The following is a 139,005-nucleotide window of genomic DNA, read 5'->3' as shown; positions in this document are numbered from 1 at the left end:
GTATGTTTAAATTTCATGAATTGAAACAATTAGTGAATTAGGGTTATTGATCAATGGGAAATTTGGGGAAATTGGTGAATGGATGCCAATTGACCTAATTGAGGCTTAAATTGGTCATCTAATCTGGATAGCATGAATATGATCAACTTAAATGGCCATAACTGAAATTCCATTGCTCCAATTGGTGTGAGGCTAATTGGAGATGAAAATTAAGACCCAAAGCTATAATTTTCATGTAGAAACCCAACCCTAAAACTGACCATAAGTTAGTGAAAAGTTAGGTTGAATCTAGATTATGCACACTGCCACTGTACAAAATTGACCATATAAACAGTATTTGTTCAAATGGTCATAACTTGGTTTAGAAATGTCCAAATTATCTGATTTTTATACCAATGGAAAGCTTAGACATAGTAGAACAATTTTCATGAAGAACACAAACCCAAATTCTGACCATAAACTAGTCAAATTGCTAACCAAAGTTGATCTCTCAAATCTGCCAGAACCAGAATTGTGCCCAGAATTTTGAATTTTATCAATCTGGCCAGCCACATTAAAAATAGAATAACTTAAGCTACAAAACTCCAAATGGAGTGATGCAAAAAGAGAATTAAAGCTAAGACATTAAGGAACGACTTTGATGAAGGAAAGTTGGTCAAATTTTCACTGTAGAAAGTCCAATGGAATAGTAAAATCAAGTGACTCAAAACTGAAAATTTGTAATTCCTCCTAGGAAACTTTGAATTTAATTTGGCAACAAAAATGTGTCCTAAAATGTGGTATATGGGGATGATTAGAATTAGCATACCTATTTAGTATGAGGAAGTTAACATTTTGACTAATTGGTCAAATGAATAGTAACCATAAACTTACCACATACAAAGAATTCAACCCTTAGAGGGAACTTATAAGGAAAATTTAGTATGCATAAATTTAATTGTTGACTCAATTATGGAAAATGAGTTGAATGAATATTAAAATTCTTTAAATTGTGTATTTCAGTAGAAAAAGATACTGAAAATGATAGGGAACGAGTGAGTCAAGGCAGAGAGGTGACTCATTAGAGGTTTGTGTATAATAATTTTTCACTTTTGGTTTACTATTAGAAAATTATTTGAACACATTTTGGAACAATTTATGCTAAATAATGCCTTGAGAAATGTTATGTTACCTACTTTATAAATGTAAATTTGAAATGAAAATTAATTAGTATTTTGCATGAAATATTTAAATAATATGATTTTGAATTTGGTTTTGGATTCACACTTAGCATGACAGTATCGTTGTCTTCCTCCTCCATTTATAGGATTGAGATTGGTTATGTTCCTCGCTCTCTGGCTTCTTAGTTTGAGGTTGAGATTGGATGAGTACTCATATAGCTAGTTAGCCTCCTCCCTCATTGATTTTGATTAGTGGGGTTAAGATTGCCTTGTCGTGGTGTACAACACGGCATCGATTGGAAATTTTGTGTCATAACCTAAGTTGTGTATTGATTGACAATACTGTAATTTATAAATTATTTTGATAAAATGGTATTATAAAAGTTGACACCAATTCCATGAAATGTGATTGTGAAAGGATTTAAATATGTGTTATCAATGTATGCTTTTATTTTCAACAACTTTAAATTTTTATTGTGCACTACTGAGTAAAAGTTACTCAGCGATAGCTTTTATTTGTTGTCGCAGATAAGGGAAAGGACAAAGTAGCAGAATGAGCTACTACAGTGGCACGATCACAGTTTGAGGATTTTTGTACGGGTATATTAATTATACCCCTTATCATTTAGTTTGATATAAATATTTTTGTTCATATGTATTCTTTTGTATTAGTTAAGCAGTTGTACAGTAAAATTTGTAATGATATTATTTTTGTTCTCTTTTTTGAAAAATTAAGACTTTTGTGTTTATATTGAATAGGTTAAATAAAATTGATGTTTATATTAAATTGTGTTGAATTGAGAATTAATGGACATTGAAATTACTTTGAGTTTGTGTTGAATTGAGGATTTTTGGAGTTGGGATTGGGAAAAATACATTGGAAGTACTTTCTTTTCATGTTTTAAAGAACTATTTTCTCAAATTAAAGTCGGCACTTTGCCGAAATTTTTATAAAATTTGCAGAAAGTTGGATTAACTAAAAAGTTGACTTATGATATAAATTGAATTTAAAGGCTTTTTAGTAATGATTTAACATCACTTTTCACTTTAAAATGAGTTGAATTCAGTTTAAAATCCCTTGTAGTATATCTAATAAGTTATTGGTAGGTGAAGTGAGGTAATTCATTAGGTATACTACGGGATCATATTATGCCTTGCGGAGGGGTAAGGTATGACATTTTATAACTGGCTAGGTAGTTTTGCTTTGTAGCTATTCTTGTTGAAAATTTGAACAACTTATCATAAGATGAGTGATTTAATTGAATAGCTAACAACCTTGTTAATCTGCTAAATTCATATACATGTGTACAGGTTATTTCCATCTGAGATATGCACGTGGAAAATCACAAGCATATTCAAGGAAAGGATGGATGAAGAGAGTTACTGTTGGAAGACTGTCTCACAGGAGAGAAAGACCTTTACTAGGAAGAATTTAAAGTAAGTTGAGAATAAATATTACTTAAGTTGTCAAAATTAGAAAAATTAAAATTAAATAAGACAATTGATGTTCATATGTTGCTTATATGAAAACCTTATTGAATATGTTGAACAAAGTTGTGCTGAGCATGAGATTGTAGTTGGGGTGAATTTGTTTGACACTGAGAAAATATTAAAGTGTTTTTAACAAGTGTTTTTCTTGCCTTATATATAGGTTGGTATGTCAATAATTAAGGAGAAATGCTATAAAAAATTTTATAGATATGTTTATATACTAATAAATTGTCTTATTTTTCTTTGTTTGACTACATAAATACTTTATGTGAGATGAGGCAATAACATTCCTTATAAAGGAGGCTTGGAAGTGCAAAGCTGCAGAGCATTATAGGGCACTCATGAGTACTGTGAGGAAAGGAAAAGAAAAGGCTGTGCATTTGCTTGATAGGACAATGCACAAATGGAAAGAGGCATGGAGTAGGCCAGATTTCAAAGCTATGAGTGAATAGTTCACTGCTAACCACCACAATGAGACAAGAGGAGTAGGAGTAGGCATTTCTCGCCATATAGGGAGCTCGCTATCACACGTTTCGCATGCAGAAAGATTGGTAATAATTTAATATTTATTGATTCTTTTAGTGCCTAACTATAGATTAATAGGGAATATTTCAACATAATTATTAACTAAAATCATTGTAACTTTTTTAAGAATCTCAACTTGGCCGAGCACCTCTCTTTTATGAGCTTTTTGAGGTGACCCATACTAGGAAGGGTACCTCTAATCTAGTTGATACAAGAGCACAGTTAATTGAGGTAATTTAAATATTTTAATTGTGTTTAAATTATAGTTCATATGTAAATAAAGGAATATATTCAATTGCTTAGAAGGAAAAATGGTACTTTAACTTTTTTTTTTAATTATTATTTAGGATATATTTCTGGCCCTTAAGGATTAGTCCTCGTCTCATTAACAAGAGCAAAGCATTGACCCTCCTACAGTGGATAAAGCTGCACTATTGTATCAAGCCATAGGTGGTGAGAAGAAGCATCGGATATATGGAGTTGGATCCCAGGCTTCTGCTTTCTACTCTTAATCATCTCATGCATCATATTCCGCTACTTCATAGAACGTGCAGTCCGATACACTAGAGATTGAGCTTTGCCAGCTTAGCCAAACCATTGAGACACTCCAACAAGGAAATCAACATTTGAGGGACAGTTTGGCTGCTATGGAGCAAAGAGACCATATGTGTGAGCAACAAATGCAACAGATGCAAGATATGGTGATGCAGGTGCTACAAGGGACACATTCTTCTTCTCGAGCTTCAGATCCTCTGACTACTAATGATGCTAGTGATCATACAGATGGTGATGGTGATCATGCAGTTGGTGATGACTTGTAGATTTCCTTTTTTATTGTTGTGTATGTTGAGACATTAAGATTTAAACTTTGATTGTTTATTATGGATTTATTATATTTTTTTTTTTAATTTTTTACATTTTCATTCATATAATTTGAATTGGTGGATCGATTATATATATAAATAAATATTTTTTTATTTTTTTTTTTTTTGTTTTCTTTTTGTTAATGTAACTATATACATACAATAAAAATTTTTTTTATTTAAAAAAATTTTTTTTTTTTTTAAAAAAAAAAAAACAAGTAAGGTAAAAAAATTTCAATTTTTCTTCATTAAAAAAAAATTAAAAAATTAAAAAAAAAAAAAAACTTTAAAACTTAAAAAATTTTTTTTTTTTTTTTTTTTTTTTTATTTTTTTTTTTTTTTTTTTTTTTTTTTTTTGAAAATAAAAAATTTTTCAAATGTAAGATTTAATTGATTTTTTTTTTATTGTGTTTTTGTATTTGATTTTGGATTGAAATTTATTTTTTTTTTTTTTTTATATTTTTTTTATATTTTTAGAAATTTTATTATGTTGTTATTTATTTGTTTTTTTATTTTTTTTTTAATTTCTAATTTTCTCTTTTATTTTTTTTTATTTTTAAAATTAAAATTTCAAAATGGAAATAAAATTTAGAATCTGAATTTTCTTATAATTTTTTTTCTTTTTTTTTTAAAATTTTTTTTTTTCAATAAATTTTTTTTTTTAATTAAAAAATTAAATAAAATAAATATAATATTATAAATTTAAAATTTTAATAAAAAAATAATATAATAATTATATATAATAATATATAATAAATATTAATTGATTAATTATTTTGACAATGATTAATTGAATATTATTGATATTTGAAAGATTTTTTTGACTATATGTTTTTTAATTTTATTTTTTATTTATTATTCTTTTATATTATAAATTTAGATTTATTTATTTTTTTATCTTAATTTATTTAGATCTATTATTTCATCTTTAATTAATAATAAAAAATAAAAAAAAATATAAAAATATAAATAAAAATAAATAAATAAAAAAAAAAAAAAAAAATAAAAAATATAATATAAAATAAATAATAAATAATCATAAATACTAGAGAATACATAATCAGAAGAGACAAAAAATCAGAATAAAGACAAATTAATAATAGATAAATAATAATAGATATATAGATAAAAAAGAGAAAAAGGAGAGAAAAAAAAAAAGGATAAAATTAAAGAATTTTAAAAGCTATAAATTTTAAATTTTAAATTTAAAAATTTTTAAAAATTAATATTTTTAAATAATTAAAATAATTTTTAATATTTTAATTTAATATTTTTTTTTATATTTTTTATTTAAATTTAATATTAATATTATTTTAAATTATTAAATTATAAAATTTATTTAAATTAAAAATAATAATAATAAAAATTAAAATTAATAAAAATAAAAAATATTATAATTATATATATAATAATTTATATTATATTATTTATATTTTAATAATAATAATTTATAAAATATAATAAAATTTAAAATAATATTATAATTATTAAATTTTTATTATTTAAAAATATTAATTACAATTAAAATTTAAAAAAATGAAAATAAATTTTTGATTTAATAATAAATAAAATATAATAATTATAATATATTTTAATTTTTTAATAATAAATAATTTTAATAAAAAAATAAAAAAAAATTTTAATTTTAAAATGAAATTATTTTTTTAAATAAAATTAATAATTTATAATTCTAAATATTATAAAAAATAAAAAAAATATGGAAAAATATAAATTGATATAAATAAATAATTTTTTTTTAAACAAAAAAAAAAATTAAAAAAAAAAATTGACAAATAAACAAAAAAAAAAACAAAAAAACATACAATTTCATAGCTCATCTTTCTTTTCAATTTTTCCATAGTATTTCTTTCTAAATCATTCTTCTTCTTCTAAAATTTATTCTATTCTTTTCTTTTTTATTTTTTATATTTTTCTTTTCAGCTAATGGATATAATTGCAGACAAAAGCCACGATCGTCTCATTCCGTGTAATTTGCCTGAGTTTTGGATTGCTCTATCGTCCTTGAGCTGCAGATTTTGAGGCTGCTGTGGCCGATTGTATTTCTTGGTTTTTTCTTGTTTTGTAGTAAAGAGAAGAAGAAGAGAAGTATCGAAATGGGCCGGTTTTTACGTGGTGGAATGAGGAGATTGAGGCGGTGTGGCGATGTTGATCGGGATCTGTGTATTCCTGAAGCAGTGGGTCGACCAGGTCTCTCTGGTGGTAGTGAGAACAAATAGTCACCCTAGATTGATGACCTGCTCTGATACCATGTAGAAAGAGATGATTCTTATTGATTTCAATTAATCTGTACATGGGTATATATATACAATTGATTCCTATAATTGTGTTCTACTAATTAGGAAGAAATCCTAAATAAGAAATCCTAAATAGGAATACAGAATACAGAATATACAGAGAAATAATATAGTGATTGACTTTCCATAACAATAAGTAGTAAAAAGGTTGTTACTTTGAATTATTAATATTGTTTTTTTTATTATGTTATTGCCAATGGTGGAAAATTTTATCAAATATAATTAGTTGATAAACATAATATACTTAAATTTAAAGTAAACTGTTTAGTTCATTTTTCTTTTAAGCTTTAAGGGTCTTGTTTCTTTAGAAAGCTCTGGTGAAGTTTCAAACTTGAACAAACATTTCGAGCTTAGCCTTATCTTATGCAGAAGGTAATATGAGTATTCTTAAAAGCTAAGTTATGCCCATTTTATCTAATTTAATATATAAAATTTTGATAATGAACATATGTCTATAAATTTCCTTTTTATAGTGAAACTTATTTATGTTTTAGGAAATCTTTTAATGTATGAAAACCATAAAAGAACATTATAACTAATAGATTTTGTTCTCAAAGAATTTATGTGGAATTGATAATATTAAATATTCAAAAGTTAGAAAGTTGCTCCAAGACAACCATAATATTAGTTAGGCTCCTCAATTTCTTATGTCTTTGTTTTGCAGGATGGCACCTGAGGTCATGGAGCAGTTGCATGGATATGACTTCAAGTTAGTTTATCATTTTCTGTCAAGAGTTTTCATAATCTTATGCTGATTGATGACATGACATTGATGCTTTGTCTGGAAAATTTTCTTGAAGGGCCGATATTTGGTCATTTGGAATAACTGCTTTAGAGCTTGCTCATGGGCATGCTCCATTCTCAAAATATCCCCCAATGAAGGTGCATATATATAAATATGGTATGCACATTATAGTAGCATCATTTGTAAAGCACTGGTAGTTCTATTGCAATCTGAAGTAAATTTTCTCTTGAAAGGTATTGCTTATGACTTTGCAAAATGCACCACCTGGCCTAGATTACGAAAGAGACAAGAAATTCTCTAAGGTATGCTTTGAGCAAGGCAAGCTAGTAAAGTTAGTACTCTTATAGTGTAATTATGTTGGATGATGTACAGCTTTTCTTTTCTTCTCCAGTCTTTTAAGGAGATGATAGCTAGTTGCTTGGTAAAAGATCCTTCAAAAAGGCCATCTGCAAAGAAGTTGTTAAAGCATTCCTTTTTTAAGCAAGCAAGGTCAAATGACTACATATCAAGGAGACTTTTGGAGGGATTGCCTGCTCTTGGTGATCGTATTGAGGCATTGAAGGTTAGTGAGCTAATTTTGGGGATATGATTACGAATAATTGTGATTAGTATCATATATCTAAAAATGTGTCATTTAAAATATAGAGAAAAGAAGAGGATATGCTTGCACAAAAGAAGATGCCTGATGGACAAAAGGAGGAAATATCGCAGGTAAGAAGTTTTCGTTTCATTCTTTAACATCAAGTGGAGAAAAATGAATGGCTTCATTTTATTTCTTTTCCTCTAAGTTTGTTGTCCCAATTTGGCTGTGTGCTTATGCTAACAAGATTGTTTTGGTTTTTCCTCATGGTTAGCCTAATTTACTTGCAAGTGGGATTTCTCTCGGTTCTTTTGTTTGTTCTTTTGTATCTTATTATATCTAGTTTTTATTGTTAAGTTTTTTCTTTGTATCTTATTGTACCTAGCTTTTAATATTTCCTTATGAATATATGTAGAATGAATATAAACGAGGAATTAGTGGTTGGAACTTCAATCTTGATGATATGAAGGCTCAAGCTTCCCTGGTATGGCAATAGTCTATGTTGTTTTCTATTATAAGCTGGAACAACAGGTGGCATTCCTGGATCATCCTATATTTGTCCTATCAGATACAAGATGTTGAGGACCCTACAGCTGATAATAATATGAGAGGAAGTTCAAGTTCATTGGCTACACTCGATGCATTTGAAAAGCAATTACAGTTTCAGCACTCCTTGGAACAAATTCCAGAAATGGTATTTGAATGTTTTGGTTTTGGAAGCTTGCAAGTTTTTTGAATTTTAATCTCTATTTTTCATTTACGGGTTTCTTTGGTTCCTTCTGATTTTCCCAGGATGATAATGATCTGATACAAAATCAACCCACTTCTGTTCCATTATTCAACTCATCTGTAAATATTTCAAAGTATGTTCCAAACCATTCTTTTATTTTTAGTTATCTTTAATTAATTGTTAATGGGAAGTACTTCTGACTATATTGACTGAAATCTAATAAAAATGATGGATTTGCTTTCCAGAGTTAGAAGTGAAAAATCTGATGATGACTTCAGTATTGCAAGTCCACGCTATGAACAACTTGTTTCACATATTCCTTCACCACCTGATGATAGTGTGGAAGACAACATGTCTGAAAAATCTGTTTTTGAGATCAGTGGAAAATCAATGGAGGGCATAGCTTCTCAACAGAAAACAGGAGGTTTATCAGGTGGCTCTAATTCACCAGAAAACGTAGTTCCTCCTAATAAAGGAGAAAGGTTTGACACTAAATCTTACAGAATAATTTGCATGAATGAAATGGTTTGCTTGAAGTGCCTGTAGTTTACAACCTTGTACATATAATTAGTTGAAATCAGCAAGAATGACAATTATGTCTCGTGTTTCTTTTAATTATTGAGCATCGGTGGTTCCCATATGTTTTATGGTGACTGCAATTTTGGATCTTCTGCAAGTTACTTAGTACATTGAAGGGTGGCATGATTGAGTTTTGGTTGATAGAGAAAATCAATTGAAGTTGGGTACAAATGTGAAATTGACATGGAAAAGTTGTAGCCATGAATAAATTGATAAATTTATTTCATAGAAGTTGTTAATTCTGGTGAACATGGTCCCTGCCTCCCATGAAATATAGATGAAAGGGAGCTTGATTTTAGGGGATCACATTTCTTCAAAGAAAAAAAGCAAGTTTGAACTCATCTCCAAGGAGTTTAATTGTTTATCATAACATTGTTGGTGATAAAAAAATATTTAAGATCCAGGAAAAAGAATTCACGGAGATGGTGATTAACAAAAGATTAACATAATATTTTTCATATAGCTGATCGTAAGTAAATGATTTTTTCATGTTGATTGTGCTTTGTTTGTAAATATCAGTTGGGAACTTGATTGATATCCCACATAGGATTGATAGCCATCATGCCAATTTGCATACAAATGTGATGAATTGATTTAAAATATAAGCTAGACCTTTGAGTTATACAAATATAAATCCTGGTCTTGGAAGCAGTAATAAACTAGAAAATTTGCAAATGAACCATATAATTTTTTGGAATTCCATTTTTATGCGCAAATCCTATACTAAAATTTGTCTATAATTAGCAAACTTGTCACTTAGAAGTATACAGCTTTTGCCAAACCTTTGATGTGCGGCCTGAAGGAACTAGCTTGCTTAAAACCAAAAAAAGTGAGTGGAAAAAGGGGAAGACAGTATAAGGGGAAGATAATGGAGAAGATTAATCCTAATCAAGGATGAAACTTGGGGGTGGGGAGGGAGGGAGAAAGCATCAAACTTCCTATTGTCTTGCCGAATCTTCTTATTATCATATTGCATAATTAAATGCTTTTCACATGTATTCACCAAGCTTTCTGAAAAAAACAGTGATGAGTTGCAAAATCAACCACAAAATAATCCAAGTCCAGAAGGTGAGGATGTACTTTCCGAAATTCCTCCTAAAGCATCTAAATTATCAGGCAAGTGCTTAAGCTCTCTTCATTCTTTTTTTCCCCCTTTTCCTGTGCAAAGAATTCTTAGTTTTTCCATTGACAAAATAGCTTTACTTTCTAATCAAAGTATTCTTGCAGCAGCACCTAACAGTGATGAACTTGATGAGAAAGCAAAACCACCAGTTGTTCAGCAAAGGGGACGTTTCAAGGTGACTTCAGAGAACGTTGGTATAGAAAAGGTAACTTGGAGGATCTGGTCTTTATTTCCATTCGTTTATCTGGACAGGATATAACTTGTTTTTACTTTTCAGGTGGTTCCACTTCCTATATTGCACAAGAGTCATAGTATGCAGGTTGGTAGTTTTGAGGACAGCACATTTGTGCAAAGTTGCTTGCCTATCGGATTGCTTCTTTTGTAAATTAAAATTTTTGGTTTTCTAAGAGCTTGCAGTATGATTAAGCCTGTTAAATGAATAAGCTACTTTTGAGAATATCTTATAAGAGCTTTCTAGTTCTCAAAACCCTAGAACAACTGATTACTCATTTCTACTCTTTCTTTATTCCATAGTAAAATAATTATAGATTCTTGGGGTACCGCCACTTAAACAATTGAAACATATAGCAGTTTCTTGGAACCAAATGGCCCATAGCCCGGTATTTTGACCCTACTTATACCTTCTCTTCTTCCTTTGATGCACTTTGACTGAAAGGCACTCATCAACCATGTTGGAATATCACTTGTGGGAACGAGTCCCACATTGGTAGTGTGCAAGAAAATTAAAGGGCATATAAGTATTGATAAACTAAAATAAAATGGGTCATTTTGGTGATAGGGAGCCCAGTTTAGCATGTACCCTGCCAATTTGATATTCACACTCTTGGGTCCATAATTCTCAACATAGTATTAGAGAAGGTCAGGGTCCGGTTTTAGTTCTAGTTCAATTTCCCAGTGTTGCCACTGCATTTCAGTTTTAGGTTTCAATTGTCAATAGGATGTTCCGGTTGCCACTTGAGGGGGAGTGTTGAAATATCACTTATGGGAACAAGTCTTACAATGGTAGTGTACAAGAAAATTTAACGGCATATAAGTACTAGCAAACCAAACCAAAATAGCTTAGGCCATTTTAGTGATGGTGAGCCAGTTTAGCATGTAGCCTGCCAGTTTGATAATCACACTCTTGGGTTCATAATTTTCAACAACAACCCACTTTGGTAAGTGTCCGGTAGACCTGGCTGGCAGTGAAGTCCGGGCCAGTTCCGGTTCAAGGTTAGGGCAAACTGGACCGAAGGTTCCATCCCAATTTCAGTTTGGTCCAGTTTTAATCAAATTCAATAGTTGAATATTTTTTAAATGAAAAAACCAATTTGGCCCGAATCGGACCAACTGGTTCCGATCTCGTTCAAGGCCAGTTTTTGTCATTCTGGGTTTGACCAATTGAACAGTCCAGTTCCAGTTTTGGACCAGACTGTGGCTGGTTCTAGTGTCTGGTAGGTCATTAATTTCTTTTTGACTTGCAACATAAAATTTACCTCCACCACATCTTTATCTCAAGATAAGAATTGAAAATTGGTATCCAGTTTATGAAAATATTTCTTGTGAGTTGCTTCTTTTCTATACTTACATAACAAGGATAAATAACAAAGTATACTGCATTAGATTCATTACTTCCAATTGTACACCAAATTCTCCTATACTATGGGTGATGGTGACAGTTATTTGGCACAAAACCATCGCCAATTACCACCCTATCCCTCTATCTTACTTTTTTTTTTCTTCATTTCAGTGCATCCGTGCTTATGCTTGCTATCTTGACAAGAAAATTTCAAAACCCTCAATATCTGCTCAAAATCTATTTGTTGTTCTTCGTCTTTTTTTGCAAGACAATGATGATCATTCAATTCTTTAGCTTTGCATGCATCAACAGGACTTGATAATTTATTCAAATACCAAATATGATGTGACAAAGAGAGAGAGAGAGAAAGAGAGAGAGAAATCAGTGAGGAAAGGATATGAAAGAACTTCTTCTGCCCAGGATTTTTTTATCAAGGGAAGAAAACTAACAAATAGCTATATATAGGCAATAACCCCGATGTAGATCTCAAACCAATTTGTCAAACCTTAGAAAAACTTTTACACACTCATAATTTTGGCCTATCATGTTAAAAGAATTCTGGATTCCATAAACTTCCCTACCAAAAGCAATGAAACTTTTATGTATATCAGTACCCTCTAATCTAATGTTGCTTTAGTATAGTTTTTCAAGTTTTATCAGTTTAAGGTAAAGAGATTTTGTGTCTGTAAAGTACTAAGAACGTCACATATATGAATTTGAGTACGGCCATGGAAAGAAATTCATAATCATGTGTATTGCATAAAAATAAAAGCATAGGGATAAATAGGAAAAAAAATAATAGCATAAGGGTGCAGTAGGTCAAAAGAGGTGGTCATGGTTGTGATAGGTTTTTCTCAATTAGTTCAGTGGCAAGTTTGTGTGTCAGGCCTTTCCATAAATTAGATTATAGCTTTGAAACTAGGGAATAACTGCTCTTTTATAGTGCAGGTACAACTAACATATTAAATTTGAAGAATTCTTGAATCATGTGTTTTAGTGTAAACTGTAATGTACAACACAGCAAGTGTTTGCAACTCAATATTACTCCAAGAGGACCTGTTTGATTACTGTTGTAGGTGCATAAATTCAGAACATTTCCCAGAGTTTCTTCATTTCTTATGTGAGATAATGAATACAGATTATCTAAGATAAGGCCTTATTTCTTATTTTAGAGGACTTTGACTCAACTCAATACTGAATTTTTCTCTAACCAGTAGCACTGAAGAGTTCCAATTTGAATGTGTGATTATCTAACACCTAAGCTTCAGCCACTCGGGAATTTGATGATTGCAGCATTGTGTGGCCCTGCTTTTTTTGAAAAAGGAAAAAACATTGTGACTAGTGTGAATTTGGTGGGAGTAAGGAGTCTTCTAATTCTTGCTTACTTGTAGGTTTTAAATTATTGAGGATCCTTTTTTTTGCAGGGAGGAGGAAGTGGAGGGGTTAAGCTACATTAATAGTTGAGGACTGTAAATTTGAAAGTTGCTTTGTTTAAAAAGGAATGGCTTGTTTAAAATTAAGCAAACTATATTAGATGCTTGTGGAGGAAGAAAATGGCCTATCTGTTAATTATGAGGATGGTTGTTCAAGGTTTCAACCTTAGATATTTATAATTAGATTTTTCCAAAGAACACTGCCTTAATTTGAGGAAATATTAAATTAAGTGAAAATTTCATTTGTCCAATAGACATACTGCACACACAGCTGCTGGAAACAAATTGCATCCAATTCCAAACCCTATGTTCTTCTTGTCTTATGGCAATGCTATGGGTTATGTAGGTGCTTCACCAACATCCTGTAATGTCTATACCGTCACCATCTGATGCCACATCATCAACTCTTTCTGGTCATTCTTTGTTTCCAATGTTGAATTCCGTTTTGCAGACAAACATTCTTCAGAGGGTATGAATCATCCAGTATACTTTAAACTATTGCTTTTCTAAATATCACTATTGATTTTTTCCTCTGCTGCTTCTGCTACTTGGTCTGCTTCCCTCTCAACAGGATACCATTCTCAATCTAATGAAGCAAGTTTGTGACACTTCAGGTGCTAGAAATTGATGCTCTAGCTGTCTTCAACACCCCACTCCTTCCGCCCCCACCCCCGACACCCCCCCCCCCCCCCAACAATTAAGCATAGGTTCTTACCTTGATGTTTTCTGTCTTTGTAGCCAACCGTGCCATTGATGGAGGATCCATGCTGACACAATTAGGTTCCACAGAGAGAGTATTGGTGTGTAAGCTTCGCTTTTTATGTTGTGCTTAAGAAAATTTACAACCAAAAATATCTTGCAATTCCAGAACTTTGCTAAGTGATAAAATTTGCTGCTGTAAAAAAAAGCTATTCTTTCTAAGAATTATGGCATCATCATTATTATTTTTTATTTATAAAATAGCGATTTATTAATAGTAGAAAAAAGAGATCACATGCATTTGTTGTAATCAGCTTTCTTTCGGTAACTAACCTGATCGTATAATTAGTTTCATGATAACTTCGTGGGGTTTTAGAATTAGGTAACAGTTGAACATTGGTAAAAACATTGTAGATATACAAGCATGAACATTTTAGCAGACATGGGGGAAATATTGATGTCTAGCCATTATAGTTCTTTGATTTTTGTGGTAGAACTTCCACTTTTTATTTTATATATTATTTTAACTTTTTTTGAAGTTCCATCAAAAGGTATAGAATCAGCTGAGGCTGGATTAATTAATTAATTTATTTTTTTACTTTTTTGCTGTTGAAGCTAAATGGTTTAGTTACCATAGCTATTGCAATCAATTGGGCTAATTCCCCATAGCCCCCTCCCCTTTCTTTTCTTCTGTCTCCTTCCTTTGTTTTGGGTTAATTTAATCTGGTTGAGTGTGTTATATACCACTTTTCTAAGTCTACAGGTTGGCTTTATGACATGCTGATGCAGTATTGGAATTTGATTTAACTTAGGATACTTAGGAATTATAGTCATTGTAAAATTAGAAAATTTAGAGTTTTATTTTTTAGGAATTCTATTATTATTAGGTTTTTTTTTTTTTCCCAGTTTAAACTTTAAATTTGTTCTAGAATTCTTAATTAGAATTTGATTTGTAATTCCTAATTAGAATTGAATTAGAGTTCATAATTCTAATGTGATTAGGGTTGCACAAATTTTATAAATAGTCCAAAAGAGATTGAATAATATTTTTTGAGAATTTGTTTCTCTTTGTTCTCGAGAATTTGTTTCTCTTGATTACTTTGTTCTCCTGGCTCTACATCACATGCCTCCATTACAAATTTCTTGTTTTCTTGGATCCATAACACTGTTACGGAAGTCATTAGAAAATTCCTACCTTGGTGGTCTCATAATTACTTGCTGGATGCATTTGCCTGGATTTAAGACCTGGATTGTGCCTAATATTTTAAAATATTAATATCCACATAACAGATAACTGGTAAATGGCAGAAGTTTGTAATTTGTCAAAAATTTTAGCTTATCAACTTCAGAGAACTCTTTTTGGAGGGTTATACTTCTTTATTTAATTTCTTTGATGGATTGAACGTGAAATCTTAGGCTTTCGAGCTTATAAACCCTAAATTATGCTTACCCAAAGCATTCTATTTTACACCATTATTTTTCTCTTCAGATGATATGTAAGGGTAGTGGTTTTCTTGAAAGTTTTTTGTACTATATGACATCACTCACTAATGATTTGCAGAAACTGAATTTGCTCTCTTCAGTTACCGAGTTGTGTAATGGAAAATTAAATTTACTTCCACTTTTTTTGTCGTTAAATCCCAACTAGAGCCTGTGACTTCAAGCTTACATGAAAAATCTCAACAAAGTTGCATTTAATTTTGATGCTAAGGATTTTTGTGTGAAATTTGCAGCTAGAAGCAGCACATGACAGGGAGAAAGAGTTGCTTCATGAAATAACCGAGTTGCAGTGGAGGTATTTGTAGTATTTTGCAGATGCGTATTTGCATGTTTGCACTCACACTATTTTATCAAAGCTCTATCAAATCTAATCATGTCTTGCTTTGTAATTATAGGCTTATACGTGTTCAAGACGAACTCCAAAAATATAGAACAGAAAATGCACAGGTTAATTTTCAATAACCTTGACTTACATGCTCATCTATCGATATGATATATTATCTAATACAAAAGTTTCAGATATGATTTCAGTATTGAACTTGCAGCCTGATGAACGTAGAACAAATTTTACACAAATGAAGTTAAAAGAGAGGAAGGAAAGTGCATAATGATCAAGATACAAACACATGATTAAAAATATTGGTAGCTCATGATTATTTGTAGCATAGATTTGTTTTGTTTTGCTTTAGGCAGAAGAAAGAAACAGTTCATAGTTATTACCCAACTTGTGCAGATTCATCAAATTATAAGTTGTAAATTTCTGATATTATCTTTTCCAAGCCAACTTGGTTGTTGTAAATATACCTTGATCTTAATAGTGGTATGCATATTCCATATTGACCTACATGACAGAAAGTGCATTTTTAAATTTTCTTTTATCATCTCGTTTAATCCAATTCTATTCCCCCTTATTTGGAAACTATAGTTTTATAATAATTCAATTCAATTGATTTCTTTTTTTGTCAATTCTGATGTTTGAAATGAAAGAATTCAATTATTTTTAACTTAAAAGAAATCAAGCATGATTGTATGAGAATTAAATTGAATTTTTTTTTATCAAATGATTTATTCCAAAGGAAACCATTGTGTCTGGCATGTATGTGCAGTCGAACACGTCTTTGCATCACAGGAGTGCATATGCTAAATAAGGTCAATTTGATCATTATAATTGTAATTTTTTACTGTTGAATTATCTCCTTTAAGCAAATAAATTGATGTATTTAATGATGGTTTATCATGAAAGTTGCTTAGTGGTTCTCTGAAGCTGGGGTTTGGTGGTTCTCTAGTTTTCATTTTCCATCTTATATATTTGGATTTTTTTCTTAATATTAGTAATTTGTTTAGAAAAAAAAATATAAATTGTATTATTGTTGGTCATTTTGTATAAAATGTTTCCATAATTTGATTAAAAAAATTCCATGCTTGTCTTAGGCAATATCCAAATGATTAATGGTAATTATAACAAAAATATATTTACTTTTAGGCTATTAAAAATATTTTTCCGTAATGAAATAATAAATATTTTCATTACTGAGAGTCTGTTTTTGAAGAGATTACATATTAAAAAGGCATAAGAGGATTTAAATATTTTAATTCTGTTAGTAATTTAAAAACTCAATTTTTTTCATATCTCACAATTTATCAACGGATTAAAATATTAGTTGGTAAATTATTAACAGACTTTATATACATTGGTTATTTAAATATCTAATTTTTTTTTTTATGTTTCATAATTTATTAACACATTAAAATATTCATTAGTAAATTATCAATAAATTTTATAATTTCACATAATTTATTAATAAATATTAAAATTATTAGTAATAAAATTTATATTTTTTAATAAAATTTATTATTATACTAATTACATCATGAAATACCCTAGAGATTTAAGAATATATAATTTAGAAAGGTGATTATTTTAATATTTTTAATATATTTTTAGATTTGTTTTAAAAGTTTTATATTTGAATTTTTACTATTGAATTTAAGTGTATTTAACTATTCACTTGTAATTTGGAGAATAAATTGAAATAATTATATTTCTACATACTACCACAATTATTTTAATTTATTCTTTTAATTCACAAACAAAAATATTAGACTAAATACACTAAATTCAATAGTAAAAATTTAAATTTAAAACTTTCAAAATAAATCTCAAAATGTATAAAAACATTAAAAAAATTAAATTACTAAATTATATATTTTTTAAATTTCTAATATATTACATAATGTCGTTATATATATATATATATATATATATATATATATATATATATATATATATATATTCATGTAAATATTTAAAATTTATTAAATTTTGATTGAAAAATGTGAAATTATGAGAAACGACAGAAGAGAAATAATTTTTTTTTTTGTGATAATTTACAAACCTCCATTGAAGGTAACAGGGAATCTCAAATTGAAATTAAGAGAGTTTTGAATTCTAAGAAAGAGTTTTGAATTCAGTTATATTCAAATTGAAGTTGAACGAGTTTTAAGAAAAAAAATTTAAAGTTTTATAACTTTTATAAAATAGCTCATGAGCACGAAAAATAATTTGTAACACCCTTATTTGCATAGCCTGGTATATTTCACTGTTCCGGTGATCGGCGTCGATCCAGACAATTAAGGGGATTAGAACCACACTTAAGACAGCTAGATAACCTATAAACACAAATAATTAGTAATGTCCAATTAGTTAAATATAAATAAGAAAAACAGAACATAAGAAGTTAAACGAGCCGAGAGTCACAGCGATGGGTGACCTTCTCGGGAACAACTGCGAAGTCCATTTAAACTCAAATTTCTAACCGTAAAATGTGACGCCGCGGTCCTTAGGACTATTAGGAATACAGTGGAAAAGAGAAAATCACAAAAAAGAACTGTTAAGCTAGTCAAATAATTAGGTTAGAGAGCCGGAAGAAATATTGAGTTTTTTGCAAACCGGGTTGAACCGGTGAGGGGCAATTTGGTCAATTGACCCCAAGAGCTGACTCCTGACCCAACTGTCAAATAAAATCGGAGAAAAGAAAATTTCAGAATCGAGAATTAAATTAAAGAACTAATAGAAAAATACATAAAAAAAAAAGAAAAAGAAAAGTTAAAAAGGTAGTGACATCATCATGGTGACATCACCTATGAGGTTATAAATAATTTTTATTTACTTAATAATTTGACTAAGTCAATTTGAGGATAAATACATAAAATAAAGAAAAAAAAATTCATTTTCCTTCATCTTCTTCATTTGGCCGAAACCCACTCTCTCACTTCCCTCTCTCTCTTATTTCATTCTCCACCATTAATAAACCTCCCTAAGCTTTTGAAACCCTAAATTAAATATGATTCCCCTTAAATTCTCCACTTAAACCTCATCTTTGCATCTTGAAGAGTATAGAGGAGCAAGAAAAAGAAAGAAAATTGGAGAAAAGGGGGGTTAGAAGTTGCTATACAAAGGTTAGTGATTTAAGTTGCAAAATGAGTTTATTACTTGTGTTTATAACCTAATTAACTTAAAAATAAACTTAAAATGAAAGAAAAATTTGTTGAGGGACCATGAATGATTTTCGGCCAGCATGTGTATGGGGGTGTTATTGCATGATTTGATTAACTTAGATGGTGATATGAACTTTAAGTAGTTAAATGGTTGTGATTAAAGGCTTGAATTAGCTAAATGTAAGGAAATTGTGAATTAGGGTGTTGGACATTAGGGTTTAGAGAAAAAAATATGAAAAAATTGTAAATGAAGTCTTTGACCTAGTTTAAGGTGAGAAATGGTCAATGGTGACCAAATGAAGTGTGTTGGAATGGTTGGAGTTAAGGTCAAATTCGGATTGAGCAGCATGACCAAGTTACCTTTGAGGGACCAAAAATAAAATTTTACAAGTCCAATTGGTATGAGACCAATTGGGAATGAAAATAGACACTAAATGACACAATTTGCATTTAGAAACCATGCCCAAAAAGTGACCAAAACCTAGTGAACAAATTGACCAAACTTGGAAAATTTTAGTCTGTCTCTGTACAAACTGACTAAATGAATAATATTTATTCATTTGGTCATAACTTGAGCTAGGTAGATCAAAATGACTTGAAATTTTACCAGTAGTTAGATGAGATATAGACGTAAAACTTTCATGAAGAACACAAACTCAAATTATGCCATTAACTAAGTCATTTGGCCCTAAAACTACCAACACCAAAAATTGCCCAGAAAATCTGGGTTGTGTCTAATCCGGCAGCAATAGTTCAAATGGTTATAACTTGACCTACAAAACTCCAATTGGAATGATTCAAAAAGGAGAATAAACTTAAGACAATAGGGAACATTTTTTATGAAGAAAGTTTTGCTAAATTTCAACAGTAAGATAACCAATGGAACAGTACTACCTTAGACTCCAAAACTGAAATTTTATCAAATTTACCTAAAAGACTTAGAATTTGAATAAACAACTAAAACCAACAAATTTAGTGACCAAAATGTGGTATGTGGGTGAAGTTGGAATTCCCATACCTATTAAGCCTTAGAAAGTCAACAATTTGACTTGAATAGTATAGTGAATAGTAACATCAAAATACAAAATTTCAAGAACGTCGAGTTTAGCACGTTAGAGCTAGGTAAAAGTGAAGTTAAATTTATTTTTAGATTTATGCTAAGTTATGGTACTGAAACACTGTAAAATTGTGTGTTTCAGTTAAAAAGAATACCGGAAAAGGAACCGAGGAACCTAGTCAAAGCTAAGAGGCGACTCGCTTGAGGTTTGTGCACAACATCACTATGCTTTAAAATTCATTGATAAAGTGAATGAAATATGTATTTTACTTTTGCTTTGGATTGTTGAAAGTTTATTTGTAACATTATTTATGATGTTTTGATTCAAATTGTGAAACTTATCGTGTATATTTGCAATGGCAATGTTTAGCAAATTATTAAGATAACTTTTGAAATCACAGTGTCATGATCATATATTTGAACACCTCACTAGCATGACTAGTGGGGGTAATTAGTTTCGAATTTTGATTCCTTCTCTGAAGAAGTGTTGAGGTGTGCCAGTAGAAGAGGATGTGAATGGATATCTATATATTTGAGCTAGCTAGCCTTGTGATGTGTTTTCTCTTTAGCCTCTGGCTATTGAGATTCTATTTGTTTCGAATGGTATGATCTAACTGTGGGTTTTATGAAAGGTGATTTGATACTTCAAAATGAAATTATTTGGGATTAAAATCTCATAAATTATGTTTTGTGTTTAACTCGCATGCTCAGTTCAAATTTTGAATAAATGTGATTTTATTTCTGCATAAAGATTATTTTAGTATGTTGTGCACCACTGAGTCCTAGTACTCAGCGATAGCTTTTATTGCTGTCACAGATATAGAGACTAGAGGAGCAGTAGACTGAGCTACTGAGAATTGAGGATCTATCAGCTTGAAGTTATCGGGTATAATTTATACCCTGACTGTGAATATTTCTTTTGATGTATGTATTGCACATAAATGTATTGACATGTAAATTTGGTCTTGAGCAGCTTGTATAAAGCTTGTGTAAAGTTTGTAATAAATTTTAATTGAATTTCTCTTAATGTAAATTTTGTAAGGATGTATATATAAATTGTTTTGTCCTTAATGAATTATGAATGGAACTATTTTATTTAATTTGAATGAACTAGATTGCTGGTATTTTGATGATCATTGGATAGTGGATTTGAAATTTAAAAGTTGATAAATGTATTGAGAAATTGGTTGAGATTGAGTATTGTGGGGAGCGGGGGCGTGAGGCGAAATATCATCCATTAGAATTATATAAAATGCACCAGGTAATGCCCAGGAAAGTTGGTGGAGTCACAATGGTCTCACTTAAGTACCACCTCCTTAGACAACATTTCCTAGACATGCACTTCATACAATCCTAATAGAATCAAACCACTGGTAAGTACCGTCTTCTCATAACACTACCACGGTACTAAGGATTTATGCCACGAAGGTATAGATAGACAGGAGTCGCCACCTGGGTAATAACCGGGACATATTCAGTATTTCTTCCGAGGGTCATGGATGACAACTTACTCCTTGCAGAGTTTCCACAACCGTCATTACCATAGCCCAATGTCTAGGTTCGGGATAGTGGATACGTAAGGGGAAGGTGTTAGGCACCCCTTATGCCTGGTCTAACCTCGTTAATTCGAGTGCCAGTCCTCTACTAATGTATCTAGAAGTCTTGTTTATTATTCATTTATTAAACTTTATCCTAAAAAATGCAATTCTAATCCTACACAGGCAAGTAATTCACAAAAGGATTGTTGTTTACACACAATTTTTATGCACAAGTAATTCCTATCTATGGGGTTGCTAATTATTTAAATGATATTTATCAGATGACTAAAATTAATTTATTATTGAGAATTTAATTTACAAAAAAATTCAATTTCGAATAACCCTATGTTTTTATTTAATCTAATTAATTAATTTTCACCAAGTTACCCTAAGGATAATTGAACTAAGTTAATTATGAACATGTGTAATTTATTCTAATATCACATAAGGCCCAAACAATCACAACCTAATAAAGATTTCTAACATGCAAATTTATTTTACAATTACCAAATATTAAATTAAATTTATTTACATGCTAATGTTAGTTTAATTTACAAACAAGATTAATTTTAATTTACAAAATATTTATTTAAATTAATTACATGCAAAAGTCAGTTAAATTAAAAAACAAGGTTAATTTTAATTTACCAAATAAAAGTTATATTATTACTACAATTTCATGCCAATGGTTATTCGATAAGTTTAGAGTTACTTACCTGTTGGTAAATGCAGTTGCCATTGGGGCAAGCTACCCTTAAAAAAGGGTCTTCTCTTCTAGTATGGCAATGATATCCCTGGCTTACTCCCGTTTAGCTCCATATAAGCTCCGCGCAAATGCCCTCTTTGGTACTTACCTTAGGGCTACTTACCAATTTTGTTTGTAATAAAAAATAAAGAAAATAAAGAAAAATAATAAAAGTACGAGAGACAGAAACTAAACATGTGCAGAGTTGTGTATCCCCTCAAATTAAACATGATTACATGATCTATATGAACATATAAAATAAATTGAAGACAAAGAGCATAGAATTAAAATATTGTGTGGCATAGATCTTGAAAAGAAAACAATAAAAACTAACCTTCCAGAAATCTTGTCTGAAAATCTTCTTGAAGAAAAGAAAAAAATAAGGAAGAACTCAAAAAAGTCTTGAATATCTCTAAATTTCTTATAGCTCTGAATTTTCTCTTCCTCTTTCCTCCCATCATCCTCCCTCTTCCCTTCTCTAGTAGGGTATTTATAGGGTTTTGGGAGAGAGGTGTGATAGGGTTTGGAGTCTTAGGGTGATAAAGTTTAGATGACTTAAACAACTACGATTGCAGAATTCGAATAAGACTAGGATATGAGTGAGGTGTTTCAACCAATAGGAAGACAGGAAAAAATGGAAGGCACCAATAGGGAGTGACGAAGATGTGTGGTAGGGTTTGGAGTCCTAGTGAGATAAAGTTCAGATAACTTAAATGACTAGGATTGATGAATTTAGATGAGACTGGAATATGGGTGAGGTGTTCCAACCAATAGAAAGAGAGGGAAAGATAGTGACACCAATAGGGAGTGAGGAAGAGAGTGGGGCCAAGGAGGAGAGAGATATTTTGTTATTTTAATTTTCAAAAAATAATTAAATGGGTCCCATTTATAATTCCTAGCTAGGCTTTCTTAGGCCCATGGAGCCCAATTAAACTTAGTTAGATTCATTTAAGAACTACCCATATTAAATTTAAACAAAATAAAATTTTATTTAAATTTAATTAAATTAATTTCCCCAAAACTTTATTATTATTTTTATTTTTTCAAAATCACCACTAATTAATAATTCAGCTCCATGTCTCCAATTACATCTTACAGTCATATAATTTTTTATCATCGGGTTTCCCACGACCTCAATGCACATACTCATCACAAAATAAGGGTCTACAGTTTACCCCCCACTTTGGCGAAAGTTGAAATCAATGCGAAAGCATTGCTCAAGTTTCGTCAAAGTGAAACTCAAATTTCTAATAACTATGAAACATTGGCTATGAGGATCAAGTATATCTTGCTCAGTCAATATACTCTATGTTATGAGACTAGCTACGGTCTCATAACAGTAATAACTGTGTCATGTGAAAAATGAGTGTATCTTGCTCTGTTGATACACTCTGTGTCATGAGACTAGCTACAGTCTCATGACAATGGCAACTGTGTGATTTGAAATGTTGTGGATTCGTATTTAGGACCGCAGTCCTAAACTACCTACGTATCCTTCTCATTATCCTGAGGAAGAATCAGACCCACTCGTAATTCGACACTTGAAACTGTGGTGATGCATGTTCTTCTACGCCTTACACAACTATGCTATATGCCCTAAACAACGTCTAAGGACTTACCAAAAAATATCTGTCATGAAATATTGTGGGTTCGTATTTAGGACCGCGGTCTTAAACTACCTACGTATCCCCCTCGCTATCCTGAGGAAGAATCAGACCCCCTCGTAGTTCGACAATTGAAACTATGGTGATGCATGTTATTCTACGCCTTACACACCCACAGGTGACATGTTGATGCATGTTCTTCTATACCTTACACAACTATGTCATGCGCCCTAAACAATGTCTAAGGACTTACCAAAAAATATCTGTCATGAAATGTTGTGGGTTCGCATTTAGGATCGTGGTCCTAAACTACCTATGTATCCCCCTCGCTATCCTGAGGAAGAATCAAACCCTCTCGTAGTTCGACACTTGAAACTGTGGTGATGCATATTATGCTACGCCTTATACACCTACAGGTGACATGTTGATGCATATTCTTCTATGCCTTACACAACTATGTCATGCGCCCTAAACAAAGTCTAAGGACTTACCAAAAAATATCTAATTCATGATTTGAAAAAATTGGGATGACTGGGTCTCAAAATTCTCTCTGATTTTTATGTTTCCTGTATGCTACTTCCTATCATGGGCATGCTGATTTTACTAGAGATTCTAAAAAAAACTTAGTCCTCTAAGGGATCTCTTTTTTGCAAAAACTTTCTTTTAGCCTCAAAATTTTTAAGGAAAATTATTCACCGAAAAGACTTCCTTAAGGTCACAATACAATTGTCCTCTGATTTTTCTTTTTCTTCTCTCCCCCCATGGTTTCTGCCTTGACTCATTTCTCTTCCATGAACTCTATTCTCTGTGCCCTAACTTTTGCCTGAAATGTCCTTTTGGATTTTCATCTCAGCGGGCTTGCTCTAACTTTTGCCTAAGCGGCCCTTTCGGGTTTTCCACCTAGTGAGCTCCTTTTTTTTTTTTTTTTGAAATTAGACAATTACCAGGGCATTCATATCAAGCACCTAACTTGTCATGCTCAGAAGACATAGATTAAATCAAAACAATACAGTTCAATTACTTAATCATTTGATGTATCCCTCAAGACACAAACATTAGCGATCATAATTAAATAAAACCTATTACTGGTTAATGCAATAAAAGCTTCTTTATTTATTCAGGTACACCATTACTCCCTCTTACATTTAGTTTTGCCAAATTTCAAACCTTCCAAAGTTAGAAATAAGCTTTATAACCTGCCGAATGGCCTTTTCAGGTTTTCCATCTAGATCTTCTCTCATCTCTCCTTTTACCTAGATTGCCTTTTGCAGGTTTTCAACCTAGTATTTTTTCTTTTCTTTTCTTTTCTTTTTCTTTTTCTTTTTTTTTTTTCTTTCGTTCTTTTTTCTTTGACCCTTATTTTTGCCTAGACCACCTTGTGCAGGTTTTCAGCCTAGCGGGCTTATCTCACACAAAACCATTTGAGCCTGTCTAAATTGACTGGTTCTTGAAATTCATTCCCATCCAAGTCTAATATTCTTACTGTGGTAAGATCTTGTTGACTATGCATGGACTATCCTAACTTGGGTAAACTTTCCTCTTAAATTAAAAGGGATGGGCCGAGCTTGTTTCAAAACTATGTATCCCTCTTTGATCTTTCTTGGCTTCACCTTCTTATTAAAGGCTCTAACTATCTTCCTCTGAGAAGCCTGCATATGATACAGGGCTCACATTCTCTTTTAATTAAAGCTAGTTCTTCATATCTCTTCTAAGCCCACTCTTTTTATTTTGGATCTTAGCTTCTAGCATCACTCTTAAGGATCTGAGCTCTTGCTTAATGTATAGCATTGCTTTAGTCTCATACACTAAAGAGAATGGGGTTGCCCCCGTTAATGTCCTTGCAGTACTACGATAACCTTAAAGAATATAAGGGAGTTTTTCAGGCCAATCCTTATATGTTTCGAATATTTTTTCCCAACTAGAACATTTCCATTCATATGGGAACTACACATTTCCTGCATGTACTTCCTTTATTATTTGCTCAGCCTATTTTTTTATCACACATAAGAGTTTGTAGAATTGCCCCCCAGCTAAAGTAAATTGAGTGGCTAATCTATGAATTATTGCTCTATCTCTTTTGTAGGCTTATTGTGAGTATTCTCTCACTTCCAGAGACCTCCTTATGTCTTCATATCATTTTCCTTCTCCCTCCAAGTCCACATGTGCTACTATTAATCCTTCATAGCATGAAATTTTACTCCTCATTAGGATAACTAGCTAAGTCAACTTTTGATCACTCTTTTCCTATAGGGACACCAGCATGACTTGGGAATCAACCATCTGATTTTAAGCTCGAGGCATGTGCTTCTTGGTACTTTGTTAATAAGGCTATAAATTTATCTCTTTCTTCTTGGGTTAAATCTTTAGCTAACTTAATGTCTTTAAGATTATTTGGTATACCCAAATTAATAGAGATTGATTTTGATGCATTAATAGAAATAAATTCTAAATGATTATGAATGCCATGCATACGCCTATTAGAATAAACATCAAACAAGTAAGTAAAAGGACTTGTTATATTATTGATCTTTGCCTCAAAATCTTTATCAAGTACATCAGAATTAGAAACATCAGTATCACTACTGTGAGCATTACAAAAGATAGACTCAAACTTAGGGGTGTAGCCTTAGGTGTTTGGCTTTCCATGCAGTCCTTAGATAAATGGTCCTGATTTTCTGCTTTAGCACTCTCACATGTAGTAACCCCTAATCATATGTCCAGGTAATTGCCCCTCTTTTTCAAGAACTTAGGAGGTTTTTGACTCTTTTTCCTCTTTAGTTGGCTCATAGCCCAAACCATACCTTGTGATCTACCCCTTCATTTCAAGAAAAGTCACCAGACCATCTATACTTTCTTCTAGGCCTGTGCTAAGAAAAAACTTCATCCCTTTCTTCATAGTAGCCACCTTTAGATCCATCTAGTTTTTATAGACTTCAATAACTTGAAAATCAAACACTAGTGGAACTGAACCATCTAGTTGTAATGCAACTACCTCCTTATCAAAATTGATCAAAACGTCTAAAGGACCCTCATCATAGCTAGAATTATCACAAATGTCAACAACCATTATAGACTGAGGTTATTGGGCTTTTGGATGGGTTGGATAAAGTCAATAATTCTATTAGGGTTATTTGGGGTGATGGAGATCATGTAGAGATCTGGTGTAAGTAGAAATTTTGGCTAAGCATGGGGCTTTTGGGTTGATATTCTAGGTCAATTATCCTTTTGGCATCAATTAGGTCTTAGATATCATGCTTAAGTTGAAAGCATCAGTCGGTGTAATGACTGTGGGCTTGGTAGAACCGACAACATTGGTTGATATCATAACTAGGTGGGACTGGATTTGGTAGTGGTCTGGGTGCTAAGAGCTACAGGAGGTCTTGCACTTTGAGACGCTCCAAAACTTTAGATAAGGTTTGGCTGAATTGGAAAAAATCTCCTTGGGGTGTGAGACACAATTTGAACCTCAATAACTTTAATGCCACTTAATTGGCCTACCTCGGGGCCTCTTTCTAAAGTTGATCACAATTGTCTCTTCCAGCTCAAACATCTTGGTGTTCAATATTTCATCAAGCACGGCCATAGTTTCTTTCATCTTAAGTAGTGCAGGTGAAATCCTTACTAGTCTCTTTCCTTCCCTAACCCAAGTGACCTGATTGGAAGTCTCTTTGGTGTATTTCGAGGCTATGTTTGCTCAAAAAAAAAAAAGGATTTAAAGGTTAACCTAAGTATGCTATGTACATAAATGCAATGCATGAATAGACCATTTTTTCTTTTTTTTTTTTTTTTTGCCTTTACTTTTACAAAACCAAAACCAAACCATACCAATAGAACAAAAACTAAACCAAAACCAGACCATATAAACTAAACTAAAATCGGACCAAAGACTGAATCAAAACCGAAAAAAAAAAAAAATCTATAGAACTGAATCTTCGCCCCCTTATACCTTCAACTCTCACGTGCAGGGTAAAAAAAAATTCTATCCTAAGCTATGGTACACTGGACACACCAACAGGGGGTGGTCCAGGACGATCTTTCCCTCACAAACAAAGGATTTATATCCTTAAAGTTTAACCATAAGTAAGCATCCTCTTGCTTAACATGGGTTTTGAAATGGACTTGGGCCTATACACACATTGGGTTTATGCATAGGCCTGGGTTCATCTCAACTACCACTAGAACTTATGGTTTAAATAGTAAGGTTATAAATCCAAAGATAACAAAATCTACTGGTACCTAGGGTTGAAATCTATGGCTCATGGGCTTTATTGGATAGGAAAAGGGTCACCCATGCGAGAGCTTGTCCATTAAGCACAACGGCCGGAGCTGTGGCTCTTTTATATACTTGAAGGTACGGCATGGGGTGCTAACATTCACCAATTCGTCATAGCTCGAGTAGAACCATGGTCTCCTTGGCTAGTACTAACGAGGCTAAAAGGGTAAGGGTGATCTGTGTGATAGTGTAGTGCAATGCAAAAAGTTTAATAAAGGAATAATATTAGACTAATAGAAACATATTGGAGTAACTATCCATTTAGTCCCCAGTGGAGTCGCCAAACTGTGGGGAGCAGGGGCGTGAGGCGAAATATCATCCATTAGAATTATATAAAATGCACCAGGTAATGCCCAGGAAAGATGGTGGAGTCACAATGGTCTCACTTAAGTACCACCTCCTTAGACGGCATTTCCTAGACATGCACTTCATACAATCCTAATAGAATCAAACCACTGGTAAGTACCGTCTTCTCATAACACTACCACGGTACTAAGGATTTATGCCACGAAGGCATAGATAGACAAGAGTCGCCACCCGGGTAATAACCGGGACATATTCAGTGTTTCTTCCGAGGGTCATGGATGACAACTTACTCCTTGTAGAGTTTCCACAACCGTCATTACCATAGCCCAATGTCTAGGTTCGGGATAGTGGATACGTAAGGGGAAGGTGTTAGGCACCCCTTACGCCTGGTCTAACCTCGTTAATTCGAGTGCCAGTCCTCTACTAATGTTTCTATAAGTCTTGTTTATTATTCCTTTATTAAACTTTATCCTAAAAAATGCAATTCTAATCCTACACACGCAAGTAATTCACAAAAGGATTGTTGTTTACACACAATTTTCATGCACAAGTAATTCCTATCTATGGGGTTGCTAATTATTTAAATGATATTTACCAGATGACTAAAATTAATTTATTATTGAGAATTTAATTTACAAACAAATTCAATTTCGAATAACCCTATGTTTCTATTTAATCTAATTAATTAATTTTCATCAAGTTACCCTAAGGATAATTGAACTAAGTTAATTATGAACATGTGTAATTTATTCTAATATCACATAAGGCCCAAACAATCACAACCTAATAAAGATTTCTAACATGCAAATTTATTTTACAATTATCAAATATTAAATTAAATTTATTTACATGCCAATGTTAGTTTAATTTACAAACAAGATTAATTTTAATTTACAAAGTATTTATTTAAATTTATTACATGCAAAAGTTAGTTAAATTAAAAAACAAGGTTAATTTTCATTTACCAAATAAAAGTTCTATTATTACTACAATTTATTCTATTATTACTATTATTACTACAAGTTAATTATGAACATGTGTAATTTATTCTAATATCACATAAGGCCCAAACAATCACAACCTAATAAAGATTTCTAACATGCAAATTTATTTTACAATTATCAAATATTAAATTAAATTTATTTACATGCCAATGTTAGTTTAATTTACAAACAAGATTAATTTTAATTTACAAAGTATTTATTTAAATTTATTACATGCAAAAGTTAGTTAAATTAAAAAACAAGGTTAATTTTCATTTACCAAATAAAAGTTCTATTATTACTACAATTTCATGCCAATGGTTATTCGATAAATTTAGAGTTACTTACCTGTTGGTAAATGCAGTTGTCATTGGGGCAAGCTACCCTTAAAAAAGGGTCTTCTCTTCTAGTATGGCAATGATATCCCTGGCTTACTCCCGTTTAGCTCCATATAAGCTCCGCGCAAATGCCCTCTTTGGTACTTACCTTAGGGCTACTTACCAATTTTGTTTGTAATAAAAAATAAAGAAAATAAAGAAAAATAATAAAAGTACGAGAGACAGAAACTAAACATGTGCAGAGTTGTGTATCCCCTCAAATTAAACATGATTACATGATCTATATGAACATATAAAATAAATTGAAGACAAAGAGCATAGAATTAAAATATTGTGTGGCATAGATCTTGAAAAGAAAACAATAAAAACTAACCTTCTAGAAATCTTGTCTGAAAATCTTCTTGAAGAAAATAAAAAAATAAGGAAGAACTCAAAAAAGTCTTGAATATATCTAAATTTCTTATAGCTCTGAATTTTCTCTTCCTCTTTCCTCCCATCATCTTCCCCTCTTCCCTTCTCTAGTAGGGTATTTATAGGGTTTTGGGAGAGAGGTGTGATAGGGTTTGGAGTCTTAGGGTGATAAAGTTTAGATGACTTAAACAACTACGATTGCAGAATTTGAATAAGACTAGGATATGAGTGAGGTGTTTCAACCAATAGGAAGACAGGAAAAAATGGAATGCACCAATAGGGAGTGACGAAGAGGTGTGGTAGGGTTTGGAGTCCTAGTGAGATAAAGTTCAGATAACTTAAATGACTAGAATTGATGAATTTAGATGAGACTGGAATATGGGTGAGGTGTTCCAACCAATAGAAAGAGAGGGAAAGATGGTGACACCAATAGGGAGTGAGGAAGAGAGTGGGGCCAAGGAGGAGAGATATATTTCGTTATTTTAATTTTCAGAAAATAATTAAATAGGTCCCATTTAAAATTCCTAGCTAGGCTTTCTTAGGCCCATGGAGCCCAATTAAACTTAGTTAGATTCATTTAAGAACTACCCATATTAAATTTAAACAAAATAAAATTTTATTTAAATTTAATTAAATTAATTTCCCCAAAACTTTATTATTATTTTTATTTTTTTCAAGATCTTGCCACGGAATTAATAATTCAGCTCCATGCCTCCAATTACATCTTACAGTCATATAATTTTTCATTATCGGGTTTCCTACGACCTCAATGCACATACTCATCACAAAATAAGGGTCTACAGTATGATTTTGAAGTTGTGGTTGAAAAATTATTGGAAGTGCCTTTTTTTCAGGTATTTGAAGAACTATTTTCTCAAAATACAGACGGAACTCTGGCAAAATTTTTATAAAATTTGCGGAAAAATAAAATGGACAAAAAATATTAACTAATTTTAATTTTAATTAAATGTTTTAAACACTTATTAGAAAATGCTCACCATTTATCAAAAATAAGAAAATTGTCTTAAAATCCCTTGTAGGGTACTTAATGAGTTATCGGTAGGTGAAGTTTGGTAGTTCATTAGATATTTTACGGGATCATGTTATGCCTTACAGAGGGGCAAGGTGTGACATAATTACCCTCTATTTGTGTGAAATAGCAAAATATCAAAATATTGTATGTTATCCATTCAAACTAAATACTAATTTTGAATTAAATATTATCTCTTATATGATTAATTGTCCATAAAAAATGTTTTAACAATTTTGTATCTTTTATTCAATAACTATATATAAGTGTATATTATTTTGAAATTAATTACATGCATATTAAATCTATATAATCTTTCTTAAATTTCTTAATCAATCCAAACCTATTTCTTAAAAAAAAAAAAATTGTTACATGGCATATCCTCGTGTAATTTTTATCACTTAGCACATTGGACATTAATACAATTTTTTTGAAAAGAAAATAAAAAAAATAACTAAATTAAAGAAAAGTAAAAATTTAATGATTAAGTTCTCTACTTTAAGTTAGCTAAAAGAGAGAAGATTTACTTAAATATTATATTTAGCTAAAATATTTTATACCAAACCAATATTCTTTACACTTAGGTATTAAATCTCAGCTCTTGATCAATAAGGATTATTTTCTTATTTTGTGTAATATTCATTTCCTTATTTTGTATAATATTTAAGTTGACATTCTGTAACAGCATGATTATATCCTATAATTGTGGGATATCACTCATGCCCTTTTTGTATATATACCGGATGAAGGAATACAAAACACAAGCCATTGTTTTATACATCTTATATGGTATCAGAGCACTTATGAGCTTGGCAGCCTCACGATCCTTCTTCTAATTATGTCTGAAAATACAATCAACTCCTCCCCTCCATCTTCATCCTCCACCACTACTTCTCCACCAGTTGTCATAGCAAGAATTTCTCCTCTCTCTAACTCTATTGTTAGCTTTCACCCCTCATCTCAACTACCCATGAAGCTTACGGGCAGCAGCACCTTTGCCACCATGGACAGCTCAAGTCTCCACCCTTCTTTATGGGTATGATTTAATCTCCTTTGTTGATGGCACCAGTTCTTGTCCCCCCAAAATGACCAAGAGATCATTAATCCGGCTTACAAAATCTGGACCAGATAAGACAATCTAATCTGGAATGCCATTATGGCTTCAGTTGATATCACCATTGCTCCTTCAGTTGCTTCTGCTCTCACTTCTCATCAAGCATGGGAATTTCTTCACATTACCTATGCCAACAAATCTCAACCCCGAATCTATAGTCTCCGAGACATGCTAGCCAAGGTTACTTGTGACACCAAATCTATTGCTGAATATTTATGTGAAATTCGGTCCATTACCGATGAATTAGGCACTGCTGGTTCTCCTATCAGCAATGCTGAATTAGTAGTCAAGATCTTGAGTGGTCTGGGTCCTGAATATAAAGAAATCAGTGCTGCTATTTGGGCTCGGGATTCTCCAATATCTTTTGAAGAATTATTTGACAAACTTTCTGATCATGAGCTATTTCTCAAACATGAAGAACTCAAGAAACCTTTAGCCACCATCACTGCCAATCTGACACAACAAACTCCTCGATCTCAGCCTCCTTCAAATCAGTCCAATAAAAAGAGATGGGGCAATCAACAATCTTCTCATTATGATTCACAAAACTCTTCTCCTCGCCCCTTTAGCTCAACCCAAAATCAATCACATCAAATCCAATCCTTTAACCCTCGACAACCATTTGGTTGGCGCCCTCACTTCCCTCCTCATTCCCATGGTCGTATCCAATGCCAACTTTGTGACAAATTTGGCCATATTGCCAAAACTTGTCGTTCTCGTCCTCCCAAAAATCCTCAAGCTTATTTTGCTGCTAAATTACCCACCTCTTCCTTAACTCCATGGGTTCTCGATACTGGCGCATCTCATCACATTACTACTGATCATCAAAATCTCAATAATCTTTATAAGTATGCTAGCACCGATGAGGTTACTATGGGTGATGGTAATGGTATCCCTATTACTCACATTGGCTCTTCTCTTCTTCCCACTTCTCAAACTTCATTCACTTTAAATAATGTTTTATGTGCACCTGCTATACGAAAGAATCTCATATCTGTTTGAAAATTTTGTGCTCAAAATCAAACCTATATTGAATTTTTTCCATCTTCTTTTATTGTGAAGGATCTGAGCACAGGGGCATCCTTGGTTCGCGGCCAGAATAAGAACAACCTGTATGAGTGGCCATCCTCATCAACTTCCTTCCTGAAATCAGACACACCCACAACTCAATTTGCTGTTGCCTCACCATCTCTAAATCACTGGCATCGTCGACTCGGTCACCCACATTTGCGTGTCCTTCAATCCGTTGTCTCTCAATTTTCACTACCTCACTCCAAAAAGTCATCTTTCACTTTTTGTAATTCATGCTACTGCAATAAAAGTCATAAACTACCTTTTCTAGTTCAACACTGGTTAGTACAAAACCACTTTAAGTTATTTTTACTGATGTATGGGGGCCCTCTCCTATTGCCTCTCTTGACAAACAACTATATTATGTCATTTTTGTTGACCATTTTCCAAATACACATGGCTATATACCTTAAAGTATAAATCTAAAGTTACCCTAATTTTTATCAAATTTAAAACCCTTGTTGAAAATTACTTCAACACAAAAATTACCACTGTTTACTCAGATGGTGGTGGTGAGTATGAGGGGTTGCATTCTTACCTTTTATCTCAAGGAATTCAACATTTATTCTCCCCTCCATACACTCCTCAACACATTGCCATAGCTGAACGGCGACATCGACACATTGTTGAGACTGCCCGAACTCTTCTTCACCAAGCATCCCTTCCATCCTCTATATGGTCCTTTGCGTGTCAAACAACTATTTATCTCATCAATCGTTTGCCTACTTCAATCCTTCAAAATAAATCTCCCTTTGCTGTACTCTTCCGTGACACACCTACATACTCTAAACTTCGTATCTTCGGTTGCCTATGTTACCCTTGGCTTCAACCATACGCCAAAAATAAATTAGAACCAAAATCTCAACCTTGTGTTTTCATCGGATATTCCCTCTCTCATCACTGTTACCAATGTTTCGATCCCACCACCTCAAAAGTTTTTCTATCTCGACATGTTAAATTCTTAGAATCTGAATTTCCATACAAAACAATCTTCTCTTCCTTGTCATCCTTACAAGCCCCACTTGAATGGCATGATCTCTTTTCTTCACCTGTGGTTACCTCTCAAGAGGCATCATCCACCTCTTTTGATATGCCTCTCATTCCACTTCCTGATCCAAATCTACTATCCCCTCCTACCACTTCTTCGGTCACTCAAACAGAAACTTCTTCATCGCCACCTACCATGGCTGCCACTACTGCTTCAGATTCCAACACTATTACAAGCACGTTAAGATCCTTATCTTTCTCACCACAACCTCAAAATCAACCCTCCACCCTACCACCACCTCCAAATCGTATGATCACCCGATCACAAAATAATATCTTGAAACCCAAAGTTCCCTTTGACTATCTAGCTGGATGCTTTGATCTTACCACACGTACAACCATTCGCCAAGCCCAGCAGCATTCCCATTGGCGTACTGCCATGTGTGAAGAGTTTGATGCCTTAATATATAATCATACATGGGATCTTGTTCCAGCACACTCATCACAAAATATAGTGGGCTGTAAGTAGATTTATCGAATAAAAAGAAAAGCTGATGGTTCTCTTGATAGGTACAAGGCACGCCTTATAGCCAAAGGATTTACTCAACGTCTAGGGATTGATTTCCACTCTACATTCAATTCAATTGTTAAGGCAGTCACGGTCAGAATTGTTCTATCACTTGCTGTCCAACAAGGGTGGCCACTTCGTCAGCTAGATGTCAATAATGCCTTCTTGTAAGGCACCCTTAAAGATGAAGTCTTCATGCAACAACCACCTGGATTTATTCATTCTGAATTTCCATCACATGTGTGTCGCTTAAATAAGCCCATCTACGGTCTTCGTCAAGCACCAAGGGCCTGGTACCCTACGATAATTTTTGACTAAATATGGCTTTGTGAATTCGCGCTCGGACAACTCATTATTTATATACTCACATGGCGGTATTCTCCTTATACTTCTTATTTATGTTGACGATATTGTACTGACAGGAAATCATTCTCAAGCTCTCTCTCAAACAATTGCTGATCTCTCCAAAAAATTCTCACTTAAAGACCTTGGAGCATTACATTTCTTTCTTGGAGTAGAAGTCGTACCTTACTCAGGTGGTCTTCTCCTATCTCAATCCAAGTATATTACAGAGCTTCTTCAGAAACATAACATGCTTGATTGTAAAGGAGTTCAAACTCCATTAAGCTCCACAACTACACTCACATTGAATGATGGAGCTCCACCCACTGATGCTAAACAATATCGACAAGTGATTTGGGCTCTTCAATAACTATCATTCACTCGTCCGGACATCTCATTTGCTGTCAATAAATTGTCCCAATTTATGCATCAACCATCGACCCTTCACTGGCAGGCTACCAAGCGCATTTTACGCTATTTAAAACAAACTCTTATGCATGGTTTAAGTATTTGCAAATCTAGGAATCTTGATCTTCATGCATATTCAGATGCTGATTGGGCTGGAGATGCAAATTATCGCTGTTCAACCTCAGCTTATCTCATGGTCAAACACCAATCAGTTGGTCTTCTAAGAAACAAAAGATTGTTGCTCGCTCATCTATTGAAGCAGAATACGGGGTAGTAGCTGCCATTGTAGCTGAGGTAAATTGGATCCAAAATCTTCTCTTTGAGCTTCAAGTTCCAACATCGACACCTGTCGTTTATTGTGATAATGTTGGCACCACATTTCTTTGTCAAAATCCAGTTTTCCATAGCAGAATGAAACATATTGCTATAGATTTTCACTTTGTCCGAGAGCAAGTTCAGTGTTCTAAACTTCGTGTTCTTCATGTTCACTCTGCTGACCAGCTAGCTGATTCCCTTACCAAGGCACCAGCCAAGCACCTGTTTCAGAAAAATTTCTCCAAGATAGGAGTTGTTGACACCACCCCTATCTTGCGGGGGCATAATAACAGCATGTCAAATCGAAATCTCAGCTCTTGATCAATGAGGATTATTTTCTTATTTTCTGTAATATTCATTTCCTTATTTTGTATAATATTTAAGTTGACATTCTGTAATAGCATGATTATATCCTATAATTGTGGGATATCACTCTTGCCCTTGCTGTATATATACTAGATTAAGGAAATACAAAATATAAGCCATTCTTTTATACATCTTATACTGGAGTGTAGCAAATATATATGACCCCATATTAAAATAGTACAAGCTCTCATACTATATTAAGAAAAAGCCCAAAAACTAATTCAAGAGGATGAGATTTGTTCAAATTTTATATTTAACTCAAATAGCTTATCCCAAACAAATAATGAGACAACACAATCCAAATGAGTTTGCTATATCTATTTAAAGTCAGCTAGTCTACATTATTAATTGCAGTTTATATTATGATAATACTGTTTTATTTTTATTTATTTAAGCCTTTGCTTGGGATGAAAGTTTTAAAGTAATGAAAAGTTTTTATTAAAGTTTGAAAAATTTGAACATATATGAGAGAGTAAAAAAATTTTAAAGTAAAATTTTTAGAGTTTTTTTAAAATCTTTAAAAAATTTATATTTTTAAATCCACTAAATTGATGGGTTAAAAATATTTTTTCTTCAAAATTTTCAACAATTTTTAAAATTTTTTCATTATTTCCAAACAACAGTAAAAAAAACTATAAAAATTTAAAAATACAAAAAAATTTTACTTTAAAACAAGCTTACTTTATTTTACCTCCTCCTAATCAGAGTGTAAAGCTGTTGTTTAATTTCATGAATGAAAAATGACAAATTATTATTTTTACCTCAATTTGTTTTACATTTGCTGTGTTAGTTTCTCATTTATATTGTGTATCAAAATATTTCTTGTATTCATCCTGTTATATTCTTTATACAAGTAGTTAATGAAACCAACACCCAAGGCCAAAAGTAAGGGAGAATTACATCCATAAAAACTTTTAATTTGTTATAAAAATAAAATTACATGAATTAAATAAATTATAATATAAATTAAGATGTTAAATTTTTTTCCAAAGTATATGCATATATTTTGAACTTTGTTGCTATAAATGCATGCTTTTTTATTTAAAATAATTTAATAGATTGATGGACTATCCCATAACTATCCCATAGGCATAACATAATTTTCACCCTTTAAACATTCTCATAATAAATGTAATAAATCTTATAATTGTTAAATGAGAAGATCTAAACTTAGAACATATCAATTTCCTAACTTCAATTACTGATGGAAGAAATAGTGGGAATTCAAAATATTTATTAACAGAGGTAATGTCTCTATTTGGTAATAGCTTTTAAGATTGTTTTTTGTATTTTGACTCTAAATTAAATATTACCTCTCGTACTTATTCATACTTTTCAATAATATAATATTTATACTAATATTTAAAAGTTAAGAAAATGGTTTATGAAACATTACTCCTTCAAACTTTTTGAAGTTGAGGGTAGGGGTGGCCACAATCCGGTTTTGAACCGGAATTGAACTAGAACCGGTTTGATCAAAATCGGACCAAAACCAATCAAAACCGGAATCTATTTCGAATCGGACCAAAACCTTCATTCTGCGGTTTGGTTCAGGTTCATATTTTTCAGGAACCGTGAACCGGCGGTTCCGAACCGGATTGAACCAACTATTCCAAACCGGATTAAATCAGCGATTGAAATGCAAAAAAAATTCATTAAATATGTTACCTCACTCCTAATTCATTTATATATATCATTAATTATCTGCACAATTATTCTCTATACTCTCTTCAATTCTTAATACTTTTTTAATTTCTCTCAAATTTTCTAAATAATTATTTTCTACACTCCTTTTAATTTCCAGTACTTTTTCAATTTTCCTACTTTATTATTTTATATACTTACTGAAATTTTTAATACTATCTCAATTACTTTGTTTTTATTTTAAATCCTCAATAAAATTTTCAATACCCTCTATTTTAATTTTGTTTTCTCTTTTATACTTTTTTAATTATCAATTATCATATAATTTTTAAAAAAATGCAAGTAATAGAACTAGAAGTTTTCATTCCTCTAAATCCTAAAGGGATACATAGGCAAAATTAAGTTCATATACTTTTTGCTAATTTCTTTAAAAAAAATTAATTTCATCTCTAGTTTTTTAATCAGGTTCAAGTCTTTACTTATTAAATTTTTCTTAAAGATAAATGATTTTCTTTCTTATTTTATTTTGATTGAAAGATTTATAAGAAAAATTAAAATATTTTTGTATATATATAACTTAAATTCTGAATCAATAAAATTGTTCTCTAATTTTTTTTTATCTAAGCTACCCTTAAACTGCCCCTAAACTGCTCTCAAACCATCCTCCAAACCATATTGAACCGTCCTTTTTTCGAACCGCCCTTCAAACCGTTTTAAACCGAAGTTTAAACCGAAACCGGCGGTTCAGAAACCGTCTTTCAAACCCTCCCCTAGCGGTTTGGTTCAGGTTTATAATTTCATTGAACCTAAATCGGCGATTCAACAACCATAACCGGCAGTTCCTGAACCGTGGCCACCACTAGTTGAGAGAGTATTTTAGCTATTATAAAAAAGATGATACCATTATTTTTATATTTAATAGCTAATTCAACAACTATTTTTTTTGAACACTCTGACTTTAAATTATTATATAAACAAATAACTATTAATAGCTAATATCTAATAGTTAACAGCTAAATAAACAGTTAACGGTTATTAAAATAGCTAATATAACATAATATCAATTATTTGGAGACAATTTTAAAATTTAGTGAAACAAATCTAAAATTTTAGTGGAATAAAATACTACTCTCTCCATTCCACAAAAAGATACTTACCTTTTTTTTTATTTATCCTAATTTATAAGCCACTTTAAAAAAAAATAGTAAATTATTTATTAACTTATTAATATACCTCTAGAAGGAATAAAATTTATTATTTCAATAATAATTTAGTAATATGAATAATTTAATTTTTAATGAAATATAAGTGAAGGTATATATATTAAGAAAAGACTACATAAAATTTATATATTTTATTAATTAATATAAAGGAGAAATAATTTCTTTTAATAGAGTTATTTAATTATCCTGAGTTTGCCATATTATTATTATTATTATTATTATTATTATTATTATTATTATTATTATTATTATTTGTTTAAGTGCAATTTTATTATTATATAATGTTAAGGAAAAGGTAGTGCATGAATTGTTGACATCCTGAAAACATTGGCTATAATTATTAGATGCATCATCTTACAGAAAAATGGATCATTCTTATAAATCTCATGTAATTATGGGAGATACTATGAGTGCACCTAATAATTTTTAAAAAACGTTGAACTGTTGAAACACTTGGAGAATCAAAGTTTCAGGGCAAAAATTGTCAAATCCATTATAAACCTGGCATCTGGCAACCATTTTCTCCCTCATTTCTGACGAGAAACCAAGCTCCAAGCATCCCCTCAAACTCCGCGGATCGATCTAGTAGACCAACTCCTCGACAAATATAGACCTGTGTTCCTGTCCACTCGATTTGCATATAAAACTTCTATTTTACCTCACTTTCTAATGTACTTTCCTTCTCTATCACTCGTCACTTCTCTAATTTATGTGCAAGTGAAGAGTTAACAATGTCTCTCATCAGCTTCTCCGCTTCTCATTTTGCTCTCTTCTTCTCTTTCTTTCTTCTCTTCTCTACTGTTTCTACTTTTAACATCACCAGAATCCTAAGCAACTACTCGGATTTCGGCAACTTCAATGATATGTTATCACGAACCCAATTAGCAGACGCCATTAATAGCCGCCGAACGATCACCGTCCTCGCTGTTGATAATGGCAACGTATCCCCTCTTAATGGACTATCATCGGATGTGCAGAAGAGGGTCTTGAGCCTGCATGTGATATTGGATTATTATGATCTTGCAAAGCTCCAAAGATTGTCAAAGAAATCTGCAATTCTCACCACCCTTTACCAGTCCACTGGCCAAGCCGGAGGCAAAGAAGGGTTCTTGAATGTGACAGATATGGGTGGTGATCAGGTTGCCTTTGGTTCTGCTGTTGCGGGATCGAGTCTTAATGCCAATTTGGTTCAGTCCGTTACTGCCCAACCATATAATATTTCTGTGCTGCAGGTTAGCTCTCTAATAATGCCTGAATCTGTTACCAAGAGTAATACAAGCACAAAAACCCCATCACCAGCCAAGGCACCTGCACCATCCAAAGCAAAGCCTCCGGCCCCTGCCTCAGATATGGCTCCTGCACCAGCAGATGCTGACTCACCCACAGCTGATACACCGTCGAACTCTCCTTCCCCAGCTGCAGATTCTTCAGCCTCATCTCCCTTCATGGATGGTCCCACGGCAGATTCTCCTGATGCGGATTCTCATAGTGGGGGTGCATCAGCCAATGTTGGAAAAGGAACTAGCCTTGCTATGGTTGCGATGATTTTGTCATTTGGCTGGGGTCTAGCCAAGATGATCTGATTCAGGATAGGAATTAGGAGTAATAAGGGAGTAGAAAGATTAGTTCTTTTGCACTCACCAACTGAGGCTGTGTTGGTTGCAGTGCCTCTTTCAATTCATTATGTTTTCTAGGCGTTGAATGATTGAATTATTTCAACTCAATCAACTGTTTGCCTTTAAAACTGTTTAATTTTTGCAAGCCTTCCACCATAAATGGAATCAGAGATGAGTGCTTGATTCATTAGAAAATATTGCCTTTTTTCCTTCGATCTATAATTTAATGACTCTCTTTCCTACCTAAATTCAGTCCATCATAGATTAAGATATGCAAAATAAAATTTATTTATTAAATATATGAGTTTCATATTTTTATATTTTGAATTCATAATAAACCAGAACTAACTGAGAATTTTCTTCTTTAACTTATCATCCATTATCTTATCCATCTCTTTTATCTCTCAAAAATCCCTAAAAATAAAAAAAAATTGAAAAGTAAAATAAAGAAAATACTATCAATTCATATTTTATTCTCTCCAGCTCACATTAAAATTAAAATTAGAGATCAAAATCAATAAATTTAATAAATATTCAACAATTTCAACATAAAAATATTTTTTGAAAAATTTTATTTGGAAAAATGAAGGACTTATTATTTTTATAAAATATTAAGGGCTACTCTCGTGTGCTCTGTGTTGTGCATGAGTCTCACATTCCAAATTTGTGTCAAACTGATCCAATTTTCCAAATGTAATGTGTAATTGACTGCAAATTATACTTGTGTGTTCAAATATTAAACCTTTAACCCAAGTTCAATAGTCAAATTTATCATGACTAGATTTTGCAGACTAGAATGATATTAGGATTTGAGTAAGCTTAAGGTTATTAAAACCTATAATAAACCTTACTGATATCAAAACTCAAAAATAAACGCCTAACTTAAGTGCTAAACATATATAATATAAAATAATATAAATATGGAGAGTACAACTCAATCTAGTAACATCATATTGTTGTGCACCGCGGAAGCGTGTAAACTGCAAAGAAACAAAGTAAACATATAAAATACCAATATTTACGTGGTTCACCCTCTCAACATAGGGATACATTCACGAACATGCCATCTTTCATTATCATCAATAAATAAATCATCGTTACAAGCTCAAAATTATACTACCCATAGACCCAATTACACTCAAGAGAACCCATACAACATTAAACTGCTCATAGTAAATATATTAGTTAGTCCCTCTCAGTCACTACACCACAAAGGGTGTCTTCAACTATATGGGCAAGTGCCCTCTCATCAATGGACAAGAATCTCTTTCTCTTGAATTATATGTCCTTACTCTACCTTAAGCCGAAGCCTCTCTCCACTGTAATGGGCAAAAGCCCCTCATCAATGTGTAGAGCCAAATCCGCAGTAATTGACAAGGCCCCTCTCTACAATGGACGATAGCCTTATTCCATAAGCTGAAAGCCCTTCTCTTCAATGGGCAAAAGCCAAACAACATTTTCCATCATTCTCTTATTTATAGTGTTAATTCTCTCAATTCTTATCTGATCAGGAGTCCTACTTAATTTAGGAATAATAATAAAATAAGAGTTCTACTCATTATAGGAAATATTCATCCATCCTATTGAGAAATATTTCTCTCACTCAAATTAGGAAAAGATCTCTCTCTAAATCTCATTAGGATTTTGAGTCATAATTCTAATACATATATATAATAATTAGAAGAATCTAACTCAATCCTACTATAAACATACATGGTATCAACTAATTCATAAGGTTAGTTTCACATAAAATAAAACAGAGTTAGAAAGAAAATGAGTCATATCTCAAATAAAATGATCCTCTTATCACTTAGAAAAAAAATTATTTAAATAAAAGTGAGCGTTTAACTAATGAGTTTCGATATTAAATAAGCATATATGACATTCAACATAATTAGTATGAAAAGAAACTTGCTTGGTGTAGGCATCGTTTACATGTAGTAAATAGTAATTTCACCCTTGTGATTCTAGTTAAGGGTGGGATTTTAAGAGAAGAGGGAAGGGAAGAAAGATGCATAAAAGGGGAGGGGACGAGAGAGGAGGGTAATTATAATTAAAGGTGATGTCCATTATAATAATTTAATTATTGATGTACTAAAATTTGATTCAACTCAACTCAACTCAACTCAACTAAGCCTTTATCCCAAAAATTTGGGGTCGGCTATATGGATTCGCTTTCTCCACTCTAGACGATTTTGGGTTAAATCCTCAGAAATGTGTAATGCTTCTAGGTCATGTTGTACTACTCTCTTCCAAGTCAATTTAGGTCTACCCTTTTTTTTCTTTATATCCTCTAACCTAACGTACTCTACTTGTCTAACTGGAGCCTCCGTATGTCTACGCTTCACATGACCAAACCACCTCAATCTTTCTTCTCAACTTATCTTCAATTGGCACCACTCCTACATTTTCTCTAATACTCTCATTACAGACTTTATCTAGTCTAGTATGGCCACTCATCCACCTTAACATACTCATCTCTGCAACTCTTATCTTAGATGCATATGACTCTTTCAGTGCCCAACACTCACTACCATATAACATAGCCGGTCGTATGGCTGTACAGTAAAATTTTCCTTTAAACTTATTGGGGATCTTATGATCACATAAGACTCCGGTGGCACGTCTCCACTTCAACCATCCGGCTTTAATCCTATAACTAACATCCTCCTCACATCCCCCATCTACTTGAAGAACTGAGCCTAGATATTTAAAGTGATTACTTTGGGACAGTACCACTCCATTCAAACTAACTTCTTCCCTATCATCAGTTTGGCCTTCACTGAACTTACAATGCATGTATTCTGTCTTCGTTCTACTTAACTTAAAACCCTTTGACTCTAGAGCACTTCTCCAAAGTTCTAGCTTTCTATTGACTCCTTCTCGTGTCTTATCTATCAGAACAATATCATCCGTAAACATCATGCACCAATGAATACTCTCTTGTATATGTTTCATCAATTCATCTAAAACTAATGTAAAAAGGTAAGGGCTTATGGCTGATCCTTGGTGTAATCCAATTGAGATCGGAAAATCTCGTGTCCCCTCCCACTGTGCGCACAATAGTAGTTGCTCCTTCATGCATATCTTTCAACACTTGTATGTACCTAATAGATACCCTCTTTTGTTCTAATATATTCCATAAGACATATCTTGGAACACTATCATAAGCCTTCTCCAAATCAATAAAAACCATGTGTAGATCTTTCTTCACATCTCTATATTTCTCCATCAAGCTTCTAATGAGAAAGATCGCTTTCATAGTTGAACGACTGGGCATGAAACCAAATTGATTGAGAGAGATAGAAGTATCATGATGTAGTCGATGCTCCACAACTCTCTCCCACAACTTCATTGTATGGCTCATGAGTTTAATTCTTCTATAGTTTGAGCAACTCTGTATGTCTCTCTTATTTTTAAAAATAGGTACTAAAATACTCTTCCTCTATTCATCAGGCATTTTCTTTGAGTTTAGAATCTTATTAAATAATTTAGTTAACCATGCCACTCCCATATCTCCTAAACACTTTCACACTTCAATTGGTATTTCATCGAGTCTACAGGCTTTACCCACTTTCATTCTCTTAAGTGCTTCCTTTACTTCTAAAGATCTAATCCTTCTAGTATAATTCACATTCTTTTCTATTGTTCTATAATCTATATTCACGCTATTACCATTTTGACTATTATTAAAGAGATTATTAAAATAATTTCTCCATTTTTCTTTAATGTCCTCATCTTTCACCAACACTTTTCCTTCTTTATCCTTAATGCACCTAACTTGATTGAGATCTTGACATTTTCTTTCTCTCCTCCTTGCTAATCTATAAATATCTTTCTCCCCTTCTTTAGTTCCAAGTTTCTCATATAACTTTTCAAAGGCCTGTGCTCTTGCTTGACTAACTGCCTTTTTTGCCTCTTTCTTTGCTATCTTGTAATGTTCATATGTCTCATTATTATCACATTTAGGTAATTTCCTATACCATTCCCTTTTTCTCTTCACTGCCTTTTGTACTTCCTCATTCCACCAGCATCTCTCTTTTGAGGGTGGTCAATGTCCTTTAGACTTTTCAATTACTTTTTTAGCTACTTCTCTAATCTTTGATGCCATCTGTATCCACATATTATTGGCCTCCATATCCAGCTTCCATACTTCAGACTCGAGAAGCTCATTTTTGAATTTCACTTGCTTTACTCTTTTGAACTCCCACCACTTTGTTCGAGCTACACTATTTCTTCTGACCTTATTTGAATTGTTCCTAAACTTGATATCCAAGACCACCAACCGATGTTGACTTGTTAAAGCCTCTCCTGGAATGACCTTGCAATCCTTGCATAGAGCTCTATTTGTCTTCCTGGTTAACAGAAAGTCGATTTGGCTTCTATGTTCCCACTTTTGAAAGTCACTAAATGTGACTCTCTTTTTATAAAGTAGGTATTTGCTAGTATTAGGTCGTATGCCATAGCAAAATCGAGGATGTTTTTTTCCTCCTCATTTCGACTTCCAAAACCAAAACCTCCATGAACATTCTCATAACCTTGTTTATCACTTTCTATATGTCCATTCAAATCTCGACCAATGAAAACATTCTCTTCATTTGGTACGCTTTGCATCAAATCATCCATATCTTCCCAAAACATTTGTTTACTCTCACTATCTAGGCCTATTTGTGGGGCATAAGCACTACCTATATTTATTGTTTCTCCTTCTAGTACTAACTTTACTAGTATAATTCTATCTCCTACTCTTTTCACAACTATTACTGCGTCTTTCAATGTCCTGTCTATGATTATGCCCACTCGGTTCTTGTTTCTCTCATTTCCGGTAAACCACAGTTTGTACCCTGAATTATCCACTTCCTTGCTTTTCTCTCCTACCCATTTAGTCTCCTGAATGCAAGCAATATTCACCCTTCTCCTTTCCAAGGTATCCACAAGTTCCATTAATTTTCCTGTAAGTGATCCAAGATTCCAAGTACTAACCCTGATCCTCCTCCTATACTGCTCCTTCCTAATTGCTCTCCTTCTATGATATCTTATATTGTTTTCTATATCTATCTTGTGTTTTGTTCCACTGTTGACCCCGTGTAGCTCAAAATGAGCATTGATTTTGATGATAACAAAACTCAAAGAGAATCTATCTAACCTAACCTTAAAGTGATGTGTAGATTCTTTGTCTTATGCATAAAGAACCTTTAAAGTTGTATCTAAGGAGAAAGGATACTCAAAGGTATTTCACGACAAATCCAAAATGAGAAAAAGGCTATGGAAATCAAGACTCAAAGCAAAGGTATGAAAAGCATAGTGTTAGAGTCTTAGGTCTTTTTGTGAAAAAGAATGGATGAGAATTTAGTCATATGGAGCTCAAAAATGAAAATTTATTTTCTGATTACTTTTTCTCATCATGACCTTGAACACAACTATTGAAACATTTTTTAAAGGTCTAAATCATTTTGCATTGCAAGTTGAGACATGCAGCTGTTGACTTAGTTTGCTAACTGGTTTGCTAAATTTTTTAGTTTGCTAATGAGTTTGCTAAAAACGTTAGTTTACTAACCTAAAATTTTATTAGTTTGCTAATTTATCGTGTCAACTTAAGGACAAAATAATGGCTATTTTGTCTTGTGTATAACGTTCCAAAAGGGTTTCAAACGGTCTAAAATGATTTGGGACTATAAATACACATTCTTCACTTCATTTACACTTAATGAAAGCTTACATTTGAACTCCAACATTGATTTTTCATTTATTGCTTTCATTCAAGAGCCTTAAAGATTTTGAGCTACCATTGGCAAATCAACTCATCTCTTCTTTATAGTTTGATTTGTATTGTGTAAGAGTGAGTGTTGAAACATTGAATTACATTCAAGAGAGGTTGTACAAGCACCTATTGAAGCTTGGGAGAGTTAGTGCTTGTGATTGCACTTGAGAAGGTTTCAAGCTACCTTGGTGTAAAAGCTTGGTGTTGAGAAATTGTAAAGGGCTTTTGGTCTCTTGCCTTCAAAAGAGCAAATAGTGGAGAGAAGACTCAAATAAGGTTCTTTGAGAGAGTGGATGTAGGCTAGTTACCACTATAAAATCCTTGTGTTTGATCTCTCTATCCTTTACCTTTTACTTTTGTGCAATTTTAAATTTTTCCTCATATACATGATATTGAATGTTGGTTAAATAGATTGAGTTGATAAATTTGTGAACATATTGAGTGACTTGAGAAAATTGGTTGATGAATGCTTTGTTAGATATTGCCATAAACATTGATTGAGAATTGAATTGCAACTTAGGAACACATTGTTGAAGCACATATCATTTTCTTTTTATATAGAGAAGCACATAGTTGAACAAGCCTCAATTTTTCATTAGGCTATAAGCAAGGGCCGAAAAATTGTTAAAGTCCAATTCACCCCCCTCTTGGACTATTTTGGGATAACAAATTGGTATCAGAGCCTGACTCTCTTGCTTAGGGTATTACAACCTTAGAGTGATCCATAATGGCTAGTTCATCTAGTACACCTTTAGTTGAAGGCTACTCAATCACTAGACCGCCACTTTTCAATGGCACTAATTATTCATTTTGGAAAGTAAGAATGAGAAATTTCATACAACTGTGGATATTGATGCATGGAGAATTATTAAAAATGGTCCACATGTTCCTCAAAAGAATGGTACTGAACTACAAAAGTTCCAAAACATGAAGATGAATATGATGACAATGATTGGAAGAAAATCTCTATAAATGCTAAAGCTATTAATATTTTGCATTGTTCACTTGACCTTAATGAATACAATCGTGTTTCGGATGTCAATGCTAAGGAAATTTGGGATAAGCTTGAAGTGACTTATGAAGGAACTGATGTTGTTAAAGAGTCCAAAGCAAACCTTCTTATTCGAGATTATGAGTTGAAATGAGGCCGGAGAATCAATTGCGGATATGAGTACAAGGTTTCTCGATCTTGTGAATCTTCTCAAAGCGCTTGGTAAAAGATTTGAGGAAGCTGAACTTGTGAAGAAAATTCTTAGATCACTTCCAAAATCTTGGGAAGCAAAGACTACAGTTATCCAAGATACCAAGGATTTTAAGACTTTCACCTATGATGAACTCATTGGCTCTCTTATTGCACATGAGATGGTATACAAAAAGGGTGAAGTTGAAAATGAGCAAAAGAAGAAGAAAAGCATTGCTCTCAAGTCAAACAAGGATGAAGATAAGAAGAAAGGTGTTGCATTTAAAGTTGACTCAAGTGACAACTCAAGTATTTCAAGTGATGATGAAGATGAAATGGCTGTGCTTGCAAGAAAATTTAAAAGAGCTTTCAAGAAGGGTGGAAGCAAATACAAGAAATTCTTGAAGAAGTATACTCCCAAGGATAAACATTTCAAAGATTCAAAAGAAGAAATTGTATGTTATGAGTGTCACAAACCTGGACATATCAAGCTCAAATGTCCACTACTCAAGAAGAAGAAAGAAAAAGAAGATAGGAGCAAGAAAGCAATGAAAGTAGTATGGAGCAACAGTGAAGAATCTTCAAATGATGAATCAAGTGACAAAGAGGCTGCTCTCCTTTGTATGATGGCACTTGAAGAGAAAGTCGAAAGTTCACAAAAGGAAGAAGAAAGTGACAATGAGGTAAACTCTTATGAATCTCCTAATGTAGAAGAACTTGAACTTGCATTTGCTAGAGTATATGATGAGTATAGAAATTACAAAAGAAAGTGCACTAAAATGAAGTTAGAAATTGAATCATTGAGATCACAAAATATTGCCATGTCCAATGTGTATAAAGAAAATGAATTTTATAAAGGACAAATTGCCATGTTTAAAGAACTAGATTTAGAGTTGAAAATCTCAAAAGATACTTGTGAAATACTCATTGAGAAAAATAAAGTTCTTGAAACTAAAGTAGAGTCTTTGACAAATGATTTGGCAAAATTTACAAAAGGAAAATAAACTCTAGATGTACTTCTTGGAAACCAAAGAACTTCAAATGAGAAATATGGAATTGGTTTTGATGGTTTCATGAACTATGACAAGTACAAGAATCATTTCATTAAAGCATCTACATCTTCCTTGCCTAATGTTACATGTTATTATTGCAATAAAAGAGGTCATATGATTAGCTCTTGTGCATTTAGGAAAGGTCATCTTAAGGTAAAGAAGGTATGGGTACCAAAGGGAACCTTACCTAAGGTCACTAACCCCCAAGGACCCAAAGTTGCTTGGGTACCTAAAGCTAAATGATTAAATTTCAGGTTTGTTGCAAAGGGATGAAGGAAAGTGATAAATGGTATATAGATAGTGGTTGTTCAAAGCACATGACTGGTGAAAAGGACAAGTTCTCAAAAATCACAATGAAAGATGGAGGATATGTAAAATTTGGAGATAAAGGGAAAGGAAAAATAATTGGAAATGGCACAATTGGAACCAAACCTTGTATTGAAGATGTATCACTGGTTGAAGGTTTGAAATACAACTTGCTAAGTGTAAGCCAACTCTGTGATAAAGGTTTTGAGGTAAAGTTTACTTCTTCTCTGTGTACAATCAATAGCTTAGATAATGATACATTATTCATTGCCAATAGATCCAATAATGTTTACTTGCTTGACATGAATAATTTTGAAACTAATCATGGTACATGTCTAGTATCTCTTGATAACTCTAGTTATTTGTGGCATAGAAGACTAGGTCATGCAAGCATGCATACACTCTCAAAATTGTCTAAGAAAGAACTTGTTAATGGTCTTCCTAAGATTAAGTATGAAAATGAATTTCAATGTAGAGCTTGTGCACTAGGAAAGCATACTAGAGCATCTTTTAAATCTAAAAATATTGTGTCTACCACTAGGCCATTAGAATTGCTTCATCTTGATTTATTTGGACCCGTAACTCCTACTAGTCTTGGTGGAAAGTCATATGCTTTAGTTATTGTTGATGACTATTCAAGATATACATGGACATTTTTCCTTGCTCATAAAGATGAAACTTTTGAAAAATTCACCTCTTTTAGTAAAATGGTTCAAAATGAAAAAGGCTTTTGCATCTCATCTATAAGAAGTGACCATGGAACTGAATTTGAAAATCATTTGTTTGAGAAATATTGTGATAAACATGGAATTAATCATAATTTTTCAGCTCCTAGAACACCACAACAAAATGGGGTAGTGGAAAGGAAAAATAGGACTTTGCAAGAAATGACTAGAACTATGTTGAGTGAAAATAATTTGCCAAAATACTTTTGGGCTGAAGCTGTTAATACATCTTGCTATGTGTTGAATAGAGTTTTGATCAGACCAATTTTGAAAAAGACCCCTTATGAGCTATGGAAAGGAAGGAAACTAAATATCTCATATTTCAAAGCATTTGGTTGTAAATGCTATATTTTAAATAACAAGAAGGATAACTTAAAGAAATTTGATGCTAAATCCAATGAAGGAATCTTTCTTGGGTATTCAACAAAGAGTAAAGCCTATAGAGTGTTCAATAGAAGAACTTTGGTTATTGAGGAAACTATTCATGTTTTGTTTGATGAGACTAACCCTTCTATTAGAAGGAAAAATGCTTGTGATGATAATAATGAGCAGATTTTTGGAAAAGAAAATTCAACATCAAGTCAAGAAATGGAACAAGTTGATGACAAAGATGAGGAAACTCAAGGAGAAACTACAATAGATGTCCATGATGCCAATGAAGATCAAATTAATGAAGAAATACCAAATTTGGAAGAATTACAAGTAAATGAGCCCCAACATGAAGATTTACCTAAAGAATGGAGATTCCATAGAAATCATCCTCAAGAAGACATTATTGATGATCCATCTCAGAGGATGATGACTATAGCTCAATTGAGAAGATATTTTGGTAATGTTGCTTTTGTTTCACAAATTAAACCTAAATGTTTTGAAGATGCTCAAAATGATGAAAGTTGGATTCTTGCTATGCAAGAAGAACTAAATCAATTTGAGAGAAATAAAGTTTGGAATTTAGTGCCTAAACCAAAAGATCATTCAATTATTGGTACTAAATGGGTTTTTAGAAACAAAATGGATGAAAAAGGCAATGTTGTTAGGAACAAAGCTAGACTAGTGGCTCAAGGCTACAACTAAGAGGAAGGGATTGATTTTGATGAAACCTTTGCTCCGGTTGCTAGAATTGAAGCTATTAGAATGTTGTGTGCCTTTGCATGTTACAAGGATTTTATGCTTTATCAAATGGATGTTAAGAGTGCATTTTTAAATGGTTATATATTGATGAGGAAGTGTATGTTGCACAACCTCCAGGCTTTGAAAATCATGAGCATCCAAATCATGTTTATAAACTTACTAAAGCCTTATATGGTTTAAAACAAGCTCCTAGAGCATGATATAAAAGGCTTAGTAAATTCCTTTTACAAAATGATTTTCAAAGAGGCAAAGTGGATACAACACTGTTTGTTAAGAAGCATCATAATGATATGCTCATTGTGCAAATTTATGTTGATGATATAATTTTTGGTGCTACTAATGAATCTCTTTGCAAGAAATTTTCTAAGATTATGCAGAATGAATTTGAAATGAGTATGATGGGTGAGCTCACATTCTTCCTTGGACTTCAAATTAAACAAATGAAAGATGGCATTTTCATAAATCAATCAAAGTACATCAAGGATATGTTAAAGAAATTTAAGATGAAAAATTTGAAGAGCATGGGCACTCCTATGAGTTCAACAATTAAAATGGACAGTGATGAAAAAGGTAAAGAAGTAGATACCAAGCTTTATAGAGGTATGATTGGCTCTCTTTTGTATCTTACTGCATCTAGGCCAGATATACACTTTAGTGTTTGCTTGTGTGCAAGATTTCAATCATGTCCAAAAGAATCCCATCTAAGTGCAGTCAAAAGGATTTTTAGATATCTCATAGGTTCACAATCAATTGGTTTATGGTATCCAAAATGTGAATCATTTAATCTTGTTGGCTATAGTGACTCTGATTTTGCTGGAGGTAGACTGGATAGAAAGAGTACTTCAGGTACTTGTCAATTCCTTGGTCTTGCACTAGTTTCTTGGCACAGTAAGAAACAAACTTCAGTAGCTTTATCTACAGCTGAGACAGAATATATAGCTGCTGGTAGTTGTGTTGCACAAATCTTATGGATGAAACAACAATTGGAAGATTTTGATTTAAAATATAATCTTGTTCCAATTAGGTGTGACAACACAAGTGCCATAAACTTGGTAAAAAATCCAGTCCAACATTCAAGAACTAAACACATTAAGATCAGACATCATTTTATTAGAGATCATGTTCAAAATGGAAATATCAAAATTGAGTTTGTTACCTCTGAAAATCAACTTGCTGACATTTTTACAAAACCTCTTAATGAAGAAACATTTTGTAGAATTAGAAGGGAAATTGGTATGTGTGAACTAGTTGTTTGAAATTCAATTCATAATAATTTCATGTTGTTAAATATGTGAGTGATCTGCTGCGATATAGGTTTGCTAAGAAACCTTTAGAGAATATTAGCTAACTTGTTTGTGTACTCATGAAATTAGTTTACTAAGTTGTATACTAATATTGCGTGACTAAAATTAGTTTGCTATATCATGAACTGTTCAAATTTCAAACCAAAAGGTGATTGTTCTTGAAGTTTTCTACGTGTTCACCAATGCATTTATCTTTCCACATTTGATATCATACTCTCAGTAATGTGTCAGACATGTAAAAATGGTTATTTGTGCATATAGGTATAGGTAGACTTGTTTGAAATGCAAAATAAAATAATAAAAAAAAGGGGGGAAAGAAAAGGGAAAAACAGGTTCAGTTGACAGTACAGTGAAAATGGAAAGCGCGGGACTCAAGAGGACTTAAACCCTCTGCCACACGAAACCTCCCACGCTTTCTCTCTCTCTCTCTCTGTTTCGATTTCCGACATCCCCAAACACCATACCCGATACTTCTTTCAGGCGAAGCATACCCTAACTCACCAAAAATCTCATTTTTTTTCTTCTTCTCTTCACTCACCGAAATACCATTACCCGATTTCATTTTGTCTCAATGGCTCGCACAAAACCAAAATCCCCTGTTGTTGCCGCTGCTTCATCTTCCTCGTCCGCCTCTGACGATGTTCCTGTCGCGACATTACGGAAGAAAATGAAAGGAAAGCACGACGTGCCAAAATCAAACTCAGTTAGTGAGTCCTCTCACTCGTCCAAGGGTGTCGAATCCCCAAAATCGACACCAGAAAAGAAAAAGACGGTACAGAAGCAAGGGACGAATGCTAAAAAGAAAATGGGTATCGCAAAGCTTTCGGGTTCAGTGGATAAAGCACTGTTGGATTGCAAATTCATCAAATGGGAGAACTTTAATCAGGTAAACTTTCACTTTAAAGAGCTTTTTGAGTTTCAAGGCTGGTTGGGTGTCTGTGAATGCGCAAATGAATACTACCCTAGGCTTGTACAAGAATTTTATAGAACCATGCGAACTGTTGATGATGAGGATCGATTTGAAGTCATTTTGAATACAAAATACATATAGTGTCTCTGTTGAACTGATAGCCACGGCTTTAAATTTGCCCAATGATGGAAATAGAATTTCCACACATAAGGATGTTGCTAGAGTAGCAGGGTTTAATCTGGTTGAATTTGAAAATGAGGTGTTCCCTGCTAACACTGCCAAAAATGAGAAATCCACCAGTACCAAAGCCCTCCAGCATATCAAAATTATTCACAGTATGGTGAATTATGTGTTCTGTCCGAAATCTGGCAGTTATGGCTATCTGAGTCACTTGGACATGTGTATTATGTGGCACATTGTGAATAAAGTTAGGTTGAATTTAGCTTACTTAATCTTCAAAAACATGTGCAAAGCCTATGGGATTGGGAAACTGCCTTATGCACATTTGTTAACTGCTGTGTTTAAAGAGCTAAAGGTGAATGTCACTAAGGAAATCTCTAGGGCTGACTTGATAGTGCTTAGAGAAATACATTCAAACCGATGGGAGAAAAACAAGATTTGAAAAGGGTGGTTCCTCCTCTGCTAAAGTTGATTACAGTTACGCTAGTGAAGTTTTGAATGAAATTCAAGGGATAAAGGCTACTGTTAATGAACATTTTAGTGCAACAAGTCTCCCTTGACATTCTCGAAAATTTGTGGATGTGGTTGACTATAAAGTGAGTCACTGCTCACTCAAAATGAGGAGTTAAAGAAGTGATTCGGCTCTTGAGAGCCAAGGAACTTGGAGTTCCAACTAAAGTTGAGGTTGGTACTCAGGTTTCTGCTGATAAGGGAGAAAGCAACAAAGTTGAAGAGTCTCCTGCTGATATGGCATGTGAAAGTGGTAAACTTGCTGAAGCAGAATTTGAACCTGTAGTGGATGCCCCTGATGAACAAGCTAGTGACCAGGTTCTTGAACCTGAGATTGGTCCTACAACCGATGTACCTCGACCTTGATGGTAAAAAGTTGTAGCAACCGAAAGTGAGTTGCCAAAGGAAAGTGAAAGCGGTTCTAGAATCTGAACAAGTGTTGAACCTCCACTGCACCACAGTTGAGCAGTGTTCCTACACGAACCTTCTCTCAAAGAACACCAAGCTAGTGCTCAAACTCATTCTCTGCAATTCGCCTGCAAAGAAAGGTAAGAAAAGGTACAAGTCAGCGTGTCAAATCCGTACCGGACCCTCATTCGCTCTTCAACCCCTTACGAAGATGATGAGGCCGAGAAAAATGATCAAGTGGTGACCAAGCACCTCCCTGTTATTAAAGCGCCTAGGAAGAAAATGGTGCCTTCAAAATCCACTCGCGGAGTAATGAGACTTAAATAGCATCTCATCCGGATTTTTAGTTTCTTGATTGCATTTTTAGTTTACTAGTCTGTGCTACTTTTGGTTTTTAGTTTGCTCTTGTCTACCTTCTTGCATTTCCATTTTGGCTAACATGATTCTTTTGGGTATTTTCTCTGTTTCATTTTGATTGATGACAAAAAGTGGGAGATTTGTTATGGATATGTGAATATGTGTTGATAAACATGAGACTATGGAAATGTGTTGATATACTTGTGAAGTGTGATGATATGTTAATGTGTGTTGATGATTGTGAGATATATATATGTGATGATACTTGTGTTGCTGGATATATGCTTATACTTGTGATTGATACTTGTGAAGTGTGAATATGTTTGATAGCATAATTTGGGAGCTTATGTCTGAAAATGGATTTCTTGGATATTGTGTGCATATATTTAGGGGAGCTTTTTGGTATACTATACTTGGATTTACATACTCACATAAATTCTCACACACTTTTTATTTTCTTGTTGATTCGATTGAGTTTTGTCATCATCAAAAGGGAGATTGTTGACCGTGTAGCTCAAACTGAGCATTGATTTTGATCATAACAAAACTCTAAGAGAATCTATCTAACCTAACCTTAATCTGATGTTTAGATTCTTTGTCTTATGCATAAAGAACCTTTGAAGTTGTATCTAAGGAGAAAGGATACTCAAAGGTATTTCACGACAAATCCAAAATGAGAAAAAGGCTATGGAAATCAAGACTCAAAGCAAAGGTATGAAAAGCATAGTGTTAGAGTCTTAGGTCTTTTTGTGAAAAAGAATGGATGAGAATTTAGTCATATGGAGCTCAAAAATGAAAATTTATTTTATGATTACTTTTACTAATCATGACCTTGAACACAACTATTGAAACATTTTTAAAGGTCTAAATCATTTTGCATTGCAAGTTGAGACATGCATTGTTGACTTAGTTTGCTAAGCGGTTTGCTAAATTTTTAGTTTGCTAATTAGTTTGCTAAAAGCGTTAGTTTACTAACCAGTTCTTGTTGCTCCTAAAATTTTATTAGTTTGCTAATTTATCGTACTCAACCGCACAAAAGGACAAAATAACGGCTATTTTGTCTTGGGCAGTGTGTATAACGTTCCAAAAGGGTTTCAAACGGTCTAAAATGATTTGGGACTATAAATACACATTCTTCACTTCATTTACACTTAATGAAAGCTTACATTTGAACTCCAACATTGATTTTTCATTTATTGCTTTCATTCAAGAGCCTTAAAGATTTTGAGCTACCATTGGCAAATCAACTCATCTCTTCTTTATAGTTTGATTTGTATTGTGTAAGAGTGAGTGTTGAAACATTGAATTACATTCAAGAGAGGTTGTACAAGCACCTATTGAAGCTTGGGAGAGTTAGTGCTTGTGATTGCACTTGAGAAGGTTTCAAGCTACCTTGGTGTAAAAGCTTGGTGTTGAGAAATTGTAAAGGGCTTTTGGTCTCTTGCCTTCAAAAGAGCAAATAGTGGAGAGAAGACTCAAAGAAGGTTCTTTGAGAGAGTGGATGTAGGCTAGTTAAGCCGAACCACTATAAAATCCTTGTGTTTGATCTCTCTATCCTTTACCTTTTACTTTTGTGCAATTTTAAATTTTTCCTCATATACATGATATTGAATGTTGGTTAAATAGATTGAGTTGATAAATTTGTGAACATATTGAGTGACTTGAGAAAATTGGTTGATGAATGCTTTGTTAGATATTGCCATAAACATTGATTGAGAATTGAATTGCAACTTAGGAACACATTGTTGAAGCACATATCATTTTCTTTTTATATAGAGAAGCACATAGTTGAACGAAGCCTCAATTTTTCATTAGGCTATAAGCAAGGGCCGAAAAATTGTTAAAGTCCAATTCACCCCCCCTCTTGGACTATTTTGGGACAACACACTATCTGTTTTAATATCTGTCCGATGGACTAACTTCTTTACCCACACCTGTTCATGATGTGAGAACCCTTACTCACTTAATACCACACCCGGGCGTCGGCATGGCGCGTCGCTTTCGGTTAACGCCCTACACCCTTGCATATTTCTCACTACACCTGGGCTCCGATGTAGCGCGTCGTTAATAGAGGACGCCCCAACGTTTATATCATTTGAATCCATATCATAAAGGTGTGACGAAATTTTTACGCTAGTTGTCACCTACCACAACCCTCCTCCTTTATCCGAGCTTGAGACTGGCTAAGCGCAGACTACTTAGGCGGAGTTTAAAATTTGATTGATTAAATTATTTTAAATTATAAATAAATAAATTAAATTATAAATTTTAATAAATCTAAAATATTAATTTATAATATATAGTTATTTATTTATAAATTTTTAATAGTAATGCAAATTAGTATAAAGCTTTTCTTAAAAAATATGATAAAATGAACCGTTTTGATTAGAAATAATAATTGTTTAAATATTTTCCACTACTTAATTTAATTGAATCTAATAAAATAAATTTAAATAATATATAATTAAATTTGAGAGGTAATATTTATGTTAGATTTTGATTTTATATTGAGTATTTTATAATAATATTTATAAATTTTATATATTATATTTTAAATAAATGGATTTTAAATATTTTACACAGTTATTAAAATTTTAAAATATAAAATATATTATTAATTAAAATATATAAAATTAAATAAATATTATTTAAATAATAATAATTAAATTTAAATAAATTTAAATAAATTAAAATAAATACTCATAAATTTTAATTAATTTTAAAATAAATTTAAATATTAAAAATATTAATCAAATTTCGGAGTATCTTACCAATTTTCTTCCCTATTTTTGGCTAATAACAAAACAATAATAATTTTCGATCTAAAATAATAACAATAAAACTAAATTTTTTATGAGGCAAGAGATGAGGACGCCGTCCGTAAGAGGAGAGTAGATGAACAGTGGAGTCGTTTAGCAATGGAAAAAATGAGATGATATGATCTCAATCCTCCTATTCCTTCACTCTTTCTACCTTTTACCATTTTCTCTTCCTTTCGATTCATTCAGATCACATTTTAAGGGAAGAAATGTCTGAGGACATCAAGTACGTCGAACCCTGTAAAGGTATTAATGGCCTCGACAAGGTCATCTTGCGTAAGGTTCGTGGCTGTTCTGCCGAGGTATCTCTTTCTCTTTCATTTGCTCCAACTAATAAAACCCAATTGCTCATTTTTCAATTTTTGTTTCTCTCATCAACATTGTGAAATTTTATTTACAACTATGCTGCTCGATTCTGGATAATTTGGTGTCTGAATTTGTTGTTATGCTAAGATCTGTGCCAATTTTATTAGGATTAGGATTTATGTTGGGTGTGTCTGAAATTCCATCTTTGGCTTCTATTGATGATTAATGAATGCAGCCCAGGAGTATTATATTTTTTCTTCCCATGTCAAGTTTTTGTTAAATTGTAGATTCAACTTTGTTGGGTATATCTAGGAACATGAAACTTTAGACACTCTTTTGGGATCTCTTTTATGGTTTTCGATTGCTTAGTCTTTACCTTGTATCAATTCGTTTTCTTGTAATTTCAGCATCAAATGGTGGGGAAAAAAAAACCCTTTTACAGCACACTTGTGTGTGATACACGTGCACAAGCAAACACAACTCAGCTGAGTCTCAATAGTTGTAGTGGGGTTTGTGGATCATTTCTCTTATTCTGCTCAATTTAGTGGTACATTTTTCAAAATGGTTAGGAGATGTATCATCCTTGGTCTTAACTGCTATAGTCTGGATGTGCTTCGTGGTGGATGTGTCCAAACCATCTTTGTTCCTACTTACATGACTTATCTTCGACATGCTAATAATTTTTCCCGTTTTATTGCTAGGCAAATCATAAATGCCTTGCTTATTTTTTAATTTTTACTATGTATTTTCCTGTGTTTTTCTCTCCTAATATCTAATGAAAAAGAAAGTGGGGATCTTTTTATGAAAGCATAGAGGGCTTATGACTGTTATACTTTTGTTTGTTAACAGGTCTACTTGTATGGAGGTCAAGTCACATCTTGGAAGAATGAACATCGGGAAGAATTGCTTTTTGTTAGTAGCAAGGTATGTAATTTAATTGTACTTTTTTTAAGAAGCTGTATGGTTGAACAATCTTGGTGAATTTAAACTATTGCCTCCATGTGTGTTTCAATGTTAGCCAATGGTGAAGCCACTCTTTAAGTCTTTATGGCATAGAAATAAGTGCAGCACTTGTCCCTTGAAAGATGATTCCTCAAGATCTGTGTGTTGGCTAGGGATAGAGATGCATTTGTCGATTGTTGTTTTCCATTGTAATTGGGATGATTAACTTGGAATGATTCTCAAGTTTTGGAGTTGGAAACTTTTGCAACTTCTCTATCGTGTGATTTGGCAATGGGTGTGTCTATAGAGCACCGATTTTTTATGAGTGGGTTAGTCACATCCCTTGGGCACTCTGATGTTGAAAACCATTTGAACGTTCATACTTTTTTTTTTCTCCTCTACTTTTGGTTGAAAGGGATGGAGAAACAAGGTTTAAAATCCAAATCACCTCTTCACAACTTGTTACAATTAATTTCATCAACATCTCCCAAAGATGAAATTGCATGGTTAATTTATACTTGTCCCAACGCTATACTATCATAAAAAAAATGTCTCTCTATATATAAATAGGGATCCCATAATTTTTTTTTTTTCGTCTCTCTCCAAATGATCCAAAAAATTGTTTCATCTTTGATATTATTTTCCCTTGCCACTGTTCTAGGAATTCCTTCACTGATGTTGGAGCACAACTAATCCCAACCTGGAAAAGACCAAGGTCCAAAATACTGAACCCTCTTCAAACAACAATGATGATTGACATTCTTCTTCCTCCGCTACCATGTAACTCACCTAATTGACCTAACGAAATCCTTTCTTCATCAAACTGTCTATAGATGGAATCAAGAAAGTCACTCCTCACAAAGAATTTTATCTTTGGGGAGGCTTTATTCTCTAATACCTCCATAAGTGGAAAGTTTCTTTCTGTCTTCTTTCCAGGCTTCTCATAGTAACTGTTCATTGAAAAGTTCCTTTCCCCAGCATTTTTATTAATGCAATTTTTTTTTCATCTATTTTGATGCTGTAGAGTAGTTGATAAAAGGATTGATTCTAAAAGACACAGATTCTCTGTGTACTGTATAGGTCCTTGAACTTCAGATCTGGTATATTGTTTGTTCTATTTCACACTTTCCCAGGCCATATATATTAAGTTGATTTCATCTTTGCATAAAATAGACTTTGTAGTTTCATTAATATAATGCGGCATTGCTTATTCTTGGTTTTAATATGGGTGCGCTGCTCAACAATGCTTGCAAAATTCTTCATATCTGACAATTTTTTCTTGCCTGGGTTTTGCATGCAATTTCATTTTTCTAAACTATGTTAGTCCTTTGTGCAGGCTATATTTAAGCCTCCAAAGGCTATCCGTGAAGCTATTGCAATCTGCTTTCCGCAAGTATGTGCTTGACTTTTTTGAACTAATTATGCTTTGCCTTTTAAATTATATTTTCCATGTAAATTGTTTGGCTTATGCAATTTGGTAGCGGTGCTCTTGAACTACATGGATTTGCTAGGAACAGATTTTGGACTATTGATAATGATCCACCTCCCTTTCCAAGAAACACTTCCAGCAAAGCCTTCATTGACTTGATACTTAAGCACAGTGAAGAAGATGCAAAGATCTGGCCTCACAGGTGTGTGACTCAAATTTGAGAATGAAATTTAACAATTAATCATGTATTTCTTAGATGAATCAGAACAGCAAAGCAAATTACTTGAATTCCATATTTTGCACTTTTTTGCTTTTCTAAGATGGGTGATTCAATGGACTGAATCTAGCTGAAAGGGGGTAATAATATTACCTAATAGCATAAGATGCAATTAAAACTTAGAAGATATTTTAACCAAATTGAATTTATTTATTATGCTAAGATATGTAGATGTGTTAATCGAATTAAGTGATTTAGGTTTAATCACAATCATTATTTGCAGATATGAGTTTCGCCTAAGGATAACTCTGGGGCCTGGAGGAGATTTGATGTTGACCTCACGCATTCCAAATACAAACACTGATGGGAAGTCGTTCACCTTTTACGTTTGCCTACCACACCCATCTTTATGTTACTGATATCAGGTTCTTTGATAAGATCAATTAATTTCAGCCATCTTAGAGCTTTTTTATGTTTATTAGTTTTCTGGTCTTGGTGAAAGGCATCGTTTTTATATGTGGAGAATATAGATAGCGCTATGGATTTCTATGCGTTTTTAATTCAAACAACAAGCACACCGTTATGTGTGCACACTTCCGCTGATGAGCATGTTTGTCCTTGGAAGCTCAACCGCACCATTTGATTTCAAATCCAATAGTTGACTATTTAGTTAGTTTTAAGCGGAGTCCTTTAACTGAAAATCTGGCCATAGAATATCCTTTAGTGCCTTATAACTGCATCCTAGATATTGGATGTGAAAAGCTTACATTTGGTCAAACTGTGACTGATCAACCTAAAGTCATGCAGACAAGTGTTACATACTGCAATTTTCATCATGGCGGTCTCTACCAACGATAGAGTGGACGACACCAGTGTATTTTAAGTTAACAATGGAGCAAACCTTCCTTAGATTTCATTTTAGTATCCATAGGAAGTGGGTGCCTTTGAAGCATTTGTTCATTGTTAACAAGCAGAATGTAAAAGCTCAATTTGAAATTTTAAGTTGACAAGTAATAACATTGCTTAAGAAAAGTTTTTTCCCCTCATGGATCCATTTGGCTGACAATATTAGCATTCAGTACTTTGAAGATGCTTCACTGGGCAGTGTACTAGTTTTACCTTGAGAAAGTGAATATATATTAAGTGGTAACTGTTAAGGTTTGTTCTCCATTATTAGTCAGATCAGTATTTGCAAATGGCCCTTCTTAATGGATAGGAGCATTGAATCTTAGTTACATTATCTTCATGAGATTTGCAAGAGACAAGTTTGAGGGGTGATTCGGGTGAATTCGGTATAATTTATAGATGCATAGAAGGAAATGAGGAATTGATTGATAAGTAACATAATGAGTTCTTTATTACAGAGACATATTGATGTAGAACAAAGGGAAAGAATCAAGAAGAAAAGAAATCAAGGAAAGAGAAATCAAGAACCAATCCTTGAAAAAGAGAACTAATTATCAGTAATTTTATTTAATCTCAATAATAATTATAATCCAAAGTTATAGAATAATAGAAAATTAGCTCTATTTATAGAGCTTACAACCCTAATTAAATTAGGAATAGAAATCCTAATTCAACCCTAATTGGGAAACCTAAATAAGATAAATTAGAAAGTAATTAACCTAATAATAATAAAATTTTTAAACAATAATAACTCTTTAAATTTCCTAAATTTATAATAATTAAAATTCTTAAATAAAATTTTAAACTTTTGATTTTGCATTATTGTCTTCTGGTTGGAAAAAACTCGTCCTCAAGTCTTGAAGTGCGGGAGAAGTAGAAACTGCATTAGGAGAACAATCAGCTCTTCATTCTTGTATGGTGGCAACAAGCTTGAAATCAAGCACTTCATGTTTTTTTTTTTGCATCTCTAAAAGGATTTGAGCAAATAAAATCAAGTTTATTAATAGTTGAAAGGCGCTTTAAATCATTAGGAATAACTTTATTTTCTTCAATCTCCATTGAAGTTTTCATGGTTTGAGTAGCCTTATCAATTTCTTGCCCTGGAATAGGCTCTTCAATAGGTGTATGTTCAATACTCAAATATTTAGATTCTTTAATCTTAGATTCTTCAAGTTGTTCCTTTTCACTTTCATCTGCAACCTCAAGTTACTTTTCAAATTCAAGCTTATCTTGTTGTTCTTCTTGTTGTTGCCTTGCTTTTTCAAGACTTTTTGCCTTTATATTTTCAATACTTTTTATTGTATCCAACTGTTCTCTCAATTGAAACAATTGTGTTTCTTTCCATGCTTCAAAACATTCAACTTCTTCATCCTTAACTTCTTGGTTAGCCTGTTGACCATGATACTTATTCTTACATTCTTCAAGTGCTCTCTCCCTATATTGTAAGATTATTTGCATATTTTGATACTCATCAAATAAACTGTAAGGAGCAAAATGAGGACCACCATGTAAATATATCAAATAAGATATTTCATCAAGCTGTTCATAATAGTTTTCGATTTTAGCTTATATTCTTTGAATTGTATCCCATAATTCATCTGATTCTACCTTAGAATTAGTAATTTCATTATGTAGTCCTTCATTATTGGTCCACCACATGGTATTCAAATTAAAGAAGCATTCCAAGAAAACTAAAATTTCTCCTTTTAGTTGTGACACAATCTGCTATTAGAGAGTGATGTGGGAGGCAAAGGAGAGCAACAGAGAATGGAATCCAATGCAACACAACTTAGAGTAAGCTGCATGAGATCTACTTCAAGCTGTGGCGGGTTTAGGAGTTGGATCTGACCCTAGCTAAAAGGAATTGGCGCTAAGGGTAGCAGATGGTACTTCCTACAACAGGGATAGGTAGATCGGCAATTGGCGAGTGTCCAGGAGAGGGTTGATGGCGGGAAAATTGTGGGTCTAGGTTCGGGTTGGATTTTAGAAGGCAAGACAAAGGTTTGAAGGCTTGAATGTTTGCGAAAGCTAAAAAAGTTTGGATTGATTTTGGGCTCTGATACCAAAAATTAATGTATAACTAACAAGAATGAAGAACCAAAACAATGACCAATCCTTGGGAAAGAGAACTATTTCTCAAATTTTATTGATTTCATAAAATTGTCATAACAAAACTTATCTAATAACAATAGAAACCCTAGGTCTTATTTATAGAATTAGGAATTCCATTCATATTAGGATTTCAGAACCCTAATTCAATCCTAATTAGGAATTAAAGAATCCCAATTTAATTAGGAACCTAATCTAACTAGGATACACAATCATAAAAATTTCTAAAAATTCTTATTTTCTATATTTTTTTCCTAAAATAGGTACTGCTAAAATCTTTAGGAATATTCTGCATCACATATGAGCTTGTAGAATATTTGTGTGTGTATGTGTTGCTTTACTACATGTTATGTATTGTATTTAGATTTCACATGCTTTAGGTCATATATTTGAACATATATCATGCATTAACACTATAAGTGGAAGTGTTAATAACATTTTGAGTAATTAATAAATTAGACAACAACATGACATTGGGAAATAGATTGCTTGTACTATATGATCCTTGTTCTTTATTATTTAGTGATGCAGCTAACAAACTGTTACCCTACTTAAGTTGTAAAGGGACTAAGAGAAATATTATAAGGAGAAAATATACTACAAAGAGATCAAAAGCTTAGTCGATAAACTTATGCTCTGGTGACCAGGAGAAAATACCAGGGAAGAGGCCTAATAAAATTTGCAGAGTCTGCCCCCATTTAGCTATAACAGCCCCAATTTATGACATAAAGCCCTAATGAATCAATTCCTGATCTTTGTGACAAAAATTTCAACCATCCAAAATAACATAATCAAAAGAAAAGATATAGATAACCCTAATTTCAGAATGTAACAGTACAATGAGCAGTAAATCACCAAACCAATATGAGTAGGAATTTTTTTTGCTAAACTTTTTCTTATGCATCATTTAGACCACTTTGCTTTTGTCTAGTGAAGTGTGTGTGGAAGGACTTGAAACGCTGGATTATCTGGATAACTTAAAGAACAGAGAGTGATTCACTGAACAAGGGGATGCAATAACATTTGAATCAGAAGTTAGCATATTGCTTCATAGCATTGTTAATGTGTTCATCACAACTATTTTGGATTTTGTTCATGCAATTATTCTTTGTTAATTTTCATCTCCTTTTTTTTTTATGTTGAAGGTAGATAAAATATACCTCAACGCACCTACTAAAATTGCTATTCTGGACCATGAAAGGAAAAGGACATTTGTATTGCGCAAAGATGGACTTCCTGATGTGGGTGAGCAAACCGTGCCTTTTTTCATCAATTATTTAATTTTACATTTGTGTCTTCAATGTGACTATGTCAATGTGAGGACATATGGGTTGTTTCATGCTTGGTATGTTTGGGAAACAAAATAACAATAGGAAACAAAATAACGATACTACTTTGTCCTAATTTCCTTGCTTTGTGCCTTTGAGCAATTTGTCATGCAAGTCTAAGCTGGAAATGGGTAGGAAAGACCCATCAATTGACATCACAAGTTAGAATGTTGGTATTTAGTTTGAAATGATACTACTAAAAGTCAAATGAGTTGCTGTTTGGAGAACAAAATGTTCACTATATGTTAACAGAATGTCACCCATGTTTCAACTCAATAGCTGAACGTTAATGCAGCTTATAAGTGTCTCCTACATGAAAAGACTACTGTTGTATTTGAAAGCTAGCTTGCTGACTTACTCTTCATGTGAAAGGGTTGGTTTGATTATTTATGGTAACAGTTTGAATTTCACCTCCGGGTTATTTAGGCAAACAAATACCGGATTCAAATTTGTACCCATATTTGGGTTATCTATGGATATCTTTTTTTCCTTGAAGCATGAGCAGTTTATTTTTCATAGTTTCAAATGCCACACTTTTATCAAATATCTGAATTTGTTCTTGTTGGTTTGGACACCTGGAAAGGTTAGTTTTACTTAGATCTTCCCATCCAACTGTTGGTGCAAAGAAGTGTTACAATCTATTATCTTGAGTATCCTATGTTCAATGAGATCTCTGTGGAATATGGTCCTATAATTAGAACGAAACCAAAGTTCCATTCAGGTTAAAATGTCTTTATTTTTAAGGTTTGCCCCATACATATATAATGTATCAGTTTGAGTTTGGTCGACTATGGCTGATGATGAATTACTTGAATATGTGGTGTAGAACCTAGAACAGTAGAATAACAGAAATAAACTCTCAAATCTGTTTAATTCTCCGTTGTGAATAATAAGCTCTCAAGTAAAATACCTAAATTACATAGGAATTTGTAGACTAATAAGTAATCCTACAGGCTATTACGATTAGGAATCTCGAAATAAGAAAATACTAAACCAATCTAACTAGGAATATCAAATCAACACTAACTAGGAAATTCTAAATGATGGAATTCCTAAATAATTAAAATAATACTTCCTACTTAAATTTCCTAAATATTAGAAACCTATACATCCTAAATTTACTAGAAAATTTGAATTAAAGATCTTAATTACAATGAAAAATTAAATTAAAATAATTTTGTGAATTTAGTTTTCCTTGCAGCATCAATAAGTGAGATGTGTATTGTGTGCAAAACTTTGATTAATGTGCCCAGTGATTATTAGTGCAGTTATTTTCATCCGCAGTGGTCTGGAATCCCTGGGATAAGAAAGCAAAGGCAATGCCTGATTGTGGTGACGAAGACTACAAGCATATGCTTTGTGTAGAGGCTGCTTGTGTAGAAAAGCCCATTACTTTGAAACCCGGTGAAGAGTGGAAAGGAAGGCAGGAGCTGTCTGTAGTTCCTTCCAGTTACTGCAGTGGACAACTTGATCCAGAAAGAGCACTAAGAGTTTAGAAGATTGGGCCACTATGGTGCATCTCTTTTACAGGTAATCACTGAAGCAAGAATTTTTAATTGAAACATTCTACTGTTACTAGCATTGTTGCTTGAGCTAGTAGTAATGATGAAAAGGACAATGGATGTTCACATGTGAGTGGATTGAACCCCGAAACATACGAGGATGTGCGCTGATTTAATCTTGCTCCCCCATTTAACCTTTGGCATTTGTGTTTTGAACTTGCAAGGTACATCAACTAATCCTGATGGCTTGCATTTCAATATCACTAATACTGCCTCTATTATAAAATGTAAATAGCTAGCGTAAGTTTAGTGGATTTGATTTGGTTCTTTTGTGTGGATGGGCATGCATGTGCTTTGATTACCATTCTGAAGTCGGTGATCACGTGGAACTCTGTCTGACATATGAAAAGGCTAATTTCTAGAGAACTGTAATTTGTGTCAGAACTAGTATGATGGCTGTAAACAAATCGGTGCAGGTGCTTTTTGGCATTGTGCCTTTGGTGCTGTCAGATGATTCTTGCCAAGATTTTTGGAAGGTGGGGTTCAAGACTAAAAGTAAGAGTAGATGCAGTGTAAAAAGATTTATTCAGCATTTTGTTAACTTCTATACTTCTACCAAATCAATGGAAGAAAAACATCTTTACTCCAATCCCTCTCTTTTTCCACCTCTATTCTTGGGCTTCTATCTTATTTCTTTCATTGTATTGTTGTGATTATTATCATTATTCTTTGGACAGCCAAAGAGGATCTGAACTTTCCTACCTTCCTCTTTATAGCTACCAAATAGGTTATTGCTCAGCCACTCTTCTTTAAGTTTCTTCTTTTTCCTTGGTGTATATATGTATTTTAATGACTGCAATTGTGTTTATTGCATAATAATATATAATTTATGTTGATGAAGTCTCTACCTATAGCAATGCATGCTACATGAAGTTGTAATTTTGGATTTTTTGAGCTATTTTATTTTATTTTATTTTATCCTACTTTATTTTTTAAGTAGGGTAATTTATAATTTAATCCCTGGCTCTGTTTTATATTACACTTTAGTCTCTAAATTTTAAGAAATTAATTATTTAATCTCTAAATTTTATACTATGTTGCACTTTAATCTTTGAATTTTGATAAATAAATTATTTAATCTTTTTAATTTTAATATATAAAATAATTTAATCTTTTAAAATTGATATATTAAAATTAAAATTTTATTAAAATTTCTAAAAGTTAAATTTTATATAAATTTGAATGGTTTTATAATTCACGATCACATGAGTTACTGTTATGTAATTTAATTAAAAATATTTCTTGGAAATTATTAATTATCTAAAATTTAGAGTAATACATTGTAAAATCATAATTCTTAATTACTTATATTTTAATCCATTATTTATCATAAAATTTAAATTAAATAGAGAACTTTTTTTTGTTTCAAATTCATAATGCCTGCCTAATTAACTTCAATATGTAAAATAAAAAAATTATTTTTCTTTCATGTTGATGATTTATTAATCAAATTATTAGGACAAAAAAAACACCATAATTGGATTCCGATTCTTATTACACTTCGTTTGAAAAAAAAAATGATCACAATCATATTATTTTTGTCTAATTTTTATTATTTTCAATAATTTTTTATTTATTAATTTCTTTTAAAATATATTATTTTTAAAAAATTAAATTAAATTAAATTCTCAAATAATTATTTATAATTCTTATTTTTTAAAAATAAAAATTTTAAATTAAAAAATTTAAATTATTCCATTAAATATAAAAATCAATAAAAAAATCAATCAAATTGAATTCTTATAAAACTTTAGTTTCATATGAATTCTTATAAAACTTTAATTTCAGATAGGAAAATATATTTTTAAAAATAAGAATTAATAAAGAAGAAATATATTAAATTTAATTTTTATAAAATTTTAATTTTTAAATAAAGAAATTATTTTTTACCTATTTTTATTTTTTTAAAATAAAAAAATAAATTTTAATTTCAAACATAGCCATTGATAAAAAAATAATTAAATCAAAATTTTATAAAATTCTATTTTTTATTTCCTACCATCAACACAATCTGCAAAAGAGCGTGCGAACCACCATCCAATAGTGTTAAGAAACATGTTAGTTCAGCTATAAGGTATAGAGATGACAAATTAAATTCAAGTTATTTTAAATTATTGTTCATTTAAATTTTATTTTTTATAAATAAATTTAGATAAAATTCTTTTCAATTATGAGTTAAATTTAAATTGTCTATCAAATCATTTATAAAAATAAAATTAATATTATTTTTAATAAAAATTAATTTTATTTGCTTTTTAAAAATAAAGTTTGATTAATTAAATTAATTTAAATAAATCTATTTTAAAGTATTGATTTCCAATTAAATTTCTTGTTTTTATAAATTATTTAAATTAAATTCTATATAAAGTAAAATAAAATATAAAATTTTGGAATAAAATAAGCTTAATCAAATAACGATTTGAATTAAAATTTATTATTTTTAAAATTTCATTTATTTTGTAAAAAATAATTTATATATAAAAATAATTTTTCGTAAAAATATTTTTAAGAAAATATTTTTCTTATAATTATTTTTTATTTTTTGTTGCAATATCAAACTCTATTTACTTTACTCTTTAAAAAAAAAATTGCTTTTCTTAAAAATAGATTATTTTTTTTAATATCAAAAAAATAATTTTTATTAATATTTTTAAATGTAAAAATATAAAAAATAAAAATCAATACTTTAATCATATAGAAAGTATAAGCCACGCTCCTATAAACGCGTGATTATTATTATTATTATTATTATCAAATAAAAAAAACAAAGAAGAAAAAATAAATGAAAATTAGGCGAAGGGGAAGGGAGGGAGAGATCGATCAAAGGTGTTTTTTTATTTATTTATGAGAAAATTAGAAATAAAATGTCAAAACCCAAAAACCCACGAGAAGGAATTTAGATGGTGAGCAGAAAAATGAATTGAAATTGCAGAAAAAAAGGGAGTTCTATATTGAGAGAGAGAGACAGAGAGAGAGAAGGGAAGAGAGGAACAAAGTTTAGCTGAATGCGTGAAAGAAAGAGAGAGGAAGAGGAAGAGGAAGCTACGTCGCATCAATTTTCCCTCTGAATTTGAAAATTTTCTTGCACTTTATCTACTTCCAAACAGGTTAGACTCCTCTCTCTCTTTCTCTCTCTTCCTCTCGTTCTTGAATCTCGTACTTGTCTGCAGTCTCTCTCTCTCTCTCTCTCTCTCTCTCTCTCTCGCATCAATTTGTAGTTCAATTTGAAAATCCGTCAAGTGAAAGCTCTGAGCTCTAAATGGTTGTGGGCTGATCTCTATCAATCGACGGATAATAAACTCTGCTCTTAGCTTCTTTGAATAAAGGAGGAGTTTGGTGCAGTTACATTGAGGTTATCTTGACAAATTAGCTAGTTGAAATTGGAGGAATAAAGGATTTTGTGAAGTTACAAACTCTAGTTATGAAGATGGCTAGGGTTTTGATTTGTTTTCTCAATTTGAATTTTTGGGAGGGAGAGTTGTAGTCTACCGTTTGTTGAACCCTCTGCCATGTTAAAAAGATGTGTTCCATATTGGCATTGATGGGTTTTCTCGAAGTTATAGCTATGTTCATTTTCGGGATGTGGAAAATGGGATTTTGGAAACAGAGTGAAATAACCCTAATTTAGTTAGGGTTTTGAGTTTACAGTAGCGAATTTTGTTAATTTTACTGTTGTTGACTATGTTGTGAGAAATGCAACGGAGGAATCAGCAATCGCGGGTAAATCTCGCGGAGTTGAAAACTCAGATAGTCAAGAAAATTGGGGTGGAGAGGACAAAACTGTACTTATACTATTTAAATAAATTCTTGAATTTGAAGCTAAGTAAGGTTGAGTTCAATAAGCTATGTTTTCGGATTCTTGGAAGAGAGAATATTCCACTACATAATGAATTTATATGTTCAATCTTGAAAAATGCTTGTAATGCCAAAATCTCACCACCACTGAATCGTGATAAGGAGGTTGCAACATCTGCAAGTGATGGGTCCCACACTTTTCCAAATGGGAAGGCAGATTTTGCTTCTCATCTATCAACCATTACAAGTGATAACAGAGCTTCAGAAGATGGCATACCAAAGCCGGTGCAGCATCATCAAGTACTCTCGCAAAAAGGAGACACAGAAGGGGATGTTTTATTTCACCACCCGAACAAATTACTGCTTGCAAAGCGGTCAACAGATGGTTCACTTTCTATACAGTGTAAAGAACAGAGTAAAATATTTGTGGATGAAGATAGAAAAGAGATATCTGCTGTAAGTTCACTTGAGGCTCCACTTGGAATTCCCTTTTGCAGTGTCAGTGTGGGTGGTGCCCGCAAACCTTTGCCTTTAGCAAGCAATGATAGATGCACTAGTTCATATGATAATGGTGGATTGCTGGACACACAGTCACTGAGAGAAAGAATGCAACAAATTGCTGTAGCACAGGGCCTGGATGAGGTGTCAATGGACTCTGCCAATTTGCTGAACTTTGGCTTAGATGCTTACTTGAAAGGGCTGATCAAGTCTTGCATTGAACTTGTGGGTACAAGGCATGGATGTGATTTGGTGACAAAAAATAGCCAAAAGCAAAATTCTCGTATGAAGCTTGTTAATGGGTTTTGGCCAGGCCATAGTATGCAGGTGCAAAGTAGTGGTAGAGTCTTAGATGGAGTGCAAGAACAGAGATACCACTTCTCAATATCTTTAATGGATTTCAAAGTTGCGATGGAGCTTAACCCACAGCAGCTTGGAGAAGACTGCCCATTGCTGCTGGAGAAAATTATGCATGTAATTGAAGAATAAAGCTCCTGTGGAAAGTTGTCTTTATGAAGTGATTAATTTGGTTATTCCTGCTTTTAAAGGGTCCAAGAAGATAGGCATTTATTATGCTTGCATGCAAATGACTTAATCAAGATTCAACACCATTTCAAAGCGTTTATGAATCAATTTCCTGCTATCAGATTAAACTCCATCCCTTACACTATGAGTTTGAATCAGAAGAGGAGGTTCTGCTTTTGAGCTTCTTGTTGATTTGGTGTACCACATTTCACAGCAACCAATCAAAAGGTACAAAAGAAAATAATGTCTATGTTTGGTTGCCTTGTTGTATTTTTAGCATAGTTTTCAGCATTTTCTGTAATTTTTAGCTGATGAGGAGAAATTTTGAGTAACAGTTTTGCAGGAATAATTTGCCTAGCTTGTTAGGAAGGTAAAAAGCTGCACGTTGTAAAAGTTCCTGTATATTTATTTTCTACACTTGGAATTGCTGGGATCTTGGTATTATCAAGTTATCAAATGCTTAATTGTTTCTGCTGATTTCAATTCCATCTATGAAATTAATTTCTTGGTTTAAACTCCTCTTACAATTAATGTTTTTTCTCCCCTCGTTTTGGTTGTTTATGCTAGATTTTGCAACATGGTTGTCCAAATACGTGTGCACTGAGAGACAAATACATACCTCCAACTTTCCATGCTCTTCATTTACAATTTTCTAGAAGTTTGTTTGTTGGCTGTAGTTTTCCTATTTATCTAAACAGTAAAGTTATTTTCTAGGGAAGATGTCTACATGGATAATCTACCCGGTTTCAAACATTGTTAAAATTAGATGTTTAGAATTAGCTTTCAGAAATGCACGTGCATTAAGTTGAGTGTTGAAACAACCAAATGGAAATGTGAAGCATATTATTCATACAATTACAACTCCAAGGACCCTGCTTTACCAGACCAACACTGGCAAGTCCCGAGCATTATTTGGTGTCAAGAAGCCCAACTATATTCTCAAACAATGGTGATAAGCTCTACAGAATCAAAAAGGCAAAACTAATTTATTTGTCTGTCATTCTTAAGGCATAGTACAGAAAGTTTATTGAATGTCTTACGGAAAGTTTATCAGCACTCTATTGGGAAAGATAAATTCTTCAAGGCTAAAAGTAGCAGCTTGTATGTCCATCATTCTTTATTATTAACTTTTGAGAAAGCTGCTATGGTATATGCTAACATCCAGGGACGCATAGTTTTGGTTTATGGTAGAGCAGATATTGCCATTCTGTTTAGTGTTCTGAATCATTGTTCATGTTATGCTCGGTTCAGGTATGTCTTCCTGTTCAAGTTCTACATATGCAGGTGTATATCACGTAGACAGCTGTTTCTTGAATCATTGGTTGATTTGTGTTTCTGTGGTCAGTAAAAAAAAAATAAAAAAAAAAGTAGCGCTAGCGTGTATCATCAGACAAACAGCTGTATACAATTCACTTTTGTTACTGCTTGCAGGGTTAATTTTACTATAAGCACTGTTTTTATAATCACATTTTTGCCATTACATGTAGAATTTTCTTTAGCAAGATGAGAAGACAGGATCTCTGTTAAATCAGAAGTCCTTCCTTTTGTATGCATTCTTTGAACCAAGTAACAGAAGTCCAATTAAAATTGATATCATTCCACTAACATTCTGGTTTGTCTTTTGATTCATAAGGGTTTAATGTTTCAAGAGGACCTTGGCTTGCTTCTATAAGGAATAGAATCCTTTATTTAGAATTTATTAAGTGATCTGAATGTGTTTGTGTACGTATATGTTCTAGACAGCTATTTAGATGTTGACTATTCTATTTCTACCTGTAAAAGGTATATAGATAGATACGGAGGCATTTCAAATGGTGATTCCTGTCCTTGGAGCTTGTGAAGACTAATTTACTTATGTTGTGATTTGAGAAAATTAAAATCCTTGCTGGTGGCTTGGTGTTGTGTTGTTTTTATTGATATAGAGAAAAGAGATGAAGATGAGTTGAGCAAGGTTGATTGAGATGGTTTGCGCATGTCCAATGTAAAACAACAACGGTGTGCAGAAGCTTGAGTTTATAGAAATTTTTTTCATAGAAGAGAAGAAAATGAGTGGGCAGATCCAAAATAACCTGGGTTGAAGTATTGAATTTGAAACGGCCAAAAGAGTTTAGCAGCTCTAAATCTAAGGTTGTATAAAGACCCAAAGAAACGGATGAAACTGTTTAACTTTCACAGATGCAGGTCAAAGAATGAAAAAAGTGAATGTTTCTGTTCAAGGCCAGTTCTGAATCCTAATATGTTAAGGAAAAAAAATCAATTCTACCTGATAATGTTAATAATATTTAATTAATTGATTTTGTTATGAGCTGTGCCAATTTGTGTTTCGTATATAAGCTTGTATGACATGTCAGAACCTTAAGGTCCTTTGAGGAATTTTCTCTATCATCATGAACCTCTAAACTGCCAAAACACAAGCTTAAATCAATCAACACCTACAATTGTCAAGTTCCTTGCATGTTCTCTCTCTCTTTCTCTCTCTCTCTCTCTCTCTCTCTCGGCCTCCAATCTTGCTTTCAATCAATTTCAGATTCCTCACTCTCAATCTTTTTGGTGTACTCTCTGTCTTGCTATCCCTTAAGGCTGCATGTTTGTTTCTGGGGCCATTGACTAGGTGTGGAATTTGAATCCCAGGCTCAAGCTCCCAAAGTGTTTGAAAATCCACTCTCGTTTTGCCTTTAGTTGTAGATATTAGTTCCATTTCTGTTTCTTTTTTTTTTTTAAATAATAATAATAATTTGCTATATTTTTTGACTTTGATAACAGATAAATTTTATGAAGTAACTGTAATGTATGCTTTTATACTAGTACTGAGAAAATGCTTAATTTCCTTGATATTCAGGGGAAAATTATGTTAATATGTCTGTCCAGCATATATTTGTTTGCTTTTTTCCCACTTCATTCTGTTGATTTATATTTTTAGTCTTAAGGAAAAGTTGGTTATTTAATTGAGATATTTGCACCTTTTCTTGTCCAACCAAACATCTCAACCTGAAACTGTAGCAAGATGGCTAAACCATTGAACTCTACATGTCTTGTAATTTTTGTGTAACAACACTCAAATTAACCACAGATTGGTTCATAATGTCATAGAGAACCTATCTAAACCAACCTTGAACTATCTTATCTAGACCTATCTATAGATTAAAAGATGTAGTCTTAAATCAGTTGGAATGAGGAAAAGGATCCATGTGGCTAATCCCTGTTAGATTAGGATCTAGTTATAGTTGAGTTGAGTTGCATAGGGAGAGATACAAGATAAGCCTAATTGCCATGATCTTTCGGTGCATGGCATTCATTGCAATATCTATAGTAGAGAATATTGCAGACTGTAGTGTAGAATTGTTTCATGAATGATTTTATTTGTTAGGTTATTGAAGTTTATGCTTTTTTCTCTTCATTTATTTTTCCAGATTTTATATATGGAAAATATCAAATAAATTGCCTTTCTTTTTTATATTAATTTTTATTCTTTTTTATGTTTTTCATTTTATTGTCTTCCACTCTTCTTTCTTTCTATAATTTCAGTTAAGATGCTTTAATGGTATGCAGCACTCAAAGGCAGCATAAGCTTCATAAAATAATTTGTTCAGGTTGTATTGGTTTTAAGATTCCCTTGGCATGTTTTGAATTTGTGCTGCAGTACATTTTGTTGTGGTATCACAATAATGATTTACAAAGACCTTTGTGTGCAGTTATTATCTCTTTTTTTTTTTTGCTTATATATACCTGACTATCTCATTAGCTTGAAGCAGGCCAGACTGTCAAATGTGACTTTGCTTTCACTTTGGAATCTGGTTTCTTCTCGCTGCAGCGAATCAGAAGGATCTGACCCCAGACTTTATGATTTGGTAGGATCAATGTGTCATCAAGAAAAGAGCCAACATAAAATAGCCACTGAATTAGGAAAATCATCCAAGGTACTCTTGATGCTTTTTTCCTGGTGTGTTGCCCCACTTTGGATGTTTTCTTTCGTTCTTTTTTTTTTGTTGATGCATAATACAGGTACCCTGGGAGAGAAGCAGGGTGGCCTGGGAGGGAACCAGGAGAGAATTTACCTTTTCTATATTCTGAGTTATGTGAAAAAAGAGTGAAAAAGTTGCATATGAAGTGCCTAATTGGTCGTGGAATTAACTTCTTAATGCTCTGAATTTTACTTGTCATTTATGTAAACCTTGCTTAGTTTCTTCTGTAAACATAAAGGTAACTAATGTGTTTCTAGGATGTTACCAACCAACATTGTTTCTCTGTATCTAGTATAATCATGTTGTCATTGCTAGAAGATGGAGAACACTTCCACCTGAAGTAGTTGGGTAAATTGCATCCTCCATTCTTGAACTCATGCTAAATATCAAACCACACCTCCCACCATCCCCCCAACCCCAACCACCACACACCACCACAGCCCGCGCCCCCCCCCCCCCCCCCCCCTTCCCAACCTTCTTCCTCCCCTTCAATTTCAATTTATATCAAAAAAATGTCTAAACTTCAATTTTAGTAACAATAAAATTCCTATGACCTAATATCATTGGTTTGCAGGTTAACCTGTGGCCACCGTCCCTCAGTTTTAGATGGGTGTAATATGGTCATTTCTCAACTTTAATTTGTTTGAAAAGTCCTACACTTCAATTTAATATATTTTTCTTTGAAACTTTTATAAAAGTTTTCATAATAAAAGCATTTGTAATAAATAATAAATTATGATCTATAATTTTTATTTGAAACTTCTATAATTAGTTAAAAAAATTCAAATCCTTATTTATTCTCGGTTTATTCGAAAAAAAAATCATACTTTAGAGATGGTTCGATATTTTTATAAATATTTAAATTAAATAATTACTTATTTATTTTATCTTAATAAAAATTTATGCAATTATTATTGTTTTCTTAAAGAAAGTTTATTACTTGTAATAATTTTTAATTTGATTTTAGATTATTGTCTAAAGCATTCACATTCAATGTATTTTAGTTCCTTGGATTTTATTTTAATTTAAGCAAAAATCTAATAATAATTAGTGATGATTTTTTTTTCTTTTTATAGATTGATATTATATATAGGTTTTGTCTTTCTCACATTAACAAAATAATATATCCAATCTTTTGTATTACAAAACTATTTATATAAATTAAAATTTAGAGATTTTGTGATATAAATTGAAGTTGAGGAATGATTGTGGTACACTCATTTAAGAGAGGTTGATCAAATTTTGTTGTATTTAACTTATAAATCGGTGATATTAAGTCATAAAGATTTTAGTGATATTCAAATTAAAGTTTAGGGATTTGTGTAATACAAATTGAAGTTGTATGGTATAATCAGTTAAGTTGAGAGATGGTGGATGAAATTTATCTTGAAATAGTCTTTTTAAGTGTAAAGTCAGCACCCTATAACATATCATAATTGGTGAAAGTAACAATGAATACAATTCGTGGATGTGAAGCTAGATGTTATGTGCCATAACCAAATTCATTAGATATGTTTTGGGTTGTTCTGCTATGATTTCATGGTTTGGAGATGCTTAATTTGTCAGTAACATGTGAATATGAGAGGAAAGCATATTTGATGTGTTTTGTGTATTTATCTTAAGGGACATTCGCACACACTTTCCTCATGACTATCCTATGAAAATAGTGCATTGTTATCTTGTTTTTGGAAATCCTATATGGCAATCAACTGAACTGAACTATTAAATACAAAGATTCCCTTATGTTATTGTTTCATGTAGGTAGTTCTTGTTCCACGGTTAGCCATTCAAAAATTTATAGGAATATTAAGGTGTCTCTTTGTTTCTCATAGATTTTGATGCTCTTTTTTTCTCACCAGACACCAGAGAAAGGAAAGCCATTAAAATGAGTAACATCTTCCTTTATCATCTCATTCTCAATGACTTTCCTCATCCCTTTCCTTGTACTATTTTTGTTTGACGTCTCCTGTGGAAATGCTTAATATGGATTGAACTCATGAATAGGGTAAAGAAAAATTGCAGTTAGTACAGTTGCCGGCATTCCTACATTAGCTTGCTGCATTTTTATATAACAATTTTGTTTGCAGCCGTTGCCAGGTATACTGATGTTAACCAAGCTCATGGAGGAAGCTATTCCGCGTAAAGATTTCATTTGTGAGTTATGACAAAACATTATGTATTTACAAATGACCTTGTCATTTGACAGGAACTCATTTTCTCACAATAAAGGTAAAACTTTGACACATATTACACTGAATTAGGATACACTCAGCAACAGCTCTGTACCATGCTACTGCAATGTCGGCCGTTGGATGGTAAAAGTATGACGGATGCACATGAAGTTGCAGGACACAAGCAGCACATCATTATTAACACACGGTATCAAGCTAGTGTCTTGTATTAGGCATGATTTGCGGAGAAGGAAGATGCTGCACTATGGTTAGACCATACAAAAATTTTCCAGAAAGGCCTTTGCTTGCGCTTGGGATGGTTAGCTAACAGCTCTGATTCTGATCTTTTCAACATCTCCCACATCACTTGAACATCCTCATATCCACAGGTCTGTATATCATTGTGAAGCTTCAGAAGTCCAGCACCTGCTCAAAAACACAAAACACCAGGGGACAAAAACATGTAAGATTTTTTCTGATTCTTGAATGGAATAAAAAACAAAGCTGACCCAATTATTAAGCCTATAATCCAAGAGCCTAGATGACATTAATCATCTGATGCTCCAAGTGGTTGGGAAACAAAGGCTGTTTTGTTGTTTTAAAGCATTAATCAACAACCTACCCCAGATGGAGCTGGACCAATTTGTGGTTGTTGGGGCATACATGTCCAGTAAGCAGTGATCGGGCAAATAATTTTTGGTCAGATATCAGAAGTGACACACCTAGTTATAGGCAATTAGGCATAAAGGTACACTGAAATAGATGTTGATCTTAAATGTGAGGCCTCTTCATCTTTCGGCGCAAGATCTTAATTGAAAAGGTAACGATTATACCTATAAAGATTTTTCTATTAGCTGCAAAGCGCAGGAAACAAGCCAGAAATATTTTCTTTTAGCATTGCCACTATCATTTTAGGCAACTGAAAGTTTTGTCGTTTAATTAAGCATTATTTTATTTCTCTGAGTGGTTTTAACCTAGTGGATGTAGTTGGTCTTAAATAGAATCTACAAATGGGAGCCATTTTCTCCGTTTTTTTGGAATTCTTCAATTGGGTTCGCTTGTATGCCTTATTATAAAACACTTCAGAAATATCTAACCGTTTTTTCGTATTAAAAAAAATAATAATAAATTTTAATTTAATAATATTAAAATCAGTCTCAAATAAAAAATAATAATCTTAAAAACAATATCTCACAAACATTATTATTATTATTATTATTATTATTATTATTATTATTATTGTTGTTGTTGTAGCAGCTTGCTGTGAGGGTTATTATTGTCGAATTATAGAAGAATAGATATTTGATTTGACAATTCTACTATGCTTTTGAAACATTTTCTATTTGTCTCCAAGTGGATTTAGGTCATTAGATGTAACTCATCATCGTGGGAATCTTCCAGCAAAATTTAAAAAAAAAAAAAAAACAGTAAAAACCTTCATTAGTTTTTGAATAGAGGAAAAAAAGGGAAAAAAAAAATATATATATATATATATATATGGAGTAGGTATTGACCATGACTGATCATTGTAATTTGCAAACACTAATATCTAAAGATTAATCATACTCGGTTGATCCTTTTGTTGCAATGAGAAATTTTCCCAATTCACCACATCATGTATGGGATTCAACTTGGCTGTATGTATTCATATGAAAATTTCAAAAAATAATAATAAATAATAAAATAAAATATTTTTGTCAGAAAAAAAAATAGAACAATTTTATCAAGAATTAAAAAAAAAAAAAAGTTAATAATCTACCAAAAATAAAGAAAGAAAAATTGAAAGAGAAAACAGGAGAAGGAAGTAATTATTACCATTATTGCGAGGCTTGAAACGAGCAGAGAGAGAAATCCAAACTCTTCTAACGGGAAAGATCATCTTCTGCCACCAATCCATCAATTTATTAGCTTTTCTCTTAGCTCTGATCTTTCTTCTACAACCACCACCCACCACAAACCTCACTGCTACGCTTTTTAACCCGGCCAGACCTTTCCCCTTTTTTGCCTCTTTCTCTTTCTCTGAGCGAGAGAGAGAGAGGGTTTCAGAATTTGAAGGAGTTTGAGCTTACCTTCTTCTCCATAACAGAGCTCTCGGCTTTGTTATAATCTCATGATAAATCCACCGACACGTCACTCCATTTTTTATACTTGGCTCCCTTGCCTTTTTTTTTTAATTATTAATTCTATTTTTTTAATTAAAAAATAAAGCCAAAATATAAATATGTTTTTTTTTTAATGGGAATAGATAATTGTTGGTATAATCTCGTGCTTCATGATGCAGAAGTGTACCAATGAGAAAGCAAATAATTTATTATTTATTAATTAAAAGATAATATTTGCACCACGTGGTCCAATGTGTATGGACTTCTTCTTTTAGCTTTGGATTTTTTTTTTAATTGTTTTGCTTAATTTCTTGGTGAAGCAATTGACTTAAAACGCCATCACACGTGTCCTAAATTCATTGGAAAATTTTGTTGAAAAATTCCAATTCCCTTAACAATGCATTTGAATACAAGGTATCAAAATTTTATTAATTCATTAATTTAGTAATTAAAAAACTTAAAATTTAATATGTAAAATTTAAGATAAAGAATTTGAATTTAAATTTAAATTTAATATAAATTATTAATAAATTACAAATTTTATATGTGTAAATTAATTAAAAGAATAAGCTTTTTCAAAATAAAATAAATAAATTTATGGCCTACAAAAGGAGCAGTGTCGGCAACGTTGGAGTCCACGTGGTTCATGAAAGTTATGGATACGGTGTGAAAAAGATTGTCCACCTCAAGCTTCATTAAAAAAATGATTTTCTTACCCAATCAAATAATGACAAGTAATTTAATCTTTGGATACTTTTTTTTTCTTACTTTAATTTGACCGCATTTTTTTTTACTAAATCTAATCTATTTATATTTTTTTAAAATTTTTTTTATATTTTATTACATTTGAAATATTTAAAAAAATATATTAATAAAATATATTTTTTGATTAAAGAGAAAATTAAATTATTTTTAAAAAGATAAAATTATTTTTATTTTTAAATTTTAATAATTTTATTAAAATATAAGAATATTTATACATATAATAAATATGTATTATAATAATAAAAAAATAAGTAGACAATGAATTATTATTATTATTATTAGTATAAACTCAAGTTTATATAAAAATGAATTTATAATAATTATTCAATTAAATATTTATATTTAAATTGATATAATTATTGTACATATTTTAATTAATTTTTTATATATATCTAAATATAAATGGAATTTATTGTCTTATAACATTGAGCTTATAGCTGTGTTTGTTTTGTCAAGTCCAACAGGTGGAGGAGAGGAATGGTCGGTAATGGATATTGGTGTGGCTAATCTTAATATATTTTGCAACAAAGCGGGACCCTTTTGAGGAATATTAGCCAGCATTTAAAATTATAATCATTTTTCATACTTCTCTATTTTATTGGTGCACATCATTTATTTTTATTAATAATTAACAATAAATAAATATATAAATAAATTATGTAAATGAAAAAATAATTTTTTTAATAATAAATAAAAGAGAAATAAAAAATTTTTAAAAAATAAATAATATATACAAATAATAAAATAAATATTAAAAATCAATATTATGAGAAATCGAGGCTCCCATTCCTCTATTGTTTTAATTGCTAATCCTACTTGGTCCATATCGGTTTCTGTTATGTCCCATCACCTTTAAGCTGTCGATATTTAAATTTCTAATTTTTTTTTTCAAAATTTTCATAAATATGGTAATTAAATTACATAGTTAATAGTTAATAGTATTTTATTTAACCATTAATTATATATTAATCAACAATTAATCTTGATTATAATTTTCAAATCAAATATATAAAAAAAGTGTCTATGATTTAAATTATTTTTAAATAAGATTTTTTGATTTATATTTTAATAAATAAATATTTTTTATTAAATATATTAATTAAAAAAAACTCAAACATTTTAATATTAATAAATAAAATAACTATTTATATTTTTTATAATAAATTTAACTACATAATATTAATTATTTTATCAAAACTCTATTTAAAAATCCTAAAATCTTAATAAAATTTAAGATTTACTAGAATTATTAGGCTTCACCTAAAATTGAGTTTCATGTAATGACTTTGAGTTTAGTGGCAGAGAAAATTATTTTAATAAAAAATTATAAATTTAAATTATTATAAATTTAAATTCATATTAAAATTAATTTAATAATCTTTATATTAAATATTTATATATAAATTTATATATTTTTTAATTAATTTTATAAATTTTAATTTAATAATTATTAAGTTATTTTTTTATAAGATGAACTTATATTAAATACACTCAATTACATAAAATTTATTTGATGCCAATGAATAAGGAAGTATTTATTTTTCTAAGTGAAGTTTTTTTTGCCTCCCATTTGTTCTTAATTATAAAATTTTAGGGTAAGCCATCTTGACATTAGCAAGTGTGGATTCTAAGGTCATCCCTCAATAATCATCAAAGGTGGCTTCCCCTTTGCCATGGCTCCATGGTGGGATTATCACGAGCAAGGAATAATAATAATAATAATAATAATAATAATAATAATAATAATAATAATAATAATAATAATAATAATAATAATAATAATAATAATTTATTGGTTAAATATTTATATAAAAATTATCTTTCAAAAGCAAAATAAGAGCTTTATTTTATTAATATAAAAAATATAATATAATACTTTAAAAATTATAGATATGAATTTTATTAATATAAATATATTATAATAAATACAACCTATCTATATATATATACACACGCGTTATATTTATACCAAAAAATCACAATATAATTATATATTCTTAATTATATAATTATATTAATTTATTAAAAATTATTTAATTTATTCAAATTAAATTAATAAACAACCTTAAACACCAAATTTCCTTTTCATTAATTTAATTTTTAAATATTTTAAATATTTACAAATTTATAACATTACATTGTATAATTATTATTAAAAATTATTTAATTAACATAATTAAAAAAATTATTATTAAAATTAGCTATTAATTTAAGTAAATAAAAATTTTTACTCATATCAATATATGTGAATCTAATTTAAAAAAAATATTAATTTTGTTATTATTGTCAATATTTCATTCTTGCAAATTCTATAATATTCATATAGTCTAAAATAAATTGATTTTCTTATTTTATGTTTAATATTGATACATTTAATAATATTTAGAATGATTAATATTATTTAAAAAATGTATTTTATGCCTAATAATACGAGATTTTAATTTTATAATTATAATACATTAAATTATAAAATAAAATTTAAAAAATATATTGTTTTAATTTTATAAATAATTTCCTTTCATATCAGTTTAATTATGCAATCTCACGATGCAAGTTAATATTATTTTAAACTTTATTATTTTACTTTTTTTTATAATTAAAGTTTGATATATATGCAATATCATTATGTAAGGCAATATTATTTTAAATTATTAAAAAATAGATAAATCAAACTTTTTTAAAAGAAAAAAGTTTAAATGAAATTAATTTAATGGGTTAACTTACATTTAGTATTAATTTATTTTAATTTTTAAATATTTTTATCCATTTATAATTGTAAAATTTATTATCATATTTTTTTAGTATATTATATTTAGGTTCATAATTAAATTAATATTATATGTTAATAAAATAAGCACATAACTTTCACAATAAAAAGGTAATAATTCTTAATTAATTAATATTTTATTTACATAATTAATTAAAATAATATTAAAATTTATATTTTAATTTAAATAATTAAATATAATATTCATAGTACTATAATAATATTATATTATATATAAAAAAATTAATAAAAATATAAATTTTTATATAAAAAATGAGTACAATAATATGCATTGAAGTTGCAGAAAAAATTACTAATTTTAAATATATAAGACACAAGGTGATGATAAGAGATGAAAAGACACCAAATAAGACTTGCCATTGTATCTAGATGTAGAAGTGATATTTTGCCAATTTGATCACTTATAGAATTCAAAGTGCTAATGAATTAAAGTGAAAAAACAATTAGTTTTTTTTTTATTTTTTATTTTTCATTTAATATGATTATGTGATGTAGAATTGAGTCAATACAACATCATCATTATTGGGTTTTCCCATATTGGATGTATTCTTGGATAGAATAATTGTAAACAAAATGGAAAGGTTAACTCAAAAGGCATCAATCTCAAAGTAGAAGCATATAATTGAGCACAATAAAAAGAGAAAAAAAAAATCCTCATAAAGGAAATGCTAAGAAAAAGCATCAAATTAGATGAGTGCTCACAACAAGAGATGCCATTTCAACTAATCATGTTTTTATGTTTGAATAATAAACAGAAGATCAACCTGAGCCACATCATGTGGTTCAGAGACATTTAGAAATTGAAATTGAAATTTAAGAACCCACTTGGGCTGGGAGGCTTCTGTGATCACTTGATAACACTGATTCTCACAAATTTACCTTTACCAAATCAATTGGAAATTTACTCTCTTTTGTTTTCCTTTTTAATTTTTTTTTATTACAGTAGTTAGAATCCTTTTGTTCAAAATTTTTAAGCTTAATTTCACTTATTGTCTTTTAATTTTGAACGAATATTATTATCATTCTTTAATTTTAATTTGTATTATAAAAATACTTAAATTTTAATTTAATATTAATTAAAGCCTCTATGATTAGATTCTATTTGATCCTCCAACTAGAGGCTAATTTGCACATTAAACATAATAAAAAATATTTCTCTCTGTCACCTACAAAAAGCTGTTCTCATTTACCACATAAAAGAAAAAGAGAATGTTTTCTCTAGATGACAGCAAGAGAAATATTTTTTATTGTGTTTAATTTGCAAATCAGTCTCTGATCAGAATATTAAATGAAGTTTGATCAAAGGGACTTTAGATGATGCTAAATTAAAATTTAAGTATTTTTATTATATAAATTGAAATTGAAGAACAGTAATAAAATAGCTTTTAAAGTTAAAGTACGTTGAATAAAATTAAGTACAATGTTTTAAGCCTAAAAGAGTGGGTAAGAAATTTGCATACAAATAAGTGCTTCTCTTTCTCTTTTCTTTTAAGGTATTCCCTGGCTATATTCCAGTCCAGGACACCAAACATCAAATATTTTTAATAGTAGAAAGAGGCTCTTTGGCCTTTGCTTCAAACTTTTAAAAGCTTTAAGTGATTAATTTTTCTTTCTGATGCAATATATTGACTGGGGAAGAGTAGAAAATTTATGGGTCATCCAAGTTAAGCATTGGATTCTACCACTAGTGGATCATCTGGATTGTTCTTACCATTGAACAGAATATCATGTAGCACACACTTATCCCTTTAAGATTTGCTTCGTTTCAAATACAATTTGACTAATGAAGTGACCCAATGAATAGGTTGACATCATGGTTGACACAAGCATGGAACTTCCACCTACTCAACTTGTATATTTTTGGTAACTTGTAAAGATTTAATTTTATTATAAATTATTTATCTTTAACTAATAAAAAGAATGATTTGGACGTTCGATTTCTTCTACCCATTTAAATCTCCTTTATAAAATCAGGTTCTTGTGCCTTTAAAAAGGGATTTAAAGAGATAAATGGTGCTTTATGTGAAGCTAGCAAAGGGAAATGTGGATAGAAAGGAATATGATTAGGCCTTGTATTATTCATCTTCAATAAGTTATGTTCGTTGATTATGGAACATAAAGCATAAAAATTCTTTAATGACTAAACATGGGTGATACTTGATGCTTGTAAATCATTATCCAAAATAGATTCTGTCAGAAGCGCATAGAATATAAAAGAATAATTTGTAGCCTTTCTTTGTGTTCCAACTTCTACTATAAAGAATTCAAATTTGAGGTAAAACCTCACAGTTCTAAAGATATAACTCCAATATCACTATTAAAGCTCATGAGTCTGAAATTGGTACTTCACGATCCCTTCTTTATACGAACAAACAAACTTAATAGACGCAGGAAAGACAGTTTATGTATACTCTGGGGAGTAATGAGTAATGCCTCGTCTTTTTCTGTTAAGTCGCAGAATCTTTATCTTCTTGGACTATCATAGTTGACTTGCAAGGTTTAGGCGTTTCCTTCTTGTTGTTTATTAGATTTTTAGCAGGCTGATTTCAATTATAATAGCTCAACATATTATTTAATTTTAATATAATAACTAAATAATATATATATATATATATATATATATATATATATATATATATATATATATATATAACAATTTCTGGGTAAACCCTGTTATATCCCTTCACTAACTTTTGGTTAGATTGTACTAATATGACATCCAATCAGTGAAATCGCTTGATGTCAGGATGCGTGGCAGTTCAATCGTTTTGATCTACCAAGATAGACTTCATCCATTTAGTAATAAACCCATTGGTTGAAATCAGAATCTATTGGTTCGGTTGCTTCCATTCAGGATTCAGGGAGATAGAGAAAACTATCTATCAGCAGCAAAATCAACACTTATATCCCAACCATTTTAGAGTTTTTTTCCTGAATAAGATGTATATTTTCATTCAATTTCACAAATGACAAAATAAAAAATTTTGGTTCCTATCTAAATCATGGTCCCTCCTTGATTTTTCTCATATAATAATTCTCTATTGGTGAGGTATAGAATGCTGGACCATACACTTTAATATAGACAAATGAGCTTTGATTTAATAGTACCGTGAGATAGATCGGAACCCAATCAATTAAAAAAGAAACACAACAAATTCTCATCAGGTTATAATTATATACGTAATCCATGGCAGACCTAGAGACCAAGGAAAGTGAAATCATGCTCAGCGCCCAAGTTCTTTTCTACTTGCAAATAATTTCTCTAATTATTACAAATAATTTTCTTCATTTGATTTAAATCTTTCAGTTTTTCTCTCTCTTCCAGACATCGAATAATTAAAGAATTCACTGGGTAGCATGCAAAACTGAGTGCAAAGGCATACTCTTTTCTAGTCGTCAATGTTCTTCATGTATTCCTTTGAAAGTTTATTCTCCATTATCAGCTGTTGTTCTTTGATGAGAGAATAGCCTGATTCAAGCAAAGCCTCCAATGTTTGCTGTTCAAACAGAGAAAAAAAAAATTTATGCCACTGTACCTATATAAACATTTAGGATGAATGAAACTAGTCGAATGATGGAAAGAAGAAAACAAAGAAACTTTCAGAGAAAATGTTCACGCCGCATAAATGTTCTTGTTCAATCTACTGCAGAATTCATTTTCTGGCATCAATAGAATAAATCTAAATCCTTACTTCAGTACAGAACAATTGTGTTACTAGCAATAGTGACTCCTAAAAGAATGGTTTTAAAGGAAATCATTATCCCTGCATTCCTACACCCAAACAACAGAATGAAGGAAAGAAGAATCCCCAAACAAAAGGGGGAGAAAAAAGAAGAAAGCAGGAAGTTCGTTGCACTACCCTTGGGGGAGTAAACACAGGAAGTTCTTCATTCTTTCTTCGTTTCAGAAGGGTGTCACCAAGATTTTCAACACCGCCGATGTCATCAATCCACTACAATGGATCAAGAGTTAGACCATAAACTTGTATATATAATTCAATGATTTTCACTCCTTTTTAGAGAAACTAATACCTTTAAGCTTTAAGGCCAAATTTACCAACAATATCTTCTTACACAATATTACACAACTAGAAACAAATTATTCAGGAAAACCTGATACCTTAAATATTGCAAAGCGCAGCTAACAATTTTTAGGAATTTGAAGTAGAGAAGTTCATTATACTACCTGCTAACTCAAAAAAATCTTACTTCTATTGCCCGTGTAAATAAAAACAAATCATTGATATGAATTTAATAAGCAATATTAAAAGCTTTTGATGTCTAATCAAGTGTATTACATCTAGTGTTCACAGTCTTTATTGGTCTTAAGGTATGCACTACATTGATATGTGTGTATATAATTGCTGTCAATCACTGAACATGGTGAAATATAGTCAAAGCAGGTAATTGCGCAGTAGTAAAAGACAATTTTGAAATAATATATGATCTTTTCCAAAAGTGGCAACATAATTTCAGGTTTAACACTGTTCCATTGGAATTTGGAAGTAGGGATGAAAAGGGGAAATTTTAAGTATCAAGTTCATGTACTGAAACTAAGTGCCACTAAAGCCACTTTTCCTTCTCAAGCTATAGGGACAGCAGAAAATTACCAATGGTAATAGAAAGCAATTTGGATGATGAAACAAACAAACATTCATTAAAGTTGAATCATCTTGTTTTTCTCCTATTTCCAACACTGAACTGCTCATTATCAAAATCTGCCATAATTTCAATTATAACCATGCATGTTCATGCATACACTTCTCCCATTTGAATTTAAATCGAAGGAATTTAGTAGGTAAATAACAATAAAATTTCAAAATCTATTTGCAAGAGAACAGCCAAGTCTAAACAGATGCAAATCCTTTCAGACTCAAAACAAAAGAGTCACAAACCTTAGAAATTGACTTGTCATAAGTTCGTGACCTTAGAGCTCCATAGAAGTCCAGAGCTGCCCAATCATCCCCCAAAAACAAATAAATAAAGGAAAGTGGATTGCAAAATGAAAAATAAGTTTATGCAGATCAATAAAATAAAATAAAAGTTAATGTACTTCATAACTATTGAGTGCATCATTATATTCAAGAATTAAAAGAAAGATAGTATATTGTTAAGAGAACGGTGCCAAAAAAAAAAAAAGGAAATCAGCTTTCTAGATTACGCAAAATAATTTCACTGCATGCCAAAGTATAAGGATAAATGTTGGTCGGATTTCCCTTACATATTTTACTATAACTACATTGGGAAAGTTATATGGCTAGATCTAGAATGCATTTTGCTCCAAGAATTCATCACATTTTCCCTGGGGTATGCTATGGACAAGATATGTTATAAACTCATAATCCAGTCCAGTATATCAAGAGTGTTGCAAGTCCAGATTTTAGGTATCTAAGTCTCGCAAGAATCTGAGACCAGACAACACATCTTATCACCTGGAGAACAGCTGCAGTTTGGATTCTAACAGGATCCTCATAATCAAACTATCACTTAGTCAGATGTGATGCCAACAGTTATGCTGTGTGCACGGATCATTGTAAGCAATAGCTTTCATAACTCTAGGAAACAGCAGCAATTGTGACAGTTTCATCCTTTCATTCTAAGGCAATCAGTAATTTGCACTGTTCTCTAATGGCTGCATGATAACAAAAATGTTTTGCCCCAGAGAAGGTTGGCTCAGTTTGAAATGCACCCTTCTAGCCCTGGAACAGAAAAAGGGGCTTTGGTTCCTAGGACTTAGGCAAGATTCTGATTGACAAGAAACTATTCTTTCTCTATAACAAATCACTGATGGTCTAATAATGATCAAAGGAGTGTCCTGCATCTCCATAGATGACTAAGGTCTCCTTTACCAAGGGTAGGTTTCACATTTCAGGCACTGCCAATGCATAATCTAACTTTTACATTTTCATTCCTTCAAGCTTAGCATCTCGCCATCCCTTCACAACACCAAACCATTTTAAAAGCTAAGAAAGTTTGGCAACACTTTCTCTTCCTGAATCAGTGCTCTGTATAGTTCTTCTCAATTTGTATCATATATGACAAAGCAATGAGGGAGCATAATATACTCAAGTTTCCTTGGTCCCTTGTTCTCTTGATATGACTGTGAACTCCCAAATGACGAGAACAGGATAACACTACATAAACTCAAATTGGACAGTAAGTAACATATAGTATACTGAGATAATATAAACCGTTACCATACAGCGAATATTTAGCACATAATCACTGAAACATTTGACATGAATCAGAATTCCACACCATCTTTTTATATTTCTCCTAAAGATCTTCAAGCACATATGATAAACAGGTAAAATATCACCATTAAATTCATAGTTGATGTTACAATCATATCAATTAAACACCAAATGAAATGCATCATGAAAGTATAGTAAATAGGGGAAGGAAGAATGTAAAGATACCTTGATTAGGAAATGTGTTTACAATGCTTATAACCTCATCTCTAGATACGCCATCCTCTTCATACATTCTGTGAACAATGTTCACAATATCTTCACGGTCAGGTTGCCTGTGACACAACATTTTGGATGTCAATGTAGCTCAATCACTTTAACCAAAAAAGAAAGAAAAAGAAAGACAGACCAGATCTCTAAAATTAAATACTTGAAACAAGAAATAAATAACCTAGTAAATCCAATGCTGTGATCAAGCATAAAACTCAGCAAAACAACTTGAATCATGATACAGAGAAAATATTAGTCATTAAAAATTTTGTCTTATACAGCAGTTATTGGAATTGATCTTCTAAGAGAAGTTTTGTCAAAGTTACTATAGTAGGGCTTTATTCTTAGAGGTTTTAATCACATCAGCAACACATCTTTAAATAACAGCAGCTACACATTGCCATTGCATATTGGTTTTAAGGCCTACTTAAGTATGGTGCATTGCAAACATTAAAACATACATATAAACCCTTCTTTTGTGAGCTAATTTTTCAAAAAATTCTCATTACTGCTGGCCATGACTGCAACTAAATCTTCAGATTAAAAGTTACTACTTCACAAAATCTAAAACAACAACGCCCTGATTGGCATATCACCAACATGAGCATCTGTTGACACTAGCTTATGGCTATGGAACTATAAAAGAAAGGGTTGTTTTTTTGGCCTGAATTTGGTAAAGAAGTAGTGAAGTTTGGTAGCAACAAAGTTAAAGAAATCAATAGTTGCTAGAATCCAGTTTGGTGGCAGAAGCAATGTGTTAGATTAAATTGCGATTCAGTTTATTTTCTCTAGTTAGTCTCAGAAGTTCCAAAACCAAAATGAGAACCTTTCTCTTACAAGGCCAAACTAAATTAACTAAAATGTGTTAATTCAGTTTGCTAATTGATTGTAACTGTAAGTGTTAAAGATATAAAACTATTTTTGGAGCCCTCACCTACAGGCTTAAGCTTTCAAGTTGAGTGGTTTCTTAACATGATATTAGAGTCTCTCAGACCAAAAGGTTTAGAGTTCGAATGTTGGCCACCTCCATTTATTGATCAAATATTTCAGCACAAGGTAGAGTGAGTATGTGCCTGTTCATACCGCTAAGGATGATGAACTTGTGCTATAAACAAAAGTGTCATGACATGTTATTTTTAGCAAGCGCCCTATTCAGAGATAGCTAAATTGCAAGCTAACAGCACTAATTGTTGATTGTATAAAACAAGCAAGGAAAGATCTAAAATGAAACGCCATATTGCTTCATGAATCATGTACCAGTAAAATTTTTCCATTCTTCCATCACGAATCAAGGGGGCATAAATCGTTGAAAAGTCATTTCCAGTCACAATGATAGGAACTCTGTTTGTGACATCTGATTCTCGCCAGTCTTGTCCAATACTCACTCTTGTAGGGTTATCTGACAGATTCATTAGAGTCCCAACAACAATTTGATTGTTCACTGTCATTTGAGTGTTTCCTAAACAAAACAAAATGGTGTAAGTTCCACAATAAAGAAATGAACGAGAGAGAAAAATTCAAAATGTGACATCTACTGTAAGATGAGAACTTTGAAGCTAAAAACACAATGCAACATAGAACAGACATTTAATTACACTGTAATTAATGGCAAAAAATGCTAACACTGTGCAATTATATCATTCAGTTCAAATTCACAAGTCCAAATCTTAGTGTAGCTGTAGCTTACCAAATCTACCAAGGCCAGCATCAATATCATTGATCATCAAACAGCTCATCTTGCCCTGCATTAGTTAAGGGAAACTGGCTAAGTTGGATAAATGACTCAAAGAAGGTCATCAAGTTACAGCACAAAAGTCTTTTATTGGTAGAACAATATGAAAACTAAACCTTTCAAACTAGAGTGTATGTGTATTCATTATCAAAATCTTTGATCTTATTTGTTGCTATTATCATTTTCAGGAGTTTCGGGGTTAATGCGTGGAATTTCATTTAAGACAAGAAGATTCACAAGGCCAACACATTAAGGTGTAAAAATGAAAATGAAATGATATTGTAGGAAAATCGCATATAAAACACTATGAACTTCATGACCTAGACATACATATACCAAGAGTGAGAATAGTAAAGCTTCTAACTTGGTTCTGGACCACTTGAGAAGCTGTTCTATAGCGTTCACGAATCAATTTTCCTGGTTCTCCTGTAAACGGAACAAAAATATTACATATGAGTCTGCTTTCACAATTAACATAGACATAACAAAAAAAAACTTTATTTATTAGAGGAATGCTAGAAACCCATCTTACTTACCAGCCCTTTCTGATTCTAATTCTCCAGCAGACATAATTACTGGTTCAATCCCCATAGCTTGAAAAATAAGTTCAGTCTGAAATGATTTTCCCTGCCCCTTTCCTCCCCAAATACCTGTATGAGATAAATTAATATTGTGATCACTTAAAATTAAGAATGTCAATCTACTCATGTGGAAGAATGTGAAGCCACATACCTTAGATGGTATAACAGCGTTTATTAGAAACACAACACTAGTTGACACAAGCACAAGATAATTGGCTTTTACTAACTGGTTTAGAAATGTATGTAGGAAAACGCCCTACTAATGTAAGTTAAACATATCTCTTTAAGGATACAATTATATGCCATTTTAAAGCAAGACCAAATTTTAAAAAAAAGAAAAAAAAAAAAAAAGGAGAGAGAGATGACAGGAAATTGTGAACCAACTCTACCCAGCATTTCTTAACATTGACAATGAAAATAACTATGAATTAATACCTAGGATCAACGGAACTTTGGTATTAAGAAGATGAGCTATGTAGTTCTTCACAATGAAACATACTGCAATAACAGCAGAACATATACAGAAGACTGTTAGCAGCAATACACAATGAAAATGTTATGTGGTACATGACAAAATTCAGTAGGCATAACAGAAGCTCATAGTGAAAGATTACAATTTATTCATCTGCCACAAAATCACAAGAGGTGTACCTAAATTCATCTGTTGCCCCTTGAAGGCTTATATGATTATATTAAATGAAAACAGGAGCCTTCCCAAAAGCTCCTATGGAAGCCACAGGTTAAATAATTTCAGAACCACAAATTTGAAATCCTTTTGCTCCTAATCATGCAAATTTTATGTCACCATATACCATATAATTGAATAAAACTAAGACATTTTGTGGATGCAGCTAAATTTTATCAGTTGGCAAGTCTATTTTATTTGCCCTTTGACTATATCTATCTTATGGTGCACCTAATATTCTAATTATGCCAGCATACACAGATTGCATCAAGTTTCTAGCAACCTATGCACAAGTAAAGTAAATGAATTATAATTTTCCAGGAAGAAGCCTATCCTATACCTGTCAATTAATTCATGTATAATTAAGCTCGATTGATCAATTAATAAGTATTGTAAGTGTTCAGCTGCAGATGCATGATTATATCAACTACAAGTAAATGGTCAAGCAATTTCCTTCTCTGCCTAAGATTGAGACATCTATGTTATATTCTATGCCAATAAAGAATTTCTAGGAAAAATTTTGACCTCTATAACAGCAACTTTCAACATGTAATGAACACAAACTAGCCAAAGGGACCCTTGAAAAGTGATGCTTCTTATCAAGAGACAATGGAAATTTTTAATCTACCATCAAATGACACAAGAAGACGCTACCATGAATGTTAATTACCAACTAACACTGAAGGCTAATGTACAAAATATTGTCAGAGAGTAGGGCTATGCAAAATTCTTGGAGGTTTTGAACAGAACCGAAAAACCGTACTGAACCGTACCATAACCAAAAAAGAACCATTACTATAAGAACCAAACAGTACTTATTTTATTGTTTTGGTTCAGTTCTGGTTCTACATAATATTTCATATTATTTTTTATTTTTCTAATTTTTTTAAATAATTTTAGTATTAAATACATTAAATCATCTTATAATCCTTAATTATATGACTAAATCACATGTTAATCATATAATGTACTTTTCAATTCTTAACTATATATGTATCTTTTAGTTAAATACTATATAATTAAGAAATATGTAAAAGATAATATAAAATTCTTATTAAGGAATATATTTTTGATATTAATATTATTATTTTAATTTTAGTATTATTATTTTTATTGTTGTATTCATATTAGAAATTAAGATTATATTTTCTATTTTAAAATGAACACAAGAATGTTGTAGTTTTGAGTGTAAAAATCGAGGTTTGAAATGAAATTAGAACCAAAATTGAAATAAGAAAGAACGGAAACTAGAATGGGAACGGTACCGACATTGCCTAGAACTGAATCGGAATCAAAACCGAAATTTGGTTCCAAGTCTGGTTCTTAAAATTCAAAGAACCAAAGTTTTGGTTTGGTTCCCGTTCTTAGCTAGAATCATAGTGAAACTGGAACCGAACACCCCCATCAGAAATAACATCTGCTTAGGTCAGCAAATTGTTAGTTATATTGCTCTGATCACATCAGACATCAACTATGTTCCTGAGGTGAGCATAAAGGTAATTCCATTAAGCAAAGATTAACTATTAATTACAGAATCTAAGATGCCATAAATCTGCAATACACACTTGTATGTAAAGAAACAGATTTGGAAAAGCCATAAAACAAAGATAGCTTAAGATTGTTCAGTATTGGCTTATCCAAAAAGAAGATTGGATCAAATTAGAGGGAAAATGATTCAGGATGGAAATAGCTAATAGCTTTTCAATCTGATGACTAGCTTAACAACAAAGTCATTCCATTCAGTCTAATTACACAAAAGATGGAACATGGATTACAACAGGGAAAAGCTTCAAATAACATGCACCAAAAATGCCTTAGATTAAACTTAATATCTTGATTATCTTCACATACACTTCGATACATATATGCTGTTACAGACAAGGATATTAGATTATACATAAGAAGAATGCTTAGCAAAGTAAAGGCCGAAAAATGACCTAGACATGACATCAAATATAACCACTTTGCAAATAAGACATCAAGGTGATAGGATGACAATTTCATTTCTACCAACTTTTCTTACTGCAACATAATTCATCATAGTTTCTTCACCTTTGGGGAAACCTACAACTTACCAACTTTATCCTGTCAAAAACAAAGCACAAAATTTGAACACAATGAATATCCAAGGTCATGACCTACAGATAAATTAGAAAAGGAGCGAAGGAAGTAACGGAAAAGAAAAGGCAATTTGCAGAGTAAAATTATATTTCTCCAAAGGTTTTGCACAACATTAAGCCAAGCGGAAGAAAATCATTGCAAAATTTTCCACAAAATGAACGTAACACAACAATCATAACACTCCACATTTCGCAGGTAATTGAGTATCAGCAAGTAAGCAGAATTTACCAAGAACACGGGAGCTATATAATAATCGCCTTTAAGGTACTCAAAGGACCTCGTCACCTTCTGACGGTAATCAAACACAATATCCGCTGCAATTATGTAAAAAAAAAAAAAAATTCAAAATACAAATAAAGAAAATCAAAAACCAGAAACGCGAAATTGCTATAAGAAATAAGAAACAGAAAAACGAGAAAGCAATATTACAGTCTCGGCCTAGAAAATTTCCGGCAAAGAGAGGATCGATGACTCCATCCCTGGCTCCGACGGCGATGTTCATGTTATCGGCCTCTTTCCCCAGCCGGTAGAGATAGTCTCTCCCCTCCAAATCCTTGGCCTCCCAAGAAGACTGCTCCGACAGTCTCTGGTTTGGCCTTTTCTTATCGGTTCTCTCATCATCGAAATCAGGAGACGGAGATTTTGAAGTTGAGCAGGAAAGAGTTAACGGGAGTTGTGAGATTCTGTTGTGAGACGAAATTGAGGGTATTTTTGTGAAGAAAGTCTGGGGTCTGAAAAGAGAAGAAGAGAGAGCGTTGAATAGAGCCATTGAATAGCGTAGCTGTTATCGTCGTTGCTGGTTTTAATCATTTTAACGGGTGAGGTTTGTTTTTTAGGGAGTATTTGGCGCCACAGAGTGAGCTGTGTCTGTGTGCTGTGCTGTGCTCTGCTTCCTGTGAACAAAAACGATCGTCCGATAGTGGATGGGGTCCATCCAGCTTTAAACTAATTGATGATTAAGCATTTTTGTGGGCTATGATCTAATTAAATTTTAGATAATTGCGGTACTTGCAATTCAAATATTTAGTCATAAAGCATTGATTTTGTTGGAGTAATATAATAATATAAAGAATTGCTTAAATAAAATAAAATAAAATAATGAAATTTTTATATTTATTTTCTGCATTTCTATTTCTTTTATTTTTAATATTTTATAATAAATTATAAAATTATTTACTTTAACAACTATCTATCTGTCTCTATAAAGTAGGTAAAATGTTTTTTTAGTATTGTCATGTGACACATATTATATATAGATTAATTAATTAATTTTTTTATGATAATTATTATTTTTTATATTAAATATTTATTTTTTAAGTATTTTTATTATTGTAATTATTATCTTAATTTTATAATTTAAATAATTATTTTATTTAATAATTAATTATCAAAAATTTTTCATTTAAATGTGATTATGAATAATTAGTAATATATATATATATATTTTTTTTCTTTTTACTACTACATTTTTTAAATTATTAATATTATTTTTTAAGAATAATATTAATATTAATAAATAAAATAGCATTATAATATATTATATTTTTTAATTTATTAAGAGGATATAAAAAATTAATATTTTAAAGTGATGGAAATGACCATATAATTTAATCAATCTAAAATTATTCTATATCTTTAATTAATAGTTTTATTATATTAGTATATTTTTTTATTATTTTTATTATGAAGTCTCCGTTAAAAAATTTAAGAGAAAAATTTTAATCAACATAAAAATTAATAAAAAAAATATAAAGTAATAAACAATAGATTTAAAATATTATTATATAAATTAAAATTATTAGAAAATAAATTAATAAAAAAATAAATTTGCAAATTTATTAGAAAAGAAAATATATATTTTTAATAATATTAAATACTTAACAATTTGTACATTTTTTTTCAATAATTTGTATGGTAAAATCTGTAATCTTTAAAATTTACTATTTAGGTATATAAAATATTAAAAAAATATTTATAAAAAGTTAAAGTGATTGATAAATAATTAATGTATTTAATAAAAAATAACTTATAAGTATATTTATTATTAAAATATTAAAAAGAGATATTAAATGAAATTTATAATAAAATTTTAAAAATTAAAAGAAAATAATAAAATAAAATAGTTAATCAAACTAAATTATAAATACATAAATTATAAATATCAAAATAAAATATTAGATCCCTAAACTTAACTTGTAAAATCTAAAATTTATTATAAATAAATAAATTAATTTCTATTTAAAGCTTATAAGCCGATTACTTATAAGTTAACGATAAAAACTCTGTTAAAGCATGTGAAAAAGAATAATTATCATAAACATACAGATTTCAAATCTTAAAGCATTTCATTATTGGATATGGACAAATTTAAGCCCATAAACTCCACCATTTCAATCAAAAACAGGACCAGGGAGCATCTATTCATCCATTTTTTTTTTTTTTAATTTTATGAAATTATCTATAAAATTAATTATCAAAATTTTGCATAGTAAATCACTTACAAGTAAAAAAGCTTCGTTCATAATAAATTATTTGTTCCAATAAAAATGATTTTTTTAATTTTTTAATTAAAAAATATTTAAAAAAATAGAAATCAAGCAAACATGTAAAATGAATTGCATCAAATACTAGTAGACAAACAGTTTTTGCTTTTGAGTCATAAACTCTCAAAACATTAGAAAAGCTAAATGCATTACATAAATATATGAATATAAACATGCCATAACTTATAGTGCATTTTGCTTTTTTCTAACCATTCATATAGCGCCATCTGCTTTACTCCTTTCTTGAAAAACAACTTTCCCCATTGAAGAAGCAACTTCCTGGTAGTTTCTTTTATGCCTTAAAGTATTGTAAATGCATTCCACACTCATGCTTTCTCCAGCCAAGCTAGTTTCTCGAGCAACCACCATGACTTTCTGTCCACTCCGATTCACATCCATAGCAAAACTGGAAACCACACCTGCGATTATATATAATCACCAGTAACACGGAATCATACCTAGACATGAACATTTATAATGTGAAATTTGATTCAACAAGTAGGTAAATTCTGATACCACATTGAAAAAATAGACTGAATTTAACTCAACCCCAGAAACTACCTCAAAATTACTTAACTTTCATTACCTTACCTTGTCTCAGAAAACCTCCATGTAATTCAAATTCATAACCTTACGTCATGAAAACGAGAAGAGACAAAACTTATCAGTTACATCAAACAATTTTCAACATTTAAAATGAAGCGACAAGCAAAAAAAACATTTAAAATTCAGCTTTAGTTCATGTCAAGGTAGAAATAATTAGTAATTAAAATCAAAGGGTGATAGCAAAATGTTCAGAACCACATTGTAGAATAGTACTGAAATCAATTGCATAGGTATAGTCATAACACTAATTAATGTCAGAATTATGTATCACCATCCTATGAGAACATGTAATACGGACCTGCAAGTCATATGCGGGCAACCTTCTGTTCTTTCCACGTAGAATTTGCATTGGGGACATCTGCTCCATTTCTGATCCCTAGCAAGTTCCATCACCATCAGATCTTCTCTCCCTCTCTCGTCCTCATTCAGCTTCTGGAACACCTCACAATCAACGCCAGAATGCCAAGGGACATGACACCGAGCACAAAACAATCTATGGCAGAACGGGCACTCAGCTTCACTAATCTCTTGTCCTTCTTTATCATTCACCAACATGGCCGAACAGTCCTTATATGGGCAGTAAAATCTCTGCGAAACGCTGATTAGCTCCTGGCAGAGCGCATCCTCCCAAAGATCAATCACTCCCTTGTTGAGCTTAATCCTGCAAGTTTCCAGTTCAAGCACAGCCTTACAATTCAATCCTGGACAAGTAACGACTGTAATGCTTTCCTGAATCTTTGCAGCCACATGTTTGCTTATACAATCGGAGCAATAAGAATGAACACATTTATCAGTTGAGAACATTTGGTTACTTTCTTTTCTTTCCGCACAAATATCGCAGAAACTGTGGGAGGGCTGACCATCTTCCTGGTGATTTGGCTCTGGAAGTGCTTCAGTCATCAAAACCGATGATGGGTTATCCTTATTCATCTTAGAAATGATCACACAACCCACCTGGAATTGCATCTCTTCTGCGTGTTTGGCTTCTGTAAAGTCTTCCTGGTTCTCTTCATTATCGAAAAGCGCAGGGAAGTGGAAATCATCAACAAAATCGAGATCAGAGACATTTTCTTTTGCCATGATACTGAATATGCCCTTGCAATTGATAAGCTAGCGCTCTCTCGTAAACTACTCTGAAATTAAGCCAAACCCACGGTGATTATCGTCTATAAAGTTGAAAAAGCGTATTGGCCTTGGCTAGAGGTCACTTCGCTTAGAAGGGATCTGATCTCATTGGAAAACTTTTTCTCAAGGGTAAACCTATTGCCTTCCGGAACTATGCTCCTAAACTTCCTCCCTTTCCTTTTTTTTTTTTTTTTCCTTGACTTGACTTGACTTTCCCTTTTCCTTTGTCCTTTAGTCACTCTTTTTGTTAATTCACTCGTTATATACCTAAGGAAAATTACCCCTTTCACATTTATACAAGGAATGTATATACCTAATTTTATTATAATTATTGATCATAATAATATTTTTTATATTAATAATTATAATAACATTAATGTAAATATATATTAATTTTATAATATAATTTTCTTTTACGTCATAGCTAATATTCATATGAGATTTAATATAGTGAATATATTAATTTTAAAATATACATAATATAACGTCTCTCTTAGATTTTAATAGTATTATCTACTTTACCCACTGAATTTCATGACTTTATTCCTTAAACCCCTTATTTGATATTCAAAAGCGTGCTATCCAAGTTAAAAATTTGTCACTTTATATGGCCATTCACTTTTTCTTTCCTTTTCGATATAAGACTCGGTTCATTTTCGCCCCCTTATTAGTGAGTTATGTCCTTTTAGAGGATCGCTCTCAGTCAGGTGTGAGATGTTACACATGATATCTGAATAAAAGTATTACATTCAATTATTCGTATCTAAAGAAATCTCATAAAGTTAAAGATTCTGTCTTCATATTTGAAATTATGTAATTTTAGGAAATAATGTTTTTACCACAAATTGTATCATTGTTAATTTTTAATGACATTTTAGCGAAAGATAACTGTGAGGTAGGTGTCAAACATATTTCTCTTCCCAATTGTGTCCCTTTTTCTCAAGGATAATTCTTTTTTTTTTTTTCTTAATTCTTATATGGTAGAATTCACAAGAAATTAAAAATTAAAGTTTTATGATACGCGTTTTATTGATTGCTAGTTGCCTTTTTACTTTTTTTTTTAATTATTTAAATAGTTACGTCTTAACTATTTGGTTAATTGCATTGAATCGTATTAAATTTTTAATTAATTAAATTATTTATTAAATTTAAAATTATTATGTAACACCCCAAGATTTTAAATTTTATTATTTATGAGTATTTTTGATACTTTAATTTTATTTAAATTTTAGGAATTTTTTTGAGATTTTTCGGATTTTAAAAATCGGGTTCGATTTTCCGAAAATATAAACTTTGATGATTTTTAAAAAATTAATTTAAAGACCACGTGGCAAAACTAAAAATATATTTGGAGTCTACGTATTTTTCTGAGTTTTATGGAATTTTTTCAGAATTTTTGGACCTCGTTTTCGGTCCCGAGGCAGAGTAAAAATTTAAAATTTTGTATTTCGAATCGAACCGGCCGAATCGAACCGGACCGGATTGGACCGGTCGAATCGGACCGGTCTCTTCTCTTTTTCTTCCTCCCGCGCGCGTCGTCCCTCCCCTCTTCTCTCTCGTTTCTCTCTCCTCTCCAACCCCACGGCGCTGACCGGCCCGGCCGTACGAGCACAACGCCCCTGCAGCTTCCTCGGCCAAATCCGGCCGATCCGATTGGACCGGGTCTTGTGTCCAAAATCATCTACTCGGCGAGAGCTTTCCATAGACACCAAGAACGCCGAAATCCATCGAGCGGATTGTCCGATTTTTGCTCGGGAAGATTTTAGCCCATTTCGACTTTTGGGCTAGATTTCTCGAAAACCGAGGCCACCAGCACGCTCCATTCGTCGAGAGCTTCGCAACGACATAAATTTCGAATTTTTCCGCCACCGTTTTTCGGTGGGTTCCACTAACCGCGGTGTTTTTCCGAGCATTTAATGAGCTTAGAAAATTCTGAAAAATTTATGTACTAACCCCCGTGTTATGGGCTTCGTGTAGGTATCATCGATTCGCGGAAATTCGGCGATTGGCCAAGTAAATTTGGGCGAATGGACCGTTCTGGAAAAGTCCCCGAATTGGATCGAGGTTTTGGCTAGCCCCCCATTGTCAGACGTCCCGAGCGCGTTCCCGAAGTCGGAATCGGCAAAGGTAAACCCGAACCTTGCTTTTTCGTAATTTTCTAGTGCTTAAATAGGATTAAAAATCCATAAAATATTCGTGGTAGCTTAGAAAATTACGATTCTTTTTGCAATAGCTTAGTAATATTGCTAAGGACCGCGGGGCAAAGTTTTATAATTTTTAGAGCTTGTTTGGGCAGTTTTTGCAAAAATGATCAATAATAAGGACTAAATTGAAATTTTGCGTATTGTGATGGGTGATTGATTTGATGGGCCCAGGAGGGGCTGTGTGATATGATTGAACTGTTGATATATGGATTGTGAATATAGAAGTGCGTTTTTAGCCCTTTTGCAGGTTGGGTAGGTCCTAGGTATAGGGGGGACTCTGCTGGATTTTCGGCACGACTTAGGACGTATTGGTCTTTTCTTTGTTTGTGTTGAGTCAGATTGTATTAAATAAATGTAATATGATTGTCAGGTGAGCCGGGACAGCCTTCTTCCTCCGCCCAGCCGCCACAGTGATTGTCGTCAAGTCTGTGAGTAGAATATTAATTTTAATTGTAATTTCGATATTATTATATGTTCATCATGCCCATGCATCACTTATATGCATATATTTATGTAGTTAAACTCTAGGCACGATTTTTGATGCATTGATAAATGTTAAAGTGCCATGTATGTTGTTGTGGTAATTTGGAGCAGTGTGCGTGCGTTGGCGTGCGTGTGATGTGGTGTGGACTATGGATAGGACGGGTAGACACGGCTTGAGTTCTTCGCTGGGACCCGGTCCTTCGGGGTAGACACGGCTTGAGTTCTTCGGGACCCGATTTGGTATTTAAGTGGAAGTCATTTGAGTTCTTCAGGCACGAGTTGGATTTAAGAGAGTCAGATGGGGATCGGCTCCATATATTATGATTGATGTTACAGTGCGTGAGTGCTCCAAATTACCTTTTTGATGTTATGATGTGAAAATGATGTGGATGTTGCATTTCACTCTACAGGATGCATTAGTTTTAGATAGTTATAGAGATTATGGTTAAAATTGATATTTTACTCTCTGAGTCGAACGCTCACTCCTGTTCAAAAATTTTTACAGGCCACAGGAGGATATTTCTTTGAGGTTAACTCCTTTTCTACTTGCAGTTGTTTATTAATATTTGTTTAAATTTAATTACTCCTAGAATTTCCGCTTGTGTTAGCAGTAATTATATGAATTTGGTGTGTAATATTATTATCATGATGGACACCGTAAACTTAATATTCTATGTCATTTTGATGGATTGGATGAGGAGCCGAGCTCCGCTTTATTATGTTGATGAGTATGTGGAGGGTGAGCTGAGCTCCCCAATTGACTATATATTGTGTTTACAGGTCGGGTGAGTCGAAAACTCCCCGTTGGTAAGTCCATTTTATGGCCGGACTCTGTCTGTTTGTTTTCTTGAAATTGGGCCCAAATGGGCCTTAGAGTTGGGTAAATGAATAGTTAAGGCTTACTACGGGCCTCGGGGGCTTTAGGCTGGCCCAGGTCCTAGTGTCGGTCCGGCCCATAGGTTGGGTCGTGACATATTAATTAAATATAAATTAATTAAAATAAAAAATATTTTATAAATTATTGTTAACTTAAAAAATAAAATATATATTTTATATTATCAATTAATTAATCAAATATGAATAAAAATATATTTATAATCCTTTTGTATTTATAATATTAATAAGAGAATAATTATACGTTAAATATTATTATAAAATAATAAAAATAATAATTATAAATAATAAATTATTAATAAAATTATAATTAATATATTAATTAATAAATTCTATTATTTCAATTAATTTGATTTGGTAATAGAATCGATAATCGAAAATAAAAAATTTTTATTATGTCTAATTGAAAAATGAATTGAACTAAATTTACTTTTACTAAAATAACTGAATTTCATTGATTCGACTTGATTATAATTAAATAACGCTCATCTTTACTAACTCTAATATTATGCAGGGCAGGGACGTGGAAAAGATTTCTCCGTCCGATAATAATAATATATTATTATTTTTATTAAAAAATTAATTTATTTTTATATATTTAAATATTTAAATATTATAATTTTAATAAAAGAACATATATTATTAATAATAATAATTTTCCAGGAAAGACACAAAAGGTGTTAGGTGACAGAATATACGACCATGACCCTACACCACGCTGCTTGCTTAACTCTGGAGAAGCAGAACCAACGCACTCTTTTACTTGAAGAGAACAATTTTTTTATTATTTTTATTTTTTAAATAGAATTTTATTTTTTTAATTATTTTTATTTTTAAAAAGTAAAATATAAATTTAATTTTTAATATAAAAAATCTTTTAAAAATAATTATTCAATTTAAATTATAAAAAATAATATAATTTTTAATTATAAAAATAACATTATTTTCATTTAAAAAAATTAAAAAACATAACTTTTATTAAAAAAAAGCAATAAAAACAACTTAAACCTATTTTTCAAATTTTAATAAAACTTTTTTTAAAAAATCTCTCAATGAAACTATCCAATAATAGAGAATTAAGGCAACTTTCATGATAAGAAGAAGACAGAATTAGACCTGATACATATATATAATTTTTATAAATTTTTGAATTTTTCTCTTAATTTTCTTTTACTTTTCTTATTTTTATCAGATTTTATTTAAAATTAAATATTTATAATCCCTCCATCGATAAATAATAATCACATTTAGCTTTCATTTTATCTAAAATTATTTATCACATTTAGAAGATCAAAGAAAATTATTTTTTTTTAATTTTACTATTTATTTCTATAAAATACAATAAATATTTATATAATTTTCTAGAATTAATATTATTACCTCTTTTTTAATTAAATCAGCTATTTGTTACGTTGTTATTTATTTCTTTAGATTTTTAAAAAAGAATAATTAAGTAAATTATTAATTTTTTTTATGAAAATGAGATTATCTAATTATTTTTTTAAATACCATAATAACTCTAAATATGACTATTATTTATAAACGGAGAGAGTATATAATTAATTATTTTGATATTGAAAATATAACCATATATTGAAAATATAACTATCTTAATTATTATATTCATTGTATTTGACTTTTTTTAGAATTTTTCTATTAATTTTCTTTTTTTTATTTTTATTGGACAATTAATTTTTTAATTTAAAATTAATACATTTATATATAATTAATTATGACATTGGAAATATAACTATTTTCAAAATTATACTCATACTTTTTTTTTGTAATTTTTAATATTTAAAATTTTCCCCAATTTTTTAGTATTTTAAATTTTTCCTTATTTTTCTTCATTTTGATTGCACCAATAATTTTGAAAATCTAACCATACAACCTTGATTGCACCCAGGATAATTCTTTTTTTTTTTTCTTAATTCTTATAGGGTAAAATTCACAAGAAATTAAAAATTAAAGTTTTATGATACTTATTTTATTGATTGTTGTTTGCAATTTTTTCTCATTTTAATAATTTCAATAACTATACTCCAACTTTAATATTATGTAGGACGAAGATGGAGAAAAGGTCTCTCCATATCGAATCTTCTCAACACATCTTGATAATAATATATTATTATATTTTTTTAATAAATTAATTTATTTTTAAATATATATGTATTTAAATATTATAATTTTAATAAAAAAATATATATTATTAAAATTATATTTAAAATTTATATTCTAACATATAATTTAATTTTTAGTAAATAAATTTATATTATATAATAATAAATTAAAATAAAAAAATTCTAATAAAAAAAAATCAATATCCTTTCTCCAAGCTCCATTGTTATTCCTTTAATCAAATCGTAATTGCACAAGTAGATTCTATAATATTCCAGGAAAGAGATAAAAGGCGTTGCAGAACAGAATACGCGACCCCACGCTATACTACAAGCTTAAGTTTTTTTTTTTTTTTTTACACTCCAAAGGCATATATGTGAGTGATTCAAGGACATGATACACTTTTAATTAAGTTAAAGAAAATAATTTTTTATTTATTATTTTTATTTTTTAAAAAGAATTTTATTTTCTTTTAAAAATATTTATTTTTATTTTATAAAAATAAAAAATAAATTCACTTATTAATAATAAAAAAATATTTTCTTAAATAATTATTCAACTTGAGTTATAAAAAAATTATATATAATTTTTAATTATAAAAAATATTATTTTTATTTAAAAAAGAATAAAAAACCAAAACCTTTGTTATAAAAAAACAACTTAAAATTATTTTTTAAATCTCAATTAAATTAAAAAAAATAATTAATTCTCCATTTAAAATATTAAAACATGTAAAAAAAAACTATATTTTAAATTTTCTAATAAAGTTTTCCAGTAGGCTATGAGTAAATAAGCCTAAGTTCAAAAAGCTTAATCTCTCAATGAAACTGTCCAATGATAGAGAACTAAGGCAACTTCCATGATAAGAAGAAGAGAGAATTGATATAAGAAGGCAAATTTCAATTATAGGTTCCTTCAATTTTGCCTTATTAATTTTATCCCTAGTCCTTCAATTTTGTTTTATTTCTGTCCCTCTTTATTTCAATAACACACAATTTTTATTATTTCAACAAAAGTCCCTCACAATTTTTCAAGTAAAAATGAGAGAAATTCTCATTTTGCCATCTCTTTCAAAAAGAAAATCACTATTTTACCTCTTTTCTCTTTTTTTTTTTTTGCCTTCCTCTCATATTTTTTACTTTTTATAGTCAAATTAATTAATAATTATTTATTAACAAATATAATTTATTTTAATAAATTTTTATTGATAAATTTATTAGTAAAATTATCTATTAATTGATTTTTTTTTTCTATTTCTTAGTATTCTATTATTACTAATTTAATTTTTATTAACTTTGATTTAATTTTAGTTTTATAAAATTTAGAAATAAATTAAAATTTTAGATCAAAATATTAATTTGCATTGGAAAATTATTTTTAAAACTATTATTTGATTTGAAAATTAAATAAATAAAAATCTATTTTCTAATGAAAATTTACCTTTAAACTAAACTTTAAATTTAAAGTTTAGTAAAATTAGAATCCATAACAAATAAAAAAAATAATTTTATCAATAAATATAATAAATAAATATGTAAAATCAATTGTTTCAGTACTACTTCTGAGTCATAAACTTTCAAAACATTATGAAAGGTAAAAGCCTTACATAAATATAACAATATAAACATGCCATTAGCTATACTGCATTTTGCTTTTCTGTCCATTGATGTAGCTTCATCTGCTTTACTCCTTTATTGAAAACAACTTTCCCCATTGGGAAGCAACTTCCTAGTAGTTTCTTGTATACCTGAAGTATTGTAAATGCATACCACTCTCATGCTTACTCCAGCCAAGCTAGTTTTCCTGGCAACCATGATGACTTTCTGTCCATTCCGATCCACATGCATAGCAAAACTGGAAACTACACCTGCAAAATGTTAAGAACTCACATTGTATAATAGTGCTGAAATCAAACGTGTGTATATATATATATAAATTCATAAGCCTAATTAATGTCAGAAGTATATATCACCACCCTATGGGAACATATAATACTGACCTGCAAGGTATACGGAGACAACCTTCTGTTTTTTCCACGAAGAATTTGCACTGGGGACATCTCCTCCATTTCTTATCCCTAGCAAGTTCCATCACCATCAGATCTTGTCTGCCTCTCTCGTCCTCATTCAGCCTCTGGTAAACCTCACACTCAACCCCAGAATGCCAAGGTACATAACATCGAGCACAAAACAATCTATTGCAGAAGGGGCACTCAGCTTCCCTAATGTCTTCTCCTTCGTTATCATTCACCAACATAGCCGAACAGTCCTTAAATGGGCAGTAAAATCTCTGCGAACAGCTGATTAGCTTTTCGCAGAGCGCCTCCTCCCAAAGATCAATCACTCCCTTGTTGAGCTTATCCCTGCAAGTTTCCAGTTCAAGCACCGCCTTACAATTCAATCCAGGACAAGTAATGACTGTAATGCTTTCCTGAATCTTTGTAGCTACATACTTGCTTATACAATCGGAGCAGTAAGAGTGAAGGCATCTATCAGTTGTAAACATGTGGTTACTTTCTTTGCTTTCCACACAAATATCGCAGAAACTGTGGGAGGACTGACCAACTTCCTGGTGATTTGGCTCTGGGGGTGCTTCAATCATCAAATCCGATGTTGGGTTATTCTTCTTCATCTGAGAAATGATCACACGACCCATTAGAGCCTCCTTGAATTGCATATCTTCTGTACATTTGGCGTCTGAAACTGTAAAGCCTTCCTGGCGCTTTTCATTATCGAAGAGCACAGAGAAGTAGAAATCATCGACAAAATCGAGATCAGAGACGTTTTCTTTTGCCATGATACTGAATATACTATTGCAATCGATAAGCTAGCCCTCTCTCGTAAACTACTCTGAAATTAAGCCAAACCCACGGTGATTATCGTCTATAAAGTTGAAAAAGCGTATTGGCCTTGGCTAGAAGCCACTTAGCTTGGAAGGAATCCGATCTCATTGGAAACTTCTTCTCAAGTTAACACCTAGATCCGGGTAATTGCCGGTTCCCGTCTAGTTCCTAGCCCTTAGTGGGCTTGAACCGGAATTGGCCTTTGAGTAGCTGGTTCGAATTGATTTATGTTCTTTCATGGTTCTGGATCGGTTTTGACTTGATTTTAAAGCGATTTTAATTCGGTTTTAAAATGATTTCGATTCTGAATTTTAATGATTATGATTCCAATTAAGCCCGGTTTGATATAATTTTATATATTTATCTATATATATAAATATAAATATATGAATTAGAAATTTTAAATTTATATTTATAATTATATTATTTTTTATTATTTAAATCAACTTAAAAATTTTAATAAATTTAAAATTTCTAATATACATATACTTTCTATTATAATTTAAAATAAAATATTATAAACAAACAAAATCATAAACTTACGTTTCTTTAAAAAAATCGTTTATTACGATTTAAAAAAGAAACCACTTTCAATTGGACAGGACTTCCTGTCCAATTTTCTAACTTTAATTATATGGCCTTTTTATTCTAAGGCCAAAATTTTCTAATTAATTATTAAAATGTCTTAATTTATATTTTACATATAATTTATAATCTCTCTAATTTTATAATCTATCTATATATAGATAATAACTTATAAACTAATTAAAAAAACATAATTTTAATTTATATTTACAAAAATATATATAATTACTAATTATTAAATTTTAATTAATAAGGAATTTTACTAACTAACAAATTTTTAAAACAATTTTCATTGCTTTTAATGTTTTATTCTTAGTCATTATACATAAATTTTATTATTTATAAAAAAATAAATATATTGTTCAAATCCAAATAAGATAAATACTAAAATATAAATTTAAAAATATTATTACCGAAATATGTATCCTATTTCAATTTGAATGGTATGAGACCTATTCCCAAATTTTAGTTAATTTAATTAATATAAAAAATAAATTTCAATAAATCACATAAAAATATATTTATATAATAATTTCTAACAGAATGTTAATGCGACAATTAATACTAATAAAAAAAAAATTAACATGTCAGCATTTCGTTAACGGGTTCAAAGACTGTTGTCACGACCCAACCTATGGGCCGGACCGGCACTAGGACCTGGGCCAGCCTAAAGCCCCCGAGGCCCGTAGTAAGCCTAACTGTTCATTAACCCAACTCTAAGGCCCATTTGGGCCCAATATCAAGAAAACAAACGGACAGAGTCCGGCCATAAAATGGACTTTCCAACGGGGAGTTTTCGACTCACCCAACCTGTAAACATAACAAATACTCAATTGGGGAGCTCAGCTCACCCTCCACATACTCATATCCTCATAAAAATAAATGGGAGCTCAGCTCCCTCATCCAATCCATCAAACATGCATATCATTATACGTTTATAGGTCCAACATGATAATAATATTACAGACCATAATCTAATAAATACTTCTAACACATGCGGAAATTCTAAGAGTAAATAAAATTACACAAATATTGATAAACAATCTGCGAAGGAGAAAAGCAGGTTAACCAAAATAAAATCCTCCTGTAGCCTGAAAAAATATTGAGCAGGTGGCGTTCGACTTCGAGAGTAAAATATCAATTTTAACCATAATCTCTATAACTATCTAAAACTAATGCACCCTGTAGAGTGAAATGCAACATCAATAACATTTTCACATCATAACATCAAAAAGGTAATTTGGAGCACTCACGCACCCCGTAGCATCAATCATAACATATGGGGTGATCCCTATCTGACTCTCTTAAATCCAACTGGTGCAGTGAAGAACTCAAGCGGACTTTCGCTTAATAAACCAAATCGAGGTCAGTGAAGAACTCAAGCGTGACTACCCCTCGAAGGATCGGGTCCCAATGAAGAACTCAAGCGTGACTACCGTCCTATCCATAGTCCACACCACATCACCGCATGCGCCAGCACGCTGCTTGCTCCAAATTACCACAACATCCATGGCACTTTATGATTATCAATGCAACATAAATCGTGCCTAGAGTTTAACTACATAAATATATGCATATAAGTGATGCATGGGCATGCTTGAACATATAATAATAGTGAAATTACAATTAAAATTAATATTTTACTCACAGACTTGACGACAATCACTGTGGCGGCTGGGCGGAGGAAGAAGGCTGTCCCGGCTCACCTGACAATTTTATTACAATCATTTAATAAATTTGACTCAATACAAACAAAGAAAAAGACCAATACGTCCTAAGTCGTGCCGAAAATCCGGCAGAGTCTCCCCTATACCTAGGACCTACCCAACCTGCAAAATGGCTCAAAACACACTTCTATATTTACAATCCATATATCCACAGCTCAATCATATCACACAGCCCCTCCTGGGCCCATCAAATCAATCATCCATCACAGTATGTAATATTTCAATTTAATCCTTATAATTGACCATTTTTGCAAAAACTGCCCAAATAAGCTCTAAAAATTCTAAAAATTTGCCCCGCGGTCCTTATCAATATTACTAAGCTATTGCAAAAAGAATCATAATTTTCTAAGCTACCACGAATATTTTATGGATTTTTAATCCTATTTAAGCACTAGAAAATTACGAAAAAGTAAGGTTCGGGTTTACCTTCGCCAATTCCGACTTCGGGAACGCGCTCGGGACGTCTGACAATGGGGGGCTAGCCAAAACCTCGGTGCAATTTGGAGACTTTTCCGGTAACGGGTCTGTCTGGCTGGAATTTCGCAGACCCAGTCAACTGTCGAATTTTCGCGAATTGAAGATACCTACACGAAGCCCATAACACGGGGGTTAGTACATAAATTTTTTGGAATTTTCTAAGCTCATTAAATGCTCGGAAAATCACTGCGAAGTTTCGTGGGACCCACCGAAAAACGGTGTCGGAAAAATTTGAAATTTATGTCGCCGCGAAGCTCTCGACGAGTGGAGCGTGCTGGTACCTTCGATTTTCTCGTGGGATTCACGGTTTTCGAGAAATCTAGCCCAAAAGTCGAAATGGGCTAAAAATTTCCCGAGCAAAAATTGGACAAACCGCTAGACGGATTTCGACGTTCTTGGTGTCTATGGAAAGCTCTCGCCGAGTAGATGATTTTAGACACAAGACCCGATCCTATTGGTGGCCGGATCGGCCGGATTTTGGCCGGGAAGTCCAGCGATCGCGCCGCACGTCCGTTCTAAGGCCGTTCAGGCGTTCAGTGGAGGCCGGCCGTGGGGAGGCGAGGTGGGGCGCCGGCGAGGTGGGGACGCAGGGAGGAGGAGAGAGAGAAAAGAGAGAGAAGAGGAGAAGGTCGGCGCCGCGGGAGGAGAAGAAAAAGAGAAGAAGGCCGGTCGATTCGGTCCGATCCGATCGATTCGATTCGAATACAAAATTTTGAATTTTTACTCGCCTCGGAATGACGAGGTCCAAAAATTTGAAAAAATTTGAAAACTCGAGAAAAATCGTAGACTCCAAATATATTTTTAGTTTTGCCACGTGGTCTTTAAATTAATTTTTAAAAATCATCAAAGTTTATATTTTCGAAAAATCGAACCCGATTTTTAAAATCCGAAAAATCTCAAAAAAATTCCTAAAATTTAAATAAAATTAAAATACCAAAAATGCTCATAAATTTAAAATTTTGGCGTGTTACATTCTTCCCCCCTTACAGAAAATTCGTCCTCGAATTTTTACACAAGGCAGAATAAAGCACATGATTATACATTGAACAAATAAGGGTACTTGCTACGCATGTCCCGTTCGACTCAGTGCACTCTTCCAGTTGTTGACTCCTCCACAAAACCTTAACCATAGGGATCTGTTTGGATCTCAGCTGCCTCACTTGGTAGTCCACTATGGCTACAGGCTGCTCCTCAAATGTCAAGTTCTCTTTTAGCTCTATCACATCCGGCTGTAGTACATGAGAAGGATCTGGAATGTATTTCCTGAGCATGGAGATGTGAAACACGGGATGAACGTGAGAAAGGTTGGGTGGTAGCTCCAACCGGTGAGCAAGCTGCTCCAACTCTATCGGTAACCTCAAAGGTCCGATATACCGAGGTGCCAACTTGCCCTTCTTTCCAAATCTCATGACTCCCTTCATTGGAGAAACCTTCAGGAATACATAGTCGCCCACTGCAAACTCCACATCCCTCCGTCTGGGGTCTGCATAACTCTTCTGCCTATTGAAAGTTGTCTTCAGTCGTTCCCTGATTAAAGGAACTACCTCTGAAGTATACTGCACTAGGTCTACATCATGTACCTTCGCTTCCCCCATTTCTGTCTAACACAGAGGAGACCTACACTTTCTTCCATATAATGCCTCATAGGGTGCCATCCCTATCTTTGGAGTGTAGCTTGTTGTTGTAGGCAAACTCCACCAAAGCTAGCTGCTCATCCCATTGACCTCCAAAATCCAAGACACTCATGCGAAGCATGTCTTCTGATGTTTGGATTGTCCTTTCATTTGTCAAATGCATGCGAGGTGGAAGGCCGTACTGAAGTTCAACTGTGTGCCAAGTGCCTCCTGCAACTTTCTCCAAAACCGAGAAGTGTACTGGGGCCCTCTATCAGATATTATGGAAGCTGGAACTCCATGCAATCTGACTATTTCTCGAATGTAGAGCTGGGCGTACTGTGCCACAGAATATGTAGTCTTCACAGGTAAGAAGTGAGCTGATTTGGTTAAGCGGTCTACAATTACCCATATGGAATCATATCCTCGCGTGGTACGAGACAACCCAGTCACAAAATCTATGGTGATCATTTCCCACTTCCATTCTGGGATAGGGAGCTCTTGCGACTTCACTGACGGTCTCAGTGTTCAAACTTCACCTTTTGACAAGTCAAGCACTTGGACACAAAGTCTGCTATGTCTCTCTTCATGCCATTCCACCAATAGCTATTCTTCACATCATGGTACATCTTGGTGGAGCCTGGGTGGACACTGTACAGTGTGTAGTGTGCCTCTCGCATGATTTCATTCTTGAGGTTGTCCACATCGGGCACACATATACTAGAACCTTGCACTAGGGCGCCATCATTGGCAAATCCAAACTCACCACCTCCACCTTGCTGTACTCTTTCTATAATCTTCATCAATTGTTGGTCTCTGTGCTGGGAAACTCTAACTCTGTCCCTCAAGTCTGGCCTCACTGAAAAGTGAGCCAACAATACCCCCTCATCTGAAAGATCTAGGATTAAACCTTGATCCATCAACTCATGTACCTCCTGAATCAATGGTCTCTTCTCTACTGAAATGTGCGCCAAAGCGCGGAAGATTTTTACGCTCAAGGCATCTGCAACAACATTGGCCTTTCCAGGGTGGTACTGGATGGTGCAATCATAGTCTTTCAGAAGCTCCATCCATCTCCTCTGTCTCAAGTTTAAATCCCTCTGTTGTAAGATATACTTCAAACTCTTGTGGTCGGTGTATATCTCACACACTTCACCATACAGGTAGTGTCTCCAGATTTTTAGTGCAAAGACTACTGCCGCCATTTCCAAATCATGGGTGGGGTAGTTGCTCATGCCTCTTGTGCCTTGAAGCATAAGCCACTACCTTTCCATTACGCATCAAAACACACCTAGGCCAACTCTGGGCGTCACAATACACGGTGTATCCTTCACCACTCACGGGTAGTGTCAACACAGGCGGTGGTTAGACACTCCTTAAGCACGGAAACTCACCTCACGATCATCTGTCCAAATGAATGGAACATTCTTCTGGTCAACTTAGTTAGGGAGCCGCTATCTGGAGAAATCTTGCACAAAACGCCTATGATGCAGCTAAACCTAGAAAACTTCACACCTCGGTGGTATTGTAGGCCTAAGCCAATCGATTCTGACTTCAATTTTCTTGGGATCCACTTGAATGCCGTCACTAGAAACCACGTGTCCCAAGAATGAGATGCTTTCTAGCCAAAATTCACATTTTGAAAATTTGGCATATAGCTGGTGCTCCCTCAACGTCTGCAACACCATTCTCAAGTGCCACACGTGTTCTCCCTCGGTCCGAGAGTATACCAAAATGTCATCTATGAATACGATGACAAAACGGTCCAAAAATGGCTTGAACACCCTGTTCATCAAGTCCATGAAGGCTGCTGGTGCATTAGTGAGTCCAAAAGACATCACCAAGAACTCATAATGACCATATCTTGTCCTGAATGCCATTCTGGACACGTCCTCATTCTTGATTCTCAACTGATGGTAGCCTGATCGCAGGTCTATCTTGGAAAAGAATCTAGCTCCTTGGAGCTGATCAAACAAATCGTCGATCCGAGGAAGTGGATACTTGTTCTTCACAGTCACCTTGTTCAGCTGTCTATAGTCAATGCACAACCTCAATGACCCATCCTTCTTTCTAACAAATAGAACAAGAGTACCCCAGGGTGAAGTGCTCGGACATATGAAACCCTTGTCCAAAAGCTCCTGTAGTTGCTCTTTCAGCTCTTTCAATTCTGCTTGTGCCATCCTGTAAGGTGGCATCGATATGAGGTTTGTACCCGGCACAACATCAATGCAAAACTCTATTTCCCTTCTGGTGGCAACCACAGAAGCTCCTGCAGGAAGACATCCATAAATTCTCTGACAACAGGAACATTTTCCATGCTGACACCTTCTACAGATGTATCTCTCACCAATGCCAAATACCCTTGGCATCCACGCCTCAACATTTTTCTAGCACTAATTGCTGACACCAAATTATATGGAGCCACGCTCCTGTCACCATCAAAGCTAAACTCTTCCACACCAGGTATGTGGAAATACACCTTTTTGTTCCTGCAGTCTAAAGTGGCATAATGAGTTGCCAACCAATCCATCCCCAAGATTACATCGAAATCCATTACTGGTAAAGGAACCAAGTCTGCTGGGAGGATCTTTCCATCCACTACTACTGGGCTACCCGGAAAAATCATATCTACATCTATGTTGTCGCTAAGTGGGGTAGCTACTGACAAAGGGCACTCTAAAGTTGTAGGGTTTCTACCCAACCTCATGGCAAACACAGGGGAGACAAATGAGTGCGTAGCACCCGGATCTATCAAAACACGAGCCTCATAAGAACAGACCAGAAGAATACCTGCCACAACTGCATTTGAAGCCTGAGCATCCTGGTGGGTCAGGGTGAAAACCCGAGCTTGACCCCTACCCTGAGTGGCAGAACCCTGATACTGACTTCTACCTCCTGATCTGCCTCCAAATCCACGTCCCCCTTGTCCTCGGCCCTGTTGGCCACTGAACTGACTGCCTGCCATGTTGGAAGTACCCGGATACAACTGGCGAGGAACATTTGCAACAGAACCCTGTGACCCCATCTGTGGCTCACTGAAAACGGGGCATTCTCTAGCAAAGTGACCTGGTTGGCCACACCTGAAGCATACTCCTGATCCCATCAAACAAGGTCCTGAATGTCCTCTTCCACACTGTGCACAAGGTGCCAAGGAGGATCCTGAACCAGACCCAGAACTGCTGTACCCTGAACTGTGACCACTGCTGGATCCGTACCCTGGTCTGAATCCTCGAGGTTTGTGTCTAAAACCACTCTTCTTGTTCCTACTTTTTCCTCTGTAATTACTCTGGCCACCACTGTCCGGAGTACCCATGGAAGGGACACCTGAGGAACCCTCTGCTCTGTTTTTCTTTGCTCTTCCGCTGTCATCCACAGCATAGCTAATCTCAATCTGTCTGGCTCGATCAACCACCACATCAAAAGACTGATCAGACATCATGGCCAGGTTCGCATACCTCCTGTCAAGCCCCTTTAGGAATCTCTTCACCTTCATAGTTTCTGTAGCTACTGCTGTAGGGGCATATCTGCTCAATTCGAAGTGCATAGCATATTCATCTCTGGACACTGCCATTACGTCTTAAGGCCTCAAAGGCCCACTGCTTGATCTCTGAAGCTTTACGCACAAACCGATTGATAAAAGTTCCTGGCCCAGGCCCATGTCAAACCCTCCATTCGGGGTAACACGTAGTCATTCATCCATTGTCTAGGCATAGGCCCCATGACATCTTTGCATACACTCTATCGGTCTTCTATCAGCTGTAATTACATTCTGCTGTCTGCAGGAATCCAAAAACCAATATGCATCGTCTGACACATCATAAGTACCAGGCACCAACTTCTTGAAATTTATGATTTGTTTGTAAGATTCCTCTCTTGGTGCGGTGGACTGCTGCTGCTGTGGAGGGTGGACCATATACTGCGCCATCATATCAATGGTCCTCTGCAAACCAGCTAGAGTAGCTGCCATGGGGTCCATGGGACCCTGTGCCATAAAGGACTGATCCTGTACTGGGGGTGGCTGCTCCTCTACTTGAGCAGCTCTAGGCCTCCTACCCCGCCTCCTCGGGGCAGGCGCCTCATCCTGTGCTGACACCTCGTCAGGCACATCAGTTACAGTGCGATGGCGGCTCTCACCTTCTACGCATTTTCTGAAATTCAGCGACATTAGCCCACAAAATTCAAAGCGCATATTACCAGCTCTATAGACTCATATTTATACACAATATATGGAGCAGAAACTAGAAGCAAAGACGATAATGCAAGACGAATGTGGACCCTATTTTTCCGCATGTGACTCTAGTAGACTCTTCCCAACACTTAGACAATTTTTCCCTAAGAATCTGGAGCCTAAGCTCTGATACCACATTTGTCACGACCCAACCTATGGGCCGGACCGGCACTAGGACCTGGGCCAGCCTAAAGCCCCCGAGGCCCGTAGTAAGCCTAACTGTTCATTAACCCAACTCTAAGGCCCATTTGGGCCCAATATCAAGAAAACAAACGGACAGAGTCCGGCCATAAAATGGACTTTCCAACGGGGAGTTTTCGACTCACCCGACCTGTAAACATAATAAATACTCAATTGGGGAGCTCAGCTCACCCTCCACATACTCATATCCTCATAAAAATAAATGGGAGCTCAGCTCCCTCATCCAATCCATCAAACATGCATATCATTATACGTTTACAGGTCCAACATGATAATAATATTACAGACCATAATCAAATAAATACTTCTAACACATGCGGAAATTCTAGGAGTAAATAAAATTACACAAATATTGATAAACAACCTGCGAAGGAGAAAAGCAGGTTAACCAAAATAAAATCCTCACATGCTTTGAAAAAATATTGAGCAGGAGTGAGCGTTACTCGAGAGAGTAAAATATCAATTTTAACCATAATCTCTATAACTATCTAAAACTAATGCACCTGTAGAGTGAAATGCAACATCAATAACATTTTCACATCATAACATCAAAAGGTAATTTGGAGCACTCACGCACTGTAGCATCAATCATAACATATGGGGCTGATCCCTATCTGACTCTCTTAAATCCAACACAGTGCCGTGAAGAACTCAAGCGGACTTTCGCTTAATAAACCAAATCGAGGTCCCAGCGAAGAACTCAAGCCGTGACTACCCCTCGAAGGATCGGGTCCCAGCGAAGAACTCAAGCCGTGACTACCCGTCCTATCCATAGTCCACACCACATCACACGCACGCCAACGCACGCACGCTGCTCCAAATTACCACAACAACATCCATGGCACTTTATGATTATCAATGCAACATAAATCGTGCCTAGAGTTTAACTACATAAATATATGCATATAAGTGATGCATGGGCATGCTTGAACATATAATAATAGTGAAATTACAATTAAAATTAATATTTTACTCACAGACTTGACGACAATCACTGTGGCGGTAGCGGAGGAAGAAGAAAGGCTCGGCTCACGACAATTTTATTACAATCATTTAATAAATTTGACTCAATACAAACAAAGAAAAAGACCAATACGTCCTAAGTCGTGCCGAAAATCCGGCAGAGTCTCCCCTATACCTAGGACCTACCCAACCTGCAAAATGGCTCAAAACACACTTCTATATTTACAATCCATATATCCACAGCTCAATCATATCACACAGCCCCTCCTGGGCCCATCAAATCAATCATCCATCACAGTATGTAATATTTCAATTTAATCCTTATAATTGACCATTTTTGCAAAAACTGCCCAAATAAGCTCTAAAAATTCTAAAACTTTGCCCCGCGGTCCTTATCAATATTACTAAGCTATTGCAAAAAGAATCATAATTTTCTAAGCTACCACGAATATTTTATGGATTTTTAATCCTATTTAAGCACTAGAAAATTACGAAAAAGTAAGGTTCGGGTTTACCTTTGCCAATTCCGACTTCAGGAACGCGCTCGGGACATCTGACAATGGGGGGCTAGCCAAAACCTCGGTGCAATTGGAGACTTTTCGATGCAGTGCATGCGGCGAATTTATGAACCGGTCAACTGTCGAATTTTCGGGAATTGAGGATACCTACACGAAGCCCATAACACGGGGGTTAGTACATAAATTTTTAGGAATTTTCTAAGCTCATTAAATGCTCGGAAAAACACTGCGAAGTTCCGTGGGACCCACCGAAAAACAGTGTCGAAAAAATTTAAAATTTATGTCGCCGCGAAGCTCTCGACTAGTGGAGCGTGCTGGTACCCTCGGTTTTCTCGTGGGATTCACGGTTTTCGAGAAATCTAGCCCAAAAATCGAAATAGGCTAAAAACTTTCCGAGCAAAAATTGGACAAACCGCTCGATGGATTTCGGCGTTCTTAGTGTCTATGGAAAGCTCTCGCCGAGTAGATGATTTTAGACACAAGACCCGGTCCAATTGGTGGCCGGATCGGCCGGATTTTGGCCGGGAAGTCCAACGGTCGCTCGTGCATTGCGCGTCCGTTCTAAGGCCATTTTTCGACGTTCCAGGCGGCGGCCGGCCGTGGGGGAGGGCCGAGGTGGGGCGCCAGTGAGGTGGGGACGCAGGGGAGGCGGCGGCGCGGCAAGGATAGGAGGGAGGAGAGAGAAAAGAGAGAGAAGAGGAGAAGGTCGACGCGCGCGGGAGGGAGAAGAAAAAGAGAAGAAGACTGGTCCGATTCGACCGGTCCGATCCGGTCCGGTTCGATTCGGCCGGTTCGTTCAGAATACAAAATTTTGAATTTTTACTCTGCCTCGGGACCGAAAACGAGGTCCAAAAATTCCGAAAAAATTTCAGAAAACTCAGAAAAATACTTAGACTCCAAATATATTTTTAGTTTTGCCACGTGGTCTTTAAATTAATTTTTAAAAATCATCAAAGTTTATATTTTTGGAAAATCGAACCCGATTTTTAAAATCTGAAAAATCTCAAAAAAATTCCTAAAATTTAAATAAAATTAAAATACCAAAAATGCTCATAAATTTAAAATTTTGGGGTGTTACAACTGTGACATAAAAAAAAACCTCATGATATTAATTTAATAAAAATTAAAATTTTATTCTTCGGATGTTAATGCACTAATTACATGGTATATTTTTGAAATCACTCCTAAAAATTATTATAAGAGCATATAATTTTTTTTTTTTAAGATTTAAGAAAATATTATAATAGATGCAAGTTAATGAAAGTGTGAGTGTATCATCAAATAAAAAAATTATAATTAAATAAATAAAAAATTTAAATATAAATATATATATATATATACCCCACAGAAAAAAAATCCATATTAATTTTAAATTATTAAAAATATTAAAACATAAGCAAACAAAATTGAAAAAAATAGAGTTTAAACAAATTTATACGGTGAAAAACTTGCATAAAATATTATTAATTAGATTAACAAAATGCTTTTTATAAAATTATAATAATTTTTAAATCAATAAATATTTTATTTATTGAATTAACTAACTAACATTAAAATTAATATTTTACTTTAAATAATTAAATTTAATATTTATATATAAATTATAAATTAAATAATTATATTTATAATTATAAATTATTTGATGCACGTAGCAAAATAAAAAAAATAATATCACCCCTTTTATCTATTTATATGGCTTACTAAATTTCTCTTTTTTCCTAAAAATTTGATATGATATCTTATTTATATATGTATCACTCACTAAAATATGAGTATATTTTACACTTGCCTGAACCTCTTTAATGTTCTTAGAAATATCAGAGATACAAAAAGTAAGTTTCATCTAGAAATTCAATTTCTTACGATCTTTTGCATCAATCACAAAATACATATTCTACCTTTCAAGTATAATAAACCAATTTCTATGATTAGATTCATTAATACTAGTGCTCACAAAAGTACGATGAATCTTACCACACACACACACACACACACATATATATATATATATATATATATATATATTATGATAATACAGTAAAATATTTAGTCAAATCAAATTATAAGTATCAATATAAAAAATTACTCTCTTTAGCTTATTATTATTATTTTTTTATTTATAAATTTTAAAAATATTATAAATAAATAGGTCAACTTAAAATTATAATTGATTTACTAAGTCAAACACCCTTTACTTATGAGTTATAATGCTAAAATTTCTAATATAACTTATAAAAGAAAAAAAAAAATTGCTAACTCTAGTACTCTAGTGCGCATGTATATATATATAAACTTTTTCCTAATACTTATTTATCAAAATTTATTAGAAAATATCATCTAATTTAAAATACATATAATTTCTCATACATAATTTAAAAAATTTATAAAAAAAAATCAATTTCCACATTAACATATCTTAAATAATATGTATGCATTAATATAGCATTTTAACTCATAATAAAATCATTTTCTTTAAAAAAATTTCTTATATAAATTATTTTCTCCACAAATAAATAATAATAATAATAATAATAATAATAATAATAATAATAATAATTAGAAAAATTAACAATTAAAAAGAAATCCCTTTTTAGATATTTCTACACCTTATGTACCCAATATTATATTTTTTAATTCATTAAATTTCAATAAAACTAAAAGTTTAAAATATGCTAATTAATTTCAAAATTCATACAAATTATTGTGTGCCTTATTTGATAATGATCCATTAAAGACGATCAAAATCATCTATATAATTTAAAAAAAATAAAAAAAATATTTTTACATATTGTCGCAAGGGTTTTGCGGTCGCCGGACAAGTTCTCACTGAAGTGGGAAAAGTGAGGAGTCGCCACTTTAATTTTGAGGGAAATTAAAGAAAACCATTTTTTGAAAATTAAAATCCACTTTGAAAACAGAGATTCTAGGTTCAGGGTCCGTACACGGGTGGGAAAGGTGTTAGACACTCCACCTCGTCCCTCAACGAGGGTAAGCAGATTTAATGTTATGCTCTTTATAAATTAAAATTGATAATTAGAGGGTTGGAATGACGATGTTAATCCTTTGTGCGGATAAAAAGAATATTTGATATTTCACTATTTAGGGTTGCCCAAGAGCATGAATACATGAGATGACCCTTCAGTGAATAGGTGTTGTGTAATGGATTTTTGTTGGGGGTTAATTCGAATATTGAAGTTGCGATATTTTAATTTGGATTTAAGCTAAGAGAATTCGGTTAAGAACTCTCTCCCGATCTCTTAATGTATTCTGTTAAAATTTAAGCGAAAGATTTCGGGTAAGAACTCTCCCCCGATCTCTTAGTGTTAAGGGTTTAAGTTGGGAACTAGGTAAGAACTCTCCCTCGATCTCTTATTATATTTAGAATTTAAGTTGAGAACTCGGGTAAGAACTCTCCCCCGATCTCTTAGTGTATTTAAGAATTTAATTTGAGAACTCGGGTAAAAACTCTCCCCCGATCCCTTAGTGTTAAGAATTTAAGTTAAAAACTCGGGTAAGAACTCTCTCCCGATCTCTTAGTATATTTCGTTAAAGATTAGACTGAGTTCGGGTAAGAACTCTCCCCTGAACTCTTAATGTGTTTACGTTAAAAATTAAATTGAGTTCGGGTAAGAACTCTCCCCCGAACTCTTAATGTGTTTACGTTAAAAATTAGGTTGAGTTCGGGTAAGAACTCTCCCCTGAACTCTTAATGTGTTTATGCTAAAAATTAAACTGAGTTTGGGTAAGAACTCTCCCCCGATCTCTTAGTGTGTTTATTAGAATGGCGTTTTGTAAGAACTTGGAACTAAGGATTTTGGTAAAGGGTCCTTCTTGACCCCTTTTTGTGGGAATAAAGTACTGAGGACACAAGAGACCCATGTACAACTTTTCCTAGCCTACAAGACCTTATAACTAGATAGTGGATGAAAGACCGAACTCCTTGCCGATCTTCCACATGATCGCTTTATTAGAACTCTTTGATTAGCGATATCCGATCTCTTTTTAGTCGCTTGTTCGGGATCTGATCTTATCTTGATTCCCAATCTATTATATTATCACCTGGGCTCGTTCCGAAGCCCAACCTCATAACTTATTTGTTAATTTTGCTTCCGATCTATCCGACCTTTGCTACACGTATCTTCCTTTATCATTTTTCATTTATTTAGACCAAAACTCTCATGTTAAAGTACCCCCGCCTATATTCTTTAGAGTATTTTCAAGTCACCTATGACTTGAATGTATACTCTTGAAGGAAATGAAAACTAAGTGACGATAAATGGACTTTGCGAGTGAAGAGAAAAAAGGAGACATAGGAAATAACTTCGGGCCTGTTCTTAAACTTAATATGACTGGATATAAAAGAAACTTTAAAAGAAAACTTGAGAAAACAAACCAAGGGTATTTGACAAAACGACAGTGTAGACGCTTACCTGTGGAAAGTTGAGGAGACAGATGAGCTGACTCCGGTATCCACAAATCTTGCAGAAGTGAAAGCTGATGGCCGAAGGACTCGAACTTACCCGAAATAATGGGAATAGGTCGGAACGAAGTTGAACTCGGGAGATAATGCACAGATACTAGAGCGGTAGGAATGAGGCGAAATGAAAATGGTTTCAGAGGGTGGTGCACAGGCACTGAAAATGAAAATCTCAGGGTTTAGAGCTCCTTTTAGTGAAATACTTCAGAAAACTAGTTTCTAAAGTTTCTCAATACTTCAAAAGCTCAAAATGGCAAGACTGGATCAAAATCTAGATTTTTCCACGACAATCACCACCTTCTTTTTTTTCATCCCTTCTACAGTGTTGCACGTAGGTATTTATAGGGAACAGGTGCCCAAAATGAAGGGTCAAGATCTTATTAGGGGGAGACGGAGGGCTTAGATTCAAAAGGACATAATCTGATATCCGAGAATTAAAGAGAATCAAAATGGAGGGTCGGGATTCTGTTCAGAATATTCGTCCTTTCTCCTCTTAATCCAACGGTCAAGGATCTTGCCTTACGAAATGGATCCAAAGGCTGGGAATAAAAAGCGCCGAATCTGTCATCTGCTTTTGATCCGAGGGCTCTAGATCCATCCTTACAATTATAATCAACGGTAGAGATCGAGATATACAGGGCTGCTTTAACTGTTTTGGCGTCTGGCGGCTAGGAGGGCGTCCTTGCAAATGAGATGTGTGGTGAGGATCTGATCATGCCTGCGATGCTTTAACTAACTCGGATCTGACAGTGGGGAAAGCTAATTGAAGGCTATGATTGGTAGTTGTTCAACTCCCTGAGTTCTCCGATCTCACGGGTCATTCCTGGCTTTTCCGATCTTCCCATTGTGACCATTCCCTTTTAAGGGTTATTATTCCGATCTCTACCCTTTGCATCAGGTCCACTCTTATTTCCCGATCTCTCTCATTCTGATCTTTTGAGATCACCCACATGATGTAATTCAATCTTTTGAGATCGCCTAACTGATGTAATCTGATCATTTGGAAATGAAATGAAATTTTTGTTTGAATATTTTTGTTTTGTTATTACATTGGTTATTTTTTCGATCTCTGATGAGTGTACCCGATCTGATCCCCAGACGAATCTCTATTCGCCGATCTGTAAGTTTGAAAATTTGTACAATCCGATGAACTTAATTAACCAATCTCATTTATCCGATTTTATTATGTTTCTGGAACCTTCTTGCGATGTGTCAAGGTGGAAGCCTGGTTCTGCTAACCAATGTATCGCTTGGGACTTCGTGAGCATTTAATGCTCAGATGGGTATAAATAGGGGAAAGGTGAGTCATTTGTTTCCTTATGTCATTTTTAGACCTTCCCCTAGCGATTTCAGCACTTCCTCTCGCTTTCTAAAGTTTTCAGACACCGTTTTACACTCTGGTAAGAGTTTTAATATTTTCTTGGTTATTTTTCCTTTTTGTTTTCTAAAAATGAGCGGCACCGATGGTCAGCGCTCTGCTAGTCCTCCCTCCGTCCATATCTCATGGACATCGGATGAAGTTGAGGTGGTGAGGCCGAGCAGGCAACCCGAACCATCTACGACCTCTATCTCAGTCCATGGCCGGCGGCCCAATCAACAAGCATCTTCTTCAGGGAAAGAAAATTTACCCGTGGATGAGTTGCCATCGGTCCTCCAGGAAATCGATCTTCAGTCTATTAGTCAAGAATACAACCTTCGGACTGACTCCCACGAGCTCATCCGATGTCATGGCGATCACCGAGCTGATTATTTCTTTGAAAAAAATGACATGATTATGGTATATGAAGAACAATTGAAGGCCGGGCTTCGGTTCCCCCTGAACGAATTCTTTAAAGCCGTTCTGAAGTTTCATCAAGTATGCGTAGCCTAAGTGTACCCAAACTCTTAGTGGATCCTAGTGGCTTTCAGAGGCTTATGCCGAGCTAAAAAGCTCGAGCCTACAGCAAAAGTCTTTGCTGAGTTGCATAGGCTCACTTGACGAAAGGATGATGAGTCTTGGTTTTTCCAAGCCAAGCAGCATTGTGGGTTTTTTACTGATCTCCCTTCTTCATTGAAGAATTGGAAGAATCAGTTCTTTATATTGAGGAGTAAGATTCCGAATGGCTTCAAGGTTATCCCACGCAGTTGGCAGTACTTGGTCCATTCCGTTCCAAAGAAGATCGCCCTAAATAGAGACGAGGACGTCATGGTAAAGGAATTGAAGGACCAGGCGGCTATTCACAAGTATTCATGTCTAGATGCGGTAATGGCCGAACTGAAGTGGTGGCTAATGCAAATGATCGCCAATGAGGATTATGAGCTGCAGCTCTCTAACCTCGGACCTGGGATCGGTATAACCTAAATCTTTAGCCTCCCAACTTAGGTGATCTCACTAACTTATTTTCTGTGCAGGAATGGCTGGAGGCTAGGGCGCGAAGGAGAGTCGCAAGAGAAAAAAGGAGGTCACCCGGAAGGTATAAGAAATGAAAATTGCCGCTATATCTCAAACACCGGGGCGAGACTCAATAGAAGTGCCATGTTCTTTGTCTCGACCTTCGAGGCAACCGATCCCAGAGACAGAGACTGCTCCTTCCCCTCATTGACAGGAAGAACCGCCACCTCCACTGATTTCTTCAAGTGTGGAGGGAGGGTTTTCTCAACCTGCTGTGAGGACCCTCTCTCGTGGTGCTCAGGTCCTCCTCCAGTCACTAGAGAAGAATTGCACGGTTTGGAGGAATCCTGGACTGGCCAAGGTTTTGGGTCCCACCATCTGCTTCCAGGACGACCGGAATAGGCTGACTCCGGATAGCATTGATGATCTCCTAGCTCAGACGATGAGCTTGAGCGTAGAGAGCCTTGTGAATCAACATATAATCAGAGAAAAAACTCATCTCTTGAGACAGGAAATTCTGAAGGCGGTCAAGGACGCGACTTCCGCTAGATCCCAACTTTCGTCTGCTCAGGACTACATTGTCGAGATTAAGGGTCGGACAAAATCTTATGAGGACAGGATAGCCGAACTAGAGCGTGAATTTGAGGAAGCTCTGGTCCGCCAAACTACCGATGTCACTCGCCTTACAGAGGAGATTAGAGTGAAAGAAGAAGAGGTCGTGATGAGGGAAGCTAGTGCTTATGTGAATGCTCATGGCAATCTTCTGGCCGAGCTTGTAAAGCACTATCCTGAAGAAGACTTCTCCTGGATGGTGGATCTTGCCCCCAGAGATGAAGAGGAGAGCGAGGAGAAGCCTGAGAGAGAGGGAGGATGAAAGAACTGACAATGTACCTGGAGAGCAAGTTGGGGGAGACCCTCCTACCGAATGACTTGTACATTTTTATTTTGAAATGAATCGAAGTTTTTTGGTCAATTTATTAATAAGATCAGAAAGCATTCAAACCAAATTGTCTGAGTACTTAATTGATTGAATGTAGTTGAACATTAAACCTGAGAGCAGCTATTAATCAAAAGATAAGAGATCGGAAAAATATTACACGCGAACATGAGATCATATTGAGTCATGACCAAATACCGGATGAAGCCTTAAAATATTAAAATTGCAAAGATTCGACACTGGCTTTACCTTGTTTAGGTCAGAACCATTATTAGATCGAATAAAAACCTTAACTTCATTTTGAGGAATATCTAGGACATTCAAATGAGAAGCCCGATCACAACATTAGTCAAATGAAGCTCTGCGATATTTATACACAGAGAGATCGAAGAACATCAGTAGGCATGATTGGATGGTCCAGAGACCCAATATTGACTCGAACTCATCTGATAAAGACCAAGAGATCGAAAAACAATCTAACTTGAGTGTGAGATCGATTTGTTCTAGGGACGAGTGATCGGCAAGTTCGAAAAAGCTTCCTTGTGATCGGGATATTGGTCGAGAACGGATAATAAAGTTTCAATTTTAAAAGTTCCTTGACTTCAGAGGTTGGCCAAAATATGGTGTCTACAGCTGCCCCTCTTTACATAATTTCTATTAAAGAGAATGAAGTTCTCTTGTATAGGAATTATATAAAGATTCAGACCCAGATTTTGGGTGGCTAGGATATTAGAACCAAAGATCAATAAGAAATTAAATGATGAAAATTAAAATGCTGAAAAGTAAAATCAACTTAGATCTTGAATCCAGATATTGATAGCAGAAAATTAAATGCTGAAAATTAAAATCAACTTGGATCTTAAACCCACAGGTTGATAACAGGAAATTAAAATGCTGAAAGTTAAAATCAACTTGGATCTAGGAACCAGAGGTTGATGACAGGAACTTAAAATGCTGAAAATTAAAATCAACTTGGATCTAGGAACCAGAGGTTGATGGCAGGAAATTAAAATGCTAAAAATTAAAATCAACTTGGATTTAGGAACCAGAGGTTGATGACAGGAACTGAAAATTAAAATCAACTTGGATCTAGGAACCGGAGGTTGATGACGGAAAATTAAAATGCTGAAAATTAAAATCAACTTGGATCTAGGAACCGGAGGTTGATAACAAGAATTTAAAATGCTAAAAATTAAAATCAACTTGGATCTAGGAACCACAGGTTGATGACGGGAAATTAAAATGCTGAAAATTAAAATCAACTTGGATCTAGGAACCAGAGGTTGATGACAGGAAATTAAAATGCCGAAAATTAAAATCAACTTGGATCTAGGAACCGGAGGTTGATGACAGGAATTTAAAATGCTGAAAATTAAAATCAACTTGGATCTAGGAACTAGAGGTTGATGACAGAAATTTAAAATGCTGAAAATTAAAATCAACTTGGATCGAGAAACTAGAGGTTGATGACGTGAAATTAAAATGCTGAAAATTAAAATCAACTTGGATCTAGAAACCAGAGGTTGATGATGTGAAATTAAAATGCTGAAAATTAAAATCAACTTGGATCTAGAAACTAGAGGTTGATGACGGGAATTTAAAATGCTGAAAATTAAAATCAACTTGGATCTAGGAACCAGAGGTTGATGACAGGAAATTAAAATGCTGAAAATTAAAATCAGCTTGGATCTAGAAACCAGAGGTTGATGATGTGAAATTAAAATGCTGAAAATTAAAATCAACTTGGATCTAGAAACTAGAGGTTGATGACGGGAATTTAAAATGCTGAAAATTAAAATCAACTTGGATCTAGGAACCAGAGGTTGATGACAGGAATTTAGAATGTTGAAAATTAAAAATCAACTTGGATCTAGGAATCAGAGGTTAATGACAGGAAATTAAAATGCTGAAAATTAAAATCAACATGGATCTAGGAACCAAAGGTTGATGACAGGAATTTAAAATGCTGAAAATTAAAATCAACTTGGATCTAGAAATCAGAGGTTGATGACAGGAATTTAAAATGTTGAAAATTAAAAATCAACTTGGATCTAGGAATCAGAGGTTGATGACAGGAAATTAAAATATTGAAAATTAAAATCAACTTGGATCTAGGAACCAGAGGTTGATAACAGGAAATTAAAATGCTGAAAATTAAAAATCAACTTGGATCTAGGAACCAGAGGTTGATGACAGAAAAATCAACTAAGAGGTTGAGGGTATGAAATGTTTGTTAGTAGTATACCCTAGAGCATATCATTTAGTATGTATCTTGTACATATTTTTATTAACAAAAGGCATTTCCACTTTTCCGTTTACATAATATATTTAAGTGTAATAGAAAAGGTCCATTGATATTTTGTTAGAAATTCTATTCTTAAGTTGTTAAGAATATGAGTGACAGTATTTCTAGTACAAAATATTATAAATAGGTTCACAATCGAGGATACTTCATAATAAGGACATGACTTGTCCAGAAGATTGTATTCATGTTTGTTACCAAGTTATTTATATGAGATATAAATAAGATGGAATGGTGAGTCTCATGCCATATAGCAAACATGATAGGCACTTATAAATGATAAGTAGGCTGAACCAGTGACACTTATGACAAGCACATGGAGTTTACTCTTGTCAATGTTTTGTCATAAATCATATCAGTGAATATAATCTTTAGACCTGAGATAGCACAGTTATCTTGTATATAGGTAGTTTGAGTTTGATACTGCTTTCATACTTGTACTGTGTATGGGTATATGGGCATGTGTTGGCTCCTACTAGTTATATATGGAGGTAGGTGTTGATCAAGATGGAATCTGTTCCTCTAAGTAAATAGAGATAAAATCCTATGTTCATTTAATTATTCTTGATGTTTCAAGTTCCTGGCCAGGAAAGATAGATTTATTCAGAAAAGATATTCTGATGAGAAAATCTTTTTAATCAAGAACTGGAATTAAAAGAGAACATAATATTCATAGCAAATGGAGTTTGATATAAACCATGACTCCAGCTTGAGTTGAGATTTTGTAACAGAGAGATTCCAGTGCATGGTAACATATGATTATAGGTTCATTTAAGGTAAACCTTATTACTAATTAGGTGGCCATGGTATGCTATGCTAGGTGTTAACCATAGTCTATGAGGTGCATAAAATGATTTAGAGAAATCATTTATGGTAAGAAAGAGTTCTGATGATATTAAGAGTTGATATCATATCTCATTGCCAATTAGTGATGAGCTAGTAAGTCACACACATACACAAGTTATCACCTAATTAAATATGATTTAATTAATTAATTAAAGAGTTTAATTGATTAATTAAATAGGTTTGGTTTGCAATTAGATTGCAAAGTCCCTAGCATGACTTGAAACCAAATCTAGATTATTGGATGTATAGTATAAGTTAAATTTATATTTAAAGTGTTTAAATATGAATTTAATTAATGAGAAATTAATTAATAGAGATTAATTAATTAATTTATATTTGATATAAATTGATTAGAAGAAGAGAAATAATTATTTTGGGTTAAGAACTCAAAATTAAGACACAGGGACATTTTAGTCATTTCATAGGGTGGCACATGGCACCATGAGATGGTGACACATGGCATTACACATAAGCTTGCCAAACGTCTTTTAATCATGTAAGATGATTAAAATTAAGATTAAATATAGGTTTGACACTTGGCACAATGTGATTGGGTCAATTAAACCTAGAACCAATCAGAGGGTGACATGTGGCAAGGGTTTAATATATTGACCTAGCTATATAAGTGTTGTTATGAATTAAAAATATGACAACTAGCAGCCACTCCTCCTTTGTCACGCCATTTTGAGGCTCTCCATCTCTTTTTCTTCATCTCTCATCAATTCAAAGAGATTAGCCATCAATCTCTTGAATTAAAAATACTAGAAATCGTTTCTAGTGTCTTATTTACGTCTTTAATCTCTTAAAAGGCAGAACTTAATTTTCTAAATAATAGAAAAAGCTTTAGAAGTTGTTCAAGGGCTGCCATAGGTGTTCTTGGTGTGAACAAGCTAGAGGGACAACATCTGGTGTCCTGAAGACGCATCTCAAAGGCGCAAATACACTGCAGTGCATCAAGAGGTTAGTGTGTTTGTTTTTTATTTAATCTAGGGTTCTAAAATTAATCTGATTAATTTTAAAATCTTAAATGGCAAATACAGATCCAAAAACATATTAAAAGAGTTTTAATATGTTGTTTATCATTGAAATCAAATAGATAAAAATAAATCTCGCATGATGCATGTGACCCTAGGTGAAAATTTTGAATTCAATGGCATAAATTTGTGTTTTTCACGCTTCCGTTCCTTCAATGTTGTGTTTGTACCTCTAATGATCACAAAGCAAACCTGACACAAGATGTTCCTCCAATCAAAGTGTATTTAACAAGGCCCTGAAGATAGATGATTAATGGAGAGAACGAGTCCGGAGGCTTGGCCTACAATTTTCTCCTTCTACTCACTTTTTCAGGATGCCCTTTCTGGTTTTCACTCCTTTCTTATTTTGGAGAAACCGCCCTTGCAGGTTTTCGCCCTCTTTCACACCTTTTTCTAGGAGCTCCCCTTCAGGTTTTAACTCCTACAATTTTTTTTTTTCAATCGCCCGGCCATCGTTCATCCCCTGCAAATCTCATAGCAAAGTACATAAGGTTATCAATATTCAAATCCTGATCTTATAATAAAGTTTTAACGAATTAATAGAGTATATATGAGAAAAATATATTAGAGTGAAAGAACAATTTTATTATGGCTTAAAAACAAAGGTATAATTTCAAAGGAAAAGGGTACAAGAATAGACCTCACAAATTCCTTGTAGCTAACTTTGAACTTCCTTAACTGCCACTATTTCAAGTAATCTTCCGACGAACGTTCATGCCGTGGTCATTTATTACCTCTTCTGGTCTTGGGCCCCCTTCCTTATTCCTCCGTTTTTTGGTCCTAGGAGCGCCCATTCGGGTTTTCACCCCTAGAGGATTTTTTTTTTCTTTTAGTCACTTTTTCAGGATGCCCTTTCGGGTTTTCACCCCTCACTCATTTTGCAGAAAGCGCCCTTGCGGGTTTTCGCCCTCTTTCACACATTTTGCTAGGAGCGCCTTTTAGGGTTTTCACTCTTACATTTTTTTTTTATGCATAATATCTCTTGACAGCATCTGCATTCACGGGTCTTAGGAATTCTTCGCCGTCCATATGAGTCAAGATCAGTGCACCGCCGGAAAATGCCTTTTTAACCACATAGGGTCCCTCATAAGTTGGTAACCATTTGCCCCGAGGATCATTTTGATTTGGGAGGATCTTTTTCAAAACTAGATCTCCCGATTGGAACTCACGCGAGCGAATACCTTTGTTAAATGCTCTAGCCATTCTCCTTTAACATAATTGCCCATGACACGCTGCTGCTAGTCTTTTCTCATCTAGTAGATTTAGCTGGTCTAACCTCGATTGGATCCATTCTGACTCGTCAATTCCTGATTCTTTTAGAATTCTCAGGGAGGGAATTTCCACCTCTATAGGTAAAACAACTTCCATTCCGTAGACCAATGAGTATGGAGTTGCCCCAGTCGATATCCTTACGGAGGTCCGATAAGCATGAAGGGCAAAGAGAAGTATATCATGCCAATCTTTATAAGTAACGGTCATCTTCCTAATTATTCTCTTGAGGTTTTTATTGGCAGCTTCCACCGCTCCGTTCATTTGGGGACAGTATGGTGATGAATTGAGATGTCAAATTTTATACTGGTCACATAAACTTCGGATGTTTGGGCCATTCAAATTCTTAGCATTATTGGTGAAAATTTCGCTAGGAAGGCCATATCGGCAGGTAACATTATTCTTGAAAAATTTGAGGAATGTATTTTACGTGATATAAGCATATGACGTTGCTTCAACCCATTTGGAAAAGTAGTCAATAGCCACCAGGATGAACCTGTGCCTATTGGATGCATTGGGATTAATAGGACCAATTATGTCGATGCCCCACATTGCAAAAGGCCAAGGTAAGACAAGATTAAAAAGCTGATGACGTGAGACATTTATCGAATTAGCATAAATTTGGCATTTATGACACTTCCAAAAGTACTCAATGTAGTTTTTTTTTCAAAGTAGTCTAGAAGTATCCCCGTATTATGATTTGCTTGGCCATCACATGCCCATTGGTGTGAGTAGCGCAATTCCCCTCATGAGTTTCAAAAAGGATCCTCCTTGCTTCTTTTGCATCCATGCACCTTAACAATTCGCCATTAGAGTTCCTTTTGTACAAAATTTCTCTGCTAGGGAAGTATCTCAGTGCTAATCTCCTGATCATTTTTCTTTCATTTCTGCTTGCCCCAGGAGGGTATTCCCTGGTTTTGATATAGACTTGGATGTCATGATACCAGGGTTTACCATCTATTTCTTCTTCGATTATGAAGCAGTACGCCGGCTCACTCCTTGTTTTGATTTGTAACTCCTGTGTTATTTGTCCCTCTTCCATTTGAGTCATAACAACTAGAGTGGCTAAGGCATCAGCGAATTAGTTCTTGTCATGGTTGAGGTGAGTGAAAGAAATCTCTTCGAATTTCTTGATCAATTCTAGGAGATACTTTTGATACGGGATCAGTTTCGAATCTTTAGTTTGCCATTCTCCTTTGACTTGGTAAATGATCAAGGCCGAATCTCCGTACACCTCTAATTTCTTGATCTTCATTTCGATGGCAGCCTGTAAACCCATCACACAGGCTTCATACTCTGCAATGTTGTTGGTGCAGTCGAACCTTAGCTTGATAGCTATTGGGAAGTGTTTTCCATCTGGGGATATCAAAACTGCTCCAATCCCATTGCTGGACAAATTGACCGCTCTGTCGAAATACATTTCTCATGCGTCATTTGGTTCTTTGTCATCGCTGCTGACTTCATTAACATACTCATCAGGAAATTCAAAATCTAGGGCTTCATAATCCTGGATCGGGTTTTTTGCTAGGAGATCAGCAATCACACTTCCTTTCACTGCCTTTTTGTCATGTAGACAATGTCATATTGAGAAAGTATGACCTGCCATTTTGCTATCCTCCTTGGAGTGAACGGGCTTTCAAATACATACTTGATCGGGTCCATTCTGGAGATGAGCCACGTTTTATGATTCAACATGTAGTGCTTGAGTCGATTTGCCGTTCATGCCAACGTGCAATAAGTTTTCTCTAGGAATGAGTATCTCGACTCGCAATCATTGAATTTTTTAAATAGTAAATGGCTCTTTCCTTTCTTCCTATGTCATCATGCTGTCCCATAACATAGCCCATTGAGCTCTGCTGAACTGTCATATACAGAATCAATGGCCTTCCCATCACTGGAGGAACCAATATTGGCAGGTTTAACAAGTACTATTTAATCTTTTCAAAATCCTCTTGACAAACTTGATCCCACTGAGTGGTGTTATTTTTCTTAAGTAGTTTAAAAATGGGCTCAGCTTTAGTAGTGAGATTGGAGATGAACCTCGAGATGTAGTTCAGTTTTCCCAGGAAACTGCGCACCTCCCTTTCTGTCTTTGGGAATGGCATTTCTTAAATAGCTCGAACTTTATCTGGATCCATTTCTATTCCCTTCTCACTTACTATAAATCCCAATAGCTTACCCGACCTGGCCCCAAACACGCACTTAGCCAAGTTCAGCTTCAGTTGATACTTCCTAAGCCTTTCGAACACCTTTCTCAACACCTGCATGTGACTTTCTGCCCCTCTGGATTTGATGATCATATCATCCACATATACTTCTACTTCTTTATGCATCATGTCGTGGAATAATGTGACCCTGGCGCATTGGTAGGTAGCTCCGGCATTCTTTAACCCAAAGGGCATGGCTCGATAGTAGAATACCCCCCCATTGGGTGATAAAAGTAGTTTTGTTTTTGTCCTCATCAATGGGGATTTGGTTATAACCTGATGCCCCGTCTATACATGAACATCTTCCCAGTTCTGCAGCATTGTCTACCAGCAGTCTATGTGTGGGAGAGGGAAATCATCCTTCAAGCTTGCCTTATTAAGATCCCTGTAATCAACACATAGCCTTACTCTTCCATCCTTCTTTATTATCGGGACAACATTAGCTATCCACTGAGGGTATTTGATCACTTTTAGGAATCCAGCATCATACTGCTTTCTGACTTCATCCCTAACTTTGAGCAGCGTGTCGGGGTTCATTCTTCTCAACTTCTGTTTCACTGGAATTGTCTCAAGAATCAGAGGGATCTTGTGCGTTACTATTTGAGGGTCCAATCCCAACATGTCATTATAGCTCCATGAGAATACATCCATGAATTCCTTAAGCAAACTGACCATACTCTCTAACTCTCCATTATTCATAACCATACGTTCCCTCTTTATTTCCTCAGTCCCCAGATTTATGGTGTGTGTTTCATCCCCACAAGGCATTAGGGAAGGTTCACCTCTTTCTCCCTATTCTTATACAGACTCTTCTTCGGAATCACTCGAACCAATGGTAGTTATGGGAGTTTCAAAGTTAACATGAGGAATTTCAGAGTCAGTTGAATTATTAGGTCTGGATTGGTCAATGGTCCTGGAGAAATGAAAGTGGAGTATATATTAAAAAAATGGATTTTAATGGCGAAAGGAAAAGAGAATTGTACACAAAATGCGCTATTAATTTATTAATACTGCAATCATAAGAAAAAGGGTCCATTTACAGCATTACACTTGTCACCATGGACAGAATGATCAAGTGTTGATAACAAAAATGAACTTTACTCGGGATTAAGCACGGGGATATCTTCTGCTTCCCAATTATCAAGCTCTTGCCCCTCAGCGATGGGTGAAATCAGTGCCTCGGACAGGGAGACATTGATGGATGGTTCTTTAGGAGGCTCTTCGCTTTCATCCCCAGGTTCTATCATATTCACGCCATTGCCTGCACCATGATTAGGTAATGGGTTTGAAGTGACATTGGGAAGAGAGCCATTTCCCTCAATTTTTAGCCATCCATTCCTGATCAGAGCTTGTACCTTTCCCCAAAGAGCTCCACAATTGTCGGTTGAATGCCCCAGTGCCCCACCATGATATTCACATCGGGCATTAGCATCATACCACCTTGGATATGGTGGCTAAACTGGGTCAAGGAGGATGGGCACTATCTGATTTATACCCAGTAGGTATTGGTAGATTTCACTGAGTGGAAGGGGGAGAGGTGGATCAGGATTCCTTGGCGGTCTTGGGTTGGTTTGAGGAGCAGATGGTCTCAATTGAACAGGTTGAGCAGGCAGTCTGGGGTGGTAAGCAGCTTACAGTGGATATTGTGGGCGAGGGTGAGGATAATTGGAAAAAGGGGGAGGAATGTTTGCTATTGTTGGTCCTTAAGTTGGAGGGTATGGCTGAAAGTTATTTTGGGGGAGTGGTGGTTGGGCTTGCATGGTGATAGAGTGTACATCACCTTTTTTTTTCTTTCCAAAACTAGTAGTTTTCTTTACAGAGTTTTCTCCAGTTAACTCCTGCAATCTTTCTAACCTGAGGTTAGCTTCAATTCTTTCATCGGCCTGGATAATGTCTGAAAAACTGTTGGACGTATTTTCGATCATTAGATTGAAGTACGGGGCCTTCAGGGTTTCAATGAAGAGAGAGCAAAGTTCATTATCCGTCACCGGAGGATAAACTTCAGCTGCCTTTTCTATCCACCTCTGGGCATACTCCTTAAAGCTTTCCCTTTTCCTTTGCACTAGGTTTTGGAGGTCTCTCCTTGTGGGGGCAACATCACAATTGAACTTGTATTGCTTGAGGAAAGCATCAGCCAAATCTTTCTAGGAGCGTAATCTACTCCTATCCAATTGTATGCACCAATGTAAGGCTGCCCCTGTGAGACTTTCATGGAAAAAGTATATCAAGAGTTTGTCATCTTCTGTGAGAGTGGACATCTTAGCTATATAAGTGGCTAAGTGGATGTGCGGGTCTGAGTTTCTATTGTATCTGTCGAATTCCGAGACTTTAAATTTTGGTGGGACAACCACATCTGGTACTAATCACAGTGATGACGCATCAACTGAGCCGTACATATTTAATCCTTCGATAGCTCTTAATCTTTCTTCCAGAGTAGATAACTTCTCATTTTCTCTTTCTCTACTTTCCCCTCCTACTGCATGAGCTATTCCCTCAGCTGGAGAATTGGTTGCGGGGAAAACTGAAGGGATTGGTACTGAAGGATGAAATTCCACATTCGAGACAGCTTAGTGATAAGAGATAGGAATTTCATAGCTAGAGAATGTTGGATTAAACGTGATTGTCGGATCAGGAATAGGAGGCTGGAAGGTGAAAGAGGTTGAAGCTTGATGGAAATCAACCGTTGTTGCAAGTGGTGGAGGTAGTGGCAAATTTGGTTCTTGTATAGGTCGAATGGTTTCTCTAGTTTGGGACATCTCCTTCATCAGTTTCATCAGCTCTGAGACTTGGTCTCTCAATTCTGAAACTTATCCCTGTAGGTTCTGCACTTGTTCTTTGTCACGACCCAACCTATGTGCCTGTAACACCCCTATTTACAAAGCCTGGTATATTTCACTGTTCCGGTGACCGGAATTGGTCCGAAAAATTAAGGGGATTGAAACCACACTTAAGACAACTAGATAAGCCATAAACACAAATAATTAGTAATTGTCAATTAGTTAAGTATAAATAAGAAAAACAGAACATAAGAAGTTAAACGAGCTGAGAGTCACAGCGATGGGTGACCTTATCAGGAACGACTGCGAAGTCGATTTAAACTCAAATTTCGAATCGTAAAATGTGATGCTGCGATCCTTAGGACTATTACGAATACAGTGGAAAAGAGAAAATCACGAAAAAGAACTGTTAAGCCAGTCAAATAATTAGGTCAGGGAGCCAGAGGAAATATTGAATTATTTGCAAACCGGGTTGAACCGGCGAGGGGCAATTTGGTCAATTGACCTTGAGAGCTGACTCCTGACCTAGCTGTCAAATAAAATCAGAGAAAAGAAAATTTCAGAGTCGGAAATTAAATTAAAGAACTAATAAAAAAAATAAATAGAAAAAAAAAGAAAATGAAAAAGGTGTAGGGAGATGACATCATGCATGACATCATGCATGATGCCATAAAGATTATAATTAATAAATTTAATTAAATTGAATTATGGTCTTCTTAAGAAATAAAAGAAAAAGAAAAGAAAAAAAAAAGCTATCTTCTTCTTGGTTGCCGCCTCACTCTCTCCCTCACCCTCTCCCTCACTTAAACCACTATTAAAGCTCATTTTGATCTTGAAGAACCCTAAATCCCAACCTAGAAAATTTGCTTACCAACCTTAAACCTTGTTGATTTCACTTGAAAAGAAGTTTGAGCAAGAAAAGGAAAGGAAAAAAAAAAGAAGAGAATTGAGGAAGAGGAATTTCAAGTGAGATAAGCAATCTAAATTGAAAATTTTAGTTTATTGGTTATGTTTGTGGTTTGAGTAACCTAGAAATTTATTTAAAATCAAAAGAAAACATTTGTAGAGGACCAAGGGGAATTTCAGCAAGCCATGGATGTATGAGAATATGATGTGTTTTGAATGAATTAAATTTGTTAGTAAGCTTGTATGAAAGTGGTAGTAAGATTGAAATGCTTAAATGTGATTAAATGCAACAATTTAGTAAGTTAAGGTTTTGGGACACTTAGGGTTAGAGACAAAAATGTGAAAAAATTGGTAAAAGATGTCTTAGACCTAGTTTGAAGTGAGAAATGGTCAATAGTGACCAAATGAAGTGTGTTGAAAGTGTTGGAGTTGAAACCAAATTCAGATTGAGTGTGGTCATGCTGCTAGCAGCATGACCAAGTTACCTTTGAAGGACCAAAAATGAAAATTTACAAGTCCAATTGGTATGAGACCAATCGGGAATGAAAATAGACACTAAATGACACAATTTTCATATAGGAAGCATGCCCAAAAAGTGACCAAAACCTAGTGAACAAATTGACCAAACTTGGAAAATCTCAGTCTGTCCCTGTACAAACTGACCAAATGAACAGTGTTTGTTCATTTGGCCATAACTTGAGCTAGGCAGGTCTAAATAACCTGAAATTTTACCAGTGGTTAGATGAAATATAGACCTAAAACTTTTATGAAGAATATAAACCCAAATTATGCCATTAACCAAGTCATTTGGCCACCCAAAGTTGGTGACCTAAAACTGCTAGAACCAAAATTTGCCCAGAAATCTGGGTTAAGTCCAATCCAGCAGCCATGGTTCAAATAGCTATAACTTGAGCTACAAAACTCCAAATGGAGTGATTCAAAAAGGAGAATAAACTTGAGACAATAGGGAACATTTCCTATGCAGAAAGTTTTGCCAAATTCTAATAGTAAAGTGACCAATGGAACAGTGTAACTTAGGACACAAAAACTGAAAAATTGCAAATTTGCCTACAAGACTTAGAATTTGAGAAAATGACCAAAACCAACAAGTTTGGTAACCAAAATGTGGTATGTGGGTGAAGTTGGAGTTCCCATACCTATTAAGCCTTAGAAAGTCAACAAATTGACTTGAATAGTATCATGAATAGTAACTCCAAAATGAAAATTTCTAAGAATGTTAGTTTAAGCATATTTGAGCTAGAATTAAGTATTTATGAATTAATTATTGGATTTACTGTGAAATAAGGTACTATAACACTATAAATTTTGTGTTTCAGCTTAAAAAGACCCGGAAGGCCTAGAGGCGATTAAGTCCAGATTTGTGTACAATAACTTTAAATTATCGTTTTCCCACTGAAAACTTGATTTGTTATACATTGTGAATGTTTTTGTTCATTATGAATTTTGAGAACGTTGTGTCGCCTATTTTACAATGGAATTTTGGAATGAAAATTAATTATTGATTTGTATGAAATATTTGAACAATATGATTTTGAATTTAGTTATGGCTTTGAAAATCTTATTTGAAAAATAGTGTGTTGCCCACTTTGTAAATGAAAAGTTTGGAATGAAATATGATTTGTGAATTGTATAAAATATTTGAATAACTTAATTTAAATTATTTTTATTCACACTTGGCATGGTAATACTAATATGTTCTTCCTCCACTTGTGGGGTGAGTATGATATTTGATCAGTTTCCTCCCTCTCTGGCTTCCCAGTCTTAGGGGTGAGTGTGAATGAGTACTCATTAGCTAGCTAGCCACCTCCCTCATTGATTTCGATTAGTGGGGGTGTTTGCCTTGTCGTGATGTACACACGGCATGTTCGGAAATTTTGTGTCATGGCCTAAGATGTGTTATTGTTTAGCAACACTATGTTTATTAAATTGTTTGATCAAAGTGTGCTATATTAAGTTTTGAAAATTATGATTTGTTATAAATGTGATTTGAGAAAAAAATTGTGAAATGCGATTATGAGATTTTTAAATGATGATTTGTTCATAAATGTTTTATATTATGCATTTTATGCTTTATTGTGCACCACTGAGTATTTATATACTCAGCGATAGCTTTAACTTGCTGTCGCAGATAGGGAAAAGGACATAGCAGAGCGAGCTGCTCTGATTAGAGAAGAGCACAATTGAAGAATTTTTGTACGGGTATTTGTCTATACCCTGGTAGTTTAGTTTGATGTAAATATGATAGTATGCATATGTATCCCTGTAATTTGAGCAGTTGTACAGATAAACTTGTAATAATATTATTTTTGAGATTTTGCATCTGTAAATCAACTTATGAATGTAA

The 139,005-nt window shown here is 33.1% G+C and overlaps 9 protein-coding genes and 1 pseudogene across 23 annotated transcripts; 5 read left to right on the top strand and 5 right to left on the bottom strand.

The window, feature by feature from the left end:
• The first annotated feature begins 7,018 nt into the window (after positions 1-7,018).
• LOC110640134 (uncharacterized) lies at positions 7,019-16,168 on the top strand. 5 transcript variants are annotated; one of them, XM_058148701.1, is made up of 18 exons: positions 7,019-7,063; positions 7,155-7,236; positions 7,333-7,401; positions 7,491-7,661; positions 7,745-7,810; positions 8,095-8,163; positions 8,248-8,373; positions 8,472-8,542; positions 8,655-8,891; positions 10,013-10,104; positions 10,219-10,316; positions 10,389-10,430; positions 13,470-13,592; positions 13,695-13,737; positions 13,862-13,923; positions 15,556-15,617; positions 15,718-15,769; positions 15,868-16,168. In XM_058148701.1, the coding sequence occupies exons 1-18, from the start codon at positions 7,020-7,022 to the stop codon at positions 15,928-15,930; spliced, it is 1,572 nt and encodes a 523-aa protein (XP_058004684.1). In that variant the 5' UTR covers position 7,019; the 3' UTR covers positions 15,931-16,168. The 5 variants fall into 5 exon arrangements, with proteins under 5 accessions (XP_058004684.1, XP_058004683.1, XP_058004686.1 ...); XM_058148700.1 differs by having other exon boundaries at positions 10,216-10,316; XM_058148703.1 differs by having other exon boundaries at positions 10,216-10,316; positions 15,854-16,168.
• Positions 16,169-32,192: 16,024 nt separating this feature from the next.
• On the top strand, positions 32,193-33,566 carry LOC110643250 (retrovirus-related Pol polyprotein from transposon RE1). Of its 2 annotated transcripts, none has more exons than XM_021796626.2 (2): positions 32,193-33,102; positions 33,282-33,566. In XM_021796626.2, exons 1-2 carry the CDS (start codon positions 32,262-32,264, stop codon positions 33,320-33,322), a joined length of 882 nt encoding a protein of 293 aa, XP_021652318.2. In that variant the 5' UTR covers positions 32,193-32,261; the 3' UTR covers positions 33,323-33,566. The 2 variants fall into 2 exon arrangements, with proteins under 2 accessions (XP_021652318.2, XP_021651608.2); XM_021795916.2 differs by having other exon boundaries at positions 32,193-33,108.
• A 6,266-nt stretch (positions 33,567-39,832) lies between these two features.
• On the top strand, positions 39,833-40,947 carry LOC110644525 (fasciclin-like arabinogalactan protein 14). Its single transcript, XM_021797717.2, has one exon. The coding sequence runs from the start codon at positions 39,875-39,877 to the stop codon at positions 40,724-40,726; it is 852 nt and encodes a 283-aa protein (XP_021653409.2). The 5' UTR covers positions 39,833-39,874; the 3' UTR covers positions 40,727-40,947.
• A 16,446-nt stretch (positions 40,948-57,393) lies between these two features.
• On the top strand, positions 57,394-67,041 carry LOC110655636 (putative glucose-6-phosphate 1-epimerase; annotated as a pseudogene).
• Positions 67,042-69,189: 2,148 nt separating this feature from the next.
• On the top strand, positions 69,190-78,192 carry LOC110645308 (uncharacterized). 7 transcript variants are annotated; one of them, XM_058148697.1, is made up of 4 exons: positions 69,190-71,247; positions 74,772-74,936; positions 77,069-77,135; positions 77,243-78,192. In XM_058148697.1, exon 1 carries the CDS (start codon positions 69,895-69,897, stop codon positions 70,981-70,983), a length of 1,089 nt encoding a protein of 362 aa, XP_058004680.1. In that variant the 5' UTR covers positions 69,190-69,894; the 3' UTR covers positions 70,984-71,247; positions 74,772-74,936; positions 77,069-77,135; positions 77,243-78,192. The 7 variants fall into 7 exon arrangements, with proteins under 7 accessions (XP_058004680.1, XP_058004679.1, XP_021657292.2 ...); XM_058148696.1 differs by adding an exon at positions 74,545-74,609 and having other exon boundaries at positions 74,872-74,936; positions 77,069-78,192; XM_021801600.2 differs by having other exon boundaries at positions 74,872-74,936; positions 77,069-78,192.
• Positions 77,103-79,204, bottom strand: LOC110648976 (uncharacterized). The gene is made up of 2 exons (XM_021803730.2): positions 78,968-79,204; positions 77,103-77,578 (listed from the first exon to the last, which is right to left on the bottom strand). The coding sequence occupies exons 1-2, from the start codon at positions 79,047-79,049 to the stop codon at positions 77,382-77,384; spliced, it is 279 nt and encodes a 92-aa protein (XP_021659422.1). The 5' UTR covers positions 79,050-79,204; the 3' UTR covers positions 77,103-77,381.
• A 6,718-nt stretch (positions 79,205-85,922) lies between these two features.
• On the bottom strand, positions 85,923-95,270 carry LOC110649759 (ribulose bisphosphate carboxylase/oxygenase activase, chloroplastic). Its single transcript, XM_021804806.2, has 12 exons — positions 94,817-95,270; positions 94,616-94,701; positions 94,342-94,351; positions 92,017-92,079; positions 91,537-91,650; positions 91,365-91,426; positions 90,956-91,010; positions 90,526-90,727; positions 89,227-89,333; positions 87,703-87,758; positions 86,668-86,760; positions 85,923-86,304 (listed from the first exon to the last, which is right to left on the bottom strand). Exons 1-12 carry the CDS (start codon positions 95,154-95,156, stop codon positions 86,197-86,199), a joined length of 1,296 nt encoding a protein of 431 aa, XP_021660498.2. The 5' UTR covers positions 95,157-95,270; the 3' UTR covers positions 85,923-86,196.
• Positions 95,271-96,980: 1,710 nt separating this feature from the next.
• Positions 96,981-98,827, bottom strand: LOC110651045 (E3 ubiquitin-protein ligase RSL1). Of its 2 annotated transcripts, XM_058148694.1 has the most exons (3): positions 97,835-98,827; positions 97,522-97,560; positions 97,212-97,349 (listed from the first exon to the last, which is right to left on the bottom strand). In XM_058148694.1, the coding sequence occupies exons 1-2, from the start codon at positions 98,614-98,616 to the stop codon at positions 97,554-97,556; spliced, it is 789 nt and encodes a 262-aa protein (XP_058004677.1). In that variant the 5' UTR covers positions 98,617-98,827; the 3' UTR covers positions 97,212-97,349; positions 97,522-97,553. The 2 variants fall into 2 exon arrangements, with proteins under 2 accessions (XP_058004676.1, XP_058004677.1); XM_058148693.1 differs by lacking the exon at positions 97,522-97,560 and having other exon boundaries at positions 96,981-97,349; positions 97,835-98,816.
• Positions 98,828-105,855: 7,028 nt separating this feature from the next.
• Positions 105,856-107,407, bottom strand: LOC110651151 (E3 ubiquitin-protein ligase RSL1). 3 transcript variants are annotated; one of them, XM_058148692.1, is made up of 3 exons: positions 106,813-107,363; positions 106,360-106,722; positions 105,856-106,227 (listed from the first exon to the last, which is right to left on the bottom strand). In XM_058148692.1, the coding sequence occupies exons 1-3, from the start codon at positions 107,154-107,156 to the stop codon at positions 106,155-106,157; spliced, it is 780 nt and encodes a 259-aa protein (XP_058004675.1). In that variant the 5' UTR covers positions 107,157-107,363; the 3' UTR covers positions 105,856-106,154. The 3 variants fall into 3 exon arrangements, with proteins under 3 accessions (XP_058004675.1, XP_021662083.2, XP_021662082.2); XM_021806391.2 differs by having other exon boundaries at positions 105,856-106,221; positions 106,360-107,407; XM_021806390.2 differs by having other exon boundaries at positions 106,360-107,355.
• A 1,929-nt stretch (positions 107,408-109,336) lies between these two features.
• Positions 109,337-115,118, bottom strand: LOC131180851 (uncharacterized). Its single transcript, XM_058148691.1, has 2 exons — positions 114,395-115,118; positions 109,337-109,493 (listed from the first exon to the last, which is right to left on the bottom strand). Exons 1-2 carry the CDS (start codon positions 115,095-115,097, stop codon positions 109,450-109,452), a joined length of 747 nt encoding a protein of 248 aa, XP_058004674.1. The 5' UTR covers positions 115,098-115,118; the 3' UTR covers positions 109,337-109,449.
• Positions 115,119-139,005: the final 23,887 nt, after the last annotated feature.

This window comes from Hevea brasiliensis, chromosome 6 (genome assembly GCF_030052815.1).
Source record: "Hevea brasiliensis isolate MT/VB/25A 57/8 chromosome 6, ASM3005281v1, whole genome shotgun sequence".
Classification (NCBI taxonomy): Eukaryota; Viridiplantae; Streptophyta; class Magnoliopsida; order Malpighiales; family Euphorbiaceae; genus Hevea; species Hevea brasiliensis.
Note: the sequence above shows the minus strand (reverse complement) of the source record. Positions and strands in the feature narration are given on the sequence as shown.

Bases quoted from the DNA above. Each gene is read 5' to 3' on its own strand.
- LOC110640134 (XM_058148700.1), top strand. From the start codon at position 7,020: ATGGCACCTGAGGTCATGGAGCAGTTGCATGGATATGACTTCAA. The intron at 8,164-8,247 runs GTATGGCAATAG...TTGTCCTATCAG, and splicing joins TGAAGGCTCAAGCTTCCCTG to ATACAAGATGTTGAGGACCC. The intron at 8,374-8,471 runs GTATTTGAATGT...TGATTTTCCCAG, and splicing joins TGGAACAAATTCCAGAAATG to GATGATAATGATCTGATACA.
- LOC110643250 (XM_021795916.2), top strand. From the start codon at position 32,262: ATGGCTTCAGTTGATATCACCATTGCTCCTTCAGTTGCTTCTGCTCTC. The intron at 33,109-33,281 runs GTATCCCTATTA...TTTATTGTGAAG, and splicing joins TACTATGGGTGATGGTAATG to GATCTGAGCACAGGGGCATC.
- LOC110644525 (XM_021797717.2), top strand. From the start codon at position 39,875: ATGTCTCTCATCAGCTTCTCCGCTTCTCATTTTGCTCTCTTCTTCTCT.
- LOC110645308 (XM_021801600.2), top strand. From the start codon at position 69,895: ATGCAACGGAGGAATCAGCAATCGCGGGTAAATCTCGCGGAGTTGAAA.
- LOC110648976 (XM_021803730.2), bottom strand. From the start codon at position 79,049: ATGGATTGGTGGCAGAAGATGATCTTTCCCGTTAGAAGAGTTTGGATT. The intron at 77,579-78,967 runs GTAATAATTACT...GTTTTTGAGCAG, and splicing joins TTTCAAGCCTCGCAATAATG to GTGCTGGACTTCTGAAGCTT.
- LOC110649759 (XM_021804806.2), bottom strand. From the start codon at position 95,156: ATGGCTCTATTCAACGCTCTCTCTTCTTCTCTTTTCAGACCCCAGACT. The intron at 91,651-92,016 runs GTATTAATTCAT...TATCTCATACAG, and splicing joins CAAAGTTCCGTTGATCCTAG to GTATTTGGGGAGGAAAGGGG. The intron at 87,759-89,226 runs GTATCTTTACAT...ATGATTGGGCAG, and splicing joins AAACACATTTCCTAATCAAG to CTCTGGACTTCTATGGAGCT.
- LOC110651045 (XM_058148693.1), bottom strand. From the start codon at position 98,616: ATGGCAAAAGAAAATGTCTCTGATCTCGATTTTGTTGATGATTTCCAC. The intron at 97,350-97,834 runs GTCCGTATTACA...ATATAATCGCAG, and splicing joins TGCCCGCATATGACTTGCAG to GTGTGGTTTCCAGTTTTGCT.
- LOC110651151 (XM_021806390.2), bottom strand. From the start codon at position 107,156: ATGGCAAAAGAAAACGTCTCTGATCTCGATTTTGTCGATGATTTCTAC. The intron at 106,228-106,359 runs GTCAGTATTATA...AACATTTTGCAG, and splicing joins TGTCTCCGTATACCTTGCAG to GTGTAGTTTCCAGTTTTGCT.
- LOC131180851 (XM_058148691.1), bottom strand. From the start codon at position 115,097: ATGAAGGTGAAGAGATTCCTAAAGGGGCTTGACAGGAGGTATGCGAAC. The intron at 109,494-114,394 runs GTATTCTTCTGG...TAAAATTGTCAG, and splicing joins TTCAAATGCAGTTGTGGCAG to GTGAGCCGGGACAGCCTTCT.